Source organism: Silene latifolia, chromosome 10 (assembly GCF_048544455.1).
Source record: "Silene latifolia isolate original U9 population chromosome 10, ASM4854445v1, whole genome shotgun sequence".
In the NCBI taxonomy this organism is placed as follows: Eukaryota; Viridiplantae; Streptophyta; class Magnoliopsida; order Caryophyllales; family Caryophyllaceae; genus Silene; species Silene latifolia.
The window spans coordinates 14,145,847-14,286,314 of record NC_133535.1 but is presented as its reverse complement, the minus strand read 5'-3'; the positions used below and the strand labels follow the sequence as shown (position 1 = coordinate 14,286,314).

Sequence of the window (140,468 nt, the reverse complement as noted above, 5' to 3'; positions counted from 1 at the left end):
TGAATTTGTGATTTTTTTTTTAATTGATGTTGTTATTTGGGCTTTTAGTTAGTTGGGTCCGTCTTATATTAAGAGACTGTCTCAACTCTCATCTAACAATTAAAGAAGAACCGAATTTATGGCCCAACTTTCCCATTTATCATGTTTTTTTTTTTTTGGTTCAACGAAGCGCACACTTAGTCGCATTACAAAAGGGGAAGGGGGAATCGAACCTGAGACCTATTGTCCAGGATACCTCCGTCTTAACCACTAAACTAAGACATCTTCGGTAAATTACTTCTAGTATATAGATCAGGTGCCATGAATGCACGACATATAAAATTTTACTTTTTAGTGTATTATTTATAGAGTAAATTATAAATTACTCCCTTTTAAGTTGCACTTTTCTAAACTTACTCTCTTATAAGTTTTTTTTTTAAAATTACTCCCTTAAGTTGACCTCAGGCCAAAAATTGCTACCAAGCTAGTTCTCAGGTGAAAAAATAAGTAAATGGACAAAATTACCCTTCAAAAAAATTACTCTCTTCATTCTCTTCCTCATCTCCTATATCCACCCTGTTGCCACCACACCTTCACACAACCGCCACCACCGTCACCCCAACAACCTCCAGACTCTGCGACGACCTCCCTCCCACTACCTGAAGTACGACAACGCCCCCACCGCACGCGTCACCATCCGCATTTCAATTTGCCGACCAACAAGCAACACCTTGCTTCACCACCTAACACACCGACGATTATCTCAACCAGCTCCAACGTACGTCGGCGTAAATTCAAAAGGCTAAATCTTCGAAAAAATTGACGCGTAAGTTAATATCTCCGACGACATTGTCGGCAAAATTAGAGCTCGAAATTGGTTTCGTTGACATTTTCGTGGTTGAGTCACCGACGACGTCGCTTACCGGATGTGATCGCTATTGGCAAAAAACGCAAAGGGGCCGGGGCAATAACGGAGTGATAAGGGCGGATGGTGGGGTTCTCATGAGGAAGGAGAAGAGTGGGTGCCGTGGTGTTAGAGAGGAAGGAGGTGGTGGCGGGTGGTGGGGCAGTTGGGCAAGATGATAACGAGGAAGAGGAGTGATTTTAACATAGGGTGAAGGAATTTTAGGGGCATTTTCGTCACAAATTTAGAGAAATTGACGGAAAATTTAAATAAAAACGGAAATACTCATCGGAGTTGAAATATGGTAGCAATTTTTGGCCTGAGGTCAACTTAAGGGAGTAATTTAAAAAAAAAAACTTATAAGGGAGTAAGTTTAGAAAAGTGCAACTTAAAAGGGAGTAATTTATAATTTTATAGTCTATAGATTTTAATTTGACAGTTTATTAATTTTTCACGTCTTATAATTTGCGAAAAAAATAGAAACTGCAAAATTAATAAAAAATTTAAATAATTAATGACATGAAATGTATATTTTAATTAAACTTTTTTTACACGAATCTATACGGTATTTTTAACGTAATAAAATTTAAGATGGATCAAATATGTCATGTGAATAAATCAAACAAAAGCAAAATGCATAGTAATTTGTGTTGTCATATATGTCCCGCGTGTGGACTGATATTTAACTCGTTTTAATAGTAAGACGATCTCCGTCTTTAAGAAAGACTAGCGGGTTTTTATTTGAGGCGGTCATCTTCTTCTAATCGAATTCGGTTTCTTACAAAACTGCAATTTGTTTTTCATCTTCCTATATAAACCCCCCAGGCCCTTGCAATTATTATTATTATTATTAGTTCCCCTCGTTCCGTCATTGTCGTGAAATTGCAATCTTATACTTCTTGAAAACAGAAGTCATCAGTAAAGAAATCATGAAAGACCGTCGAAGCTTAGAACTTACAATCCTGTCAGCAAAAGATCTCATCAAAGTCGGATTTATGTTCAAGTTACAACCCTACGTCGTCGTTTCAATCCTCGATTCTACGTCGACGACTCGACGTGTTACTACTCCAACCAAACGATTCCCGTTAAAGTTCATCCTAAAAGAAGCCGCTTTACAAAGCAACTGCGTCACTCTAAACATGCAGCTCTTCTCTCGTCGCACTCTTCTACGTGACACCCTCGTCGGCGAAGTCAGCCTTTCCGTCTTCGATTTACTCAACTACGCCCAAAACTCCTCCAATAACGCAACTCACGTGGGCTTCCAAATCAGAAGAAAACCAACCGGGAAACCAAAAGGAGTTGTCGAATTTACGTACAAATTCGGCCCACATTGTATCTTGGCTGCCCACTAATTTCTTGTAAATTTTTTCATTTTTAATCAAAGTTCCGGTTTATAATAAAAAAAAAAAAAAAAAAATAATAATAATAATAATAATAATAATAAGATGATGATGATGATGGAGAAGAACAAGTAGTAGTAGCAGTAGTAGTTTGGGGTTCGCAACAAATAGTACGTAGAAAGAACAAAATGAATGAAGAAGAGCTAAAGAAGAAAATGAGTGGAGGGGAGGAATCGACAGGCCCCAAGTGTTGGTAGTAAGGAGCAGTAAAAGTTGGAGGAGGCCCATATTCATTCCGTAAGTATGCTCAACAACCAGCCCAAACCCAAATAAGCAGCACTATTCATTAGATGAGTTAATATTCATTAGTGAATAGTAACTATCCCCTCACACTTTTATAAAAGGTGTAAGATGTAAGATTAATGCTTGGTGCACTTTTCTTACTAAGCTAGGGTGGAGAGTCCTTGCGGAGCCAACAAGACTATGGTCACGGATATTACGGGCAAAGTACTGCAACAACAGGTGCAACATCGACATATTTCAACCAAAAACTAACATGTCGAATGTATGGGCCGGAATTACGGAGCAATCTAAAACGATAATAAGAGGTGCAGCAACCGCGGTGGGCAATGGTAGACGAACCTCCTTCTGGGAACACGCGTGGGTTGACGGCATGCGCCTGATCGGACATACTATATCACCAATTCCAGACGAGGTTAAGGACGTGACAGTAGGCGAAATGTGGTGTGAGAACGCAGGGTGGAAGTGGGATAACTTTGCTAATTTCTTGCCGCAAAATATTCTACAGCGCATAGCTTCTATATACCTGGTTCAAGACCCCGATCTCGAAGATACCCTTTATTGGCAAGGGTCGTCATCGGGTAAGTTCTCTATAAAATCTGCCTTGGGTTTCTTAAGAAGTGCTTATGCCACTGTTTTACCTAGGGATGGCAATTATGACCTAAACCGAACCGAACCCGAATCGAACCGAAGGACAAAATTCGATCCAAACCCACTACTTAATAATCCATTCCCGATCCACTATTTAAAAACTCATATCCATATCCACTATTGAAAAACCCGAACCAAATCCAACCCGATCCATTCATACCCGAACCCGATCCAATTGGATATTATTGAAAATTTAGGCTTTATTAACCTTGAAATTTAAATTTTCTTATATAAGATTAAATTTTTATGTAGTCAAATCAAGTTTCGTATTGGGTTTTGGATTATGTGGTGGATCGGGTATGGATTTGGAACGGGTATGGATTTGAAAAAAGTATAACGGATCGGGTATGGATTTTAATATTTTGGATATAGATCGGGTATGGATATGGATTTGTGATCCAATAAGTAAGTGGATCGGGTTTGGATCTTGCAAAACCCGATCCAACCCGACCCATTGCCATCCCTAGTTTTACCCGAACCACCTGTTTGGAGAACAATATGGCGCCTACCTGTCCAGCAACGAATTCGAATGTTCTTATGGCTAGCAGCCCATGGACGGTTAATGGTGAATGTTAATCGAGTCGTGAGAAATATGGGGGATAATCCCATGTGTCCTAGGTGCGAGGAGGATGAGGAGACCACCGAGCATTTACTTAGATCGTGTCCCATATCCCAACAAATTTGGAGTTTGGTTGGTATCCAAGCTTCACATACCCTTTTTTATTCTATGCCTTTTACGAGTTGGTTGTCGAAAAACGCGGGAAACGAGGACATAATATCTATAGCAGAGTGGCCGATGCAATTTGCAATTACATGTTGGTGGATTTGGAGATGGAGAAACAACATGGTTTTTGGACGAGACAGTGAAAATCCGGTTGAGCCCCAAGCTTTCCTATTCCAACAGTTTGCAAGCTCGAAAAAAGCGTTCGATATGTATGATATTTTCACTCCCCAGCCAAGAAAATCTAATGAAGAGATATTTGTCCGATGGCTCCCTCCCCCACACGGATGGACTCAGTTAAATACTGACGGAGCATCTGAAGGGAACCCGGGACCAGCCGGTGGAGGAGGAGTATTAAGGAACGAGACAGGTGACTTCATCACTGCTTTTTATTTCTCTTGTGGCATTTGCTCATCAATGAAGGCGGAGTTATTAGCCTTACTCGCTGGGCTGGAAAGAGCAAAGTCCATTCATATTCCGAAGCTACTAGTTCATATGGACAACGCACAAGGTGTTAAAATTATTCTCGAAGACGGACTTGTTAGTAACAATCTCAAGTTCATAGTCCAAAGGTGTAAGCAGCTGATGAAGGAACCACATTGGATGGTTAAAATCGAACATACTTATCGGGAGGCTAATAGAGCGGCAGACCTTCTAGCAAACCGAGGAGTCCACTCCAGCACTCTAGTTCAGCATATTGACCAACCGTATGAAGAACTCCGTACTATTCTAAGAGAGGACATTTTTGGGGTAGCCATCCCCCGTGTAATAGCAACTAGTTAAGTTATGGGGCTTTGCCCCTCCCATGTACCAAAAAAAAAATGCTTGGTGCACTTTTAAGATTTTTCGGACCCTTAAGTTATACTTCGGTTTTCAAAGTTGTTTTAATCTTAATTCTCGATTTAAAATCCGGACTTCAATTTAAAATCTTAAGTTTACCTTCTTTTGTATTATGTTTTACTTCCCTTATCTTTTTCATTTTTTCTTTTCTGTATTTTCGCATTTTGAGGTGTGTTCACCATGGACGATTCTAAAGGATGATTCATGGCAGCCGACCCCAAATCATTTTGGGATTAAGGCTCTCATGTTGTTGTAGAAAACTAGGGCAACAAGAGTGACAAAGCATAAAATTTGAAGTATAATAACTCAAGGACACAAGAATGCAGCCTACCTAAAAACCTTATTTTATCTTAAATCTTCTATTAATTATGAACTCATGCAAAGACTCCCAAGATGACAAACATCTAAAATCATATATAACAGCCTCCAGAAAAATCACATATAATACCAAACGAAAGATACAGAATGACAGCATTCAGGAGTTGCGCCGACACAAAGGTCTCCCTCTTGATGATTTCGCTACTTTTGTTGTTCCAAAGTTCCTTTGGGGATGATCAAGCCCATAAACACAAGCCATCTATACGCCCTGATGAAAATGTGTCGAAACATGGACTGGGTTCATGGATTTACCCAAAACCAGACGAAAAACCTCCCAATGAGCATCATAGAGAAGACTGCAACTGCAATTGCAGATGTAACTGTCAGCCCCCTGAATGCCCCCCCTAACAAGGCGCCTTCTGGACTGATGTGTGCACCCATAAACTGTGATCCTGCGCATGGATGCAATATTGGGGATGTTATGAACATGGGCACGGGAGCCAATTTCAATATGCCCTTTTTTGGTGCGGTCAGGCCAGAAGCACCCTAGGCAGATACCAAGTCGGGTCACAACATGAATCATACAGCTGCCAGGCGCGAGTAATCGTGACGTAGAATACAATAAGATCTAGAATAAGGGCAAAACAAAATTATGACTGATGAGACAAGCTGAGGTCAACCTTAGTAATAATACGAGTTATGAGTCATGACCCTTTGTAGGATGTTTGTTATGTACCAAAAGGGTCTATTACTGATACAAAAATGAGACACTTCCATCTATTTTAGATGAAGTTGTCAGACTTGTTTCACTAAGATAGATAAACGTAAGAAAACCGATTCTTTGTCCAAATAATATCTCATTCTGCAAGCGAAACATGTTGGAGATAGAATTTTATTCATCAGCACTTACTGCAACTATGAGGAAGGAGTAGTTTTACTGACGGCAAAAATAATGGAAGAATGTTTAATTTACATTGTATTAACTATTGTGAGTCTACGATAGCAAAAATAATACTTCAACCTAGTCTCGGTACTTAGTTACCGTTTTACTCCACACATTCTTTTTCAAGTAGTTTCTTGAAACAAATTCACATGAATTTCAGGAGAAAGTTGTATCAAACAAAAATAGTATGACCAAGATTAGATAAAATGATGTTCTACCTCCACACAACTAGTGCATGTCCTGATTTGCATAACAAACTTCAGTAAACATGCGTATTGTCTATCTCCAGATGCTGAGCAACAAGTATTTAAACTCACATGCAAACGCCTATTATAGCCATCAGCAAGAGATGGGGTCTCTAAATATGGCTCGCCTACCCTTCATATTTCTCATAATCACTACATCATTTCATGTCTATCCTGCTGCCAGACTGTTGGCAGCAGACCACACGACCAAATCATCAAATATTAAATATCTTTCACATAGACAAGTATCAGAAAGGCTTACTGGGTCTGGTGAAGGCTTTGGCTTTGGCTATGGGTCAGGAGGCGGCGGAGGAGGCGGTGGAGGAGGCGGTGGAGGAGGCGAAGGTGGAGGTGGAGGCGGTGGAGGAGGCGGTGGAGGAGGCAGTGGAGGAGGCGGTGGTCCTGACTCCTACTTTCCATATCCATTTATCCCTCATTTTCCTATTCATGGCCACATCCCATTTTTTAGAATTCCACGTATAGGATTTGGTTGGGGACCAGGTGGTGGTTTTGGTGAAGGTAATGGTTGGAGAAGTGGTGGTCCTGGAGGAGGCGGAGGCGGTGGTCCTGACTTCCACTTTCCATATCCATTTATCCCTCCCTTTCCTATTCATGGCGTCCACATCCCATTTTTTGGAATTCCACGTATAGGATTTGGTTGGGGACCAGGTGATGGTTTTGGTGGAGGTAATGGTTGGGGAAGTGGTGGTCCCGGAAGTGGAGGTGGTGGTAAAGGTTGGGGAAATGGTGGTCTGGGAAATGGAGGCGATGGAGCGGGAAAAGGTTGGGGAAGTGGTGGTCCGGGGAGTGGAGACGGTGGATGGGGTAAAGGTTGTGGTTGTAATGTAGCTGGTGGAGGGGGTGAAAGTTGGGGTAGTGGTGGATCAGGTGGCAGAGGTGGTCAAGGTTGGGGCAGTGGTGGATGGGGATCGGGTAGATCCTCTGATCAGTCACCCAATCTTGACAAATTATTTTCTTCCACAACTGAAGAGAAACAACGTCAACGTAAGGACATCAAGGGTAACCGGGAGCAGAACAAAGAAATGATAGCAACAGGAACAGCACCTGCACCAGCACCAGCATCAGGATAGAGCTTGTCACGAAAGTTAACTAATGTGGTGCAACTATAAAGGAGCAGCATTTGCAGCAAACAATAGTGTTTGTCATGTTCCAATGGTTTATACGTAAATAATCCTGATATCCTGATGTATGGTAGATAATTAAGATAAATAAATGACATCACTTGGCCTCATAAGGGAGACTACGCATGTCTGCTGTATTTTCAACAGATTTCATGTATAGCCTCAAATTTTATAATTATCAGCCAATGTTGTTAAGAGTCAGTGGCTCCCAATGGAGGCCCAAAATACTATCTATAAAAATAATAGACCACTACATGTTTGTATGTAGTTGCCTACCCTGAAGATAGAGAAAAAGGGTGGCAGCTGATACTTTGACACCAAACTTAAGTAATCAGGCTTGCCAATTTTAAGGACAATCCCATATCAAGTCAAACCAAATCCAAATCAAAACTATTTACCGGAGATCTAAATCTCTGAACTCTACACCGAAAAAATGTATTCAAAATTAGAAACAAAAAAATATTTTTGTTCTGTAACTTGAAATATAAAAAATCGAGAGAAGCTGACCTTCATATCTATCATGATCCCAACTTTGCTCGATAAAAAATTGCGGAATGCTGAAAAGGTTGTGAACCCAGATATCCAACCCTATTGTTATGAACCCATAATTCCACCTAATCTGAAAGGATCTGACCTGTATCATCAGGACTCAACAAACATCTCGAGAAATTAGCAGTCACGCTTGTGCCAGCAGTCTTCCTGGACTCCAGATCTTGATGACACTCTTCCCAGGCCAACCACTTATAGCCTTGAAAATCAATTAATGGTTCTTGCTTCTTTCCTTCACCATTATTTCTGCTTTTGTATTTATTTTCCTTTCCTTCACTTCTTCAAAATTCTGTTCGAGCTCTGAGTTGCTCCTCAAATACAAAATGGTTCATGAAATAAAACGACCACTGTCAAGGAAAAATACTCACTAATATCATCAAATGGTTTTCGATGAAGATCAGTGACGAAGTTCAAAGAGTTACTAAAAATATATATGGGGTCATCTTAATTTCTGAATAAAGTGGCCTTACATAAACTATTGCAAGACGGTCTCATACAAGAGTTTGATTAGCCTTCTCCTGGATTAATCTTCATTTTTTTCATAATATAAAGCCACTCCACTCCGCGCTGCTGAATCAATCTTCCAAAAACTTGGCTGAAATCTGAACAAGTACAAACTATGGTGCTTTTGTGATAGTCTTCACACGATCTGTGATCATTTCTGTTAAAGAACCCAGGCACTCAACGGTACAGACACATTAATCTTTTTGAAATTTTCAAAATCCATTCTCTACTTGTAGTTTGTCCTCCTTCCATCGCATTTATACTAGTGGACTCTAATTGGTCTTACGTGTGAGACTGTCTTATATAAGACTCAACAAAATGGAAAAGATGCAACAAGGTGCCCAAGAAAGATTGGAGAACATCTTTGACTTTGCGCTCAGAGATCTTTAGTGAGATTGTACTGTACATAATAATTAACTCTTAAATGGCTAGCTTAAGCTTTAGCTTGTCCTAAATTATATCAACATGGTGATTCAGAATGTACATAAAATTTTCACTTGACAAAAGCAACTGTACAGCCATAACTCACTGAACTTCTTGATCAAACTTCGCAATTTGAGGATAATTCTTCAATACCTCAATTGTACGTCTTTGACAACTCCAGTGCCCATTCCATGTACAGCAAGAATATACACGAGTTTTCATTTGACAAAAGCAACTATACAGCCATAATTCATTGGACTTTCTTGCTCAAACTTCACAATTCGAGGATGATTCTTCAATATCTCAATCGCCCGCTCTTTGATAACTCCGGTACCCATTCCATGTACGACAAAAAGGAGGGAATAAGGCTCCCATGCTGCTATAGCCATATTGAGTGCACGAGATGCGTCTTCCATCTTCATGCCTCGAAGATCAACAGTATTTTTAGACGTCCGTATCATTGGCCCATAAGATTGCTCCCCCTCTTTTTTCGCATTCATTAATTTTATATTTCCAGAAACAGGGGCCTGCATTATATATAACAGAACACAGAAGCTATACTCAGTATAATGTCTAACTAAGCACTTTAATATGTGGTAGTAAATTTAGAAAATTACTTTCTAACTTTTATAGTTAGATAGAATTTGGGCAGCGAAATTATCTTGAACCCAAAGGTTACCAACGTAGATCATTTATATAAATTGGAATGATACACTTTTACAGTTGTGGGAGATGACGTAAGAGAGTTACTCTCCTATGGTGAGACCGTGTAGCTTTCAGTGAGAGCAAGCACAAGACTACACAATATAATGCATTGTACATAAGCCTACTTATACAACTTACGTGACTTTAAACTTTCCTTACCACTCTCCAATGCTCCTTATTTAATGACATTTAACATACTCCGTATAACTTAATACCATTAGCAGAAGTTTAATGTAAACTAAAGAAGTTAAGTTACACAATTAAGCGTCATATTCCAACAATAGTCCTTACATCTCATCAAATTGGTCAGCAATAGTGATTTTCAGAACATAAACCACTCATGTTAAACAGAATGAGTCATCTTCTGTTTATCACAGTGGATACCATGCCATGCCAGACATGGAAGTTTCGGAAAAAAAAAAATAGACTAAAAATGTTGAAGATAGCAGAAAAAGAAACTACTAAAAATGTTTAAAATGTTGGAAGTTTAATGTGGAGGACACAAACATATAAAACCCTCCAAAAATTAGAACAAAAAAAGGCAAGTGGAGGTGAAAACTTTCTTCAGATTTTAAATCCATGAGTAGCCGTAAGAAACAAACATTCTATTCTGAAATATATAGTATAATTTGCTAATAGTTACATCTGCCTAATTACATTTCATACAAAATAAACCCTAAGATCTTCACAGCCAAGAGCCTTTAAGGCTTGGGGTAATGTTGCATAAGGCTAAGATACTTATATTAAGTTTCTCTCTCACTTTTGTTTCATTCCTTTTACTCTTATTTCCCTCTTTTTCTCCTTTTCTTAGTTTCATTTCCTTGTAATTTCTCTCTTTTAATTTCCCTCTCATTGTTGCACTATCTCAATTTTCTTGTTCTCATGTATTTCTCTGTTTATTTTCCTTGCCTTTCTCTATTTTCATACAATCTTTGTACTTTTATTGTTTTGACAGTTTGGCGCTAGTAACGGCTCCATACGATGATCTAAGTTAGCCAACCCCAAACTATTTCCACATTGAGGCATTGTTGTTGTAAACTGTAATCCAAAGATTAAACAATTGAAATTAGATAGAAATAAGCTTTAAGAACCATTTTAGAAATCAGATACAGGCGTATCTGGATTATTTTATGTCAAGAAGACCTCACTTTTTTTTTTTTCTCTCATAAAGCTTATTTGAATTTAAATTAACTTGGATTATTTCCTCTTGCTTCTCTAAATTTCTTTTTCACTTTTCAAAATTTGCTTCTACGTTCTAACTGAATTCTCTTATTTTCCTCTTGAATTTGTCTCTCCTCCTCCTTGTTCTAGCTTTCTACTTTTTGGATATACCCCCGTATAATAGCATGCAGTTCAATATCACAGTTCATGAAAAAAAAAACCAGCAAATTAATTAATACTAAGATTTTGCGATTAACATTGTGCGACTGACAATGTCCCGAGCGCTTAAATCAATAAACAAAGCTTCTGACCATTATAATGCACATTGATGTCTAATAAAAACCTTTATTTAAGGAACGAGTACCTTTACCCTTTCTTTAACTAGATATAGTTCTAATTAAGTCTTTGGTATATCTGTAAACGACAATTTTTTTAGATGATGGTTGGGACTTGGGAGGATTAGGGAGGAAAACACGAGTAAAAAACACAAGAAGAATCAGGAACCATACCTGCTTTTTAATGCGTTGATGTGAGCTACCAGCCATATCTTCATTTATACCACTTTTCTCAACACAAATCGAATTCTTACTTTTCCATATTGAATAAGAAGAGTCCCATCATCTTCGCAAACCTCAACAACAGTAGCTAGCTTACCTCCTAGGCGCTTTACATAGACTTGATCACCTGGTTTAAGTGTCTGCATACATTCTTTTTCACCGGAGACCCTGTTTATGATGAGACTATCTGACTATGGCTCGCCACCAAAGATGCAATTTCTAATTCGGCCTTCTTCACTAGAGAACCGTATTGATCAATATCTACAATTCTTAGCTGATTCTCAAACTCCTTGACCACATTTTTTATTTGAGATTCGACTAACTCAAGCTCTTTTTCGATTTGTTGGGTTTCCTTTGCAATCAAAGCTTTCTGACGCCAATCAATATCATGCGCCTCCCCTTTAATCTTCATGAAATTAGAATAAGAGACTATTAAAATAAAGTGACATGATTTTGTAAAAAATTGAGATTAAATGGTACATAGTATGAATAGTTGAAAATATGTCAGGATACAACAAATTATCTGAGGTCATATTGCTACTAAAATAATATCAAAGCCAATTCTCCTAGCAATTCTCAATGCATTTGATTCACCAGCACATCCCCATAGCACCTGATAGGTGGGCTGCAGTGTGTCCAATGAGAATTCCATGGCTGCATTCTCAAACCGAGCATGCATCTACTTCTTGCAGGCGGCTCAAATCAGCATAATGAGTCGTTACCACAGCTAAATTCACTCTATCTTTAATATACTGTAAGATACTGGCAGATAGAGCTACTCCTTCCGAAGGATCAGTCCCACTCCCAATTTCATCTATTAATACTAGGGAATCTTTTGAAACCACATCCAATATTTTGCATATCCGTAGTATGTGACCACTGAAAGTCGAGAGGCTTTGTACGTTCTAATGACTTCAAGGAAAGGGGGGAAAATAAAATTATTAGCATGAGGGCAGTAGCTTCATTCAGTTAATATTTACAGGTCTAGGAACCTTAGTTTTCTAAGAAAACTCAAGTGTCAAGTGACAAGGCACAAGACATGAAGCTAAGATGTGTGCCTAAATGCCTAATGCACACAAGGAGCATTTGCAAACAAGGAAGTTACATTTCCGAAGAAGTTCGAGTAAAGGATGGGTCCTGTTCCAATAGAAGGATCAGAATAAATGAGATGGATTGTAACCTCCAAGTTTAATCAACTAAACACGATCTGCCACAGATCAGTATCATTCAGGTAATCAGCTCGACTACATGAAATGCAGCAGTGGCCCGCAGAAAACAATTATCAAGACATGAGCCAGTGGAACAAGATGCAACTTCAACAATCACAAATCTATGTTACTGAAAAAGGAAGAAAGAACACACACACACACACAACTACGAAAGGGTGAGAGGAGATAGAAGGAGACAGAATTTGTAACCATCACATGATCACAACTCAGAAAATAACTTATATTGCTCATTTTAGATAGCCGAGGCCATTAAAAAGGAAAAGAATAGGTCAAATAATGATCAAACTCAATTAAAATAAGAAGAAGAAATGACCTATACACCCTAGTAGCGGAGCGCAACGTCCTCTTAACCAGACAAAGTTCCCCAATTGGAATCAAACCGGTTAAGGCGGCGGAGTGTCCCATGGAGGTGGAGGTCAAGGGAGAGAGGTGAGTGCAAATGGCGGTGGAGAGAGAGTGTCTGACGGTGAAAGTGCGGTGGCTGGTGCGGCGGAGGAAGGAGAGACGGCGGTGGTGGAAGGTGTTGGTGGTGATGAAGGGTAGTGAGAGTGACAGTTTGAGCTCCATATTTTTGTTCATTTTGATTTGGGTTTGCGCTAAAAACATCCATATTCTTGCTAACTTGACATATTTAGAGCTCATCAAGTACGGGCCGGTCCACTTGGCCCGTTATTTAAACGGAATTGGTTATAGAAAAATTTAAGTAAAACTAAAGTATATGACTGAATGAATGTAATTTTGTGTGTTGTATTCATTATGGAAGCTGTGTACATTTATACAATTCTAGTGTGAATAATAAAACTAATCTTTGCCTATTTTACAAATCAGTAACTCTCCTATAGGACCGTCCTATATTATAGGACGGGCCCAAATAGGGAGAAGTACAATATAAACATGGAAACAAAGAAAGAATCCAAAATACAATTTTTACGTCCGAAAACGTGGGGCACAAAGATTAACTGGAAATTTAATTCCAGTCTTTAGTGACGGTTACTACTGCTAGTGCTCCATAGTATAAAAGCTAGGTTTTTTCAAAACTTCTCATTGGTTGAAATTTTTTAAAAATTTGGCAACGTATAGGACCCATCACGTTCTATACACTATTTAATTACCCTCTCTCCTCTCATCTCCTCTCCTCTCCTCCACCCAATTCAAATCTGAAAAACTACTCCGAAAAAAACGATTTTGAGTTTATTTTGCACTTTTTTTTTTATAATAAAATCAATGTATTAATACTTCGTATAATCTAAGCTAATCTAATTTGAATTAATATAATCTAATTCTTTTAAATGATCTCAAGAAAGTGATTACAAATATTTAACATCTAAAAATTACTTTTTTTTTTTGAAAAAATTGTTTTAAAATCTTCCAAAAAATCCGAAAGCTAAATTTTACAATTTATTTCAAAAAATCTCTTTAAAAATCCTTTAACACAATATAGGAAAAACATGTCATTAAACCATAAAAAAATTATATAAAAATAAGATTTAGGAATTTAATTGATAAATATTCTTCAAAAAATATCCAAGTCATTTAAATTTAATAGATTTGATTTTCGTGCTTAGAAATATTCTATTATTTTGTCAAAAAAAGGGGGAAGATTACATTCAAAATATGGAATTTTTTTTAAAATTAACGAAATTAAGTTTTAAATAAATGAAAAAAATAATTTAAACGTAATAGAGGCAACGAAATATAGTAAAAAGAATATTATTTAAAAACACGTACTTACTTATATTAAGTAATTTTATTTAAAAAAATAATACTCATTAGATCTATGATATTCATTAATAATTTTATAAAAAATAAAAAATCAACTTTTAAAAAAACAACCATCAGATTTATGAGAAATTGAATAGAAAAAAAATCACAAAAACATGAACAAAAAATAAAACAAACATAGTTGATAGTGAGAGAGATTGACAATTGGGTAAACATTATCGAGTAAGGAGATGATATATTGTTTAAAGAATGAGGATTACAGAGAGAAATTATAGGGACTATGAATCCATGAGATTTACGAGAGATAAAAGTTGAGACGGAAGTGAGAGAGTGAGTTTCAGCGAGTGATATAATGACGGCGACTGGTGAGGGTGTGTTTGATGAGAGAGAGCGCGAGGGAGAAAGAGACGTGTGAAGTATGTTTTTGGAAGTATGTTTAGCATTAGTATTAGGTGAAGATGGGGTCTTTGGCGATATGTATTGTGATTTTAATGGGTTAGTTTGAGGTTGTTTAAGCCTATTTTAATCATATTTAGATTTTGAGCCAACAGTTTGTTATTGAGCCTATTTAGATTGACACGAGTAAGACGGATCACCCGTGAGACGGTTCATTGCTACAAATAAACTATTTATCTAACACTAATAAGTAAGTTGGTTTTATATACAATGAAACCGTCTCGTCGTGTAAATCGTCTCATGAAATAACGACTGTATTAGTGTTATTGTCTTTACTATATTCAATATTGTCGATTGATATTCTTACTTATAATTTTGTATATTTGAATTTCAATATTTCTACATTTTCTCCATCATAATTTAATAATAACAATTGTTTAACAAGTAACCCCGTGCAATTTTTGCACGGGATTAAAACTAGTTGCTTAATTAATGTGGAGTACAATGTTTATGCTTTTACCTTATAAACACAGGTTTTTAAGCTATATAAGCATGTAACTTGATTTCATTTCTAAAATCAAAATTCTTAAAATAAAGATTTGAGTTTTCAATTTAAAATATTAAAGAGTTCTCAAGTCAAAAAAATTATTTAGTTAAATCCTTGAACTTTTAACTATATATACGAGTTACGGAGTAATTCTTACAAATTTAAAACACAAAGTTTTCATGGTTTAAATCTCAAGTTTTCAATTTGAGCACTATTGAAATCAAAATCTTGAACTCTTGTAGTAGTATAGTACTATTAATTTTTCAAGATGTAGCATCTCATTCTCATGTTAAAAGTTGGGGTTTCAACCATAAACGATAATGTTTTAAACACAATACTTTAAGTTGTTTAAGTTAAAAGTTAGAGTACAATTTCAAGTTAAATATTGAGAGTTTTTAGCTTTAAATCTGGAATTTTCAAAGTTAAACACTTGAGTATTTTAGTTAATATCGTGTTTATTTTGATTAAAAACGAGTTTCTAGATTTAATTAGTCTTGAACTTCCGAATGAGACAATTTCAGGTTAAAACACAAAGTTTTCAATTTACAATCAAGTATCCCCAAGTTATAATCGAAAGTTCTTAATTTAAACTTTTACACTATTCATTGGAAATGAGTGAGTAGTTTATAAGCCAATATGGGAGTCGAACCCATACATTGTGCAATGCACATGTTCTTCCATTTGAACTAAATGGCTTTTGAAAAAAATATGCATAAACTCCTAATTTCTTCCGCCATTGAATTTATACATTGAAGGCATGAATTCAAAACTCAGTCACTGGATGTAATTGAAATAATACCATAATTTGACACAAATCCACAAGGAACACAATGTAGTTCGTAAATTCACTAGCAGCAAGAATTACGAAAAGGAAAGAATGCAGTAGCGAAAAAAAAACTAGAGATCAGATATACCGACAGAGGAAAGGTAGTGACACGGTACGAAACCGCTGCCTTAAAAACTATTTGTCCGGTGCGACCGTGGTGGCGATCAGCGACGACCGGTAGTCCCCAAGGATTACACTACTGCTGCCTCACAAACTCGCCCACTCGAATTTGTAAGACCTGGAACGATAACAATTAGCAATACCCAGAAATTGAGAGAACAGAGAAGATCGAGAGAGGAGAGTTTATGTTTTTCTGTGTGTTTTGAAAGGGAAGTCGGGCTCCTATTTATAGCCAAAACGCAGCAACAGAAGTGGCAAAACCGACTCCTAAGATGTTGCAGTCAAGGGCTACAAACGTGGAGCATGACCCTCATGTTGACAGTCAGTTGGACTGACTGATTCAACTCAACAACACAGTCCAAACCAAAACTCAGATGCGGCCCAAAAAGATAGGCACAGCCCGCCTTGCCAAATCCCGAATCCAGATCCGGGCCGGGCCGGGCCGGGCCGGGCCGGGCACGGGCACGCGCGCGCGCGCGTGTGCGAGCTGAATTAAGCACCTCGCAAAGTCTCTACAAAAGACTCCCCATGACCACTAGTGATAAGGTAAGGGAAGGGGTGTTATATAAACTCATAAAACACCCACTTCCTCACCAATGTGGGACAAATGGAAACAAAGAAAAAAGGCTCTCAAAGCCTCTATTTCCAACACACAAAAGTTAGCTAAATGAATATCAAATCCATTGTAATAATTCAAAGATAAACAAATTCAAGTAAAAATTGGGGGAAAAAACTCCACTAAAAGGGTATACATAATGAGAAGATTCATCAGTCTAACATCTAATACCAATTACTAGGATCTTATTTTTGAAATAAGAGTTTTAGATTTTCAATTTAAAACATTAGGTGGCCTACTTTAAATCAATGGTTATATTTTCAATTTAAATACATAACAATTTTGATCTAAAATCCTCTGTACCAAACATAAAATTATGTGTTTTAATTTTAAAGACAAAAAGATTTCAACTTGATACTATTTAAATACATTATTAGTTTTAAACAAAAAATACTTGCATAAATCCTCAAACTCTAGCCTAAAAATCAAATAGAAAAAACACAAATAAGTATAGAGACTTGCCAATTTACAAAATACGAGAATCATAATTAAAACCACCTTTTTGTCATCTTCACGACGAAATCGGAATTTTTGATGATCATCGACTCATCGTTACTAGTAGATGATGATATGAACAAAAAAAAATGGAGAGGGGAAGGTTAGTTGAGAAGAGGGGAAATAACAGAGAAGAAAAGAATAATGAAGAGTAATGGTACAAATAAGGCTTCTTAAATTCTTTGGGCTGTTAATCAATGGGTTGGTCTTATGTTATAAGACCGCCCTATACAACAATTAGTGTTTTTCTTCATGTTTTTAGTAAACTACTAGTATAGATCAAGTGCCATGATTCCTTCAAAAAAAAAATTAAAAAAAAATCTGGTGCCATGAAAGCACGACATTTTTAGTGTATTATTTATAGTCTATAGATTTTAATTTGACAGTTTATTAATTTTTCACGTCTTATAATTTGTGAAAAAATAGAAACTGCAAAATTAATAAAAACTAGTTTAGATCACGCGCAATAAATGAACGGTATTTATAAAATTTTTGCTTTTATATTATAATAATGCTAAATTAGACTAATTAGTACCTCACTAATTTTTTATATTTCATGTCATTATATTTTGATATGAGAAAAAAAATTGAACTGTAAAATTATTCAAGAAAACCGAGTAAAATTGAACTGCAAAATAATAGTGGTATCTAATTAATTGTTCATTTTCTCGTTATTGTATATTTTTTCGAGAAAAAAAAAATTAAAACTGAAAATTAGTCAAAAAGAATTGAGTAACGTGCTGAAATGTATTTTTTAAAAACTATTTTGTATACCATAAAGCTAATAATTCCAATTTATTAATTCTCTCATCTGTTTTTGTCATGTAAGTAATCAAAACGATTTATAGTTTTGTTTATACATAGTAGAGAAAAAGGATTACGCATCTGAGGTAGTACCTCAGACTTTGTAGTTTTTGAGCATATACACATTTTTTCTGAGCATATTACCATTTATAAATATAGTTTTTGAGCAATATTATAATTTTTTAGTGTAATGTTTTAGTAAATGTGCTCAAAAACTTTATACTAGAGCAGAACTCAAAAACTTTAAAATAAAACTCAGAAAATAAATAATAAGAGGTATTATCTCAGATGTATAGTCTATAAACTGATACATAATATGAGTCAAGTCATTCTCAAATAAAAGCATTAATAAAAGATTTAATAGTTTATAGCTTTATATTGTTTATATTTTAATTAAAATACTATAGTTTAGTGTTTAGTGAAAATTATAAAATTTGATGAAAAAGTTAATATTTAATGAAAAAAATTATATAATGAAATACATTATAATTATTAATTATCTTATTTAGTGTATACAATTAAATTATCAATAGTTTCCTTATTTATAAATATTCTTTTTGGAGGGCAAATTTTGGAGTTCAACTATTCATTTACTAAATAGGAGATTTTGAATAATTAATCACATAAAATGTGTATTTTAATTAAACTATTTTTTACACGAATTTAATAATACAGTATTTTTTACGTAATAAAATTTAAGATGGATCAAATATGTCATGTGGATAAATCAAACAAAAGCAAAATGCATAATACTTCCTCCATTCAACTCCACTATACCACTTTGTTTTTTCATGTTCGTCAACGCGTGTTTTACGCGGTAAATGCCGTTAGCTACGTATTTGCAAAAATTATAAAAATTAGATATTTTTAATGTACTCGTAAAGACGAATCAAACAAGATCACACATGAATATATTTTCGCTTAGTTATTGAGAGAAAATCGAGATTGAATGTCTACTTGTGAATAGTGTAAAAAAATGAGAATAAAAATGGAAATAGGTAGAGTGGAGTTGAATGGAGGAAGTAATAACTAAAAGATCTCATGTGTAATAACTAAAAGATCTCATGTGGAATGATATTTAACTCGTTTTAATAGTAAGACGATCTCCGTCTTTAAGAAAGACTAACGGGTTTTTATTTGAGGCGGTCATCTTCTTCTAATCGAATTCGGTTTCTTACAAAACTGCAATTTGTTTTTCATCTTCCTATATAAACCCCCAGGCCCTTGCAATTATTATTATTATTATTATTATTATTAGTTCCGGTCGTTTCGTCATTGTCGTAGGCCCTTCGCTTTCATTAGTGAAATTGCAATCTTATACTTCTTGAAAAAAACAGAAGTGAGTAAAGAAATCATGAAAGACCGTCGAAGTTTAGAACTTACAATCCTGTCAGCAAAAGATCTCATCAAAGTCGGATTTATGTTCAAGTTACAACCCTACGTCGTCGTTTCAATCCTCGATTCTACGTCGACGACTCGACGTGTTACTACTCCAACCAAACGATTCCCGTTAAAGTTCATCCTAAAAGAAGCCGCTTTACAAAGCAACTGCGTCACTCTAAACTTGCAGCTGTTCTCTCGTCGAACTCTTCTACGTGACACCCTCGTCGGCGAAGTCAGCCTGTCCGTCTTCGATTTACTCTCCTACGCCCGAAACTCCTCCAATAACGCAACTCACGTGGGCTGCCAAATCAGAAGAAAATTAACCGGGAAACCAAAAGGACTTGTCGAATTCACCTACAAATTCGGAGCCGCGTACCGCAGCAGAGCGTGAGCCCAGCGAATAATAATAATAATAGTAATAATAATAATAATAATAATAATAATAATAATAATAATAATAATAATAATAATAATAATAATAAGATGATGAATTGATGATGAAGAACAACAGTAGTAGTAGTAGTTTAGGGTTGTTGACGGGTGTGACGATTCTAGGAATTTGATGCTGAGGGTGTGAAAAAATGAAATCCCACCCACTTGTACTATCCTATCTCATTCTGTGAAAGAACATTGTTCGTCTATAGATTTAAAATGTGAATTTGTGCACGTTAAATTAGTGGTTTGGATTTTATTTTTTTAGTAAAATAAGAATAATCATACTTTTTTTTTCTATATTATTGTTAGAATTGATAGTTTTTTGAATCTATCAACAAAAAACATTTTCCTAATTATGTATTTTTTTTTTAACATATTATGTTAACAGTCCGTTTGTGTTATGTTAAATGCAGTTCGTCTTGTTTGTGACCTCTCACAACACTCTTCCACTTGTGCTAATTATGTCTTTTTAGTTCAGTTATTAAAGTCTGTCAGAGGATTTTGCTCCAAAAATTCGTCGAAGAAAAGCATTAGGTATACATCATTTATAACTATTACGAAGTATTTATTTATGTTGGAGATTTTTTTTCTCTAACGAAGCGCACACTTAGTCACATTACAATAGAAGGGAAGGGGAATCAAACCAATAGGGAGTCTTTAAAAGACTGCTTTTTTAGATTGGAGATTTTTTTTTTTAAAGGCAAGTAAAATGTGAAATTGTGCATAATACAACCAACCAAATCAGTCCATAATTTCACTCCCGGTTAAAAGCATTGTATAGCCTTAATACAAGTATTATTTGTACGCGGATTTCAACTAACTTTGATAATAAAGTCACGAGGGGTCCGTTCAAACCTCGTCAGAATCATATACACTCTTATGGCTTCCTTAACACCCAAAAAAAAAAAAAAAAAAAAAAGCAATATTTGTTGAAAATTGATCACCGTAGGTTAACCCCAACAACTTGTTAATGCTACAAACTGAAATAATGGCTTTTACCTCCGTGGTAAGTAGTTAATTCAAATGTAATTCACAATAATTTACTCTTGTAATGTATGTGTATCCAAATATTATGCCAGCAACTCCAATTAAGAACAGAGATTGATATTCCTAAATGTGGGCATGAATTACCAACTTTTTTGTATACCATGACCTTAACATTGTCGAAAAAGTACACAACATGAAGGAACTACAAGTGATCAGCAAGAATACATCCGTCCAAATCCTGACTATTGGATAAATGGTTATCATCCTGGAACAAGTTTCTTGGGTATCAACTGAATTCAATTCAAAAGATGAGGTGATCGGATGAGGCAGAGGAATGCAGTCGTAGTAGTAGACCAATCCGTTAGAATAGATCCTTCCAACAGTTTTATTCAAACGCGCTCAGGTAAAGGACGAGGGGGTTGTCAAACAGAGATCCCGTAATTGCTTATTTTTTTCACTTCTTTGGAAAGCGCACTTCGTTCCCGTTTTGCCTCAGAGACAAGGTTAGACACCTACAAGAAGTTCAAAAAAAAAAGAGATAGATGCATACTTTGGTGAGTCTTAATTCTTACTCGTATATGATTATATTAAAGTATTAAATGATCTCATGTGTGAGATCAAGCCTTATTCTCTGTGAATTCCTCGTGTAATTAAAGGGGTTAACAGAATAACAGGTTGGTCTCACATATATGATCATCTCAAATTCTCATACATGTTTTTGTGTCAAAGTTAAGAAATTGAATCTCGACCTGTGAGCTGAATACAGAAGCATCCTTGTTGGGAAGTTCTGCAAAGACGTCCTTCAACCCTGGATCACATAGAATTGAACCAAAATTAATGTCTTAGGAAAAGAAAAGCCAGTAAATTTTCAGATGAGGTAGTTGTCTTAACAAACAACACCTACTGAACTCAACAATACTCATACCTCTTGCTTGTTTCTCGATCTTATCAGCTGAACGTACAGCTTTCCGGATCTGATTTCCGGCGTCTCTGTTAAAAATATATTACTCATTAGACAGAATTAAAATTGAATAACCATTCATTGGCATCTAGCAGTCACGCGAGGACACAAAGCGAAGGCACAAACCTCAGTTTTGTTCTTCCTCGTTTCATCTCCTCTTCTGCTTGTGATGCTATTTTCTGGGATTTATTTAAATACATCGATGAGCTCAAAACGGTAACCAACAGAATTTAGTTTAAGATAGACATACCAATTTGTTCCTACATAGAACTTTAACAAAAAAAAAAAGCATACGCATTGAACAAGTTGAACCCCTACGGTATCCATTTCGACGAGACAACCAAACTTGCTCCAATACAAACACATGGATGGAGTCAACCAAAAAGCGGGTTGGGCACATAGGTTTGGGTTTTGCAAGTTCAATAATTCAACATTACCCTACAAATTGATTCGGGTTCAATTTAGGTCATAAGACTCATAACCAGTCATGAGTTTCACCCAATTTCAATGAAAGCTTTGTTCATTCGCGTAAACTAGTATTGTCTCTAGAATCTAGATCCTTAACATGATTTTGGTGTGAATGGACAAAGCCTGATCCTTGTCAATTTTTCCACTGATCTTAAAAATCAATCAATTATCAATGTCATTTACGATGGAATGTAGAACACTAAGTATCTTACACAATTTGACAGTTCACTGCTACACCTAATTAGAACTCTCTAATGGACTTACTTTGCCAACATTATTAAAAAATAAAGTACAAAAGAAAAGCAAAAAAAAACTATCGACAAACTAGAACCTCGCATAATTTATAACTCAAAAACGAGAAGGGAGTATAAAAGTTAATCTATAATGCAAAATTGAAGATAACAATCTCGAGAGTTTCACCTAAGAAAAAAAAAACTTATGCTGTCACGAATTACTATCACGGATAAACTATATAAACAATATATTGATCCAAGGTGGTACCTCCAACTTGTGAGCTTCAGCCTTCATTTGTTCATATGATTGCCTCAGCTCTTTTACTTTGGTATCAGCTCGAGAGATTAGGGCCTGCACTTAAAAAGTGAGACAAAAGCAGTAGATTCCATCTTACTCCAAATCACGGCAATCTGGAGATATTTTAAGTATTTAACTGCGTTTCAAACTCTGTGACCCTCACACATGGAGACACAAAAGATGAGGAGAGGACAAAAAAGTACACTCTTCGTCCGGTCATTTGTTTACCTTTATTTTGGCATAAAGGGTAAGGAAGGAGCTCGGGACCAACTGTAACTATTGTTATTGGATAAGAGATGGATCAAAATGCAGGTGGATGATCAATTTACTCACTAAAAGAATTATCAGAATAAAAAGGTATACAAACGAGTGAGACACCTCAAAATGGAATAGGTACACAAATGACTAGAACAGGGGAGTAAAGTTTTAGGGTTGATACTTAGAATTACGACAAGTCGCAATAAAGTAAATAAAAAAGCTCGACTAAAATTATTCCTCTGCATATAATCTGGCAAATTAAGCTAACCTCCCCGGAAAAAAATTCATATTCTTCACTATAACAGAGAGTATTTTATAATCAAAACAGGTTTGGTTCCGGGATATATCGTAAGGGAGACATAATCAAGAAAAACTCCACTTTTCATGGTTAGGTTCAACTTCTCTTTAATCTATCACGTGTCTAATACTCTGATGTACCGGTCAAACAACAGCCTTTTTTGGTAGCAATTGAGTTAAAGGATGAAACTGGTTATATTACCATTTTCTAAGATATTCTGTTTCTTTCCCTTTTACATCTCATTCATCAGAGAGTATACCTAGGGATAAAAGATAACCCCCTCTAAGAAACATGGCAAAATAGCCTATAACCGACTCAATGATTTACTTCGAAATTAAATTTAGAAACTAAATAGGCATCGCCCAAGTTCTTAGTCCCGGAGATCGAAAGGCATAGGTTGACTTTTAATAAGAGTTGCATACTCCGCTAAAGAGACGAAGTTGAAAGGGAAGAAACCACAAAATGTAACCATGATATACAATGAACGAGTTAGGTGGATGTGTAAAATTAAAGCTAAAACACAAGAATATCAACGTCAGCAAAACTGAAATGGTAAAAAAACTGAAAATAAATGCAATAAACAATTATCACCTCTTCACTAGAAAATAGCCGCAAGGTTCTAAAGTACAAGAACTTCCTTGGACCTGCAAGACAATGTGAGACAATTATTCAAAAAGCAGACACAATCAAGCAGTGTTATGCAATCTAACAAATTAAGAAATCTATCTTCAAGAGTCAAACTCTTGCAACTTTGCAAATGCACTTGCCAAAAATTGACAAATGTACTGTTGTAGATTAGTTTTCATTTAAGTGAGAAGCAGGAAGATTTTGAGAATTGACTGAGACAATTGTACTGACCAAGAACTTGTACCAATTGGCAACTTGGCTTTATTTTTCCCACAGAATTTTGCTGAGTTGAAGTATTAAACTCACCTAAACTAAGTGAATTAAACCGAACTAAATACAAGATCCCTGACATTACTTGAATTGAACTAATCTGATCTAGTGCCTCATCCCAAAATAACATTCTTACTTTCCCTTTGCAGTGTCCCGAAAAAATCTTCCTACTTTCCTTTTTGATTGTTACTTCCATCTTTTGGTATCTCCTCTTTACTTTACCACCCTCTACACGTTTCATTATTTTATGGGAAATTCTACGATGTACCCTCGAGTTTTTCAACTTTCTACGATGTACCCCTACAATTTTAAAATTCTATAATGTACCCCTGAACTCTACACAATAGTCTATACCATGACTTTAGTTTTTGTCTTTAATATGCAAGTTTGTTAATTGGCTTATTAAATCGTTTATTCAGCATTCCAATTACTTGATAACCTAACCATCTACTTATTAATTCGTCGGTTACCCATTAACACACCCAACAGTATACGAATCTAATTAAAATTCTTCAAATCTCCATTATCATTTCATGAATTATAACTAAGGTTCTTAAGAGTAGTTTGTGCTTATTAAAAGTTATTTGTGATACTTTTCACATAGGATGATGATACAACATTCACGAGTTAGAATAAAGGTTAAAATACGGTTGTTTGATAGTGATAAAGTTAACGAGTGTTAAATAAGGTCATGATAGAGAAATAAATAAGAAATTTAAGGGTACACCATAGAATTTCAAAATTGTAGGGGTACACCGTAGAAAACCAAAAAACTCGAGGGTACATGGTAGAATATCCCAATTATTTATAATCAATATTGGTTTCCATGTAGAACACAACTAAGAAGATTAATTTGAGAAAGCAGGAGGATTTAAATTAACCCTAAACAAGCTATAACATAAATCGTCCAATAATAGACATACAAATAAGCATAGGACAAGATATATTTAAGGTAATAGAATACTCTAAATACTACAAATAGACCATTTGTTTTACTAAGTTGAACTATAATGTGCTAAACTTAGTGAAACGGATTTCATGAGAAAATAATACATGTAAGGAGATAGAAACAAATTATAGAAAAGAAAAGCATGACCTTCAAGTGTGATCTCTAAACCACAAGGAAACTCCTAGATATACATTATTCATGCACATAGAAAACCCAAAAGTATCTCCTCTCCAGCAAACAGTACACGTAACTACGTAAGAATAGAAACTTTGGTAAACTAGGACATATGCCTCATCCAGAATTTAGAGTAACACAAATATTCAGATGTTTCAAGTGTCTCTAGCAGCTGTGGTGCAGCAGCTTTTGGCTGAACGAAATAAAAGGATTTTAAGTTTTAACCAAAGTCAGAAAACTCCCATTGCTATTGTAAAGAGGATCCATTACCTAATCATAGAAAGACTGAAATCCTAGGAAGCTTTTTCGGAAATGTATTTGGTATTGTATATTCTAGTGTGATAGTGTTTGCATAATGTAATTTCTTTTCTTATGAAATGAAGTGAAATCATTCTTTTACCAAAAAAAAAAAAGATCAGATGTTTGTATTAGAATCATGTTTCACACCATCGATCAATGAAATTTTCACTAAGTTCCCCACCACTACTACCAAGAGAGTAAAAAAGATCACTCTGAACAGCAAAAACTCACAGCCATATAGCTAATTCCAGTATGACCAACCATTCCTTTCCAGTCACAATATCAGATGGCTCACCATTGACCACATACCCTAATTAAGGGTCATTAACAAAAATGCAGCAAAAGCCCCCCAAAGCTTCGATTATAAGAACATGCCTAACCTAAATGAATGAGTAAAGGAAGTCCTGGGCTCTTTAAAAATTTATCAAAAAGTGTTTTAACACATAGCATAAAGCCTAAACACATCTAGCCGATCTAGGCCTTACCACTAGCAACATAAAGATGGATGACAAGAGTAACTTAGATCCTATAATTCTCAATCAGAAGTTGCATCACAAACTTAAGAATTACCGATCCCAAAACTGGACAAAGTTTGAGACCATGTAATGTCGCTTGCTGGTTACTACATTCAAAAACTTTTTTGCCTAACAGGCTAACAATCACGCCCACGTTATCTTTTCCACGCCAAAAAAAAGCAATATAAATAAAAGCTTACCCACGACAATAAGGAACGCAAACAACTTGGCAAATCACTTAACCAACGTTATTTTTCAAATACTGTGGCATGAAGAACCATGTGATCTATATATTAAACATGGTGATCATAGTATTTACTCTTGAGTAGCATAACCTAATACACAGCCAGTTCCAAAGCCTAACGAGAGGACACAGTGAAATGCGCACCCTTATCATGATGTCTAGAAAGTAGAAACACAACATCATGTTTCGAAAATTCAGCCAGTTCAACCAAACGCAATTGTAATTCATTTCTACAATCTAAACGACTAAATTCGAATAAAATACCATCCGCTTAACAGTGATAAAATTTGCATTTCAGAATCAACAAAAAGTTCATACCTTTCAATGCCAAGACCCCCAAACCAGCAACAGCTCCAGCACTAATCAACGGATGCGAAACCGCAATAATTGCACCCTCTACATCATAAAAACCCTCAAATCCATAAATAAACTAACAATGCACCATAATTCATAATCACATTAAATGACAACACAAAAATAAATCAAAATCAAAATCAAAATCAAACCTTTAACTTTGCCAAAGAATTTCGCCTCGTACGCATCGTATTGAGCCTTAACATCCTTAAGAGACTCCTGCATTCAAAAAAAACCCTAACCCTATTAGAAACCCTAACACACAATTCCATAAACGTAAAACAATGTATAAAGAAGGAGATATACGAGTGTTTGATTGAAATGAGCGGAAGAAGTGGAGCGAATTTCGCCGAGACGAGAACGAGATACAGCAATGGCGCAATCTAGGGTTTGTTCGGCGGATTTTTGGGCAATTTGTGCTTGTTGAAAAACTTGTTCGATCCATGGATTTGATTCTTCTAAGCTTTTTAGTGCATCTTGAACTGAGTAGTAATCAATTGGGGGAGTTGATGGAGGTTTGTCGATTGACGATGAAGATGAAGATGAAGGTGAAGATGAAGGTGATGATCCTTCAACAGTCGCCATTTTTGTTTGCTATGCGATGTCTCGTACGAATTTTACCTTTGTTTGAAAGGAGGTGTTCTCGTAAGGGTTGACCCGGTAATACTAACCCGACCCGAATTAGGGCTGATCAAACGGGCGGGCTGGGTTGATTTGGGGGACTAGGAATCGGCCCGAGATATGGGCGGGTCAAGGCGGTCTGCATGTAAGCCAGAAGGGGGAATGGTGGGATGTCAACGGGGCGGGTAAAAACGGGTAGAGCTTTAGCGGGTTGTAGGGCGGGTACGAGTATAAAAATTCCACCCATGGGTGATGAGGCGGGGATGGGTTTTACATTTTTACGTCACCCCACCAATATCCGTCTACCTACCAATTATTAAAAATATATATTTTATTATAACTGTTTATAATGTTCTTTATTAATTTATATACAAAATCTTAAACCAGAAATATATAAATGAAAACTTGAGGAAATTCATAATAATTAAACTACATTTTATTGAAAAAAAAAGTATCGGAAAAATTTTAACATAGGTGATTGGTGGGTAAATGGGGCGGATACGGGTCTAGATTTTCTCCCGACGAGGCAAGTAAGGGTATGAGAATTTCTTGGCGGGTACGGGTACGGGGGAGAGCCCCCCACCCCACACCAATGTCATCCCTAATGGTAGCCTGAGGGCGGGCTCGGGTTTGTGGTGAGGCGGGCTTATCTTGGGAGACCTGGAACCGGCTCGAGATAACGGGAGGGTCGGGCCAAAAGTGACCTGAGGTGTGGGTTATCCCTTATGTTTGACCGGTCCTAAGTCCTAACCCGAATCACATGACTCGGAAAATCCGAAGTTAGATTTGTCTCGGAAAAACACTCTTAGGGGCGTTTGGTTCAATAACATGGAATGGAATTGATTGGAATATGAATCCATAATGGTATGAGGTTCTAAATCTATTCCCTCGTAAACTTGTTTGGTTCAACTTAAAATTGTATAAGAAAGGAATGGAGTTTGATACCAAGGGAGGAAGTTGGGTATGTGATTCTAGGGGGTTGGAATGGAGTTAGAATCCATTGGGTATCTAACTCCATTCCAATAGACTCCAACCAAACATTGGAATGGAGCAAATCCATTCCAATCCATTCCAAGAGATCCAACCAAACACCCCTTAATATAAATATATAATTATATTAAATATTTTTTTAGATTAATTTACTTTAAATTTGTTATCATTAATTAACTCGAATTACCTATATAAATTATATTCAAGTTTTCAAGTCTCGGACATGAGTGCAAGCTAATATCAAACATAGGTGAATGCTCATTCGTAAATCATCCGAAAACCAGCTCAGTGTCTACTGTCTGCTGTTAGGCATATGTGAAGAAAAAAAAGTATTACAAACAAGGTTAATTTCTACGGAAGTAACGGAGATGCAGTCCCGTCCGTGTGTTGGTTCTTCAGGCAGGACTATGAAAGCAGTGGAACAAATGTATGTGTAGCAGTTGATTTCAGTTTGCTGAATAATTGACTGATTAAATGTTGATTTGGAGCTTAGACATTTCCTTCATCACGGCACGCCTTGCTATGGCCTTCCTCTTCTCCGCTTCCATTTCTGTCTCCATTAGTCTCTTGTGCGTTCTCTGCACTGCTTTTGCTCGTTTCTTCTCCAATCTCCTCTGCTTCCACCACAGGTATATTATATGCAGTTAACTTTCATTATTGAATTTCTTACCTTATTTTCTAGTCCAGAAATTATTTACTGGTATATCGAAAACAATATTTTTCTGGTCCGTCACTGTCTACTCAGTGACCATGCAGTACAGAAAAATTATACAAATGCTATTAATTTCCGATGTAGCTTGACAAACAGCAAAATACAGTACCCAAATCTTGCAATTACCTCAAGTTTATCGAGCTGATCTTCGACTTTGTTCTTCTGTTTCGACTCCCATGCTTCTATTGCATCCTCCTTGATCCTCAACCTAACCAATTTTACAAACATCCAACATATTTATCGATCAGAAGAAACTGTAAATTAAATATCACAGAACCAGGAATTAATTAATAGGACTAACTTCCTGAGCAGATTAGTGTAGCTCTCTTTCCTCGATGCACCGGACTCAGCTCTTTCCTTTTGACACTGAAATTCATCCAAGAACTCCTTAAACGGCTTAGGCTGGGCATTAACCTCACAGTCGACAGGAATAGCATGTGCGAAATCTTCAGGAACAGGTGGCAGAAGCCCTAAAACTTCAGGATGAAACCCATCTAATAATGTTCTCGATGATTCATACCCATATGTAGTCGAACTCTGCAAGCTTTGATTTCCAAACTCGTTTCCAATTGTTGATTCATACAAAGTCGAGGCATTACTCAAACGCTTGGATTTTTCGCGTTGCTTATTTGAGAAAAATGCTGAATTCTTCATAGCCTACATCGCATTACATAATCATCATTTTCGAATTAGCGTTCCAAAAAAACCGAACAAGAACATCATTACCCTAGTCCACTAGTCCATAGTCCGATGTACTAAAAAACACAAATAGACTATTTCCGAATGAACGATCGATAACTAAAAAACGTCGAGAATCGCAAAACAAACAGTAATCAATAAACTACGGAGTAAAAAAAACTGCACACAGCAGGAAGTTAAATGAACCAAAACGCAAAAACATAAAAGATTCACAAAATTAAAACGTACACAACACAAGATTTTACGACTCATCCCTCCGTCTCAATCAGTTGTTGACATTTTACTGTCGAAATTTAGAAAGATTAGAAAAAGGGAAGAAAGAAAAACCAGCAGTAATCAGTAATCAATATACTACAAGAACTACGTCGAAAATCGCAAAACTAGCAGTGATCAATATACGAATCATCGAACATAAGTTTCGAAGAAACAAGAAATCGAAATCCGAACCCGGTCACAAAACTAAAACGTACACAATACAAGATTTTACTACTCATCCTTCCGTCTCAATCATTTATTTACATTTTAGTGTCGAAATTTCGAAAGACGAGAAAAAGGGAAAAAAGAAAGAGTAGTAAGTAGTACCTGGTAAGTAGGAGTGTAAAACTCAGCAGAAGCACGAGCGAAATCAGGAGGGAAATCAGTGGGAAAATCATAATCATGATCATTAGTAGGTGACGATACATTTCCGAAACGCGAAGAAGTTGATCGTGGTACACGAATCCTCAGTTTACTTGTATTATCAGTAATTTCACTCACATTTGATGCAGATTTCTTGCTGGGATTATCATCAACAACTTGATTGTGATTAGGATCATGATTTTGATTATTGTTGTTGTTCATCATGAGATTATTTGTGATGCTGCTGTTTGATGATGATGAGATTACTGGTCTTTTTTTCATGGGGTTTGGCTTAATCTTCATCTTTGTTTTTTTTTTCTGGGAAGAATTTGTTGGGAAATTTGTTGAGTTTATGAGAGAATTTGTGAGAATATTTGCAGTTTCTGTTATGGAGGAGAGAGGAATTAACTATTTCTGTTATAGCGGTTATGAGTACGAGTAACTACTTTCTGTTATACGGACTTAATCTGATTTTTTATAAAAATAGTGATCTTGATCGCTAATTGTTGTGTGAGACGGTCACTTAACTTTGTTTACACGAGATGTTTCACATGATATGGGTAATTATTTTAGTTTTACATTTTATATTCCAATTTAAGACCAAATTACCCACTTTTTAAATTTCTAGAGTTATTTCTAGTCATTTATGTTATGTCTCGGGCTAATTTAGTTCGAATTGGTCCTGTAGGAAATGCACTCGACTTTGATAAATGAAAGTCCTAAGATTACGGTCTAAACTCTCTCTACACATGGAGACTTATACAGAGTATCATCTACAGACAGACGCTCGAATGAATAATTAATACACATACCTAGCTGCACTCTAGTCCAACAAAACACAGTCGATCACCATAAGCGGTCTACTGATCATTGCATGCAAACACAAGATCGTTGTGTGGAACAAACAAGAATAAGGAGATTAACTTCGAAAGGACACTCGGAGAACCGGAGAGCCTCCGGCGAGATGAACGGTAAGCTTCAGGTAATTTTCGGAGCAATTGATTGAACTTTCTATGGGATTGCAATTCATCTACTCGTATAATACTCCGTATAAGTCACTTAAATAGCCTCCGCTACAGTAAAAGAAAAGTACGGCAAATTCCAGTTGAATATGAAATTTCAAAAGTGCATTCACTTTAACAGTGTGGGTTGAAAGACCCTCTAAATTTTCTGCTCATTTTCAGTCATCTCTCTAGTGATGATCACACTATTTTACCTTGGATTCAACTATTTGTGTCGAGCTAGAATGGAGCAAGAAAATGTCGATATATTATAACTGAGTAAATCTACTCTTTGAGTACAAAAGTGAAATACACGACACAGAAACTATGAAAGTTCTCTAAAACTTAAAGTCGACCTCCATATATCATGGAGTTAAACTCTTCAGTTCTTCTGGACCAACCAGAGCTTGCCAACAACATGTAGCAAGGCGACAAAGGCAATAAACCCGATGCTCATCATAAGTACGACATTAGGAGATATCTTCAAACCAGGGGCATCGTCTGTGTAAAATTGGAGCATTGTCCCTGAAGCGCCTCCGGCTGCACCTCCACTTGCTGTCCTTCTCCGGCGAAGACTTGCAGCAGCTGCTGCACTGCCTCTGGGTGGAGCTGTACCGGCCATGTCTGAATTGATAAAACAACACATGTTTAGCACATCAACTTAAATGAGACTGTCATACAGCTCATACTTGTGAGACTACCTAGTACCTTATTAGCAAGACTTATATAAGACTGTCACACATGTTTAGCCCATTAACTTAGAGGAATACATAAGTTTTAAGAACTGATCCATACAAGACTAAAAATTGTTCAAAATTGCATGTTCATAGTACACTATACAGAGTTCACAATTACATAATAAGTAAAAGCTTTTCTTTTACTTATTAACACTGTAATCTAATGAGAAATACACAGGTATTTAGACAGTCTCAAATAAGACTACTGCATGTTTAAAGAACAAGTACGCGACTACATGCATTCGCCTTTGTAGACTACCATGTGTGCAAAGCTCTAAGTACATGATAAACAGTTTAGAGTGCAATTCAGAATAGGTAACGCAGGGATTTGATCCTCAAACTAACAGCTACGGATAGGGCCTACGGAGTATTAACATACGAAAGCAACAATGCCATGTTATTTATAATGACAAGTCAAAAGAACGTGTTTCATTCAGTCTGCTTAGTTTTAAGTGCCAAATTCCTGCACCATCCTTCAACTAGTAATGCCATAACCATCCACGCGAAGGGTCTTTCTCCATGAACATCAGCATTTTATTAATGGATTACCAAGCTACACCACTAGAATTTTTCATACAATGGAAAGCTGAATCTAGGCAGTATCAGACAAATCAATACCATCGATCAAGACACTGAACAAAACCTCCACACAATGTTTTAAAACCATATACTCGTATAAAATTAGTACCCATAAAACATTATACAGTGATCCAAACGTAGGGATACTAATCACATTATTCCCGAGTTCACTAAACTCGTGCTAACTGCTAAATATTACTCCCTCAGTCTCAGTCAATTGTTGTCCTATGATTTTGGCACAAAGACCAAAGAAAGAAGAGAAAGTCAATTACTAAATGACAAGTGGATCAAATTGAGTGTGAATGATGAAATTGCTCATAAAGTTCATTCTTAAAATAGAAAGAACAACAATTGACTAAGAAACCCTAAAATGGAATAGGACAACAAATGACCGGACAAAGGGAGTAGCATTGAAAACTACATTAGCCAAGTTCTTACAATCTATGTTACTCCGACACTTCACTTAGCTGCCGTGTCGCGTATCCGACACCTATTGGTCCGATACCGACACGACACTTTGACACTTCACTTTAGACCAAATAGCTGCCGTGTCGCGTATCCGACCCCTTTTGGTCCGATACCCCGATACCGACACGACACTTTGACACTTCACTTTAGACCAAAAAATTGAAAAATCCACACAAAATAGCCGTATCCGACGCTCAACACGCGTCAAACACGACACCCGTGTCGAAGAGTCCGGGTAACACAGCTTACAACAGGCCAAGTCCCCAACCAAGCTCAATAAGTTCTTTTCGCTTCTTAAAATATGTATCTTACAACAGTCCAAGTCCCCAATTAAGCTAATTTAAGGAATCTTAAACATACATCTCGAGTAATCAACCATTCATTCATTAAACTCGATTGCTAACGTTAAGATTGATAATTCACATAATTCCTATCAAAATCAACTTCGCAAATTCAACCCTAATCATAAAATCTAGTTCAATCATCATAAACTAGTAAATCAATCATCAATCAATCAACACCCCTGTGATTGATCTACTAATCATCTTAAAAACCGTAAATTATACTACTAGATTCAAGGCAAAAGCACACACAAAAAGCAAGATCTACGATACAAACAACAAATTTACGAATCAAACAATCACAATTCAGACATTTTAAAAAATTCCAATAATTTTTTATCACAGATCTGAATAAACAATTTACAGATTAATTCATGCAAATCAGATCAAACGTCTGAAAAATCGGAATTGAATGCATGCAGATCAAAACCCTAGAAAATCAAATGAGATGAGATAGAAGAGAAATTGGACCTGAACTTTTGGTTGATGAGATTTGAGAGAAATAAACGTAGGAGATTAAAATTTGGGGGAAAATATTGTCGCAAATTTAATTTATTTTTCCACAATTTTTACAAGTCAGATATTTAAAGAGGAAGAGGTTTCAGAAAGTGACGCGGAATACACATAGCTTCCACCAGTAATATTGTGCCATGTAGGATGTGGTGTTCTAAATGTGCTTTTGGAGAAAACTAGAGTCAAAATACTCCAAGTTGTGGATGGATGATTTTGACTTTGTTTTGCGATTTCGATTAGGGCTACACATTGTAGACCGGATCGGTAAACCGGACCGGTCGGTCTAGATCGAATACAATCCGGTCTGGTCTTTGGGTTCATAAAAATATTGTGATCGGTCTCTGGTCCGATCCGGTCCGGTCAAAGCAAAAAAAATCACCTCAAATTACCTTTAAAATAGAACCAGTCCGGTCCAAACCCGGAAAAAATCGGCAGTCCGGGTTCCCACCTATCCGGTCCGGTCTCCGGGTTTGGGATATGGGGTTGTCCGGTCCGGTCCAAGCAAAAAAATCGCCTCAAATTACCTTTAAAAATAGAATCGGTCCGGTCCAAACCCGAAAAAAAACCGGATCCAAAGGGTTCCGGTCCGGTCCGGGTTCCCACTTAACCGGTCCGGTCTCCGGGTTTGGGGTATGGGGTATGGGGTTGTCCGATCCGTGGGTCATTGCGGTCCGGTCCGCTGTGGTTCTAGACCGATGAACACCCTTAATTTCGATCATGTTTTTTCGGCTTAATTCCAATCTCCCTATTTTATTTTTCGTTCAGCTATATTAAGTTTAGTTAAGCTCAGTTTAGCTCATCTCTTCACTAATTAACACTTATTTTAACTTCATTCAGTTTAGTTCAATTTCATTCAGTTCAGTCGAAAAGAACATGACCTTCATTTACTTGAGTGTCCACATACCAGCCATAACCCAAGTAATTAACTTGTGCCGGCCGAGGGGACCGTGGGTTAAAATTTCCGGGACTTGACCCTGGAGAAAATCGATCTGGGATCTGGTCATAATTTGACAAGTCTAATAAGCAAAGTAACAAAACCCACCAATTTAAGTTATCCGATCTGATAAATATATCTTGGGAGTTAAAATTGCATAATCCCACTATAAAATTCTAGGTTGCATTCTCGAGTATTTTTGTTTTCTATGTTGTACTTCTAGTTTTTAAAAATTCTTAAAAATTCTATGTGGTAACCTTGAACTAGAGTTGTTTATGGGTTGGCTTGTCTATTGAACCCGGCTTATCCCGCCCGCCAAAGAAAGGGTACGGACAAGACATTTTAAGAAAATTACAAAGGCTCGGCCCACTAACTAGCTTGTCCGTGGCCCATAATATAAAAGTGAGCCCGACCCATATCCGCCTAAAGCCCACATTTGATCACCTCTACCTTGAACTCTATACATTGGTATATACCGTTAACTTATTGTGTGTCTTCGTTAACTTAGCTTGTTAGTTGTTATGTCAAACCGACTCTTTATTATTCCAATTATTACTCCCCTCGAATTACTCATCAACCCACCCAATAACATACGAATCTAACTAACAATTTGTGAAAACTTCATCATCATTTCATGGTTCATAATGAAGATTTTTAATAAAAGTTTGTGTTTATTAAAAGTGATTTGTAATACTTTCGCATAAGATAACAATACGACACTTATGAGCCATAATAGAGGTTGAAGTACGGTTGTTCGGGGAGAGATAAAATTGACGAAAAATAAGTAATAAGTTTAGGGACAAAATGTAGAATATAAAAATGGATACGACTTATAAAAACTCCAGAAAACAAGTTAGAATTTCCCGGAAAAAATGATCTCGCTCAATGAATCCTTAGAATAAGTTTTAGTTTTCGCAGGAGTCAAACTATTAATTTCCAGGATTAATGAGCTCCAAGATGACCATAATTTTGAGATCCAAACCAATCTCATTCCCATCCGAGCTCGAGTTCGGGTCAAGTCAGTGATACAGTAGTATAAACCATTTTAGGGTGTGAAAATTTGAGATCGAGCACAAGTCAAATCGATGAGACAGTAGTATTTAGGGTGTGAAAATTTAGCCCCTCATTCTATTGGAGCCCTAGTAGACCCCCTCAAAAGCACAACAAAACTTGTTCATTGAAAATTACAAATTCACAATCTCCAATTCCATCAAAGACAAGTGTAGCAACCATGGAAGCACAACAACAACCACAACAACAACAACCATATGAAAATCAATACCAATATCAAACCCAGAACACCACAACAACAAATCCAACCTCACAATCATATGATTATTATTCATCTTCATCTCAAATTCAATCATATGATCCACAATCATACTATGCAACATACCCTCAACAACAACAATATGATAATCAGAATAACCTAGATTATAGTAACCCCAATTCTTCAACAACTTATGCTTCTTCTGCATATTATTACCCTGATTATTCTACTTCCTATGATCCTAATTCAATTCACCCACCCGGGGTTCCTCTTTCCGTTGATCCTCAACAAACCCAGGTCCCCAATTCCCAGAATTATTATTATCCAGCTCCTCAATCTCAGCCCTATTATCAGGTATTTTTTTTTGAAAAGTTTGATTGTAATTTTTGAGTTTTATGTTTGATTTACTGTTATATTCTAATTTGTGGTAGATTTGTGATTGTATAATTTGCTGTTGATTTATTGAGGTAGTTTAATGATTAGGTTTTTCTACGATGTACCTCTCGGATTCTACGGTGTACCCCTAAACTTAGCGATTAGTTCCAAAATTATCCAAAGATATCATAATGTGGTTCCTTAACGGTTAATTTTTGTCGGGAAAACGGGTTAATTCATGAGTAAACAATGAATGTAGTGATAGTTGCGCTCATTATGGACGAATACTCAACAAAAATTGTCCAAACATAACATGTACTCCCTTTGTCCCGGTTAATTGTTGTCATTTGGTTTTGGCACGATGACGGAAAAAGGAGGGGGGCAATTAGTAAGAGGACAAGTAGACCAAATTGAGTGTAAAAGATCAAATTGCTCATCAAATGCAATCCAAAAATAGAAAAGACAACAATTGACTGAGATACTCCAAAATAGAATAGAACAACAAATGATCGGGACGTAGGGAGTATTAAGGGAGTAATTTGAGCATTTTGGTTAATCATAGAACTTGACAGACTGTAGTGGTATCATGTAGAACTTTGAAAAACTGAGGATATATATCGTAGAATTTGAAAAAATACAGGGTGCACAATAGAAAAACCCTTTATGGTTATGTTGTGAAACCCTGTTAAACTGGGTTTCGAAAGGGGGTAATGTGTTCACAGAAATATGAGCGTGGGTTATAACGGGGACAACTTTTAATGTATTTTCGACGCTTTAGGTTTGGGAAATGAGATAGTGGGACAAGGTTGTACTGAGTTTTAGGACCGAGTTGTCGAGACTCGAGATAAGATATTTGTGATTGGCAACTTGGCATTAACTGCATTAGGTATATGAGTTTTTACGGTTTCTCGTCTTTGAAACGAAATATTGAGTGTCTTTCAAGAAAACGTCAGTGGTTGCAAGACAACTTGAAAGTTGAAAGACAAGAATATGTAAAGCTGCCAAGTTTTCCGGGAACTGTTGTTAGCTTTATATAGGTTAAATGAATACATTTTGTGCATAATTTTGATAGCGCCTTCAAACAATAGGTGAATGAATAGAGTGTTCTCAAACCTAAGTGCTGCTAAGTTTTCTATGCACAACTCTTAGCTTAGGCTAGATTGTAATTTTTGAGCCAAATAAGGTAAGTGAATCAAGGCTTTGTGTTTTAACCACCCTCGGCACATTGTGGATCAGTGTAGCATATAGTTACTAGTGTCCGGAATCAACTGCATCTTACCCTAATCTTTACAAGGGCATGACAGCTTAGAAAGAAGACATTGACAAATAGCTTAACTTAAGGTGTTTTTAAATCATATTTCTTGATTGCATTTAGTTGTAAGATCTGATCCAGTGGTCTGGTCTTCGGTCTTCCGTCTGATTAGACTGATTTTGCTTCAGTTGTTTGGGTCAACTCTAACTAAGGGAGTAAGAGGATGGCTAGATTGAAGCTACACACCTATTCATTCTAACTTTCGATCGCATCACCCTTTGTTTGGATGCTCAAAGAGGAGAGAGGGAGTGATGGAGCAAGGTGGAAGAGGATGGATCAATGTCATTTTCTTTCCAAATCTAAAGATTTTAGTTTGCCTTAGGAAGGTATTACCTTCAAATCCTACCAGCCGAACAATGGGTTAGTGCCGTTGGTCTCTATTAACATGTCAAACCAGCTCTTTTTGGGGACAAAATGGATTTCTGACCTATTGGATATTTTGTCTAGATGTTCCTTTCAGAAATTATGTTGGGTATCCTTTTCCTTGGCATCTTTCCTGATTTGCATCCTTATCATGTCTAACAGTTGGAAACTATAACGGAAGTTCAATATTGTTAGTCTAATAGAGAGTTACTAAGATTCATGTTGATGTACAGATGTACTTATTAAGTCTGCCCTTTTATATGATCAGCTTCATCAGGATAGCGCTGGATAAATTTGTTTTCATTTACGTTGATCTCAATCAAAAAACTATTGGTTGGTATTTTCGGGGCACTAGTAAATGCATGGCTGTTTTTAAATTGATATGACAATGGTGCTGCTTTTAGGGAATCAGCGGTGTAATACGTGAGCATGTGTTCATCTCATCTTAACAAAAGCTTGGTGATTCTGGAGAGTCATTTTGTGTTCTCTTCTTCTAGAGTTCTAGGTAGTATCGTTATTGATACTTGGTAGTAGAGTGAACCTTATTTTTTTTTTCTTCTTATGGATAAGTAGGTTTTTCATATTCTTCTATCAAATTGTGCCAGTGGAAGATGTCGAAGTTTCTTCACTTAAATTTAGGTTTAGATGTCATGTGATTACAGGGGTTAGACAGTCACTTGGACCATGTATGAAGTATGCCTATATATATTTTTTTTCTTTAGTTTCAGCCGTCTCAAGATTAGCCATGTGTTCCTGTATGTTTATGTGTGGTATCAATCTATCAAAACCCAGAACCCTGCTTCATCTTCTCTTCTAGCTTGTCTCCGGGTGAAGACTTGTTTAGAGGGCCTGTTAGTCTGTTTTCTTCATGCATAGTTGAGCGTGAACAAATGCTGCAGTCATTGACAGTGTTGGTTTGCTTGGATACAATAATAGGAGGAAGAGGAGGGGAGGATAAGGGAGGGAAGGGAAAGGGAAGGAGACAGAGGGGATGGGAAATGGAGCATCACATTTTCCATTGAAATCAACTCATGTGGAAGTTGATGGATCCCTCCATTTTCCTCCAACACAACTAACTACCCGAAGAAGGGACTGTCCCCTTTCCTTTCCCTCCAAATGGATTGATCCAAACAAAGGGTATGTCAGTTCTAAAGAGAACCCAGATGTCATTACTGAAGTTGTTTATTGTAGTTTACAGGTGGAAATATATCACAGACACACTACAGCTGCCATCTATGAAGACCTAAATGTATAGCATGAGAAGACCCATGAGTACCTTATTTTTGACGCTTGTCTTATTTCATTATCAAAGGTATTGATCATGAAAGTCAAGATTTGAAATGTGATCGGAAGATTATGTTATGTGAAAACATCTATATGGTTGAACATGGTTGTAGGTTGAAGAAAAAGGCTAGAATATTTTGTTTGGGAGTACAACTATCTGGAGTTTAAATTGTTGTTAACAGCTCTGGAAAGTAACTCCAGTTAGTCCGCTTCCAAACACTGAGCTGCGCTTCTTGAATCCCAACCTAGCTGGTGTTTCACATATCATAGTTTATTCTGTATGGGTGTTGTTTCTGTTTGAAGTTGCTTTTTTCATAGCTTATTCTGTTATATGCTCTTTTGCAGCCTGGTCAACCTGTGTACGGTGGTCAAGTCAGTCAAGGTGGTCGGTCAACGAGAGGCAGAGGACGTGGCCGTGGGAGAGGAAGAGGTGGCCGTGGTGTCACCCCTCAGGCTGCTGCTCCTGCTCCCAGCAAGCCACCACCTCAGATGGCATGGTGCGAGATTTGTCGGGTTGATTGTAATACTCTTGAAATACTCGAAAACCACAAGAATGGGAAGAAACATATGCGAAACGTCAAGGTGCTTGAAGAGTTGAAGAACACGAGCAAACCAATCATGGTGACGAACCAAGTCTCCATTGCCCAACCAGAGCCCGAAGGAGCACCAAAGTTGGATATGACGGAAAAAAGTGTACTTTCTATGGCACAACCATCTGAAGAGACTGTTAGACCGGATTTTTCAGGTGGTAGGGGCGGTTTAAAGAGAAAGATGAAAGGGGGTCGTGGTGGAAAGCGGGCTCGTGTAGGTGACATGCGGACGCCCCAACAAATGGTTCCTATATTATGTGAGTTGTGCAATGTGAAATGTGAGTCTCAGGTTATTTATGAAAGTCACGTGGCTGGGAAAAAACATCTTTCCATTCTAAAGCGCTACCAAAGTCATAAGGAAGCATTAGGAGAAGGTGTTGAGGCTTTGTACCCAACAATCCCGAATCTACCCCCGCCAATCCCAATTACTGATCAAACCCATCAGCCAGTTCCCCAAGATGCTCAAGCCCTCGCTTCAATGTTGCTTGGTCAACAAAACCTTCGAGATCCTGAAGCTGCTCAGGCTGCTGTGACACAACTTTTGAACCAACATGGCATACATGATGCGCAGACCCTTCTAGCTCAGTTGATTCCTTATCTACTCACTCAGTCCCAAGAACCCGGATCAGTTGACCCGTATTTGCAAAGTCAAGGACCAGATAAGTCAACTGAAGCTGAAGTCCAGAATGGGGAAACCAAAACTGAACCACAAACCTTGGTCGGTGTTGGAACCAGTAACAACCCCGACAGTGGAACATCGGAAGGTGGCAAGGGTGTAGCCGAGTAACATGTCCCTAGTGAGTTTTTGTTGTGCCTAAAGGATGCTCATGTTGTTTAGGACAATTACTTTTGAATCTAGTAGACCTTGTTTCTATATCTCTTTATGGTTCCAATTATATGCTACCAATTTATTACTACATTTTTGTCTCAAAATGCCATACAGTACGTTTTCTTGGAGGTAGTTTAAGGATAATTCGCAAATACAGCACATTTAGCTCTACCATTCGTCATAGTTGCTCTTTTTATTTCAGAAAAAGGCCAGAGTATTATCCGCCGCGACAAGAATAATCCTAGCAAGTCTTTCACAATAATCTGAGCAAGTCACAGCAGGATCACTGTAGATTCATAATGTAATAAGACTTTGCTAATATTTAGGCATTTTATTTTTGTCTGATCTATGAAAGTGGTAGTTATTTGACTCGTCTTAAACTTAAGACGGATAGTATCCGTCTTAAACTTATCGCTTCTTAGCTTTTGGGCCAAAGGAGAAAGTAAACAAATGTCAATTGAGAGAACTGCTTCTAAGTAAGGTTTAGACCCCATCACAGCATTGAAGTGTTGCTTGAGAATTGCCCAAAACTTGTTTGATTAGCATTCGGTAGTTGAATTCATACACTAGCAAAATAATTGTCCTATCTAAGTATCTAACTACGTGATGAATTATTTGACTCGTTTTATTTTTAAGAAAAACCAATTGTTGCCACTAAGCGTTTGTCGGTGGCTTTATTAAAGTTTCTTGGCTACGGAAACTACATTCTTCTTTTTCCTTAATTTCTAATAATTTTTTCAAGTTTCCTAAAGTTTGCTCATTGATGCTCGACGATGTTGATGTTTGACGCTTTAGCTTTGTTTCATTCTCAAATAATAACCAGATACATACATTGAAGTAATTTGAAAAGAAAAAACAAAACATACAAAAAACTGTATTGGGGCGACACACAATAAAAAAAATCAAGTTATACAATCGAGTTATACGTCTGGTGAGAACTACGTGACACAAAATAAAAGAACCACCATTTTAGCGAGCTCTTTTGCTTAGTAAAGGTGAGAACAACCGTTTTTAATCTTTGGCATCTTACGGTAACCAAATATGCAAGCGACAACAGCCAAAAGCTTGACAGATCTCTACAACATACATAAATGTCTGTACAGCATGCTAATCAACTAAAAAACCCGAAGGACTATAATAACATATTCTGTAAAGTGTACAGGTATATCGTAGGTCCATATGCGGTAGCTTCCTTGAAGTCGTTTCTTATCATAAGAACCTGCGGACAACAACAACATTAGTCCAGTGCCTCAATGGCTCCCGCAAATTGCGGGGTAAGGGGGTCAGATGTACACAATCTTACCCTTGTGTTAACAACACAAAGAGACTGTTTCCGAATAACCCAAGATGAAAATTGCGTTGAAAACTACATGGAATGACACTTTATAACAGAAAGAACCGCGCATTCACTTTAGTGAGTCATTTTGTTTTGTTCCATTATAATCTGAAACCAAAGAGTAATGAATCTTTGGCTCCATAGAAAAATGGAAACAAGGGTACCGAATTGTGACATAAAATAAGTAGTAGAAAATCTTTGGAAAGAAGTAATCAAATATCGCATCAAAATTAAAGACAGTTATTATTGAAACACGTAAAGAGGAGATCAACAAATCCCAATGCGCTCGTAAAATATGACCTATGTAATAACTAATAATGGGCAGAAGGCAAACAATATACGTTGCGCCCACTTTATCTAGATTTCTCTAATCTGAATCAATATCAGAATCGACGTAGTCGAAAAAAATGAAAAAAACCAAAGCGAAATAACGTAAGCTGAACTTAAGTGAATTGTAGTTAAGTTGACGTCTTTCATGTTCAGCCGCTTCCAATTCTCCCTACACGTCTCAAATCACTTACACTGATACACATAAGAGACACATAAAAAATAAAAGGACTCCTAAATTTTGTTGGCAGCGTCTTACTATACAATGAGAGTTCGGGGCAACCAAGGCTAAGAGAAATGATTTCCATATAGGTTAAATGAACAAGGGCACAAAATGCGTCTTCCTACATAACACCCCTGGGCAAACTTCTCGGCTGAGACAGTACAAACAGTACGGAAAAGAAAAATATCAAAGCGTGGCTAATCCTTATTAAGATCGAGACGACATACCATACAAAAATCAAACGAATAATCTAATCAAAGACAAATTTTGATGCCCTTACCATGTGCAACGTTATCGGCATATACAATGTTGATGCCCATCTGTCTTTTTTTTTCAGTACGAAGGGTGATACTACCAACTATGTGCAATGTTTACTGCAATACAACATCAGTATTGCTTTGAGGGTCACGAAAAGATACCCGTGTTTGCTTTCGCGTTATTCCCAATCTTCACAAGAAGTAAATGTGAACTTTTTTTTTTTTTTGAGAAAAGAACAATTCATTAATAGAACGCCATACGACACTTACAAAGAATAACTATAATCGAAAACAAATCTAATGGAAACCAAAGAAAAATAATTTTCTTATAAACTAGGGATCTCAAAACAAAGATTTGACAATTAATTTCGTCCTATTATCGCTATCTTCATGTAGCTTTTGAGGGGATCCTTCGTTTGATTTATGAGATAAAATTTACCTCTGACTGGTTCCAAAGATCGTTGACAAATCACTTTTACCCTTTGAAAGAACACGCTGCAAACTATCAACGAACTACTCCTGACTATATTACTGATGAAACTAAAACCACGAATAAATGGAAAACCCCCGAAATAAGGGATGGAAAAACGATTCTCACCAAAAGGGAGACACTTATTGAATAGAAAATAGGTATGCATACTATTGATTAAAATTTGAAACAATTTTGGGGCTTACCATCGATCGATTGATAATCGATGGAGCCCCTTGTATAATTTGATGGAGGTTAGGGTTTTTTAGAGAGAGTTTTTTAGAGAGAATTTTAGAGAGAGTTTTTTTGTGTGCATAGAAGTAAATGTGAACTTTTAGTGAAGGCAAATAAAAGTGCAATAGATTTATCAATAGGCTCTCCGGTATTGTAATGTGCCATTTTACGTCCTAATACGTAATAAATTACTTGTATTTGCAACTGAAGATATATTTTAATACTCCCTCCATACCAGACCAATGGTAACATTGACCGTTTTGCCACTATTCATGGTCGTAGGGAAACTTCGATATTATTCTTAATCTATAAGACAAAATATAGTCATGTGAGATCTTGTTTGATTTATCGTCATGAATGCTGTAAGAATATCAAATTTTCATAATTTTTAATAATGTGTAACAAAAGATATTTACGTTGCAAAACGTGTCTCGGCAAGTGTGAAAAAGTCAATGTTACCATTGATGTGGTATAGAGGGAGTAGTAGTTAAGACCTAGGTAGCACCAAAACGGACACGGACACGGGACACGGACACGACACGGACACCTGACACGGCATCCCTTGAAATTTAGGACACGGGACACGTTAATTAAATTTAATAAAATATATATTTTATAATTATAAACGTTCTATTTTATTTTTGTAAAAGTATTTGATATTAAATTTAAATAAACGACAACTCATTTCACGCTTAAGGAACATCATTCACCCCAAATGATGTCCAAATGTCATGGACACGCGTCGGACACGGCCGAAATACCATGGACACGCGTCGGACACGTGCCCGAATAAATGTAGAAAGTTAGACACGGCTTTATAGGTATCCGACACGTTTCGACGTGTGTCCGAGGAGTGTCGGTGTCCGACACGGTGTCGGACACGGGACGGCAGATTAGGAGAAGTGTCCGTGCTACCTAGGTTAAGACAGAGGTATTACGGACAATATGTCAAAAGTTAAACTGTCGCAGTCAGTGTTCAAACCAATTTTCATTACTCGACATTTGAAAACTGCTACTCTATTAAAATGTCTAACGATTGCTCCATTTAATTCCCCGGCATTTATCCCATCATAGTCATAACCCTTTAGACAGTCGAATATCTATTTCAAGATAATGAATTTCATGAGATGAAGAAAGGATCCAAGGATTCTTTTTTTTTTTTTTTTTGTAGCTTATAATTTACGCTTTTCGCTTATTTTGTTTTTCATGGGTCTCGATCACACCCTTTACGGTAATATCCGCTCTTCTCAATTTCAACAGGACCCCTTACCCGCTCTTAGTCGTGCCTATAATCTAGTGCTTCAGGAAGAGCGTTTACGTCTTGAAACGCAGCCCGATGTCTCTGAAGTCCCTATTTTCGCTACCCCACACGCCACCACTGATTGGCGTGCCATCCGTGACAAAGAAAGAAATGAAAAACGTGGCCTGTTTTGTACTTCCTGTGAAACTCGTGGTCATGAAATATCCAAGTGTTTTTTTAAAACCATGCGATTTCCCGACTGGTGGGGGGATAGACCCCGCACCCTTGCTGAGTATAAGCGTTACAGGGCAAGAAACGCGGCTTCTCGGGGTTCGAATCCATCACAAACTGCGAGCTCGACTGCTGCTGGTTCAGGTGCTTCTGGTTCGAACAGTGCAGGCACGGCTAAACCTTCTGCCAATGCGAATGCCGTCATTACTAACCCATCTGCTCACTCTTTGATTTCCTCGGATCGTTTAAGCGGTATGTGTAATTGGATAATTGATACAATAGCTTCCAATCACATCACTGGCACTTTATCTTTTTTGGAAAATCAAACACAAATATCGGGCCGAGCTGTTGGGCTTCCGAATGGCCAACAGGTCGTGTCTACTGTTATGGGTTCGGTTTATATAAATGAATGTCTTACTCTCCGTTGTGTTTTATACGTTCCAAATTTAACGTGCAATTTGATATATGTTTCTCAAATTATTTCTGATGAAAAGTTGTCCTTTACATTTGCTAAGAATTCCAGTCTTATTCAGAACCCTTCTTCGAGGAAGACGATTGGAGCAGGTGAGCTACGGGACAGACTATTTTGGATTCATGCGGGGGAGAAACCACTGGCGGTTCATACGGTGTCAGGGCACGAGACTTTTGATCTTTGGCACAGGCGCCTAGGGCATCCGTCACATAAAGTGGTCAAGACTATTCCCTCTTTTACCAATTTAATTTCCAATAAGGATACAGTTTGTGATGCTTGTCATTTGGCTAAACAACATCGTGACAGTTTTGTTTTGAATAATAAGCGTGCTTTGGACTTATTTGATTTAATTCATTGTGACCTATGGGGGCCATATCGTATTGCTTCATCGTGCGGTGCAAAATATTTTTTAACTATCATGGATGATTACTCTCGTGCAACATGGGTATATTTACTGCTTGATAAAACTGAAGTAACTGACATGTTCATGAATTTTATTCAAATGGTCCAAACCCAATTTCTAAATCACTTAAGAATGTCCGAAGTGATAATGGTTCGGAATTTAATTGCATGGCCGGTTATTTCTTCAAACATGGCATCAAATTTGAGATCTCTTGTGTCGGTACACCTCAACAAAATGGGACGGTGGAACGTAAACATCATGACATTTTGAATGTAGCTCGGGCACTCCGTTTTCAGGCCAATTTACCCAAGTCTTTTTGGGGTGAATGTGTCTTATCTGCCGCTTATTTAATTAATCGGACCCCGTCTCCTTTGCTAAACAACTTAACCCCTTACGAGTGTCTCTACGGTGTTGGTCCGTCATATGCCAATTTGAGGGTTTTCGGGTGTCTAGCTTATGCTCATAATCAAAATACTCATGGGGATAAATTTGAGAAACGAAGTCGGAAAAGTATTTTTGTTGGATATCCGAGTAGTAAAAAGGGCTCATAAACTTGCGGAGGAAGCTAGGAAGCTGTAGGAACCTTCTTTGCCAGTTGCCAAAAAAAAAAAAAAAAAAAAAAAAGGCTGGAAGCTTTATGACCTTGAGACCGAGTCTTTTTATGTCTCTCGTGATGTCATTTTTCACGAACGTTTTTTCCCATTTGCTGCTGTTTCAAATTCCCATCCCGAGCCTATTCCGGAATTCACTCCTGACTCGTGTCTCTCGGATGAGCCATTTAATGGGTCCGCTAAATCGGGCACTCAACCCGAGACTATGACGGGTTCGGATGCTGCTAACCCGGCCACCTCCTCTGCCACGGGTACAACTACCTCCTCTGCCGCAGGTACTACCACCTCCACAGATGCTCCTCCTAATACTACTACATCAGCAGCTGATGAAATGGGTAAAGGGCGAAGGCTTAAATTTCCTAATTCTCGCCTCAGTGGTTATGTTCTCGACACCGTCCATAGTTCGTCCCCTCCTTCAAGCTCACCTAGCTCTCCAACGTCCTCCTCAGGTACGCCGTACACCTTAGCTAATTTTGTTAACTTTAACGCTTTCTCGGCTAAACATCGTGCATTTCTTGCAGCTGTGACCGCTAGTATTGAGCCTCCCTCATTTAAAGAGGCTATTCGTGATCCCGGCTGGTGTGATGCTATGAAACTTGAAATTGATGCCCTTGAACGTAATGCTACTTGGGAATTGACTGACCTCCCACCAGACAAGAAAGCTCTTGGATGTCGATGGGTGTACAGAATTAAATATAAATCAGATGGCACTATTGAACGTCTCAAAGTTCGTCTTGTTGTTTTCGGGAACCACCAGGTCGAAGGATTGGATTATGGAGAGACATTCGCTCCAGTCGTTAAGATGGGTACGATCCGTACCTTTCTTGCCGTTGCCGCTATACATAAATGGGAGCTACATCAAATGGACGTCCATAACGCTTTCTTACATGGCGATTTGAATGAAGAAGTCTATATGCGTTTACCTCCTGGTTTCAGTCACGGAAAAGAAGGTAAAGTTTGTCGTCTCAAGAAGTCCCTCTACGGCCTTCGACAGGTTCCTAGATGTTGGTTTGCTAAACTCACTTCTGCCCTTAAATCTTACGGGTTCAATCAGTCCTACTCCGACTATTCTTTATTTTCTTACTTGCAAGGCAATGTTCGTCTCTTTATTCTTATTTATGTCGACGACTTAGTCATTGCCGACAATGATTCTTCCGTTGTTGCAAAATTTAAGGAATATTTGGGGACTTCCTTTAATATGAAGGACTTGGGAGTACTGAAATATTTTTTGGGCCTTGAAGTATCTTGCAGTGCCTAAGGTATTTATGTTTCTCAACGAAAATACGCCCTTGATATTATTTCTGAAACTGGGTTACTTGGCTCAAAACCAGCCACTACGCCAATTGAGCAACACCACAAGCTAGATGAAGCTTCGGGTGACATCCTCAAAGATGTCAGTCTTATCGGCGTCTCGTCGGCCGGTTAGTTTATCTCTCCGTCACTCGTCCTGATTTGACATATGCTGTTCATATCTTATCTCGGTTTATGCACAACCCTCGTCCCGCTCATATGGATGCCGCATTACGTGTAGTTCGCTATCTCAAAGGAAGTCCAGGGCAAGGGGTTCTCTTGCGAGCTGATAGCAATCTTACCCTTACCGGTTGGTGTGATTCGGATTGGGGCACGTGCTCGTTGTCTCGCCGCTCCGTTACGGGGTGGTACATTTTTCTAGGCAGCTTTCCTGGCTCCTGGAAGACTTGTAAACAACACATAGTTTCGTTATCATCCACGGAAGCCGAGTATCGTGCTATGGCTAACATTGTGTGCGGATTGAAGTGGCTAAAGAGTCTCCTAGCCGATTTTGGTGTTTCTCTGTCTCGGCCTATGGCCGTCTTCTCCGATAGTCAGTCAGCTCTCCAACTTGCGAGCAATCCGGTGTTTCATGAACGCACGAAACACATCGAAATTGATTGTCATTTCGTACGCGATGCCGTCACTGAAGGGCTCATTGCTATATCTCATGTTTCCACTAAAGACCAACTTGCGGATATTCTTACCAAGGCATTGGGTGCTCCGCAATTTCTTGCTCTTCTCCGCAAGCTGGGCACTCTTGATCTCCATGCTCCAGCTTGAGAGGGGGGGGGTATTAGGAATATAATATGCTTTATATTATTGCGTAATCATTTGTTGCTATTGTTACGAGATATGCTACGATATCCTTGCCTTGTTTGTAGGATATTGTTGTCAATACTGTAACTATATAAGGCTTGTTAAGCCAATACTAATAACACAATTCATTGCCCTCATACTTCCTTAACAGTTTAAAGTTTAAACCTTTTTGGTCTTTTTTGCAATAATACCTATACTACTATACTGTCTATTTAACAATTCCTCCAATTCTTCTGAAGTGTGCAGCATCATTTATTGTACATGTTCAGTTGAATTTGATAGTTTTTTTTAGTACTGCAGAATTGAATTAAAGAACCACCTTATGTCTGAGATTGATCATACTGTCCCTCTTCTTTTATTAGCATGCTCTTGTATGCAGGGGCGAGGCCACTATGAGTTGTGGTGTAGCAGCCGTTACACCGAAAGTGAAAATTTCGGTTAGAATTTCGTGATTTGCTACACCAATAATTACCGCTTTCACACTAATTATCTATACACTTTACCTTGAGTATATATTTTGCTACACCGAAATCAAAATCTTGGACTTGTCTCTGCTTGTATGTGCCATCAGAATCAGGAATTTGAAAGATACAAATCTCATGGTAATACCTATGAACAGATACTTTTTTGTTATACTTGTGAGAAACACAAAGTTCACATGGGTTCTATTTTCAAAGAAAGAAAATAGAATTTGGAAATTTTCACTAACCTTGAACCTTTGATGCAATGTTGAATGTCTCTTCATAAAAATAGATATGACAAATAGTCAATTATGACAGCCACCTTTGGTGACGCACCAATCCAGATGGTAAATGTCTGTATTTATTAACAGATTGGAGGCTCTGCTTTTGAAGTCGCAAAGATAAAGATCCAATAGCTTGAGGACATCTTTCATTGCAAGTAATAAAGGGACAGCGGAAATGTCACCGTTACTAATATCAACGACTTGGCTCTCCTGCATCAGTTTTAGTAATGGGCAGTTCAATTTTAGTACAAGTCGCTATTTCAATCAGACCCCTGAGTTTAAAAGAACCGTTTTAGCTTCTCTTCTCATAAGCTTGAATGTACAGCCACAGTGTTCATTATTCACTACGTGCACCATACTATAGCCAAACCTCTTCAATAACATCAATACTGATGCAGCAAAAGAAAAAATATACATATTTTTGTATACAGCACGCCTAACTTTTCAGTTTCTTAAGAAAATCGCACCTATGCGAGAGGAATTCATTCTCTAGTGTTCAGAAAACTACTCCAAAGAAAATTCCAAAGCTAAACAATAAAGTTAATCGTAAGACAAGTGCCTAAATTTTACTTTTCTTTCCAGTTAACTATATCTTACCATTAACTCCTAAACAATACTCTTAAATCACAAGATTTATATTTTATGTCATCAATATTGCAAGTTTTTTTTCTTTCTTTTGCGGAAAAAAATATTTCTGTGTTTAGAAACTAAAGGCAAATGTGTTTCTTTGTCAAATATGCAAAGCATGTCTTGGTCTTACCTAAAAATTTCTGCATTATATAAAGATACCGAACTCTAGTCGATCACAACAAAAAAACATTTTTTTTTGTGAAGCAGTGATAAGATTATAGAAGGGGAGAGTATTTCATAAGATACAATTTATATTATTGATAAACTTGTGTTATGATATGAATACATAAGACCGTATTTATAATACTAACTCATACCTTAAGTTTAACCCTAGATCTAGAATATCTCTTATTTTATACTCACACAATGAATTTATATTATCCTAATCTTACCCTAGATACCTTATTACCCTCCCTCAAACTTATGGTAATTTGACCCAAATTTCCATGAGTTTGAAATTACAATACAATAATTAATAAGAAAAAAAAATGTCGACTTTTCTTCGTCTTCATTATCTTCTTCTTCATCGGTGCGTATACGACCCGCCGGCCAGATAATGCGTAATCGACTCGCCAGTCAAGATAAGTGCGTAACTCGCCAGTACATACGAGGGGTAACAACCTACCCACTCAATTCAATACGTGCGTAACTCGCCAGTACAATAATGCGTAACCGACTCGCCAGTCAATACGTGCGTAACTCGCCAGTACATACGACTATACGAGCGGTAACAACCTACCACTCATATAAATAATAAAATAAATACTCTTGTCTTACGACAAATAGATAAACAATACGCCTCATCTCACGATACGAGGAAAACCGAACACCATCATATTGGACCGACAACCTTGCCGGTGTCAATAACAATGGCTACATACGACCAATACGAATAGACTTTTCCTTTGGGGAATACGTACAATATTCCAACGGAATTGTAATCACACTTGCTTACTTGCATGCGGAACGACATGCTCACATACTTTGACAAAACTTATGTAAATACCAGGTATCTCACGGATACCCGATACGTCACTTTTTTTTTTTTTTTTTTTTTAATAATAAAATTATCAATCAATCAACATAATTCCCGCCGGTGGGTATACATATCAATCAACCCACCGGCAGGGCAGCGGAATTTTAATTTAGGCCTCAGGAGCGTGAGGCTCTGATACCATGATAAGATTATAGAAGGGGAGAGTATTTCATAAGATACAATTTATATTATTGATAAACTTGTGTTATGATATGAATACATAAGACCGTATTTATAATACTAACTCATACCTTAAGTTTAACCCTAGATCTAGAATATCTCTTATTTTATACTCACACAATGAATTTATATTATCCTAATCTTACCCTAGATACCTTATTAAGCAGTTTCAAGTCTCGGATAATAAGTCACGTGACACAAGTCACACAACTCCCCAACAACTTTAGAAAAAAGAGAGCCAGTTACTTTTGTTTAGTGGCTACTCAAGAGTGAGGTAAGAGTTATGGTTCCCTTCTCCGATGAAAAGCCTCCGAGGATCGAGTCTTCAACTCTACGCAACCCCTCCGCGAGTACAAACTTACGACTTTCAACTCAGCCCATTGTAAAAGACAAAATAACACAGCCATGCGTAAAAGTTAGGAACAAAGCATCACTCTTAAGTCTTAACTCCTAAGTCCTAACTGAAATCAAGAATGACATCAAAGGCCAGTACAAAATAATCAAAGAATCGAATTAGTAAGTCGCCAAATCATGGTATACAATTGCTAACAAGACAATATCGCCAAATCATGGTATACAAGCAAACCAGTAAAGACGGAAAAACAATATCGTCTATCTTCCTTTCTAAACTCTAATACAAATGAAAATTATCCAGCATAGGGCAAATGAGCAACATTTACAAGAACAACAAAGGAAATCAATGGAATGTGTCAAGACATTAGACAAAAGAAGGAATTCCAAATTAGGACCCCAAAAAGCATGCATGATGTGGTCTATTCTTCTTTCTGCTTGCTCTTATTCATTTATCAGGTATGGACCCAACCCCAACTGAAACAAAGTACATACCAATGAATATGACCAATGTTCAAAATACGATTCTAACGAAAATCCCAAAACTAAACAATACTCCAACCTCCAGAGATTTATACTTTCTAATTTTTAACATCATAAGTTTATTCATTTCTTTTTTAAAACATACAAATATATTTCTATGTTTCGAGAACTAAAGACAGAAAAAGTGTCTTTTATTTTTATCAAATATGCATCGCATGACTCTCTATCCTATAAACTATGCATTAAGCACAAGCACAAGTATACCTAGCACGACTCACTTTTTCCAATAAAGAGGCAAATAAATTATCTAACATCAGAAGAGATATCAGACACTCAGCAACATTTACAAGAAGGCCAGTACAGAATATCAATGAGGCATATTAAGACAGGAGGACTTCGATATTAGGACCCTAAAACTCTAAAAGGCATGAATGCTGCAGTAATGCAGTGAAGCATATTCTTTGCATCTCAGGTTTGAAATGGTCAATTTAAAACTCTCGGAGAAACTCTGGTTTACCATGAGATAAAAGGTCAAGGACTTAAGGAACAATGAAAGAGAGCTAGGAGCAGCTTCAAATCCCTTGTTAACCGAATAATTGCTATATCATGTTAAGTCGTTAACATACTGAATTTGGTAGATCAGTCAAGATAATGGATCCTTGGATCATTGTATTATACAGAATAAGTGACACGTGCCTTTTATTTAGGAGCATCAAAGCCCTTGCTAACCTTTATGCCACGTTCGTTTCACTTCATTTTATTTAGGACCTCTAGAGTTGTAGTCATAAGACCCTTTTTACATTTATAATCATTATATTACATATTTAAAATTTGGTACCATACCCCTAGATTAAAAGATCAGACTTCAGAAATCCGTTTTTCTCCTAGTTACTAGCTGTCAAAATAAGATAATGGTGCTCCTCTTCCAACTCCCATAAGATAAAGTTTGCACCCACTCTAACCAAAAGGAAAGATAAAGTAGTGATAAACTACTAGCTGGACGAACCAAAATGAAACACATAATTTACTGGCAGGGAAAGAGGATTACTAAGTACCTGTTGACTTTTGCGGAACAATCTGCCTCAGAGGTTGATCTTACCGTCTAATCTATTTAGACCTGATCCCTCTTCTTTTACTTGCTTGATCTTCTATTTGACATAGCTCAGCAATAACACTGATCATAATAGACCGCTTCCTTCACTTTCTTCGCCACATATGTCAAAACTAGCTGCACCAACCTTTTTATTTCATCCATATTACCTCCCACCAAGATTCACACACCCGGAAATTTAAGAAATAAAGAGCGCGCCAGTGAACTTTGTCCGGTGGTAGAAGAGCAAGGTTAGAGTAGTGGCTCCCCTCTCCAATGAAAAGCCCCGAATGATAGAATTCCCATAACCCCGGACATAGCCCTGTGCAGAAGTTAGAAACACAGCCCTACTCTGACTCCCAACTGAACTCAAGAATGATTTGAAGACCAGTTGGATATGTAGTAGTGTAGTACGTAATATAAAAAAAAAAACAAAAAAAGAAAAAAAAAATGTATACATATATGTAGAAAAAGTACGCCAAATCAGAGCATACAGTCACCAACAGGGCACTCGACAGCGCACTGACAAGCACAGTCAGCTAGTAAAGAAGTAAAAACAATCTCGTCTAACTTCATTTAAAAAAATAAAAGTATCTAACTCAGGGAACAAGGGATCAGTCACACACTCACGCCAAGCCATATTTACAAGAAGACCAGCGCAGAACATCAGTGAAACATATTAAGAGAGCAGGAGAAATTTTATCATAGGACCTAAAAAAGTATGCATGATGCACTGAAGCACACATTGACAGTATTTTGAAGAGTTACATAGAGAAGAGTTTTCAAATATCCTAAAACCGGATTCCAAGCAGAAATGATCATCAAGTCATCAAATTAGAAACTTCTGGAGAAACTCTGAATTACCATGCGATAAACTTAAAGGAACAACAAAAGAATGTAATTATCAGCTTCAAAGCCCCCTTAACCATTATGTCATGGTAACATAATGCATTTTGCAAATCCTCATTGACAATGAATCCTCTGATAATGGTATTGTAAGTGACACTATCGGAAGAGCATCCATTATGCCTCATTTTGTTTACTAGCTCTATAGCGTCAGTCATAAAACCTTTTTTACAGAGGCCTTTGATCATGATATTGTAGTTTTAAGATCTGGTACCAAACCCTTGGACAGGAGATCAAAAACTAGGTTATTGGCATCTTTCACTTGGCCTGCCTCACACATGCTATCAATTACTTCCTCCTATTCACCAGGTTCTTTACATTTGATATTGAGTCGCTTTTTTAGGCAATTGGTATTAATCAAACCAATTATACTTTTACCCTTTACATTTGAGGTTGGGTTAGCGTGGAATACATAAAGAACCAAGTGAATACGAGGGAGTAGGATATTGTAGATGACAATATTAGGAGCAACTCCATTAGACTCCATCTCCTTGAGAAATGCCACTGCCTCATCAAGTTGTGCATTCTTACATTGCCCATCTAGCCAACTCATAGTTGACCAAATCATTAATCTTCAAGTCTTGACAATTTAGCAGGAAAAACTCTCTGGTTTATAATGCGATAAATGGTTACGTAACAAAGAAAGAGTGTCAGCATCAGCCTCAAATCCCTCGTTAACCATTATATCACAGAAACATAATGCATTTCGCAAATCGCCGTTGAAAATGAATCCTCGGATAATTGTATTATAGGTGAAATCATCAGGCGGGCATCCCACTTGCTTCATTTTGTTAAGGAGCTCCATAGCTGTATTCATAAGACCTCTTTTGCAATACCCCTTAATCATTGTATTATAAGTTATATGATTGGGTACCATACCCCTTGATAGGAGAACAGAGACAAGGTTTTCAGCATCTTTAACCTGACCAGCCTTATATAAACTATCAATTAGGATAGTGTAGATGACAATATTAGGCGCAACTCCATTAGACTCCATCTCCTTGAGAAATGCCTTTGCTTCATCAAGCTGTGCATTTTTGCATAACCAGTCTAATAAGGAACCATAAGTGCAAACATCTGGCTTAATTCCATAGATTTGCATGTCATTGAACAACTGACGTGCCATTGGGATCCTATTATATTTACACAGTCGATCTATGAGTGTGTTATAGGTTACGATGTTAGGAGAGCATCCAATTTGCTTCATTTTGTTTAGAAGCTCTATAGCTGTATTCATACAACCTTCTTTGCAATACCCCTTAATCATTGTCGTATAAATTATATGATCGGGTACCATACCCCTTGATACGAGAACAAAGACAAGGTTTTTAGCATCTTTTATCCGACCAGCCTCACATAAACTGTCAATCAGGATATTGTAGATGACAATATTAGGAGCAACTCCATTAGACTCCATGTGCTTGAGCAATGCCTTCGCTTCATCAAGCTGTGCATTTTTACATACTCCGTCAAATAAGGCACCATAAGTGCAGACATTTGGCTTTATTCCATAGATTTGCATGTCATTGAATAGCTGAAGTGTAACACCCCCATACTCCAAGTGCCTTACCAGGACCACTCAGGTATGGAGACATCACCATCTCGGTTGCCCGAGGTATGATAATCAAATAGACAAAATAGAAACAACATTTATTATAAGTGCTTTAATGAAAAGTTACAATCCTCAAACCAACTGAAAGTACAATACATTATTCCAACTAACTGTTCTCAAATGAAATGTAAATAAAGACTAAACTACAGCGGAAGACTCTATCGTCATGTCGTGGCCATCCCCGACCTATCCAAGACGTCATCTCTATACCGCTCAATATCCGCTCACCATCCCGAATGGATCCCCGCAGTTTTACAAAACAACACCGGGTCGACTAATCACACAATCAAAAGCAGACAATAACAATAAGGCAAACAGACAATTTGAATCGTCACACATACACACAACACCAACTTCCATCATCATCTCAACACCGATCGTCCACTTTGGGACCCGCCCGATGGGGGACCGCACCGTTCCCACCTAAGCCCCGCTCATCGCACGAGCGATAACCCCGTATCATTAATGTGCACATCCCTTTCGTGGCGGGTTCCACGAAGGGCGAAACTAGGGCGTGAGATCACTCCCGCAAGTGACCCCACTCCGCCGAGAACGCATCTCGAGAACCATCACAACCAATCACAATCACAATCACAATCACAATCACAATCACAATCAAACAAACTAACTACAAAGACATCACCAATATCCCATTATGGGACTAATACCGAGTAGGAAATCCTACCTGGAAAGCAAACACGCAGACGATCTAAACAATTTGTCTCAAAACGGCTCCTCTACGAATTCTCCTCCTATCACACATAACACATAAAGGCTACCAATTACTTACTACTCATAAAACCCCCAAACCCTAAATTAGAGTTTGACCAAAACTAGCAAAACATTATAAAAATTATGCTAGAAGCTTACCCTCGACGCAAGGAATCCAACAACACGAAAAACAACGAGAATCGACCGTCGAACTCGGAATCGTTAAGGATGCGATTAGGAAGAAGACCGCTTTCTTTCTCTCTTAAACGGGTTTTAGGTTTTGGTAAAAGTGTTTTAAAACAAAGACGAATTGGTTTAAATACCCTAATCGCATAATTAACAAAACCCGCGAAAACTCCCCGTAAAAACCGGCGCTCGATCGAGTACCCAAGGTACTCGATCGAGTACCCCCTACTCGATCGAGTGCCCGAGCTACTCGATCGAGTGCCCAACAGGTCAGAAACTATTTTGCTGCGACACTTACCCTTACTCGACAGAGTAAGAGCTACTCTATAGAGTACCCCCAAGACCATAAATACGGAGTATTACAGTCTTCCCTCCTTAAAAGGAACTTCGTCCCCGAAGTTCAACCCATACATAAAAAAAACAAACATGCTAACTCGATCAAGACACAACAACGTAACTAAGAACTCGAAACAAAACTCCAACCCAAACATGAACTCGTAACACCAACTCTACTAACTATTCCTACCTCCACAACATGGCTCACGATATCGTATCAACTCCACATATATATATCTCTCACGACACCAACTCCATACATAACCAACTACCATCCTCTAACGCTGCTAGCTCCATAATATCATCCACTATCAAATCCAAAATCAAGACACTCATAGACATCAAACGGGATGTTACATTCTACCACCCTTAAAAGGAACTTCGTCCTCGAAGTTTACTCACACTCATAATCTCATCATCCAATCATCAACGCTATCGAAGTATTCTCGCATTCCTAACATCAAACTACTACAAGCACGTCCGTGACCTTTTAACACTATCAACCACAACATATACAAATCCATATCTTATGCTACACCAACACTCTACTTTCAAATATACTACCATATGCACACCCATCAAAATCTCTTTTATCACATCCTACTCCTCTTAAGATAAATGTTACGTCCTCGTAACTTACTAATACTAAATACTAGATACATCTCATTACTCTCTTTACCACCACATGTGTAAGATAACCGTTTATAAACCAAACACTTACCATGCATATATCCAAGGCTCTCTTACTTAAACATTTCTCATAACTCAACTCATTTGGCATACCACCTAACCTATACCATAAAACTCGTAGCAAAATCACCATACTAACTCTCCATTATTTCTGCAAAACAACATACCTCTCTATGTAAGGCACTTATCTCCCAGAAGCATAACTCACGATCCACACTCGTTATGTACACGCACACTAGATCATCAAGTTCTTTCTTCCATTACCGCAAAACTCATACACAACTTAACATGACACTAATTCCCAATACCCTACACTCACTGTCTCAACAAAAGATTATGAGCCACCTGCATCTTTCGGGTCATTACCACACATGTTCTACGACTCACTTGCCATTACCATGTCTACTGAAACCTTAACTAGAACAAGATCATAATTATTGTAACGACCTCTCACAACCGTGTTCCATTAACAGAATATCACTATACCATGACAACAACGAAGACATATACAACTCTATTCCACATCATACTCTACCCTCATTTCAAACCGAAACTTGTAAGAAACATCATCAAACAAAACAACAGTCTATCTGTCCAAACTGAAACTCATAAGAAACAACAACAAATAAAACAACGATTTATGTATAACTGGTATGTACTTTCGAAAACTCGTATCATAATAATCCCGCCTACTCCACCACACCCGGTGACGACATCGCAACACCACCACCAACAGCCGCATCGCAGTGCGAAAATACCCGCATCACAACACTAAATATCGTGCCCGGATCACCACCCGAGGCACCACAACCACATCGATAGACATCACAACTGCATACGATTCCCATAAACACTGACTGAGCATAACTTCTCAGACAAGAAAAACTTACTCAAATCCACTTTATTAAATCACCACGCAACACATTATATGGATAAACATATAAGCATCTCATGAACATCATCTCTACCATTTCACGGAATACACATGTGTTATTAATACACATAAAATTATAACTAGCCGTGTCAAATTAATCAAATTATTACCTTTTTGGACATCATTCAATTAAATTACCGTGTCCAACATATATATATTACAGAACATTCATAAAACAACTTTATAATTATCACACCATACCACTTCTTGTGAGGTCAGAACCTCACACAAACATTTACACATATGACATAGACCCATAATCACATCCAACCAATCAATCCTGATCGCGTAAGTTACCACTCACAAAGGTTACCTGTCGCCCGAGCTTAACTCATATGCCCCTCATAACAATGTCCCCCATTCGCAGAACCATCACTTCCTGCCAAGTATAACCATACCATTACTATCCAACTATTAGCATCCGCCTCATCTAACCACATCTTATACCCTCTCATAATTATACACAACAATCCGGTCCCCACCAAAACAACCTCTTTTGAATTGCTACCTTTCTAATATACCATCACTCTTATCCATTAGTCACAAACCATAACACCACCACTGTCCGGACATCAAACCTCTTTCACTCATCTCTAAACATCACGATTTCTTTCCTATCTTCGGTTAACATTCCAAATAACTATCATCAAATTCACCAACAAAATTACATCAACATCATTCCCAATACTATCTTACTCGTATTTTCATCTCACTCTCCACCAATTATCTATTATCGTGCAAATTCTCCACCAACTTCTCACTCCCTTAATTCCCCGAAACTCATGATTAATCATGTTGTCCTGAAATTTCTGTACAATTGTTAACTTACTTATTCTTTATAGTATCATATATCCCGGTGATTCCTTACTTTTATATCACATAACTCCGGTGAATATTTTTCTCAGCTTACTTTTATCCTTCTTTTCTCTTCATACTCAACAATTCCATTTAATATCTCAACTCCTATTACTTCTACCTAACCCCTTTAGTGCTCCAATTACCTTCTCATCGCCCCAAAACTCAAATCTCACTATCTGCAAATCCACCTCGCGACATGTCTCCATTAAGTTCACTATATACCACTCTTCTCAATTCCTCTAAAATGACCTTTCATTACATATATTCCTACTCAACACTATTCCTAACCATCTCCCTCCATAATTCGTTATACGTCTCAGATTGTTACTATCCACATCCTTTCTTTCAATCTTTTCATTCTCATGTTCCATAAACTCACATCATCCCCTGCCCACATTCACTTACTTTTACGTTACTCAACACACAACCATATCACTCATCTCATTTCATCTCAGAAAACATGCTCTACGTCTCAATTAAGCCATAACAGTCTTCCTTTTCTTTTTCCACTATCTATCACAACACATATAACCCATGTCCTCCCACCAAATTCCTACTCACCACAGGCGTCACTCACTTCAACATAAGATTGGGTAACTTACGTATCAAGACCAACATACATGTAAAACAATGCATAAAGAAGCAATATAACAACTTTGAATTAAACATAATATGCAACGAATTCAAAAGATAAGCATATGACCCAAAATAGGGGTCACTAGATCGAGTCTGAGGAGCCACTCGATCGAGTAAGGGACTTACTCGATCGAGTAGGTCAAGATCAGAAGCACGTAAAACAAATCACCAGGGCTACTCGATCGAGTAATGGCGAGGTACTCGATCGAGTGCCCCCTTACTCGATCGAGTACCAAGGATACTCGATCGAGTACCCTAATTCTCAAGACTTTGTCCAGTTTTTCGTAAAACAGTCATAACTCACTCATTACTTGGTCAATTTGGGCGTGTGACCTATCGTTAGAATCGTAAAAGGACAAGCTATCATCTCCAATTGGAATCACATCAATATCATTTATGCATCTCAAGTTATAACAGTTTAAAGACAACCTCTTTATAAACGAAAAACACAACTATTGATTTTTACTTCCCAAACGACTTAAACAACAACCAAGCAAACAAAACCAGTCCAAAACTCATAAATCCAGTATTCGTAATCATATGTTACTATTTTCAAAAATCAAGCAACAACATTCATCATGCACATAGGTTATTTAACTTGTCAATCACGATTTACCCACATAAACATGCTCCACCCATGAATTTCATATTCTTATGCAATTACTTACTTAATCTCTTCCAACTAATTCATCAATTACAGCTACACACTTCTTACAACATATACCCATGAACAATCGTGGACAAGTACCTAAACTTATCATACAACTCTATGCAGACAAAATATACGTATACAACACAACATTTCTATTCACATGTTATTATTATGTCACATTATGAATCATCCATCATGTTTCTCATTCCAACCACAGTTCTATATATCTCATCAACAAGTTTCCTCATATCACCATTTTCTTTCACATGCTCAACTTTCTACTTCAACATCCAACAATTAACACATTCCATCACATTCATAAACCAGTTAACCAAACACACATACGACTCGACAAACACTTTCCCATGTGACCGGTTCAAAGTTGTAGGGCGACCCCTTGCGACTTTAGGACGTCTCCCAAGCCTTTGCACTAGCTCCTACAACTTTTACCCGGGTTCATTTTAATTGACTCCCTATGTTCATTAAGTTCATTGGTTACAGGTTTCAGGATCGTCGCTCTGATACCATTTGTAACACCCCCATACTCCAAGTGCCTTACCAGGACCACTCAGGTATGGAGACATCACCATCTCGGTTGCCCGAGGTATGATAATCAAATAGACAAAATAGAAACAACATTTATTATAAGTGCTTTAATGAAAAGTTACAATCCTCAAACCAATCGAAAGTACAATACATTATTCCAACTAATCGTTTCTCAAATGAAATGTAAATAAAGACTAAACTACAAAGCGGAAGACTCTATCGTCATGTCGTGGCCATCCCCGACTATCCATTACCATCTCTATACCGCTCAATATCGCTCACCATCCCGAATGGATCCCCGCAGTTTTACAAAACAACAGGGGTCGTACTAATCACACAATCAAAAAAGACAATAACAATAAGGCAAACAGACAAATTTGAATCTGTCACACATACACACAACACCTCAACTTCCATCATCATCTCAACACCGATCGTCCATTGGACCGGCCCGCCGATGGGGGACCGCAGCCGTTCCCACCTAAGCCCCGCTCATCGTACGAGCGATAACCCCGTATCATTAATGTGCACATCCCCTTTCGTGGCGGGTTCCACGAAGGGCGAAACTAGGGCGTGAGATCACCCCCGCAAGTGACCCCACTCAGCCGAGAACGCATCTCGAGAACCATCACAACCAATCACAATCACAATCACAATCACAATCACAATCACAATCACAATCAAACGACTAACTACAAAGACATCACCAATATCCCATTATGGGACTAATACCGAGTAGGAAATCCTACCTGGAAAGCAAACACGCAGACGATCTAAACAAATTGTCTCAAAACGGCTCCTCTACGAATTCTCCTCCTATCACACATAACACATAAAGGCTACCAATTACTTACTACTCATAAAACCCCCAAACCCTAAATTAGAGTTTGACCAAAACTAGCAAAACATTATAAAAATTATGCTAGAAGCTTACCCTCGACGCAAGGAATCCAACAACACGAAAAACAACGAGAATCGACCGTCGAACTCGGGAATCGTTAAGGATGCGATTAGGAAGAAGACTGCCGCTTTCTCTCTTAAACGAGGTTTTAGGTTTTGGTAAAAGTGTTTTAAAACAAAGACGAATTGGTTTAAATACCCTAATCGCATAATTAACAAAACCCGCGAAAACTCCCCAAAACCGGCGCTCGATCGAGTACCCAAGGTACTCGATCGAGTACCCCCCTACTCGATCGAGTGCCCGAGCTACTCGATCGAGTGCCCAACAGGTCAGAAACTATTTTGCTGCGACACTTACCCTTACTCGACAGAGTAAGAGCTACTCTATAGAGTACCCCCAAGACCATAAATACGGAGTATTACATGAAGTGCCATTGGGATCCTACCAGATTTACACAACCCATCTATAAGAGTGCAATAAACCACTACATTAGGGGCAATCCCTTGCTTAAGCATTTCTTGCAACACATCAAGGGCCTTGTCAATGCTTTTAAGTTTAACATATCCATTGATCAGAGTACTATAAGTCACAACATTAGGGTGGCAGTGAGTTTGTACCATTAAATCACATACCTCTCTTGCCTTGTCCATTTGGCCGCACAAGCAGTAGCCATTCAATAAAGTACTATAAGTAAATACACCAGGAGCCACACCTTATTTAGTCATTATCTGTATAAGGGCTTGTGCTTCATCAATCATCCCGTCTTTACATTGCATGTGAATCAACATGTTGTAAGTATAATAGGTAAATATATCTGGCTGAATACCTAGCTTAACGACAACTACGTCGAACAACTCAACAGCTTGTGGAAGTTGGTTATTGTGCACAAGGCCATTAATTAAAGTGGTAAAGAAAACTAAATCAGACTCAAAGGGATACCCAAGCTTAAGGGACTTGGCAAGGAGAGAATACCCGAAATCAACACGGCCTAAGTGGCAGTAACAATTAGCGAGGATGCAAATGGAATACAAATCGTGTCGGGTACCGGATAAGTCGAGATGCGAAAAGAGAGAAATGACAGTAGTGTGAGGATGTAGTCGTTTGAGTTTGAGCATGGCGACAAATAGCCTACTAAAATGGATAATCGAAGGTCGGCGCACGAGAGACATCATTTGGTGGAATAGATTAAGGGGAAATTGGAGATTAGTAAAGCCGAATTGACATTGTTCTCTAACATAATCCAGAAACATTCGAGAATCAACATTAGGAGAATAGGAGTAGCCTTATAATGCGCAGAATTGAAGAAATAACGGGAATTAAATTGCAAATGAGGGTGAAATCGAAACCCTAATTTAGAAAAAGAGGAAGACATTTTTTCCAGAAAAGGGGAGAAAGAGAAGAAGAAATCGATAATAGAAAAGTAGAAAATTACCAGGATGCAATCGGAGAAAAATGGCGATCGATTTGCAGCAGTGAAAATGATAGTGAATTAGTGATGATAGTGAGTCGTCGGGTTATGCAATCAGCCTAGCCCTTCACACTTTATTAGGTGTTCACTTAGGGGTTGTTTGGTTCACTATGGGAAGATGAAGTTCCTAGGAAGTTAAGTTCATGTGAATTTGTAATTCATGTGAATTGTAAAAATGTTGTTTGGTTGTCATGTGGGAAATGAATTCATGTGGGAAGTTGCACTTACCAAGGGGGGGCTAGGTAAGCAACTTCCTACATTATGGAGGAATTGAAGTTCCTTGGGAAGTTCTAATTCCCATGAAATGGGCAACCAAACAACATCATATTTAAGCAATTTATGGGAATTTCTACTTCCTATGATTTAAGAGGGTAACCAAACAACCCCTTAGTGGTCCGGACTAAAGACATGATCGGACTACTTTATTTGGTCCGGACCAGATTGAACTGTTTCCGGGTTACAAAACGTCGTCGACGTTTTATAACGAATCGTCGACATTTTTCATAAAAAAGACATAACTACCCTTTCCCCCTCTCTCTTACGGTCTTACCCTTTCCCCTGTCTTCTACTTTTTACATGTTAAAATCACACACCCTCAACCACCACTGCCACCATCCCTGCCACCACCGCTTCCACAAACCCGCACCACCGCCGCATCCATAACCCTGAACCACCGCAGCAGCCGTCGCCCACAACTACAACACCACTCCCCCTCTTGGTCTTTCTTCTCATTTCCGTTTTCTTCTTAATCTCTTCTCATTTCGGTCGCCCACCACCGCACCACCACTCCCCCTCCACTGCCAATACGTCGCCGTCCACTGCAGCCAGCCAATAGACCAACCGCCGCCACCATCCTCTAACCACGTCGCCCGATTTGGTTTCATTTCTTAATCTTCAATTTTGTCCAGATTTTCGATTCGTTTTTTTAATCGAGTAATTAATGTAAATTTATGAAATCTGGGTGTATGAATTTTGGGTTTTTGTTGGATTCGTGGTTGCTGGTAGTGAATTTTTTTTTTATTTTTTTTTTTATTTTTTTTTTTTGGGACGTTGATACTCAACGTTGGAGACGGAAAGAGATGTTGATATTCAACGTCCAAGGCCATCGTGAACATTGAATGTCAACGTCCACCACCAGCATGAACGTCAACATTCAACGTCCATGCCTAGAGCAACGTTGGGTATCAACGTCCACCACCAGCATAGACGTTGATACTCAACGTCTCCGGCCCAACAAGATGTCAACATTCATCGTCCATGTCCATCACAAACTTGTGTCATTTCATTAATAATCACTGTCATTTCTTTGATGATTCAGCGGTCGCAATTGATTTCGATGATTTATATTTTCGATGATTCATCGGGTAATTGATTTCGATGGTTCGTCGTTCGCCATGGATTGTTGTATGCAATTGTTGTATTGTTTATTTTTTTTAATTATTTTGTTATGTAGGAGAATTTGGGGGAGAATTGGGTAGAGAGATTAAGTGTCAAGGGTATGTTGGTCTTTTTTTAAAAAAACGTCGACGACGTTTCGCAATCCCCTTTTTTATTTGTTCCAGTTCGCGATCCACCTATTTGCTCTACTTTAATCTTTGGTCCGATTCTGGATCAAATCAAATGGACCATGGACTGAACTCAGAAAAAAATCTTTAAAATTGTAATATCATTGATAATGTATTATGAACTGAACCTATTTGCTCTACTTTGTTTAAACGTATTATAAAACAGGTAAAATTATGTACAGTATTTAAGAAAGATAATGTTGCTTATTTTGATCATTATGAACTTCTAAGTTCTAATTTTATTTGATAAATCATATTGATGCAATCATATATGGTCTGGTCCACGAATTTTCTGGTCCGAATCAGACCGGGTCAATATTAATATAGTTCGGTCTTTGGTCCACCTTTTAACCCTTATTTAGTCTTCAATTCGGAGAGTTTGGTCTGGTCCGGTCTGGTCCCAAACAAATGAACACCTCTTTATATTAGAGTATACTCCCTCTATCCCTGTCATTTGTTTACATTTGATGGGACCATTTACGAGTATTGGATGACAAGCGGACAATAATGAAATTGAATGATCAAATAATTCATTAGAGGCATGCCGCATGCCTAATATAGAAATTAAAAAGGTAAACAAATGAATGAGACACCGTAAAATAGAAATGATAAACAAAAAACCGGGACATAGACAGTACTTCGTAATTGGTACTAGGCTTAGGTTAGAATCCATCGTAATTCTTATACCCTATATAAAAAAGGGTGATGGTTGATCAAGTGCTTGTGACTTTGCGTAACAAGTTTTCATTTTGCGGAACCTTTTCGTTTACCCATATATTGCAATTTCCATAACACCCTTGCTCTCGTGATTTCATTTTTTGTTCCTTTATCCCAAACAAGTAAACAACGTCGTTCATTTGCATTCTCTACCAAATACAAAGACACACAACGACTCTTTATAGCAAATACTATTACTCATATTCTAATGAGTAGCTAATAATCGTGTTCTTGATAAAAAAAAACGTAAAATACTTTTCATTTACTTTTGTAAAATGAGTGTTATCTTTGACTAACATTTACAAAGTATAATAGTTCTGAAAAGAATTAAAGAAGTCTTGGGAAATAGGATGGAAAAGAAAATCACAGTTTCTGTTTTACTGAATGTCTCTATATTTATACATAGCACGCCTTTGTTTTTAATGCGTAACAAGTCTTCATTTTACGGAACTTTTTCGTTTACCCACATGTTACAATTTCAATTACACCCTTGATCTCGTGATTTCATTTTCGTTCATTTATCCCAAACAAGTAAAGAACGTCTTCCATCTGCATTTTCTACAAATACAAATACACACAACGACTCTTTATAGCAAATACTAGTACTCATATTCTTGTATAAAAAATAATGAGTAGCTAATTAATAATCGTATTATTGATAAAAAAACCTAAAATACTTCTCATCTACCTTTATAGAAGAAGTGTTAACTTTCAATAACATTTAGAGGCTATAATAGTTTTGAAAATGATTAAAGAAGTCTTAGGAATAAGAGGAAAAAGAAAAGCACAGTTTCCGTTTTGCTGAAGGTTTATATTTATACATAGCAAACTTTTGTTTTTACTGCGTAACAAGTCTTCATTTTGCGGAACTTTTTCATTTACCCACATATTGCAGTTTTCATTACACCCTTGCAATCGTGATTTCATTTTTCGTTCTTTTAACCCAAACAAGTAAACAACGCCGTCCATTTGCATTCTCTACAAATACAAATACAAATACACACTACGACTCTTTATAGCAATTACTAGTACTCCTATTCTTGTGTAAAAAAGAATAAGTAGCTAATTAATAATCGTATTCTTGAAAAAAAAAACTTAAAATACTTCTCATCTACTTTTGTAGGAGTATTGACTTTAACTAACATTTAAAAATTATAATAGCTCTGAAAATAAGAGAAAATTGTTGATTACAGCCTTATAAAAACCACTTTTTGAAAATTACAGCCTTATATAATTTTTTTGAAAATTACAGCCTTATATAATTTTTTTTGAAAATTACAGCCATATTATCACTTTTCTTTGAAAATTGCACCACGATGACGTTTCCGGTGAATTTTGTCAAAAAATGACCGATATACCCTTGCTTATTTACCCAGATTTTTTTCACATTACCTATCATTTACCTATTTCATTTCACCCCAAACCCCCTCATCTTCCTCACCCATATTCTCTACAAATTTCCCCAAATCTTTCTCTAATTTATAGTGTAATCAATCCCCATTATCACATAATGACTCCAGATCATGAGTGGCAAATTTGTGCCATCGTCTGACAGTTCTATTTCGAAGAGTAACTATTCGTACACCCAATTTGTTGTTTTTCAATTGATTGAATTGAATTTTAGGGTTTATGTCTAAAATTAGTTTGGGGAAAATTGATGATGAACCCTAATTATTTTCAATTTGGGGAAAATTGATGATGAAGAATACTAATTAATTTAAGGTAAAAATGAAATAATAAAATTAGAATTCAACTAAATTAAATTGATTAGGGTAGAATTTGAATAAAGGGGGTGAATTAGATTAGTGATATTGTTGAAGAAATGGAAAATTAAAGAGAAGATGAGTTGTGAAATCTAATTTTGGGGATGAACAAGATGGTTATAAGGTTGAAGATAAGGGTATTTTCGTCTTAAAATATGAACTTAAGTCACAAAAATTCAAATTGGCATCAATTTCCCGTCGGAGTTACTGTTTGGAGTGTAATTTATGATCAGAAGTAATATTATGGTTGTAATTTTCAAAAAAAATTATATAAGGCTGTAATTTTCAAAAAGTGGTTTTTATAAGGCTGTAATCAACAATTTTCTCTGAAAATAATTAAAGAAGTATTGGGAAATAGGAGGGAAAAGAAAAGCACAGTTTTCATTTTGGTGAATGTCTCTCAATAGCGTTATTGAGAGACCTCTCACATGATGGGCCGAGGGACCCACTGAATTTCTTTTTTCCCTATTATGTCTTCCACTAAATTAGTGGGAGACGGTCTCTCATGAGACCTACTGCTATATTTATACATAGCAAGCTTTTGTTTTTACTGCGTAACAAGTCTTCATTTTGCGTAACTTTTTCATTTACCCACATCTTGCGATTTTCATTACACCCTTGCAATCGTGATTTCATTTTCGTTCCTTTATCCCAAACAAGTAAACAATACCGTCCATTTGCATTCTCTACAAATACAAATACACACTACGACTCTTTATAGCAAATACTATAATTACGACTTTTAATTTACGTAGTTGCTCTTTCATGGACAAGTTCTACTCTTTTATGGGCAATTTTTCATAAATTTTTCCACCACCTATGCTTTTAGCCGGGAGTGAAATTATGGATTGATTTGGTTGGTTGTATTATGAGTAATATCATTCACAATTTCACATTTTACTTACCTAAAAAAAATCTCCAGTCTAAAAAAGCAAAGTCTTTAAAAGACTCCCTATTGGTTCGATTCTCTCTCTCATCTATTGTAATCAGGGCGGACCCATCTGGTAGCAACGGGTGGCGGCCGCTGCCCCAAACATAAAAAAATTGGTTTAGAAGACAGATTTTTGCTACCCCAAATATTGATGAACAATGGATAAGTAAATAATAGCCCACTAAATCTGTAATAGATATCTTGTGGTTCAATAAGTAAAAAATTTTGTTATGTAAATATTGTTGAATAGTAGATAAGTAAATAATTCCATTACATGCATATTTTCTTCTTTTATTTTTACGCTAAATTTTGTTTGCTACCCCGGATATTAATTCATGGATCCGCCCCTGAATTTGTAATGTAACTAAATGTGCGTCTTACAAAAAAAAAATCTCCATCAATACATACAATAATCTGCAGTCTATGCATACATTAAAACGTACAATAAAATACTACAACATGCGATAAATATAATCCATACAAGTATACAATACATGTTAAAATAGAATTGTGAACATAAAAAAATACTTGTAATAGTTATAAATGATGTATATCTAAATATCTAATGCTTTTCTTCGAAAAATTTTTGGAGCAAAATCCTTTGATAGACTTTAATTCTCACTAGAATAAGAGTTGTTCAAAAAATTTCCGCTCAAGTGATTGACATATATGATAGGCCCACATTAAAATTATGACTTTTAATTTATTGACTAAAGATTGCATCCACCGAATAAAATATTACAATCAAATCAAATGCCAACTAAAAATAGGCTTAGTTGTGCCATTATTCACACTTAGGGCTTGTCTGGAATCCATGGAATAATCAGGGGGTAAATTTTAACTGGACGATAATTACTGGGGAAGTTAATTACTTGGGTAATGAGTTACTTGAAGATATGTTTGGAATATGAGTAATGATTACTGGGTAGATATTTTACTCCCTTAATCATTACCCAGGGGGGAGGGTGGGTAATGTATTACCCCTTCATGTGGGTAATAGATTCGGGAGGTGAATAATTACCCTCATACCAAACATGGAAAACGTACCTTATATATCACTCCCCTATTCATTCCCTCCCTCCCTTTACCCTCAATCCAAGCAATCCCATATACACATAGTATACTAATTTGTTTTTTTTTTTTAAGTTGGTGGTTGGAGTTGATAAGGTTTCAATTTTATTTACTTTTTTTTTTTCTAAAATAAATTGTCATTCCTTATTAATATGAGTTGTTCTTAATAAAGGATAAGGAGTAAATAGAGTTGATCAAGTGCGGGCCGACCCGTCCGGCCCAGCCCGTTCGGCCCGCTAAAATAGCGGGTTTGGACAAGAAAAATAAAAAATTAAACGGGTAACGGACAAGAAAACTAGGCCCGCTAGAATAAATGGACGGGTTTGGACTAAATAAAATTGCCCATGGGCGGCCCGCTAGGCCCGCTATTAATAGTAACCTCATAAAAGTCCTCAAACCCCCAATCCCCGGACGTTCTCTGCTCATTTCATTTGCAATTTGTACACTCTAAACCAATTAGGTAGCGCAAATAAATGAGAGATTGTCGGTATTTACACTTGTCGTATAAAGATTCTCCGAGAATGGACATGCTAACGGATTGTCGTATAAAGATAGTACCTTTTACATGGGAGTGTATGTAACCGCTAACAGTGCCGCACAAATACCGAGGCAAAAATGAACTTTTGATGTTTGTAGTAGAACATTGCCAAACTAAAGTTTTTTCCAAAATCTAGTAAACTTATCTTTTGAAAATTAGTATACTTTTTTTAAGGGTACTTTTAATGACAATTGTTAAGATTTAGGAGGATGTAGCGATAACAAACTCGTGCTTTAATAGAAATACTAATTTTTGTATTTTATTTTAGTCAGGCCCACGGGCCGGCCCGCTCTCTTGAAGTGGGCGGGTACGGACAATGAAAAATGGCCCGCTTAGCGGGCCCGGGCTATAAAATACAGCCCGTCGGACACTTTTTTAGCCGCTAGGCCCGGCCCATGTCCGGCCCAAGCCCGCTTTTGATCAGCTCTAGGAGTAAAGAGGTTGTTTGGTTGATCAAGGAACTTAATTTTCCTAGGAAAATACAATTCATGGGAATTATGTTCCTCATCCAATTCGGGTGAATTTCGGAAAAGTGTTTGGTTGTTCATGTAAGAATTAAATTCCACAGGAACTTCCAATGACCAAGAGGGGAGTAGGTAAACAACTTCCTACATCATGTAGGCATTGGAAGTTACTGGGAAGTTCTAATTCCTACATTTTCCAAAATTTATGGCAACCAAACAACCCATGTTTTTCAAAATCATGAGATTTTCTAATGCCTATATTTTCTAAGTGGCAACCAAACGACCCTTTAAGAATCACTAATTTTAATTATTCATATTAAAAATAAAAGAAAAAATAATATAGAGGTAAATAGTATTTTAATTGTTTGTAATTCGTCTTTCTAGATGTGTCGTATACTGTTTATATATGTTTCTGTTATAACTTATAAGGTCAATATGCGCTTTATAGTAACAAAGTACTGACCTTATATTAGATTATGTTATTCCATAATAGTCTACTATCATTATTTTTAATAATAAAAATAGGTTCACACAAAATAACTTAATCTACAAGTTTTTTGAATAGTAAATTTATTTATTGGATATTCTCTGGTATACCACTGAACTTTTTTGTTTTCTTAGGTATACCCCTCGTTTTTCAAAAAAAACTTTAACCGACAATAATTCTCTGTTACGATTTCAGAAAACGGTATTTTTTTTTAAGCCAATTATCTCGTCAAGGCCTTGAATTTGAAAAAAAAAAAATTCACCGCTTTTTAAACTCGTAGCCAGTAGTTATGGTCGGTCAAAACTTTTTTAACGAATAAACTTTGACCGACCATAATTCCCGACTACGAGTTGAGACGTCGGTGAATTCTTTTTCAAACTGAAGACCTCTTAAAGACGGTCAATTTTAAAAAAAAAGTTTATCGTATTCTGAACTTGTAGTCAAGAGTTATTGACGGTCAAAGTTTTTTTTGCAACAAAAGAGGGGTACATCTTAGAAAACGAAAAAATTTATTGGTACACGAGAGAATATACCTTTTTTTTTTACTAACATTATAAACAGTACATTATAACATATTATTATAATTGCAACTCATTTATGTAAAGTTTTTTAATTTTTACTAGCTCAATTAATTTAATCCTTACAAATGTCGTACTTTAGCACGGGATCTAAACTGAACTTAATGTAACATTGAACTTAATGGAGCTGAACTAAAATAAACTGAACAAAATTGAACATAATAGAGCTAAATTGAACTAAACTGAACTCTGAACTGAAATAAACTAAACTTATTAAAATTAGGGTTTTTCCCATTTATGCCCTCGTACTATTCACTTTTCCCAACTGTACCCCTTCGTATGAGAACTTATTAACCGTGCCCTTAAACTTAATTAGTTGGCCCATCAGTAGCTAATCTTACATTAACCGTCTATTTTAGACGTTAAGTGCCATGTTGGCACGCTTAGTTGGCTTTTTTTTTTTTTTTTCCCCAAAAACTTTCCCTCCATTTATTTCATTCTTTCCCTCCAAAGCTTCCCTCCATAACTTCACCTATATAATTCACTCCTTCCTCTATCTTATTTCATTATCAATCCTCCAATTTTTTCACACTCCTCTTATCTTAACAATGTCTTCTTCATCCAATTGGAGAAGGAATAACCCAATTGAAAATCTTGAATTTCGAAATCAAAAATGCGATTTATGTAGAAGATATGCGGTTTTAAAGATATCGGGCTCAACAACGAATCCCCGGAAAGCTTATTTCAAATGTCTTCAATGTGATGGATTTTTTATGTGGCTAAGTGATGAACATGTCATTAAGAAAAAAGCTTTGGGGTTGAAGATGAAGAATGATTATGAAGATGAAGAGTGCATGAAGATGAAGAATGAAGATGGAAAGAAATGACTGACTTTTTCATCTTTGTTGTTGTAGTTGTAGTTGTACTTCAATTTTGGCGTCAATTAATGGAAAGAAAATGATAACCCGGATTATGGAAACAAACAAGGCATCTATAACAAAAGCCAAACTAAGGCAATGTTTACATTGTTTTACTGATACTAGCTACCCAAAAAATTGCCAAACTGACATATACATAGCATCATGATGCCTTACTTCATTGTTCAAGAGATCTAAACATGAAAAAAAACAAGATCATGGATTGACAATTGCATCAAATGAAAACCATTCAATCCCACAAAAAGATGCTCCAACATGGCTTCAACACTTATCAGTTACCTATCTTCCTCTTTTTACAATTTGGTGCATTAAGAGATGTTCCAACATGGCTCTGACTTTGGCTTCCTTCCCCTATCTCAGACACACTTCCAACTTGGCTTCTTGTTTGACTATTTAACTGTCGCTTCTCCTTAGTCGTGTACCCTCCTTTGCATGTCTTGGAGTTATGGCCAAAACATCCACACTTCTTGCATTTAACTGTGTTGGACCTCTTCCTCTTTCTCTGTTCACCTGGCTCTCTCCTCCTATTTCTTGATGGTCTGCCAATTGACCTCTTCAGTGTTGGAGGTTCCAAGGTTGGGCAGTCCAAAGTTGGCCACTGGTCAGGGTCAGTTATAGGTAAAATTGGCAGCCCATATGCAACCTTATAATTGGCCACTGTAAACCAATGACTGACATAGTCGGAAGGGTTCTTGTTAGCAGTGATGATGGCACGGATGGCATGTTTGCAAGGAATTCCAGAGATTTGCCACTGGCCACATTTGCAGGTTCTATCTATAAGATTAACAGGCAGGTATGTTCTCCCATCACGTACCTCATACTGAGCCTTGGCTGATGATGCAAATGCCTCACAGAACCTTGATTCTTTCTTCAGCACTTTCAACCTCTGTCTGATGTTTGGGCATATCCCATCATCTGGCCATGAATCTGCAATTTGAGCCCTTGTTGCATGTCTGACCATGGACATCCTTCTAATGCCTACAAAAGATGGAAATTGTTAGTGTTTCTATTCATGCCAAGACAGTAAAGACAAGATACACAAGATAAAACATTAACTGACCTTCAAGTAAAGACAAGACTGGATTGTTCCTATGTATGCCAAGTGTGCTATTGAAACTCTCAACAAAGTTAGATGTGTTCTCATCATTAGAAACTCTTGGGTCAAATCAGATCTCGGCCCATGTCTCATGATCTCCTAAGTCCGAGAACCAACTACCACATCCTAAGCCACCATGCCGCACCAAAGACTCAAGTGATTTTTGAAGGTGAACTCGAATAGGAATTAACAAGCTTCCAAAATAGCTTGTGCATCAGAAGTCCAGGATAGTCTTTCTTGAAATTTTTGCACAAATGTCTTGCACAAAATCTTCTATAACAACTTGGCCACACTTGTTCCAAAGCTGGTTCAATTCCTTTTTGTCTATCTGATATAATTGTCCAATCCTCCCTTCCACTTTCAGCCAAGACTTGTTTTAGGTGCCAAAAGAAATTGGACCAACTCTCTTTATTTTCAGACTCAACCACACCAACAGCCACAGGGAATATTTCATTATTACCATCAACAGCTATAGCTGACAATAGCACACCTCCATAATTACCCTTCAAGTGTGTGCCATCCACCCCTATTAAACTTCTACATCCTGCAATTAATCCCTTAAACTGAGCACTGAATGACACAAACAAAGATTTATTTTGCAGAGGCTTCTCAGGGGTGTCCATAGTAGTCCATGCACAAATAGCATAAGATCCAGGGTTAGTAAGCTTTACTACCTCACAGTAAGTTGGTAATAATCCATAAGATGTGTCATGGCCACCATTGATAAGCTGTAAAGCTTTGTCCCTCATCCTATACAAGGTGGATTTCTTCATGTTAAGGCCATACCTTTCCATTAACTTTTTCTGAATGGACTCCCGAGTAATTACAGGATCTGCCCTTATGTCTTCAATAAGTTTATTAGAAACCCATTCAGCATTTGCCAGGGGGTTATAACTTTTCACACCATTACAACCATGTTCTGCAGCCCTGATGGATTTTATAGCCCAAGTGGTTCCATCTTGTAACACACTAGCATGTATTCTCCATTCACACCCCACAGTGGCACATTCAGCAGTGTACCTGGACTTATCAGCCTTCACAATTATTATATGAAACCCCTCTTGAATGCAGAAATCTCTTAGGGTATCTTTGAAATGCTCTTGATCCATAAATAGCATCCAAGGCCTAAGCTTAATTGTGCCAAAAGACCTTATCATCATATATCTCCCCATTTGCAAGAATTTTTGAGGTCCACCCTTCTTCATCTACTGACCATTCAGTAGTTGCATATGGATCATATCCATCATCAATTTTGTCAAGACCACAGAGGACTGTATTATCCTCAGCCTCTAAGTCAGAAACTTCCTCATCATTAACATCTTCTTCATCAGTTGGATTGTAAGAAATGTCTGAGCCAGAATCATCTTCCAAATCATGAACCTCAGCATACTCAAGTCTCCTCCTTCTATTTCCTGATCTACTTGGCTCAACAACTTGGCTTACAGTACTCTTAACCTTAGGCACATATACACCTTTCAGTTTAGCAGTTGATTTGGAAAGTTTAAATTGTGGTTGTTCCTCCAGAAGTTGTTTTTCAGTGGCTTTGGATTTCTTATTTGTGGCTGATGATTTTTTTTGAGTGATAGTTTTTTGAGTGACAGTTTTGTGAGTGTGACTTTTTTTGATTTGTGTTTTCAATAACAGAGGACTGTGTTAATCTTAATCTTGGACTCCTTCTGATCATTGAGTTCTGGGTTGAGTTCTGGGTTATCACCTCATTAGGGGAAGGTGATACATTATGAATGGTCACATTGTTCAATAACTCACCACTCATCACAGTCCTCAATGGTGACATGACATGCTCTCCACTATTCCTTGAAGATATTCTGGAGTTTTGGCTAGCTATTTAAAGGTTCAACAACATCATTTATTAGCAAATTCCTCCTAACATCCAGTTTTTTCCTCACACCACCCTGATTACTTGGCCACATCTCCTCAATTTCAACAATCTGTTTCTCTTTCTCTTGGACTCCCCTAAGTTTTCTAGCCAATTGTCAGAACGAGTAGAAGGTGTTTTACCACATCCAAGCCATATATCAATCACCTTCTCTCCTCAAACCCTTTGAACATTTCTATGAGATCCTTATCACACAATAACTCTATGGATTTCATTTTGAAACTATAAGCAAGAGTAGGATGATTAGGCAGGGGAACCTTCAATTTCACTGCCTCATCATATAAGTCATTCACAACATCTATGAGCAAGCATCTATAAGTATCATCAATGTTCACATAAACACAACGCCCTCTGTAATTCATTTTCAATTTAATGTTCTCCATTCTGCAATAATCAATCATTACACTTCAATATAAGATACACAAAGACAGGGATGATAAAAAAAAGCCATATTTTTTAGACCAAAATTATGTTCTTGACAAAACCCTAAACCCTAAATGCAAAATTAAATCTTAACACTATACATTAAGCAATAATCAACAATCACACTCAAATTATAATATAGAAAAGTAATGGAAATTGGAAAAAGCCCTAATTTTTAAATCAATTATCTGATGATTACGAAACCCGAAATCGTAATTGTAAAACTGTAGTCTGTTTTAGATGTAAACAAAATGTTCACCAAATAGATCATAATTCACATGCAAAAACATCAAACAAAAATGGAAAAAAAAACACATCATATTGCAGCAACAAACAAATCTAAGGATTCGAAAGACCGTCAGAGATGATTACATACCTGACAAATGAGCAGAAGGAGAGCACCGTTGAAGGGATGAAGAAGCGACTGAGGAGAGTGACGTTGTGGAGGTTGTGATGGGACAGTTGATGAAGATGGACAGGGGAGGTGAAGGGTTTGTTCAGGTTTTTGAATGGGAAGTGTGTTTATGACGATATGAGGATGGGTATTTTAGAGGGAGTATATGTGGATGCATAGTTGGCATAAGTTGCCAAGTCATATGCCAACTCAGTGCTTAGTAAGACGCTTACTTGGCAAAATGCGTGCCAACATGGCACTTAACGTCTAAAATAGACGGTTAATGTAAGATTAGCTACTGATGGGCCAACTAATTAAGTTTAAAGGCACGGTTAATAAGTTCTCATACAAAGGAGTACAGTTGGGAAAAGTGAATAGTACGAAGACAAAATGGGAAAAACCCTTAAAATTAAAATTAAGTAAAAATAAAAACAAAATGTATTGGGGGTGGTCAAATAATTTGGGTTAATAAGCACATAATTTTTGTGTCACTCCAGTTGACGAGAGCATCCCTCTCATAGAGGTATTTCTCTTTTGATCTCTTATTTGTTCATAAAATTTTATAACTTCGCCCTTTTTATTCCCTGTTTAATTTAATTTATACTAGTATTTATTTCCCACGTTGAAAAAGATTTCAAATTTCCCAGTATAATCAATCAAATTACGCTTTGATTTGGTGGGTCAAGATTATTTCTGTGTTTACTTCTTGAATCATTTAATTCTGCTCCATTTAGTATAAATTAGTGCCTTTTAATGAGAGAAACAAAAAAATTAGATTTTAATTGAAGGATTGGTTGCAGCAGTAATTGTGAGTATTTTGATTAGTTCAACTGTTTGTTTTTGTTGAAGTGATTAGTTTAGTGTTTACTACGTATTTACCTGTTTGTGGAAGTGATTTAGGGCGTGTTTGGATTGAGAGATTTGGAGGGAAAGTGAGGGGAGGGAATTGGAAGGATGGGAAATCCATTGTTTGGTTAGTAAAATGAAGGTAGAGGGATTTGGAGTGGAGGGGAAGGGAAAATGGATCCCTCTATTTCCTTCCTACAAGGCAAATTATTTCCCTACCAACATAGGCAAGATTTGGAGGGAAAATCATCTCCTCCATTCTCCCTCCCCTCCCCTTCCTTTCCTTTCTCTTCCCTCCTCCTCCCTCCCCTTCTTTTCCCTCCTTTTTTTCTATCCAAACAAGGCCTTAGGGTGTGTTTGGATTGAGTGATTTGGAGGGAAAAGAAAGGGAGGGAGAGTATGGGATTTAAACTCCCTTGTTTGGATAGCAAATAAAGGTGGAGGGAAATGGAGGGGGAGAGATTTGGAGGGATACATTTTCCCTCCTCCAAGGCATATCAAAATCTCTCCACAATAGGCAAGATTTGGAAGGAAATTGAATCCAAACACCCACTCCCCATTTGCCCTCCCCTTCCCTTACCTCCCTTTCTCTTCCCTCCTTCCCCCTCCCTCCCTTTCCCTCCACTTTTGCTATCCAAACACACCCTTAGGGTTTTAAAGGATGATTCATGTCAGCAGACAACAAATCATTTTGGGACCAAGGGTGTGTTTCGATTGAGGGATTTGGAGGGAAAGGAAAGGGAGGGAAGGAGTAGAGGATTTAAATTCCTTTGTTTGGATAGCAAATAAGGGTAGAGGGAAATGGAGGGGAGGGATTTGGATGGATCCATTTTCTCTCGTCCAAGCCTAATCAAAATCTCTCCACAATAGTCAAGATTTGGAGGAAAATTGTATTCAAACACCCACATCCCATTCCCATTCCCCTTCCCCTTCTCTCCCCTCCCTTTCCATTCCCTCCTTCCCCCTCCCCTTTCTTTCCCTCCACTTTTGCTATCGAAACACACCGTCGTCGTCGTTGTTTTATATTGGGCATGCATAACATCTTATGGCCCATTTCTGTGGGTTGATGCTTATTAAGCTGCTGCCGATATATTATTAGGTGGCGCTATGAATAAATTCTTGTTCTTTACGACTAAGGCACAAATACTTTTATCATTACAACTTGCAAGGATGATTGTTTTTTTCTCTGTCTCGATTTTTTTTTTGCAAATGCGGTTAGTGCTTCAATGAAGGCATTTGTATTATAGTGAATTTGGTTTGGTTTGGGTTGTTCTATCCTAATGTATAGGATAATTGTTGTTCCTCGGGGGTGGGTTTACTTTGAAAAAATTGTAGTGCAAATCACTAAGCAATAGAATCAATCTAACGCGTACTGCAGCTTGGAAATGGGTCGTACTCAGATGCGAAACGGCAAAAGTACTCATGCCATACAGTTTTCTCTAATGCGGGTCATGCGACTGTGTCAATTATTAGGTGTTCGATTTCGTTTGGGAAATAGGCTGACTTCTTAGAAAGTTAGTGGTTTGAAAATAAAGAATTTTGCCAGTCTAGTGCTTGAATGTACGTATGACAAATTTCGTTCCATTTGGTTCAATTTTACTCTAGAATAGGCAGATTGCACCCCAAACTATGGGGCCATGTCTTTATCTAAGAGCCTGGAAATAAGAATTTCTTCTATTTCACTATGGTTTGAGACGCTGCCGTAATTTTTTTTTGACTGAGAGGATCATTCATCCTGGAACTCGGTGGGAGTTTTCTAAATTCTAACTACTGCTCTGGCTAAATAACCAGCAAAGGAGGGATCATCTTCCTATCCAGGAGAGGCATGGTTGTGTTGATTCTGTTTCCCATCTTCTGCATTCATTATTATTTTCTTATGTCATTTTCAATGGGTAGTAAGCTCATCTGATTCAGTCGTCCCTCTTAAAGTAGCTTGGGATGTGGATCAGGAACTGGGTTACCATTTTCTTCAATTTTGTTGTGCATTTGACCGAGTATTTATCAACAAATGTGTTTTCATTGATGCATTTCTTTTTAAGTTTCAAAGTTGCCTGTATCTTGCTAATTAGATAATGTTCTTTATTCTGTCAGGATTCAGAGTTGCATTTAACTATAGAATGTGAACATTTTGCTCTTATTGTTATTGGTTGGCCTGCTTATCTATCTTGCAGATAGCAATCGGTGTGTCGTGAGGGTGCTTTTGAAGTAATAAAATGCATATAGGAGCCATGTCATCTCTGGTGAAACCTCCAGTAGGCAACGTTTCCCTATCTGGACTCTGCTATCGAAGCCAGAATTGTACAAGTTATCATATTCGTGTTGCTCCTCACAATATCCGAATGAGTAAACTTTCAGTTTGCTGCTCAAAATTAAATCCATGGGAACCTACTCCTCTTACATACGCACCAACTGATGAGGCCGAAGATAAACCTGAACCTGAACTTTTTGAAACAACCCAAAACATATTTGAAACACTTCAGTCCGAGAAGGTTGCTCAAACAACTAGTAAACCACCAAAAGAGAGAAACTTTTTAAAATGGCCACTGTGGGTTCTCGGTCCCGCATTTCTTCTCGGAACTGGCATGGCCCCTACTCTATGGCTACCCACATCATCCATATTTCTTGGGCCCAACATTGCCAGTCTGATGTCGCTTGTCGGGTTAGACTGTATCTTCAATCTCGGTGCGACCCTTTTTCTCCTGATGGCTCATTCTACTACCCAGTCTAAAGATCCAAGCCAGGCTCCCAAAAGCAAGGCTCCTTTCAGTTACAAGTTCTGGAACATGTTTGCATCAATCGTAGGTTATGTTATCCCCTTGACATTGCTCTATGGCTCACAAAATGGCATTCTCCAACCCCAACTTGCGAACATTTCATTCTTAGTGCTTCTTGGCCCCTATCTCCTCCTCCTGTCGGTTCAGATGCTTACGGAATTGTTGACATGGCATTGGCAGTCACCTGTTTGGCTTGTGACTCCAGTCATTTACGAGGCTTATCGAGTACTGCAACTTATGAGGGGTTTAAAGCTTAGTGCAGAGCTCAATGCACCAGCATGGATGGGTCATACCTTGAGGGGGTTAGTGTGTTGGTGGGTGCTGATCCTTGGTCTGCAGCTCATGAGAGTTGCTTGGTTTGCTGGCTTCTCGGCCAAAGCTCGTAGGGCTCAGGATAGTGTTGATGTGCTTCAATCTTAACCTCTTTACTTCAGCAAAGAAGATCATACCTTATAGACCAGCTACATCTCTGTCTAGTATGAAGATTTGGGCAGTATAAATGGAGTATTACCCTCTCTTATGGATTATTTTCTTGTCCAGTATTGTATTTTTATCCTTGTAATACATTTTTACATGTAGTGCGAAATTTGGTTAGGGCATTGCTCTGTCAAGGATGGAGTATATTCTTTTCGTGTTTTGACTTTTGATTTAAAAAATAAAAAATTGATATATAATCAATATTATTAGATTCCTAGTCTGAAATCTTCTCAGAAGACCAGGACAGTGGATGTTGAGACAAAGTCCTACAAATTGCTGACACTATTCCACGTTTATTTGATACAGTTGGAATATAGGAACAAACAATAGTTGGGTTTCTCTTTTGGCAAAGATTTGAACCTAAAATTCTGTACTGTTCATAGATCTCTCTTTTTTTCCTTTTCCTTTCTCTTTTCTTTGTTTGCTCAGGTGCTCACTTTTCGAAGCTTGGCTATTACCAGATACTAACAACAATGAGCTCAGGAGAATGTCTCAGCATTTACCCTCCAGAACTTCAGTTCCCATGTATGCATTTTACTGCACAATTTTCATTATGGGTCATCCGGAAGCCACCTGGGTTTAAAAAGACGGGTAAGACTGTGTTTATCCATTCCCCTTACCTCGTCGCAGGTGTGAGCCATTGGGGGTAATATTGTTATTGTTGTTGGTCCTTCGCTTCTTTTGTTCTTCAAAAATATTGAATTCTGAACTGAATTTTTGTAGGGGTCATTTTGAACTGATTTCTGTTCGTAAATTTATTTGTGTATATAGTTTCTTGACCAATTTCATGCATTCTGATCATCTGTTGTACACTTGTACTTGTGGAGTTGTGGGTTCCCTTATTCTTTGCTGTTTTCTTATGGCATGCAACAGTTGAGTTAAACAAGCCGTCATCTTGTACTATGCATGTTACTAATAGCACAGACAACTATGTTTTTCTCAAGGTCATCTTTTTTACTTCCATATTTTAAAATTTTATTTCAATTGCTCAACATTCACCATTATCTTAGTGGGTTTTCCATGTTACTCTCATATGGATTAATTGTCATAACCTTGTTTGATTGTTTCTATGTTCAGGTGAAAACAACAAATTGCAGTAAGTATTGGGTGCAGCCTCATATTGCGATCGTCTCACCGCATTCCACGTTTGTTATCTTAGGTTGATGTTGAGCTAAAACAGTTTTCTTTCGTCTTTAATTTTGACTGCTTTTATTCTGCATCTTAATTTATTTCAATTTCAACACAAATTGCTATGCTTTTAGTCCCAAAATTTAAGGAAAACTATGAGAATGTGAAGGATATGAGAAGACCAAAGAAAACATAGATAAAAGTGATTAATAAAGACATGAGCTTTCTAAGGACTGAAGAAAGTATGGTGTTAGGATTGAAGTCTATCTGCACCATATTTTGATCTACCTCTTCTTCAATCCGGAAATCCGACTTTGAGCAGCAGTTACTGCTTGTAACGGAGTATATTATAATCCGTACCCAATTTCCTTATCCCAGGCTTAACACGAGTCTGTACATTAGCAAAATATACGTAATATTTTGCTAATGTGCAGACTCGACTTATTCAGTTTAACACAATTGGTGGGATCCACAATTTACCTCTTATTCGTTGGTCTAAAATATCAATCCCTCAACCCAAGTACCAACTAACACTTGCTAGTCTGATGCTCAGAGTCTCAGACGCTGCTCATAAGAAAGCATTAAAGTTACCGTATGAGGGCATTCTGGAAGAAAACAATTTGGGCAGATGATGGAGTTTGATTCTTCTTTTGTCTCCTTATTTGTTTTTCTTCAATATTATTTTGCTTATTTTCAATCTTTTTTTACTTGAATCTCCTTTTTATTACCATTCACAAATTTTGAATGGAGTATTACTTTTTTTATTAAAAAAATTAATTCTTTAATCTTATTAGCTTGATTCCAACTGTCTGTAAATAAATCCTACTTCAAACCTTTCATGATAACTTCATCGATATTTGTCTAACTTTTTTCGAAAAAACTTTTCTTACTTTGACTTACCGTTGGGGATGGGGTGATAGTGAACATGCAAGCACAGAAAGAAGCTCCTGTTGACAATCAATGCAAGGACAAGTTTCTTCTCCAGAGTGTGATCATCAACCCTGAATCTACTTTTAAGGACATTACTAATGACATGGTAAGTCCCTATGCTGAACTTTTTGTGAGCAATTATTCATTCTAGGTGAAAATTTCAAGAAGTTTGAACATAGACCTGCAAATTTCTTTGAGAAATTAGGATTTCCTTGTGGATATTCAGTAACATCACAGATAGGAAAATTCTGCCATGGAAGCTCAATTTTTTGTGGTTGAAAGCTGGAACATGCTGTTATCGCATATGCTACCCTTACCTTTCGCTTCTGTGTGTCAACACTACCATCCTTATGACATGACATTATACTTGGAATTCTCACATTAGGTAGTGTTTGGAAACGTGAAATTGATTTCATTTTCAAGATTTCAATTGTAGAAATCAAAATGTTGGAATTCAATTCCAAAAATACGTTTGGAGATCACGTGGAATTCAGTTTCTTCAGTGTTTGTGAAACCCTTGGAATTGGAATTGGGGCAGGGCGGGTATGTGTCGAGGTCACCAATTTTTTTTATTACAAAAAACTAAATATTGTGACGAAAATATTTGCGATTGCAAAAAAAAAATCATAAATAAAAATATTGCCACAAAATTTGCATAACAAAAAAACGTAAATAAATAATGGTGGAATTGAAATGACTACTATATGAGTATATGGTAAGAATTTGAGAGCCCTAAATTTTAACTAGGTTGGAATTAATAAGGAATTGAGTCCGATTACAATTCCAATTTCTAGGGGTTACCAAATGCTTGAAAATTTTCAATAACGGAATTCAATTCCAATTCAAGGTTCCCAAACAATTCGCCGGACATTGATGCGCATCAGCATCCTACACTTGTAGCTGAGTCTGAGTTACATATTTATCTTCTGCTGCGACCTACTTTTATGGATAAAGGAATGAATGGTAGACTGGAGTATATGTGAACAACTTCGGTTTATTAATCATCTGTCATTTTATGCTGCGACCGCATTAGTATCTTTGTGCTTCATGAACATTTAAAAGTGGCTTTTTTTCAATAGTTTGAAAAGGAATCCGGGAATATAGTCGACGAATACTTTTTTAAAGTCGCATATGTTTCATCTCCACAACCTCTACATGCGATTGAACAAGAAGTATCAGATGGAAGGTCTTTGCCGAAGCCTTCTGCAGCTGACAATGGGATTTTGAATGCTACTGCTGGCGTGAGTCTACGATCCCTTGACCTATGTATTATGCCTTCTTATGCAGTTTAATTGAAGATTGTGTTTCTTCATTTTTAGCTCAATAGGAACTCTGTCATGCACTTCCAGACTTCAAGTACCCCTGACGAAACACAGTATCTTTTAACTCAGGTGATTTTCCACCCTCACACTTTGGCTTTAGATTGACCAATGTTTCAAATTCACAATTGTAGCCCTGTCTACATATCTTCATATTTTGTTTCACAATCCTCTACCTATACTTCACTTGGTTTACGCCAAATCCAATCGACTCTCAGTGAATGTCTTGCATTTCTATATGCTTTCACTTTGCATGAGTTTTCTATGATCATGTTTTGGTAAGAGTTATCTTTTTTCTGTGATCTTCTTCCTGGGATTAGTGTACTGATATTATTCTGATTAATACATGTGGATTTCTAGTATTTGACGTTTTTTTGAGATATTTAATGTTTTGATTTAATTTTTAAAAAAATTATTTGTCTTTTCGGATTCATTACACCTTTTTACCAACAACTTTCTTATATATTAATACTTGGTTCACTTTTAAGGTATTCCGAACCCTTACGTTTTTCTTCGGTTTTCAAAATCGTTTTAATCTTTATTCTCGATTTAAATCCTAAGTTTTTTAAAAGAAATCCGGACTTCGATTTTAAAATCTACTTGGCTTTTGTATTATGTTTCACTCCCCTTTTGGATTAAGGCTCTGATGTTGTTGTTGTGTAATGCTTAGTATTAATAACATTTCATTTCAGGCAAAAGCTTTGATATATAGGCTGATAGACGAGAGAGACTTCACCAATTATGTAAATAACAAGCTTCGTCGGGAAACGGTATGATTCAACCTCCTCTACATCTCTAAATAATTTCTGTGTTTTTTTAACTTGTTTACAACCTCACATCCTCTGTAATTCTTCACCATTTGTGAAATGTGAACCGACTCATCCAGTCCATTACTCATATTATAGAGTAAAGATCTTTTCCATTACTCTCTTTTCTCCATTCCATTACTTCTCAACGGCCAAGATTTTGTTCCGGAACGATCTAACGGTCAAGTGTTTTGTTGAGGTGAAGAGAGTGTAAATGATTTTATATTAGTGTATTAGAGAGGTAATGGACTATCCATTACTTGAAGTAATGGAGAGGATCCATACTCCTCTACCAGGGGCGGACGCAGGAATTTATCGAAAGGGGGGCACAAATTTTTTTCCGATACATTACTTTTTATTTTAAACCGCATTTTTTTATTACGGATTTTTTTTCCTCCCAAAAAATAGAAAAATAACTAATTTTAATAATTTTTTTAGTTTAAAAATTAGTATTTTATTTTGAACTTTCTTCTGAAATATTTAAATAAAAATATCTCCTATGATAAGATATATTATATTCTAATATTTAAATAAACACTAAACACAAGTGGTTCAATGGTAGAGAAGGTGGGATGTAACCTCGAGGTCAAGGGTTCAAACCCTGGGAGGGACATTTTTTACATATAAATTGTAGATTACTAACGAGATGGGCCTTGAGATCATTACACAGTTTAACAAAAAATTATTTAATAAAAACCTAGGGCACCAAGAATTGAACTTGTGACCTTTCAAAGGTCAACTAAAGAGCTTACCAACTGAACCACATAAACCTATTGATCATTTTTGTTACTTATAAAAAATTTATCCCGAAAAATTCATGGTGGGCACATGCCCACCCGGGCCCCCCTAGATCCGCCCATGTCCTCTACCCACTTGGCGCGGGAGCCTCTTTTGAGGTACCGTGGCAATGTTAGTTTAAGCATGAACTCTTTGGATTTATTTCAAACATTTTTGTCTTATAAGTGAGATGAATGTATAAATTAGACTTAATAGTTTACAGATTTTATGAAATCTATTTTCTCACACTTTGAAATGATAATGCAGGACAGTTTGAGGCGTGAGATGAGTATAATTGGGGATGGGGTGCTCAGGGTTGCAAATCACCCCTTTATTCCACGAAACAAGCAAAAAATAGACTAACGAGTAGGGATTAACAAATTTGCTATATGAAACCTGGAATCATAGGTTCGAATCTCTTGCTGGTACATGATACATTTCATGAGTGCTACTGCTCTCATTAACATTACTAATTAAGCTGGCTGATATCTGGATCATTTTAACTCCGTGGCTACATGGTTCAAGTGCTGCACTTTGGAATTCGTGATAGTTTGGTTCCATAGCATGCATGATTTTCCCCAATTAATGTAATAGTTCCTTTTACAATTTTACTTGTGCAAAATATGGAGTATTAACGACGATTCGGATTATAGACTTCAAAAAGAAGAGATGCTCCATTTTTGACAGTGTTTCAAGATTAAAAGAATGAGAGATTTATACATTGATAGAATTGAGAATTATGGGAACGGTTTTATTATTTGAGAATTGCATAAATGAATACAATGACGAACATGAGTATAAATACAAACTAGAGGAAGGCACACATCTAGCTAACCCTAAGCTAATAGCCGTATAAAGGCCTTGAGCAACAAGTAATTAGAAGATAAAATATTCCTAAGTTAAGATTATACAATCTTGTATGAATATAAAAATATATATGCACAATCTAATAATATGGAAATAGGACTAATACTAAATATTCTCTACACGCCCCCGCAAGACGGACGGTCGAAGAGTAAGGCCGATCTTGGAGAGCAGAAACTGAAACTAGTGCCGATCTTTGGTGCGAGACTTGAGGCATAGTGGTGATATGCGCCTGGATGGTGTAAGTATAGCAGCGAAAGGAGGTGTTTCGAGACCAGTCGGTGGGGCAGAGGGGGTGCAATTCGATGATGACGAGGTTGGAACAAGATGAAGGATGTTCTGGTAGTTCGGTGGGATTTTTTTTTTTTTTTTTCTAACCGTGAAAGAGAAGGGTGGTGTACTTGGTTGCTTTGCCGATGCGGCGAGAACCGAGAGAGGTAGATTAGAGAGGGGTTGGTAAAAGAGGAGGTGGGAATTGGAGGCTGAATTTATAGTTGAGGGGTACGGAGACCAGAAGGTGGTTGCCTTATCTCGGTAGTGAGTGTATGTGTATAAATGTCAGAGGGTTTTGTCAGATTTGGAGAAATCGTTTGTATTTTTTTTTTTTTTTTTATTTTTTTATTTTAAATAAGGTGAGAAATCGTTGTGGGTGACCAATCAAGTAAAGGGTGGTCGAATGTTTGACCTGATTTGTAAAGGGGTGGCTGCGTGGACAACCAAAATTTTAAGGAATGGCCGAGATGGCAACAAAGTTTGGTAAAGGGGTGGTCGAGTAGCTGACCAAGTTGATAAAAGGGTGGCCACAAGGGCACAAAGTTTAAGAGGGTTGGCCACAAGGTTTGAGAGGGGTGGTCAAGTGGTTGACCTGATTTGGAGGGGTGGCCACTAGGGCACAAAGTTTGAAAGGGGTGCATGGTGATAGGTGACCAAATTTGCAAAGGGTGACCGTGGATGGCCAGGATAGGGGTTGATCGTAAGATCATGTGAGGATAGTTTGATGCAATTCTTGGGGTAAGAGTGGTGGGTGGTGGTAGCGGAAGAGGATCAACTCTTAAGGCGTTAACCTTTATCAAGAGCACGAGGCTCTGATACCATGATAGAATTGAGAATTATGGGAACGGTTTTATTATTTGAGAATTGCATAAATGAATACAATGACGAACATGAGTATAAATACAAACTAGAGGAAGGCACACATCTAGCTAACCCTAAGCTAATAGCCGTATAAAGGCCTTGAGCAACAAGTAATTAGAAGATAAAATATTCCTAAGTTAAGATTATACAATCTTGTATGAATATAAAAATATATATGCACAATCTAATAATATGGAAATAGGACTAATACTAAATATTCTCTACATACATTACCTTTGCTGGTCGTTAATGGTTTGGTTATCCATTTTGAGTTGGATCATTTTGAAATGTGTTTATTGAGGTCATCTCCTTATCGCAAGGTCAAGTGATTCAAGTCGTCTACGCATTATTTTGTTATTTTTTCGGATCAATTTACATCAAAGGCAACAACTTTGGGCCAAGCCGTGTTTTTTTTACTCCCCGCTCATATTATTTCGATATTTTTTCGGATCTCGAGTTTGGTCTTTCAAGTCGGATTAGTTTGACGGAATCTAAACTCAGGATTTGAGGATACTATTAATTGATTGAGAAATGACGAAAGTTAGCTGAGGTGAACAGGACCCTGGGGGGGCCACAGGCCACAGATGACGGGTTGAGTAAAAAGAAGACAGTCAGACACTGAGGTGACACTGACCCACGTTTCTTTGCTTTCTCTCTTTCCCTTTCTCTTTCTTTCTGTCACCCACTCTCCCTTCATCCCCACATATTATAAAAAGAACGGTCTTGCTTGAAACCGTCTTAATTTAAAACTTATTACAATCTCCTTTTATTTTAATCGGTTGTGATAGCTGTTTAAGTTTAGACGGTCTGAAATAAGATTTGCGTAGAATAAGTAACGATCTTTTGACCGTCTCATACAGTAAACCGGTCCTCATCATTCAATAATAAAACGACTTTACACAAACCTCCCTCTTTTTTTGGTTTCTTGTTCTTTTTCTCTGTTCAGGTGTTCACTTTTACAGAGTTTTACTGTGTAATCAAGATTCTGTTTGAACAAAGATGAACTCAGGAGGAGAACTTCTCACCATTCATCCTTATGAACTTCAATTCACATGTTTGATTTTCTTCATCTTCTTTAATATTTTTTTCCATATCTTGATCATCTTTGATATATATGTCTTTTATAATCTTTTATTTTTGTGGGTTTTTTATATAATTTTGTTTGGTTTTTTGTATGACATGCAACAGTTGAGTTGAACAAGCAGAACTCATGTACCATGCAACTTAGTAATAACACAGACAATCATGTTGCTTTCAAGGTCATTTCTTTCTCCACAAATTCTTACTTAAGACCATCCTATATTAAGACGACACTCACAATCGATTTAAATAGCGTTAAATTGAAAGGGGATTGTGAGAGGTCTTAACTTAAGATCGTCTTTAAGTAAGACCTAATGTTCTTTCACCAGTACTTTTTTTTTTTTTTTGCTTAGTCTTGGGTTTTTCTTGTTCTTTAGGATTTGCTATTGATTTTTCTTAAGTTTGAATTAATTTTCAGGTGAAAACAACAAATCCCAAGAAGTATTCTGTGAGGCCTAATACTGGGATTGTCTTGCCACATTCTACTTATGATCTCTTAGGTTTATCTTCTTTTATATAACCATTTTCTTTGATATTCAATTTTGATTTTAAAGTATTGTAGTTGTTTAGTTTAATTTGAACTCAAACTTTTCGGAAACAGTCTCTTCGTGTTGCTAACACAAGGTAAGGCTGCATACATCCAACCCCCTTGCTTCGCAATTTGCTGGAGCGATTGAGGCACCGGGTAATGTTGTTGTTTGTTGAACTCAAAACTGTTCTATTTCAAGTCCCAATTTAGATGATTTTCTGACTTTTGTCATGTGTTGTGTATCCTTTGATAAAACTTAGGTGAACTGTCTTAACTCTTAACTGTTCTGTTAGGTCACAAACTTTATGGTTGTGTGACGACTCATGAAATAGTGGTTCATATTACACAATAGCATTACCCCAGTGCTTTAGGGACTTGCGCAAATAGCAATTAATTCCCTTCGGTAAAACTTGGTAAAACAGTCTCACACAGAGAGTCTGAGACCGTGTGTCGTTTTGATGTGGTAGTATAACACTCCCACTTATGTCTTGAAATTCACAATTTCTCATTGAAGACGGACACTATCCGTCACGAGCTGAAGACGGATAGTGTCCCTCTCACAAAATGTAAATGGATAGTGCAAGTGGGGGGAAATGGATACCCCACTTGCCGTCCTACTTGCATTTTGTGAGAGGGCCACTATCCGTCTTCAGCTTGTGACGGATAGTGGCCGTCTTCAATGAGACGGACTGAAAGAAATTTTACATGAACCAGTATCATGGACAAATTGGGTTTTTTTAGATCTTTTCTTATACTTTGATTTTGTTGTTGAGGTGGGCAATAGTCACAATGCAAGCACAGAAAGAAGGTCCTTCTGATTTGCAATGCAAGGACAGGTTTCTTCTCCAAAGTGTGATCACCAGCCCTGAATCAACCATCAAGGATATTACTTCGGATATGGTTAGGCTTATGCTTCTGAACTTGTTGCGAATTCATTCTTCATCCCGGATAAATTGTCTAGAATTAGTTTGAACAAAAGATGCGAGCTTTCTTAAACATTTAGAAGGGATTGTCTTGTGGATATACAAATACATCAACTTAGATAGGGAATTTTGCTGTGTAAGTTTATTTTTTGTTTTAAATGGTGTAAACACTTCGCCCACTTCTTTTTTACTGCATGTCGACACAGCATGTTTTGTTTTTGGCTAAATGCATGAAATGTTTTCTTCATTTAACCCAAACAAATGAACAAGGAAGAATAATCTTTAAAAATTCAAGAAACTGTTAAAAAGAATTATCAGTAAGGACAGTCGAGCCCGAGCAACATGGATTATAAGCTACCCAGTTTTATGCCTAAGGAAATAAATGCTAGACTTGACGCTTGACTATATGATTATGTTGTACGACTGGTTAATGAGCTCATATTTATGTCTTGTTTCGACAGTTTAAGAAGGAATCCGGGAACTTAGTTGATGAATACAAATTGAAAGTCACATATGTCCTACCTTCAGAACCTCTACCAGCTACTGTTGAAGAATTTTCAGATGAAGGGTCTCCACCGAAGCCTTCTGTATCTGACAACGGGAGTTTGAATGCTACTGACGTGAGTCTATGATTCCTGTAGCTATATATTATGCTTTTAAACAATGTTTTTGACGGCGTTTCTTCATTGTTAGCTTAATAGGAATTATGTCATGCACTTGCAGACTTCAAGAGCCCCTGTCGAAACACAAGATGATTTAACGCAGGTGACTTTCCACCCTCATACTTTGACTTTAGACTCAATAATGTTTAAACTCATAATTGTGGAATCATATAGCAGCTCCTTAGCTTTTATTTGGCTACGGTGTACTTATCCCTAACTTGTAGTTATATTATATAGTATACAACAACAAAGGCTTAGTCCCAAAACAAAGTAGGACCAGCGAACATGAATTGCTGGCTAGCTGGTAAGGTTATTACTGGTGGTACTCATCCTGGGTTAGAAACTCATAATTTAATTCAAAACTGCTATGGTTACTCCGTTTACACCAAAATTAAAATAAAATAAAATAAATAGCAACATTGAAGTATCCATTTTTACGGTAGTTGTAATAGCAGAGAAGCATGCTGTGAATGCTTCCATCTGAACCGGTCAATTTCTGACTGATGTAGCATTATAGCTGTGTATTTTGACATCTTTATTCCTTAAGCTGCACATTCATCTGTGCATGCCTGTGTGTGAGGTGGATTTTGACACTTTCTAAAAGAAAAAGATTATACACAAGTAGAGACAAAAAAAACTTGACGTCTATTTTCTCCACACGTTCTTACATTTCTATATGGTACCCTGACGTCTTTTTTCTCCAGACATCCTTACATTTCTATATGGTTTCACTTAGCACGAGTTTGCTTTGATCTTTCTGGGTTTAATTACTGTTAATGTTGATCTGATTAGTCCTTGTTTGTCTTGATAACATTTCATTTCAGGCAAAAGTTTTGATATCGAGGCTGACAGAAGAGAAAAACTCCATCCTTCAACTAAACAACAAGCTTCACCAGGAAATGGTATGATCCTTCCTTCTGCGTCCTTCCCTTCGCCTCTCCAAATAATTTTCTTTCAACTATTTACAATATCACATTCCCTTGAACATTTATACTGTCTGTCAATTGTGAACCAACTGATCTAGTGATCTCTGAAATTCATGCCTATCAGGCTGTAACCGGTGTTTATATGCATATACAGGGTTTTTTTCACTCAAATGCTACTTACCATTTTTCGGGTTTGAGTACTGCTGCCTAACATTTTTTCCCTCTGCCGAACATTACTAAAGTCATCATTTCGACATAATTTTGTTTTATGATACTACGTCAACTACTGGTCAAATGTCTGAATCTATATATATATTCTTATGAAACTTGCAGGATCGTTTGAGGCTTGAGATCAGTAGAGGGCGTAGTGGAATCCCATTCATGTACATAATCATTGTTGGATTCCTCGGAATCTTTTTCGGGTATGTTATAAACAGAAGCTGACTGATGAACCTTTGGATTCGACTTCAGTTTACTTGTTGCTGTTAAATATTAAAAGGTGAAAGAGTATCACTGCTGGACACCGGAAAGATTGTAGGATTTGTCTTAGACAATTATCTTTGTTCAGGATCATTTGTTCGACAAGTAGTATTTTGTAGTTTATTGTTCAAGAAGTCTCGGAGCAGATCAATTCCAACAAGTCTTTTCAACTAGTAGTTTTTGTAATCGACTCTATGGCTTCTTCAATTAACACTGGTTCTTCGATCAAGTGTGTTCTTGGAAAAGACCAGTTAAATCAAGCTTGTTGCAGGAAAGACCATTACATTCTTTGCTTCGAATTGGAAATCGCTCTCCCAGAACCTGTTCCTACAATGTAAGCCGTCTCGTTTTGCAACTTGCCTGATTATGGCCTACTGAAAAAGTTTTTTAGGTCACATGGGAAATTTTGGGGAGCGACTTGTTCTCCGGGAGACGCATAATTAAAAAGAATCAGTGCCATTCACTTGGGAATGATTTCAAGACGAAATGCTCGATTTTGCATGCTCTGCATTCTCTTATGACTTGTACTATTATTCACACATTTATTCTTTCGAAAAGAGCTCAATTGTTCATTCCTATTTTCAGATTAGCTTCTCTAATCACTCTCCAAAGACTTCGCTCTTACAATAACCATCTTCTTTGCGTTAATCCAACAACCGTGCTTAACTTATAAAACAACGTGACGCCAATACTCTTTTTTCAAGTATATATTTCACTATATTTATTCAAGTTTACGAGGAATATTAAAAAGAAAAGCGCGTGTTTTAAAATTGGTCCACTCCTCGAATACTATTTTACATTTTGCTCATTTTGTTTAAAATAAAGTTATGGAATTCCTGCCAACTTTTAGCCATTCTTTACCTTTTCGATGAGCACCGTATGCTGCAACTAAGAAATTATTCACTGCTATCAACGATGACAAATTCTTCTGTTCTCCGGTTTTTACACAAAAATGGCAACTAAGTTCAGGTTTTTTTTTTTAGAAAAAGGATTACGCATCTGAGCTAGTACCTCAGACCTGATAGTTTTTGAACATTTTTTCTGAGCATATTACCCTTTATAAATATAATTTTTGAGCAATATTATATTTTTTTAGTGTAATAATCTATGATCTTGTTTTTTTTGGAACAAAAAGGGTAAAATTTAAAATCCCGCCAAAAACAAATCCCATATTTAAAAGGCACTCCAAACCTGAACAAAATTCAAAACTGGAAGAGAAAAATACAAATCAAAACACAGGTGAAGAAAGATAAAGCGAAAATGGAAGCAGAAGAAGCAGGAGCATCTCTAGAATCACTAATGTTATCCTTCAACACTCGCATTTCTCAGCTCCAAGAACTCATCATTGCTCGCAACAGTTCTACTTCTTCTTCTACTTCTCCCTTTCTTCGTTTTGTTTTCAATTTGTTTAATTTCGTTGTCGTTTTACGATTGTTCGATTTAATTTTGCCATTTTTTGTACGCCGGCAGTGTATCCGGCGAGTAGCATCGCTGATCTCTCGGCTGTCGATGCGGCGGTCAAAGTCATGGAACTTCAAGTTCAATCGATTAAAGCTCGGTTACGCGAGGAAACCCTAGCTATTCCTAAAGCTAAGGTCTTCTCTTTTCTGATCAATTTAGCTGTTTATTTCTTATTATTTCTTAATTTCGTGCGCCGATTATGCGGTTAGGGTTTGCTTGAAGCCTTGATTTTGCAAATTAAGTCAACAATGATCAAATTAGTTTGACATTTTGTGAATTGTGCGGTTGTTTATGAGCTTTGTGATGCGGTTTATGACGAATTATGACTTGCAAATTTCTTGTAGAGATTCAGTAAGGATGGAATTAATACAATTTTTCGATTTTTATGTCGAGAATGCATGCTAGAGCTGGATATTATCCTCTGAAAGTTCAAAACTGTCTCTTCTTTTTTCTTCACAATTTAGCGGTTTATTTCTTATTATTTCTTAATTTCATGCGCCAATTATGCGGTTAGCGTTTGCTTGAAGCCTTGAATTTGCAAATTAAGTCACCAATGATCAAATTAGTTTGATATTTTGTGAATTGTGCGGTTGTTTATGAGCTTTGTGATCCGGTTTATGACGAATTGTGGCTTGCAAATTTCTTGTAGAGATTCAGTAAGGATGGAATTAATACAATTTTTCGATTTTTATATCGAGAATGCATGCTAGAGCTGGATATTATCCTCTGAATGTTCAAAACTGTGTGTTAATTTGATAACTAAATAAAAATTGAATAAATAGGTGGTGGCTGTGAGATATGAGATAAATTTTAGGGTTTAATTTAAATGTTGTTTTTGAATTGTTTGTGCAGAGATTAATTGAAGCATCTCTAAAACAACAGAAGAAGCTGCAAGAGATGTCAGTTCACGTTCCATCTAACTTTGCGTATACAATCTCGTCTTCAGGTTCCGATGCTAATGATAAGTGAGTCGCCTCACTTCTTTGACGATGTAGTGAACTTAAGCGTGAACTGTTTGGACTGTGGAATTTAGCTTTTGCTCTTTTTTTGCTGTTAAAGCTTAAAGGCAGGACATTCTAGGGATGATTTAGGATTTGGATCAATGAAGATAGAGGAGGAACCTATTGCGCTGCCCAAGGTTAAGTTTAAGTTGTGCTATACTGTCTAAATTGCGATTTATTTTGAAAGGAGGGTTTCGATTATACAATTCCCTATATAATCGGCAATTTTACATCTTACAGGAGAAAAAAGGCCGTGGACCTCCTCCATTGTGGTACATAACTGCAGACGAGCTGGGATCTCTATCATCGTTGAGTGCCTAAAACCTTGATATTTTGATAATGTATTGTTCCGGCATAGTTTATAACTTTGGTTCTTTCTAACTGTAGTTATATGAGAGGAAGACTGACACTGGAGAAAGTAAATGCGGCTATTAGTGATATGGCTACGTATGCTGAAGCAAATGCCCATCTTATCACATCCGCCAAAAAAAAGGTTTTGCAAATTAAGTTTTCTTCTTCCCAATTAGACTTGAATGTTTAATTCTCGAGCTTATACTAATCGCTGCTTTGTCTCTGTAAAGTTGCCTGAAAGCATGTGGGAGAGGGCTTTGGTAAGTGTACTTAGTATATTATTGCTTTACATGATTAACAACATGCAATTCCAATCAGGATTTGCTTCATTGCATTTTGACAGGCCTGTTAGAGGCTAAACTTTATTGCTATGGAAATGTAGGAACTCCGAGATATTGCAACGACAGAAGGAGTCAAAGGCAAACATTTTTTCCTTGAAAGTGATATGAAGGGACCGTCACTAAAGCTTGACAACACTGGAAAAGCAATATTAACTGTGAGTTTTGATTCTTTGTGTAGAGCCATTGCCATCTGATTTATGTTATGTGTTGATGAACTAGTCTAAACTCCAAACATTAAACAATGATGCTAATATGCTATAATGGCATAACTAAAGGCCTTTAATTAAGGTGCTACCGCTAAGAGTGTATCTTGATTGATGAACATTAGATGACCATTGACAATGAATTGACTTCTTTTTCTTTCTTTGCTGTTTAGTGACCGTCATCAGTGACTTAGGTGATAGTGCACTCGTGTTACACATGGCATTAAGGGTATGTATAGTTAGGAGAATTCGGAAGGGAGGGGTGGTAAATGAAGGGAAGTAATTTCCTCTGGTTGGTTAGCAAAATGGTAGTGGAGGATTTGGAGAGTAGGGAAACTGAATCCCTTATTTCCTCCTGCAAGGTAAATTAAAATCCTTCCAACAAATGATTGATTTGGAGGGAAAATTCATTGCCTCCATTCCCGCTTCCCTTCGCTTCTCTCCCCTTCCCGCCTCTCCTTTCCCTTTCCCCTTCTCTTTTTCTATCCAAACACAATGTAAAGTTTGGTCTAATACATGATAACTAATCTAAGAATCGGTTGCCGTGGGCTGCTCTCAAGTCATTGTGCCATAAATGCATTTGGTTGGGCAGTGTATGGACTATGAAATTGATCTACGAAACATCAAATGGTTTTAGATTAATTTGATTTATCAAAGTCAGAAGAGAGCACGGCTGAACTGACTCCCGAGTTCTATATTTTGTACTATAGTTAAGCAGATTCGGTGAAGGCTATACAGCCACTACACGTATAGCTATTTCAAGTCCTTCATAGTTCACAACTAGTTTGGCCATGTAGAGTCTTTTATAAATGTGCTCCACTCTGTGGTTAGCATCCAGGTCTCATCTACAATATATACCTATCTATCAATAGCACACTGGAAGGTTGAAAGAGAGCTGATTTGAGAATTTATTTGCACATGCTTACCTTTAGTGCACTTATTGTCTATGTCCCTCTCTAACTGGAGTTGTGTTAGATTTCTGAAAAAGTGTCAGCTCAACTGTAAGATTGCAGAGGATTTAGTGAGCTTAATGTGCTACTATAGTTGCCTGTATCTGATTGAAATGTGTGTATGAAAGAAATACACATACTTACAGCTTAGTTTTACAAAATGTGCCTCGTGCACGCTTAAGTCCAGGGGTCAGTGAGGCACTAGTCAAAACATCTCGGTGCGCCTTACGTGCATCTTATAGGCAAGGCGCACTACTATGCAATTTCAGTATGCGTTTTCTTCTAGTTCTTTTATTACACCCTTGTCTTTGGCATAGTATCGTCCCTTAAATTTACTCCTTTACATGTAAATCTTCTTCAAATACCAAAAAAGGGAAATATTGAACAAAACTTTATCTTAAAGATACGTATTTGTTTGCAAAAAACTGTGCGCCTCCTGGTTTTAGCGCACGCTTTCACTTCGCTTCTCGCGCTTTTTTGCCTCGCTGCCTCGTCTCTATTTGCCTCGTGCCTTTTAAAACATAATTTTACAGTAGTCTGGTTGTTTCCTGTACAGGTTCTTCGACACCTTGGCCGCATTAGTGAGACACGAGTTGGACACAATCGAGTGATTATCCTCTCAAAACCTCACTAAATGCATGTCCTAAACCTTGGACTCCTTTCTTATCCAAGAAAACAGGTATTACAGGTGCTTTTATTTTTATACTCGCTTTATTTCATTTTACGGATTAATTGAAATATTGCTGATATAAAATTATTCCCTCAGGCTCATCAACTTGAAATTGGTATTTGACAAATGCTTCTTGACTCATTGTGTAATCCATGATTGAATAGCAATCTCCGGTCAAAAGAACTCGGAGTAAGTTCATTTGGTTTGTTTTGATTTGTAACAAAAAAATGCTTTAGTTATTATCAAGTGTAGCTAATCAATCTTACCTTCGTAAATAATCGCTAAAATCTTGTACTCCATTTTGAATTTATGATATCATATGGTTATTGAATTTATATAGACGTCTGTTTCAGTTAAGAGGGGAGCATTGAGTACCTCCAAAAATGGTTGTGAAACAATCGCAAATCTGCTGTATGATAGACGAGAGAGTCAAAATGAACATAAGATTCTTTTGGGTTCTTTTGGCTTTGATTAATTTGATTGTTGATTTGTTTTTGTTTTGATGTAGCTTTTCTTGTTCTTCTTAGGATTTGTTGGATATCCTGCATAATATGTTTGCTTTTGTTCTTCTACTACTACTTTTTGGTCGAAATTAAACTAGTTATTCTGTCGAAATGTGCATTTATGGCTATCATTTGGCGTCTTTTTTCGTAGTTATTCTCAGCTGGAAAGAAACTCTTGCATTTTTCGTAGTTATTCTCAGCTGCACAAGAATTCCTTGAAAATAGTGGTACATTTATTCATGGAAAGGTAACACAACACACTGCATTATCAATCAAATTCGGAAGTAAAAAATCATAATCGAACAACACACAAGCAAGCCTTAAACATACCAGCAAGGCAGCAAGCCTTACACACACATGAAATAAATCCTGAGCATCATGTCTTAAGTTTTAGCATTTGAAACCTTCTGGAACCTTCTTTCCACAGCCATTTAGTAGGAGACTCAGAGCAATGGACGTCTTTACCTTGACCAGACCCAAAACATTAGCCTTGAGCGCGGTGCATAGACACACTGCTGCCTCGAGATCTGCTATGCCTTTCACTAGGTTACAGCATTCGGGGCTAGGCTTAGTCCCTATGACTTCAGTAACTAGACCAAGCCAGCTACCACACACCCCAAACTTAAGAGTGTCTTTGGGACATTTTGTTACATGGGTGGAAGGCGGGGAAGATGGGTAAGGTGGCGGGGAGCATGGGACATAATGGGATGAGACACAAGTGAAGCACAAGATATTAAAAATTACAATTAAGGCAACTGATTTTGAGCTTCCCATGTTCTTTTTAATGAAAGAAGTTCGTATGATCAGTTCTGTGTTATGTGTATAGTAGGCAATCTGGGCATATATATATAGTGAAAATGCTGTGATTTTCATTTATTTTTTTCTTTTATTTTTGTGTGGTTTGGGTTTCTTGGAACGACTCTATCTCAGACCATCGATTTTAAGAGCTTGTTTAGATCCACTTAAGAGAAAACAGATCATTTTGTTTTTTTTTCTAATCCACAAGGAAAATTGTATGTATCCTCCATCTTCCACGCCTTTCTTTTCTTCTCAGTCTCTTCATCCAAACAATCCCTATAGCTAGACGAGTCGTTCTCAAGGTGAATAGCAAAATATAGAGTTGCTCACAAAAATGGTCATTGATGATAGTAAAATGGTCATTACTAAGATGGCACAAAGAATTGCCAAACTCGTCCAAATCGCCTTACGCTAACTTATTGTAATGCTACTTTACCTTTAGGGTGTGTTTGGATAGGAAAAATGGAGGGAAGGGGAGGGGAGGGGGAAGGAGGGAAGGGAAAGGGAGAGAAAGGAAGGGGAGGGGGAATGGGGTGTGGGTGTTTGGATACAATTTCCCTCCAAATCTTGCCTATTGTGGAGAGATTTTGATTAGGTTTGGAGGAGGAAAATTGGATCCCTCCAAATCTCTCCCCCTCTATTTCCCTCCATCCTCATTTGCTATTCAAACAAGGGATTTTAAATCCCCTATTCTCCCTCCCTTTCTTTTCCCTCCAAATCCCTCAATCCAAACACACCCTTAATGAAGTTATCCCTTATATATTAATCTATCAATGCTCATTTTGATATGAGAAATGATCATATTAGTTAGTAATCATTTTCCTATAATTGGTAACCATTTTACCATCAATAGTGATCCCTATTAGTCTGTAAGCTGTACCTTCTTTTTTTATATCATCAGTGCTATTTACGTCACTACAGTTGTCCCTTTATCGTATATAGGACGATTAACGATAAGACGTTTTTCTAACTAAATAAGTAAATAACATTTGAAGACTTCAGTTATTATGAACTAGTCTTATGTTAGAACTTTGTTTGGTCATTTGTATTGCTGTGATCAATGTTGGATGGCCCATGTATGCTTTTGGTAGTTTAAATTCATTAAAAGTTGACTAACTTCTTTCCAAATATGTCTGCATATGTTGTTTTCGACCATAATTTAGTGGTTTCTGGTGCATTTGTGTGCCCTATTCTTAGTTGCCTTACTTGTCTTTTATTTAATGATTTTGTACTTGTGGTTGGTCTTCTTGGCAGTTGTGTTCTAAGGACCCATTTGATTGATTATTGATGTTGGCTAGACCAACTATAGTTGTCTCTTGGCCCTTGGCTATTTGTGAGACCTTTGCCTTCATGCCATAGTTGCCAGTTTGCTTTACAGATGAGCAAGTTAGGCCCTGTTCTTTTGGACTTGAAGTCACTTAATTTAAGTTAACTTCAGATTCTATAAGTTCGATTCGATTCGATTCGAATCCTATAAGTTGATTCGGATCATATAAGTTTAGTTCGATTCGAGATCCTATAATTTCGATTCGATTCGAGATCCTATAAGTTTGATTGATTGATTCAAATCCTATAAGTTCAGTTCAGATCCTATACTCACTTAATTTAAGTTCAGTTCAGATCCTATAAGTTCAGTTCAGATCCTATAAGTTTAGTTCAGATCCTATAAGTTTAGTTCAGATCCTATAATTTCAGTTAAGTTCAGATCCTATAAGTTCAGTTAAGTTCAGATCCTATAAGTTGATTCGATTCGATTCGAGATCTTATAAGTTCGATTCGATCTATAAGTTTGATCAAAAAAAAAGGGGTCTTAATGTAACAAACTCGAACATTCGAAATGATGACGACCTTAGTTATTGGTTTATTGAGCTGCTGATCGACGAGGAATTACCGGGGTGTTGGGTTCAGGCTCCGTGGTCCCATTTTTGTGAAAATATGTCTTGCATGTATAAGTTTAGGATGAAAATTGTATGATGCAAGAATAATGTTTTTATCATTATCTGAATGCATTTCCGGTCTCTAATCCTTCGATCATGAGTGTTAAACGCACTGAGACCTTTTTTTTGTAGTATACAACCTTTGGCACTAAATGCAGTTTATTGACCTAAATGGTAAACATGTTGGTGCTATGTTATCGGCAGATACTCGTTCGGTACTTAGGTGTAGCTCAGACAAATTTTTTTTGATAAGAGTCCAATACGGACTAGAAATAGGTGTCTTTGGCTAGGTAGGTGAAGATTAAAATTACTGGTATGAATCCTTGCTTTAGCATGTTAGCAGCCTTGTGGTGTAAATTTGCGCGGAGGACTGACGTCGGTTAATGGTTAATTGCGACTCAACTTATAAACGAGAAAAAAAACAAATTTGTGAAATGTTTTGCTTTATTTCACCCTAACGATTACTGATTCTAAAATCAACATGGGTGGGCACTGGGCTGCACCGGCGGCTGCAATCTACGAGAACGAATCTTGCGGTTCAAAGATACCAAATACTGTGGGCGGCTTGCTTTAAAATTTTAATTTTCATGGAAAGTAGCTGTCTAATTTTGTTGTTACATTACCTTTTCCACTGTTTGTGAGTTGTGATGACTGAAAAGTTATACTAATGAACTTCTCAATCTTAATGCTAAAGTTGAAAAAGCGGTATCACGGAATCACGGCCGCCTCTATAGAGACTATAAGTATCACCTCTCAATGACTAATGCGTAAGCATGTATTATTACTTGGATTTGTTAGTATTATAAACTACATGATCTGATCATATACTTCATTGAAAACATCCATAGTTCCATACCAGATTTTAACTTCCATAGAAAAGATATGGCAGAGTCCCACAAAGTAGCAGTAATTGGGGCTGGTGTGGCGGGTCTGATTGCAGCCCGGGAGCTTCAAAATGAAGGCCACCAGGTTGTCTTGTTTGAGAAATCCGACAAACTTGGTGGGTTATGGGTATATGACCCACGGGTTGAGTCTGATGAACTGGGTTATGAGCCGTGTCGAGAGATTGTTCACAGTAGCGTCTACCAGTCACTCCGAACTAACCTTCCCCGTGTCCTTATGGAATTCTCGGGTTTTGGCTTTGCGGAGAGAGAATACGGGGACCCCAGAACTTACCCGGGTCATCAAGAAGTGCTGGCTTTTTTGAATGATTTTGCTACTCAGCAGGGGATCATTGAGCTGATTCGGTTTAACTCGGAGGTTATTCGAGTTGAGCGAGTTGGGGATAGGGTGGATAAGTGGGTAGTTGAGTGGCGGGTAAAAGAGGAAGGTAAAAGGGCAAAGTTGGAAGAAGAGGTTTTTGAAGCTGTTGTAGTTTGCAACGGTCATTGTACTGTGCCACGTGTTGCTGATGTGCCAGGTAAGTCTCTGACACTCCTTTTTAACTGTCTTTTACCAGCCATTTAAAGTGACTGAACCAAAAACTGGAGAATATAGAACAAAAGATTTAAGGATGTCGGCGATAGAGTGATTAAAAATTAATCGGAACTTTAACTAAAGGATTTGTTTTTTTTCATTGTTTGTAGCTCTCTCGCCCGCCCGCCAGTCCGACAATATTTGGAAACTTTTCATTGTTGTAAACACGCAGATGATTGATATATGGCCAACACCTTAACCTGCTATAAACTACCCTCTTAACAGTTTCGCCGGCAAATCAAACATTCTGAGTACTTCTTCTGTCCCAATCATTTGTTTATCTTTGATTAAATACCCCTTAGAATATAAAAAGGCAAACAAATGACTGAGACAAAGGAAGTAATTCATAAGTATTAGAGAGCAATAGATAAAACCAAATAGAAATATGAAATTCTAGTTAACTATGGAGTAATGTTGTAATTTGTCTGTTATGCTACCGGAGTAATTGACGATGCAATTGACAGGAATTGAGAAATGGCCAGGAAAACAAATACACAGCCATAATTACAGAGTTCCTGACCCATTTCATAACCAGGTTTTCCCTGCTTCAATCTAAGCTTTGCTTACTGATGTTGGTTTCATTTCTGCATAAAGTGACCCACATGGGTATTTTTAATGTCGATGGGTCTCAAACTTAGATCATGAATACCACTCCTCGATGACTTTACCACCTAAGCTATTCAATATATGCTTATACAGGTGGTGGTTGTAATTGGGAATGGACCAAGTGCGCAAGATATATCAAGGGATATTTGTAAGGTTGCTAAGGAGGTTCATGTCTCATCAAGGTCACCTGATACTGTATTTTCAAAACTTGATCATAATCTTTGGCAACACTCCTCTGTAAGTCACAGTTTCCTTCGCGTCTTTAACACTTACTCCGTAATGAAGCTTTCCTAGTATAAATCTCATGACCACTTAACATTAATCCTCTCATTATTGGTAGATTCATGACACTAGGGAAGATGGCACAGTGGAGTTCGAGGATGGATCATCAGTTCAGGCCACCATAATCATGCACTGTACAGGGTAATGTTGTTGTATTAACTATTGAATAATTACACAGGTAGATAAGCTATTATTGAATCAGCCTCGAGGATTACTTCCTTTCCAAACTTTTTCACAGGTACAAATATGAATTTCCATTTCTGAACACAAATGGAATCGTAAGCATAGAAGACAATCGAGTTGGACCGCTGTACAAGCATGTGTTCTCACCCGAGCTTGCTCCTTGGCTTTCTTTCCTGAGTTTACCTCAGAAGGTAAACAAAGAATACCATTGCTTTAATTCTTTTTGGCGCAGATGTCAGCTAGCATAGCTGGTAAAGTCACGAGGGTGGTACTCATGACCTGGGTTAAAATCCCGTCAGCAACAAGTTTGTCCTTGTGGCTCCCTCTAGACAACAAAAAGTTCTTTTTGGCAATATGAGTTTTGAGCTTTTTCCTACTGTATTCTGCGTAAAAATATTTGGATGACATTTTAGCGATGTTATATTTCAGATCACTAACGAAAGAAATACCTCAAAGTTTAGGTCATCAAATTGGAATAATTGACCGATTAACCTAAAAGAACCAAAGACGAATTTTTCGCTCTATTATTCTCACTGGTTTTCTTCATGATCAGACAATAATATTTGATATGATCGAACTTCAATCAAAATGGATATCAAGAGTCTTATCTGGCAAAGTACGTCTACCACCGAAGGAGAAGATGATAAAAGACGTACAAGAGTTTTACCAGCAAATGACATTACTGAAGAGGCCTAAACACCTTACCCATTTTCTCTTGGATTCTGAAGAGGTATAAACATCTCTTTGTAGTCATGGCTGCGAATTTAGTTTCATCATCAAATTTCCCAACAAAATATAGTAGAGTAGTACTCGTGAATAAATTCAGTGATCCATTTCGGTTAAGTGTTCATCCAACTCATTTTAGGTTACTTGATCATACAACAAACCACTCTTTTATCAGCTCATTTCACTATTTTTAATTTTGATGTCGTTTTTGTTTTTTCTGATTTCTGATTAATACTTGTGTGGCTTTGTATAAGTACTTGGACTGTTTAGCAGAACAAGCAGGAATCTCACCTGTGGAAGATTGGAAGAAGGAGATTCACCGAGAGTCATCAAAGCGCAGAGAGCAAAATCCGGGTGGATTTCGAGATGAGTAGTTAGTAGGCTTATAATGAGGTCCGTACTGTAGTTCTTGACGCATTTTTCATTATGAAAATTACCATTAGCTTACTACTGAGTGCAACGCCTTTGTTTATTCTGTGCCGATGTGCACGCTTATTGATGAACAAAGAAGAAAATATGAAGATGGTTTGGCCTACAATTTGATGATCTTGATATATCGCATAAAGTGTACCTTGAATGCCAGGTTTGAAATATTTTGCTGATCACAAATTTTTGTTTAAGACGGCCGTATCCGTCTTATAGTTAAAACGGGTCATACACCCATAATCCGCCAAGTTTGTCGGATTTGAAGATCCAATATACTGTGGGCGGCTTGCTTTGATGGAAAGTCGCAATCTAATTTTGTTGTTACATTACTTTTTCCACTACTTGTGAGTTGTGATTACTGAGGAGTTCTACTACTGAACTTATCAATCCTAATGCTAAAGTTTAAAAATCGATTTCATTACTAGATACGGAGTATAATTTCTTCTCTTTTCTTTCTCTCGGATAAAGAGAGCTAAATGGACGGCGTGGATGTTCACGGCCACCTCTATAAACTATTAGTATCACCTCTCAATGACTAACGTGTAAGCACGTATTCTTAGTAGGATTTGTTTGTATTATAATATTTGATCTGACCATACTCTATAGAAAAGTAGAAAACATCTATAGTTTTGTACCAGATTTTGACTTTTCTAGAAAAAATATGGTGGAGATCCATAAAGTAGCTGTAATTGGGGCGGGTGTCGCGGGTCTGATTGCAGCCAGGGAGCTCCAAAATGAAGGCCACCAGGTCGTCATCTTTGAGAAATCCGACAAACTTGGTGGGTTATGGGTATATGACCCACGGGTTGAGCCCGATGAACTTGGTTACGACCCGACTCGAGAAATTATCCACAGTAGCGTCTACAAGTCTCTCCGAACCAACCTTCCTCGCGTCCTTATGGAATTCTCGGGTTTTGGCTTTGCGGATAGACAATACGGTGACCCCAGAACTTATCCGGGTCATCAAGAAGTGCTGGGATATTTGAATGATTTTGCTGCTCGGTATGGGATCACTGAGTTGATTCGGTTTGAGTCCGAGGTTATACGGGTTGAGCGAGTTGGGGATAGGGTGGATAGGTGGGTAGTTGAATGGCAGATAAAAGAGGAAGGTAAAAGGACAAAGTTGGAAGAAGAGGTTTTTGAAGCTGTTGTAATTTGTAACGGTCATTGTACTGTGCCACGTGTTGCTGATGTGCCAGGTAAGTCTCTGACGCTCATTTTTAACTGTCTTTTACCTGCCATCCAAAGTGACTCAGCCAAGAACTAGAAATTGTTTTCTAGGGTTTGAAGTTAAGGGAGAATTAAACATGGGACACACGATTTAAGGATGTCGGCCTAGAATAATTAAAAATAGGGATAATTGATAATCACTACCAACATTAGAGCCATCTTTCACAATCAGTACCAAGATAAAAAAAGTTCAATAATCAATACCAAGATGTGGACTCCGATTCAATTTTAATACCAAAAGTCATTTTCAGTCAACAAATAAGATAAACTGACTAAAATACCCTTTTCATCAACATAATTCATTAGCCTCACATAACTCACTAAACCCGTCATTCTATCAGTGTCCATATTCTACCCACCGCCTTCAGCCCTTCACGGCTTCACCCATCACCGCCTCCACCACGCATCATCACCCTTTCATCATCAGGAACACACCTAACCACCGTCTTTTAATCGCCATAAACGAATTCTACCCGATCTCGCTCCTTATAAACGACCCCTGCTTCTCGGCCGCCTGGTTAGATCTGCAATAATGGTATGTGTGGTTGTTGGTCGGAACCAAGGACGCCAGGGAGCGTGAATCAAGAAAGGAGCGTGAAGTAGTGATAAGAGGTGTGTGGTGGTGCAGATTGTGGTGGGATGAGGGGGAGTGATGTCTGCGAGAGAGGTGGCGAGGGCTGTCGTGAGATGGGTGGAAGGAGGATTAATAGGATGGTGGTCAACTAGTCGGAAGTAGGAGGAGGCCAAGGTGCCGAGAAGGGTGATGGGAGAGACCACGCAGTGGTATTTGCTGGTGTATGGAGTGGGTGGGATTCGATTTTGCCGCTGCGGTGGTTGTGGTGTGTTTTCGATATTGAATAAGGAGAATTGGTGGTGTGGTGGGAGTGGTGGAATTAGGGTGTCGACTTGCGAGATGGGGGTCATGAGTGGGTTATGGTGATAGGTGGTTGAGTGAGGGTAGTGTTTGGTGGTGAGTTAGAGTGGTTGGTGGTGGAGTGAAGGCAGGGGTGAGAGCATAAATAAGAGGGAGGGTAGAATGGGTATATAATACAAAAAATTGACCGGAAAAATTAAAGTTGGCCTGAAAAGTACCATTTTCAGGGAAGTTGGTATTAAAATTGAATCGGAGTCCACATCTTGGTATTGATTATTGAACTTTTTTTATCTTGGTACTGATTGTGAAAGATGGCTCTAATGTTGGTAGTGATTATCAATTATCCCTTAAAAATAAATCGGAATTTTAACTAATTGATTTATGGAGTTCTTTGCATTGCTTAGGAGCTTGTCCAACCTTGTAGCTCCCTTGCCGGACACTATTTGGAAACTTCTCATTGTTTTCAGACATATGATTTATATATGTCCAACACCTTAACTTGCTGTAATGGACCCTCTTTAACACTTTCATCTGCAAATCAAACATTCCGAGTAATTCGGAAGTATTTACACTGGTCTTATCAGACCGTGTTTTACGGGTCTTCTGGCAAGAAATAGGTAAAACCAAATAGGCATATCAAAGCCTCTAATGAAGTAAATGAACTAATATGTTAGTTGACACATTTGACAGGAATTGAGAAATGGCCAGGAAAACAAATACACAGCCATAATTACAGAGTTCCTGACCCATTTCATAACCAGGTTAAGTTTTTCCCTGCTTCAGTATAAACTTTGCTTACTCTTATCTGTTTCATTTTCGCATGAAGTGATCCACAAAGGTATTTTTTATGTTGACGGGTCTCAAACCCAGATCATGAATACCACTTCTCGATGACTTTACCACCTAAGCTATTCAATATATGCTTAAACAGGTGGTGGTTGTAATTGGGAATGGACCAAGTGCGCATGATATATCACGAGATATTTGTAAGGTTGCTAAGGAGGTTCATGTCTCATCAAGGTCACCTGATACTGTATTTTCAAAACTTGATCCCTATCACAATCTATGGCAACATTCCTCGGTAATTACAATTTCTTTTGTTCCTTCACCTCTTTAACACTTAATGAAGCTTTCCTAGTATAAATCTCATGAACACTTAACATTAATCCTCTCATTGTTGGTAGATTCATGACACTAGGGAAGATGGTACAGTGGAGTTCGAGGACGGATCATCAGTTCAGGCCACCATAATCATGCACTGTACAGGGTATAATGGTTAATGTTGTTGTATTAACTATTGAATAATTACACAGGCAGATAAGCTATTATTGTTATCAGGCTATCAGCCCTGAGGATTACTTCCTTTCCAAACCTTTTCACAGGTATAAATATGAATTTCCATTTCTGAACACAAATGGAATCGTAAGCATCGACGACAATCGAGTTGGACCGCTGTACAAGCACGTGTTCTCACCCGAGCTTGCTCCTTGGCTTTCTTTCCTGAGTTTACCTCAGAAGGTAAACAAAGAATACCATTTCTGTAATTCTTTTTAGCGATACGAGTTTTGAGCTATTTCCTACTGTATTTGCATAAAAATATTTTGGATGACATTTTAGTGATGTTATACTTCAGATCACTGACGAAAGAAATAGCTCGATGCTTAGGTCATCAAATTGGAATCATTGAACTATTAGTCTAACCTAAAACAACCAAAGACGAATTTTTTTCTTCTATTATTCTCATCGGTTTTTTTCATGATCAGACAATAGTATTTCATATGATCGAACTTCAATCAAAATGGATATCAAGAGTATTATCTGGCAAAGTACGTCTACCACCAAAGGATAAGATGATAAAAGACGTACAAGAGTTTTACGAGCAAATGACATTACTGAAGAGGCCTAAGCACCTTACTCATTTTCTCTTTTATTCTGAAGAGGTATAAACATCTCTTCATAATCATGGCTACGAGTTAGTTTCATCATCAATTTTCCCAACAAAACATAGTACAGAGTAGTACTCGTGAATAAACTCAGTGATCCATTTCGGTTAAATGTTCATCTGAGTCATTTTACGTTACTTGAAGCTCATATAAGGTTTAGGGTAAATTTCATTGAACTTCTTGTATTAGCAGATCGACCATAATCATATAACAAACCGCTTTTTATCAGCTCATTTCACTATTTTTAATTTTGATGTCGTTTCTGTTTTTCCGATTAATACTTTTATGGTCTTGTACAAGTACTTGGACTGGTTAGCAGAACAAGCAGGAATCTCACCTGTGGAAGATTGGAAGAAGGAGATTCACCGGGAGTCCCTAAAGCGCAGAGAGAATAATCTGAGTGGATTTCGAGATGAGTAGTTAGGCTTATAATGAGGTCCGATACTGTAATTCTTGACACATTTTTCATTATGAAATTACCATTAGCTTAATACAGTGAAGATGGTTTGGTTTGAAATATTTTGCTGATCACAAATTCTTTTTTAAGACGGGCATATCCATCTTATACTTCAAACGGGTCAAATAAATTGACAAGACAGAAGCAAAATGCCTAGGGAGTAGGGACTAACAAAAAATATGTCCCCGTTTTAAGCTTAAACGGATGTACTCATCTTAAGAGAGACCGACTATTTGCTGATTTATGTTCACGGATTTCTAACTCGAGTTGTGAATATAACTCATCATCGGAGTTCATGTTCTTGTATTTATATGTTCGAAAATCCAATACTCATAGTTATGGAAAGTTGTCTGAAGTTTCACGATAAGGCTAGAAGGAAGACAACCACCCATAATTGTCTCAAGTCTCGTGTAAAACCGCTTTACAATTAACAAATTACAGTACAAAGGTACTTAATTTAAAATGTCTTTTAAGTAAAAAAAAAGATTAAGAAACAAACATCAACATCATCAGTCAACTTGGACAGATGAGTAGTTGAGTACATTACTTAATCAATCAGTACACAAAGACATCTATACCAAATTTCAACGTCACTATACCAAAAAATATGGGAGAGTCCTACAAAGTGGCAGTAATTGGGGCGGGTGTGGCGGGTCTGATTGCATCCCGGGAGCTCCAAAATGAAGGTCACCAGGTCGTCATCTTCGAGAAATCCGACAAACTAGGCGGGTTATGGGTGTATGACCCACGGGTTGAGTCTGACGAACTTGGTTACGACCCGAGTCGAGAAATTATCCACAGTAGTGTCTACAAGTCACTCCGAACCAACCTGCCTCGAGTCCTTATGGAATTCTCGGGGTTTGGCTTTGAGGATAGACAATACGGTGACCCGAGACCTTATCCGGGTCATCAAGAAGTGTTGGCTTTTTTGAATGATTTTGCAACTCAGTATGGGATTACTGAGTTGATTCGGTTTGAATCCGAGGTTATACGGGTTGAGCGAGTTGGCGATAGAGTGGATAGATGGGTAGTTGAGTGGCGGGTAAAAGAACAGGGTGGAAGGGTAAAATTGGAACAAGAGGTTTTTGAAGCTGTTGTGGTTTGTAACGGTCACTGTACTGTGCCACGTGTAGCTCGTGTACCAGGTAAACAGTAGCCGTCTTTTTTTAACTGTTTGGAATTTATTACCCGCCAACAAAAGTTCACTTTTGGCAGATGCATACTCCCTCCATTCAACTCCACAAAGCCATTATCTCTTTTGCACACTATTCACAAGCGGACATTCAACTTCAATTTTCTCTCGATACATAAGTGAAAATATATTAATGTGAGATCTTATTTTATTCGTCTTTAAGAGTACATTAAAAATATCTAACTTTATAATTTTTGCAAATACGTAACTAAAGACATTTGCCGACTAAAAACCGCGTTGGCAAACGTGATAAAGCATAATGGCTTTGTGGAGTTGAATGGAGGGAGTATTAGGATTGTCAATTGTGCTAAATATCTTACCTATTATCTCAGCATCATTATTGCATGATGAGACGGTCTTAAAGTGAGACGGTCCCATTTTGTAAAAGAACAACTCATTTTTATCAGTTATCTTTTTTTAACTTTTAGGAATTTATTACCCGCCAACAAAAGTTCACCAGATGGCATACGCATCATTGTTAAAACAAGCAACGGCCTGGGCTGCACCCAAATGGAGGAAAAAGAGTCCGCTTTATAAGACAAGGAGGTTCCACTCTAAAACCAATTGACAGTAGAGGGAGTAACTCATTGTCTTATAAAGTGGTAATTCTTCTCCTGTTTCACGTTTTATTAATCATTATTGCATGAGACGGTCTCACACTCTGAGACCGTCCCATTTTGTAAGAGAACAACTCATTTATTAACATAAAATGAATTGTTTTTTTACAAAAATGGACCGTCTCATTCTATAATGTGTGATTAATCATTAGTAAATTAACATATAGTAAAGGTTTTAACTTAGTGGTTAAAAGTAGGGACAACAAGAAGTTTGATCTAGAACGGGTCTGAGCAACGAGATTCATATCCAGATCCGTTTTAAAATAAGTGTATTCGGATCCTGCTCGTATCCGACGGGTCTGTGAAAATAGGATCATATTCGACCTGGAACGAGTTGGGTATGGGACCATTGTCATCCCTAGTTAAGATAGAGGTACCCTGACAATAGGTCAAAGGTTCGAATCCCGTCCCCCTAAATTGTACTGGCCTCATTTGGCAATGATATGCAACTTATCAATGCCTCCAGATTACTTACTATTCAATACATTCAATAATTAACTAGCTATGGTTCAGATCATAATCTACAATGAGACGGATTGTTTCTTTATATATTGCCTAATTCAACATGACAGGAATTGAGAAATGGCCAGGAAAACAAACACACAGCCATAACTACAGAGTTCCTGAGCCATTTCACAATCAGGTAAATTTTTTATTACCTTTTTACCTTGTAACAGGACAAACGACGACGGCATTCTTAATGCCATTGAGTCTATCTAGAACACAAATCATGAATACCACGGCTCAGTGAGTTTACCTAATCTATGTAACATCTGGTTGAACAGGTTGTGGTTGTAATTGGGAATGGACCAAGTGCATACGATATTTCGCGGGATATTTGTAAGGTTGCTACGGAGGTTCATGTCTCATCAAGGTCCCCTGATGCTACATATTCTAAACTTGATCATAATCTATGGCAGCACTCCTCTGTAAGTCATAGTTTGTTTACTTCCTTGATCCTTTCTTGTTACTATAAAATCTGTTGCCATTAAAAATATTTATCCGCTAATTGTTTTGTAGATTCGTGACACTAAGGAAGACGGCACAGTAGAGTTTGAGGACGGATCATCAGTTCAGGCCACCGTTATCATGCATTGTACAGGGTAAGCACCCCATGGATAGTGCCACTTGCATATTGTGAGAGGGGCACTATCCGTTTTCAGCTTGTAACGATAGTGCCCGTCTTCAATGAGATTTTGTGTTATACAAATGATATTTAACTCAATTTGAAATTTAGTTGTAAAATTTATTATTATTAATGTTTTGTATTAATCGGTGGAAAAAGGAAAGTTTAGTACAATCCAGTTATAGATATAATACGGCTGTCAAAAAAAGTTATAGATATAATATAATGAAAGCCCAATTACAGATATGATATGATAAAAACCCAATTACAAATACGATATAATGAAAGCTCAATTACAGCCAAGTTCATTTAAGCGGGAAAATTTTGAAGATCTCTTATTATTTTAGTATAAGGGGGATTAACTATTAGGAATACTCACATAAACGGAAACCTTTCAAAATTCTAGGGTAATGTTGTGTGTTGTTTTACTTCTTGACAGGTACAAATATGAGTATCCGTTTCTGAAAACAAATGGTATTGTAAGTGTCGATGATGATCGAGTTGGACCACTATACAAGCATGTGTTCCCACCAGAACTTGCACCTTGGCTTTCTTTCCTGGGTATACCTCAAAAGGTCAGCACAGAATAGCATTGCAGCATTGTATTACTTTGATTATGATTCTTATCTATTACGAGTATTACTGTCGATAAGAAACTTAGGGAGTATTGTTGAGTACTCATAAATTTTTATGCTTTTCTCCTTGAACAGATACTAATATTTGATACAATGGAAATGCAATCAAAGTGGATAGCAAGAGTATTATCCGCCAAAGTACGTCTACCACCAACTGAAACGATGTTGGCAGACGTACACGAGTATTATCAGCAAATGTCATTACTGAAGAGGCCTAAGTACCATACTCATTTTCTCCCAGATAATGACGAGGTAATTGCGTATCTCACATTCCTTATATATTCCGACTCCTCGCTTAATTTCATCATCATGTTTCTCTACAGAATCAGCACCCCTGATTGAATGCACTCCATCTCATTTAAGGGTTAAATTTAATGTGTCATTAACCTTCTTGTACCAACAAGTAAACCTTGATCACACAAACAAACTAGTCTTACTCTGTTGGAATATTTCCAAACAACTTTCTGAGTGTGAAGGCTAGCTATGGTGACTACTACTCCTTTAATCATAGGTAAACAAATCAATGAGAAGGAGGGAATATATAATTTATAACTGTATTATCTAAGATATGGACTGATAGATGAACCATCTCAAACAAAACTTTAAGGTGATGATTGATTTCCAACTATTATATTTATTTCTATTACGTCCCCTCACTTGAATTTCCATTGGACTTGAAGAGTGGTTAGTGCACAGGTTCCAGCATACCATGTGCTGAAATTCCACTTCGTGAGTTATTGAGGTTGCCAGGATTCAAACCCGCGACCTTTGGAAAATGAAAAAAAAAAGGTGGAATTGTAGAACCGGCTTTAATTTGCACAAAGCTATTTTCTCCATATATAGAAATCCTAGGAGAAATAGCTATGATGTGACCTTGTAATTATGAAATATCAACATTTGAAGTGATGCCTATGAGTTGTAAGAGTAGTTTTGACTTTGCAAGTATACTTCTAATTATTATCATCGTGGCCTATTTTTAGTATTTGGATCGGATAGCAGAAGAAGCGGGAATATCACCGTTGGAAGATTGGCGGAAGAACATGTTTAGGGATATCCTTAAACGCAAACAAAATAGTCAGAATGAAGATGAACGGGAAAGGAAAGATGGATATGTTTTGGCTAACAATTTATGATCAAAAAAGGGTACAAAGAAGTGTCCCTCAAGTGTTTGTGTTGTATTTTGGGATAATTTATAAGTTAGAAAGTGGATTGAAATACTTTGATAAAAAAAATATTTTGTGATGATGTTGTTTGACATATGAGTGATACCATATACCTCAGGATTCCATGATATTTATAGGTAAACATGCAATCTTTCACATTTAGGACACATGCATGAGAAGTAATCTTTTTTTTTTTTTTTTTGAATCCCCTATTGGGGAGCACTAAGAATTAACTAAATCTGCATCTGCCAACGCCGCTATATAGGGAGGAAATACACCCTCCCAACTACGACGCCCCTCCACCCACGGCAAAACATGAGCATACTCATGTGCCACCTTATTCCAACTTCTACGCACAAAAGAAAAACTAACATCATCAAACCTACGACAAAGTTTCAAAATATCGTAATAAACAAGAAAAATATCATTGCGCCCTGTCCGTCTCTTCTTCAAATCTTCTATGACCACTTCACAATCCCCCTCAACTATCAACCTCCGAATGCCTCTTGATTCAGCTTCCTTTAACCCGGATAGAATAGCCACTGCTTCCGCCAAAGTAGGGTGATATAGAACACGAGCCTGGATTGTTGCACCCCATAGCATCATCCCATCCTCACCCCTGCATACGACGCCCCAACTCGTCCCGACTCCCTCTTTAACTCCCGCATCAACATTAATCTTCACCCTACCCCTCTCAGGCCTCGCCCAACCCGCTGCCACATACTCCCTCGGAGCAGCCAATGGCCCTGCCCCATCCGACATCTCCCACAACACCTCTCTTGCTCTCTGAATCACCAAGTCCGCCCTCCAAACCTCCTCCTCGAACAAAGTCCTATTACGCCTTTCCCATAAAGCCCAACACCCAACCATAAACATCTCCCAAGTCTTCGCATCCATCTCGCGTCCAGCTTCCTCCATCCAATCCCTCACCATTTCAAACCCCTCCGCACCTCGTACCTCGATTCCTAGCCCCTCCCAGACCGCATCCACCCAACCGCACCCTCGGACAACATGGAGACACGTTTCCGCTCTCGACTTGCACTGTGCACACACATCATCAATCAAGCCCACTCGCTTAGCAATATTCATCTTAGTTGCTAAAGCATCATTACATAATTGCCAAAAAAACACTTTTATCCTAGGCAAAACTGAGCATTCCAAATACGATTCCATAGCATCATATCACGAGCACTATCCGACTGACCAGCCATGTCCACCCCATCCGCTACCAATAACTTATAAGCATGAGAAGTAATCTTGATTCAATAGATTATTTTGGAATTTATATTGAGGCGCTGTTTGGTAAACGGCATATTGATCAATTTTTAGCATATTTAAGGGTTTTAACATGTTTGACCAATCAATATGCTAATTTTAGTGTTTGGTAAACAGCATATTGAAACAACATATTTGGGGTCAATATGCTGCTTACCCTAGCATATTGGTTAGAATATTGTAAAATAGGAAATTTTTCTCCATTTTACAAATAAAACTAACAATCTACTATTCGTAATCTGTCAATTACCAAACACTTAAATTAATTCTGCTAATTATAATATGCTAGTCAAACCTTCTGATAAAATCTGCCATTTATAATTTGCTTTTGCAATCTGCTTATGCTGAAATTAATCCGCTGTTTACCAAACAGGGCCTGAGTAAATTCATGATATTTAATACTTAATTTTTTGAAAAATGTCTCATTATCTCAATACTATTCCTTGAGACTTGAGGGCATGACTTCGAGCTTGAGCAATACGTACAAACCCAGACTCGTTTCTTGATAGAACCTTAGTAAAGGAGTCAAAAATTGATACATAGTAGGAGTGTAGGACAATAGACAAACTTGACTTTCCTCACTAACCTTGCTTCTTGAACCTTAGTAAATGGCCGGAACTAAGTGATTTAATAGCCAAAAATATTTTTGAAGGTGTGAAGTTACTAAAAAAATCTCTAAATGCTAATAATTTTGTAACTTGGACATGAATTTCACTTATTAGACCTGACCATCTGAATTAACTAAAATTTTGATTTTGATTTATATTGTTCTTCATATGACGTGGGACTTTGGGTCATCAGATAAACATACGAGATTTGTTAGTGAAACATTTTATTCAAATATGTTGATCATATCCGACCAAGGTTAACTACTACTTGTACTATTTAAAAATCTTGGTTCTACAAATAGTCAAACGACTAGCCTATAACATCTCTCTCAAAGGAATAAATTTTAAACTCATAGGTTACTTAACAATGACAAACATATATTTTTCACATGTAAGAACTAGCATTTTTCAAAAGTTTATTTAAAAACAGAACAATATTTTGTTATGCGTGCATCGTACGGGCATCAAATCAAATCTGGTAACCTAAAGCTAAATTAATGAAATTAAGGGAGTACAAAGCAAACACCCAATCCACTTCTCAACTTTAAAAGAACAAGAAATTAACTTAAGTGATAGGATCGAATTAGCTTAAATGATAGGGTCTTTTTCATCCCAACTATGAGATTATGAGATTAGAGATTCGATACATTCATTTAAAAAACAAAAGGAAGAAAAATATCAACCTTAATTAAGTTTTGAAGGAAAAAAACATGATAATCAAGATTTTAATTATACATTAATGTAAAGACTAAAGAGGGCTTAACGTGCGATTTCTTACGGGTGAGCAGATCACAAAAAGGCTACACATACACGAGGTGTATGAAAAAAGCCATACACGACCAATGACATCGCGACACGTGGCAAATTAGAGTTAACATCAATTAATTAGTGTAGGGTTAAGTTAGTAATTTTAGATGTGTGGTTAACTTGTTAAATTACTTTAATTAACTATATAGATAAAAAATGTTGTTGGTAAGGATCGAACCCATGACCTCTTAAGGCATAAAGACTTGCTATTACCATTGTGACACATTAATCTCTTTGCTAAATATGTATCTCTTTTGTTATTTGTATGTTAAAAGTCGAGTTAAAATAATATTTACTTATAATACTTATTAAATATGTACTTCTAGCTTATATTTAATGTAATGTATTTACTGAGTTAAGTATACTTGAAAAAAAATCGAACAAAATATTTTATTTACTTATGATAATTATCATCTGTACCATTAGTTTACATTTAACTAAGTTTGGTTTCGCCCCCACCGGGCTATCTCTATGGCTCTATTTATCATTTAAATTTTATTTTTTTATGAAATATAATTGCGTTCGTATTTTTTAACACAAACATTTACGATTTATAATACATTATTCTATGATATATCTTGTAATTATGATGAAATTAAAATTTATCAACAAATTATCTAAAACACGATCACTTATTCTCCCACCGTTGATATTATTACGTCCACGACATACCCCTGTTAATACTATTACGTTCACTACTCCTTTGATTACTGTTGTTTCTTTGACTATTCCCGCTATTTTTATAGTTAAATTCATTATTTTCATTAATTTTATCAAACTTATATATTTAAATAAATAAAATATTTTTCTTAAACTGAATTGTTAGCTAACTTTATTCGTTGTTCATATTGTTACTTTTATAACATTTTTTGTTACTACTGTTATTTTCACTACTCCCGCTATATTTATTTATTTTCACTACTCTCGCATTTAATACTGTTAATTTCATTATTATCATTCTTGCTACTATGACTTTCACTACTCTGTCTACTATTATTGTCACTTTTACCACTCAAATTGGTGAATACTATCATATTTATTACATCAAATGTTGCTACAATTATTTTAATTATTAATAGAGTCACTTTTGCTACTTAGACTTATATATTTAAATTAAAGGTAGTCAAATGCGGACTCAGGTCGGACGTGAGCCGGACATTTGGAAAATATGTTTGTTCCGGGTGTAATTCCAGAGCAAGTATAGTTACCACCCGTGGCTTGTTGAATGATGTCTTGAGTTGGATTCTCCCTTGGTCTTAATCGTTCCTCTCGGCCTCTCCTGCAACAATGAACGAGCAGGCGAGGGCTTGGCTTTGAGCCAAGCGTACCCACTCCGACGCCCAAGTCAGTAAACTTAGATGTATAAGTTGTATGCTAATTGGCTAGGAATATATTGTAGAGAGATAAGGAAGATTATACCAGATGAATAGTGTATTTAGGTTAAGTTGTGTATTTCTGGATTGGATCCCCTCCTCAATGAAGGTTGAGGAGTATTTATAGACTTCACCTTTTGTCACGTAGTGGCCAAGTGGCCAAGTGGCTAGCAGGTGGAAAGACTGATCTACCCCTCGGCCGAGGGACCTATGGCAGGCCGGCGGGCCCGGTGACTCACCGAGGGGTCTTGGATATGAGTACGCGGGTATGTGTTCCGGTGGCGGGTTGTCATGCCGGGACCCAGTTGGCAGCCGATGGGCCGCATCGGCTAGGTCGTCTAAGTCGTTGACTTTTTGTGGATATCTTTGACCTTGCTCAATGTGTTGACTTGGTCGGCCGGTGCGAGAATATGCCCCATCAATTTGCCCCGGCGTAGTCATGCCGTGGTATGGGCTTCGATGTACGTACGAGCGTATATTCTGCGCAAGTAGTTTGTAGAAAATTTTTCTGCATCGGCTTCTTCTGAGGCGGCTTCTTTTGCCTCTGCCTGGTCTTTCTTAGGCCGTACCATATCCCCCTCCACATGGATGTGTATTGGGCATCCGATGTGGAAAAAAAGAAAGGGACGCTGGTCGAGACCGGGTTTGAGAGTGCCGGTAGTTTTTGATTGCCCCCGCCGGTCTTTGTCGGCCTGGTTGATCATGTGGTGGCGGAGAACAGATGCTTGGGAATTTGTTGAGGAAGGTGAATAGGCAAGGAGATATGAATAGGCGTGTTGAAGACGCTTGGTCATCATTGCATTGATTGACGTCTAATCTGTTGCAACGATTGACATCCCGTGGTTGCATGTCCGACACGTGTCCGCACGCTGATTGGTTGACGCTTCATGGGCTGTTTCTTTGATTGGTCCTTCTTCATGGGCTTTTCCCTATAAATAGGGCGGTTGCTCGTGAAATTGGTCCAATTTCATTCTCCAAAATTTTTTCTTCTCTAAACTTTCAAGGGCTTCTGTCTTCTAACATTCGGAGTTGTTATTCCGGCGAGTGTTTTTCTTCAAGGTAAACAAACAAACTTCTTCACTTTTTATTTTGTTAAATAATTGTTGCTATTATGTCGCTCATCGGCGCGGGACTAGTACTTCGCGCCGGAGGATTCCCCGTTGCGTCTTGATGGGGAGGAGATACTAGACGCCATTCCGATAAGGTTTGGGGGCCCTAGGTCTCCTTCTCCCATAGTCGATCCACCAATTCTGGAGGGACGGGAGGATGAGGGTGAGGATGCTGATGAGGATGAGGGGACCCCTTCCGATGGTGGGAGACTGTCTCGTCCGGATCATGGCGAGCCCCGCACGACCGGTCTTGAACGTGGTTGGTCCCATAAGTTCGCCGGTTGTTCGGCGAGACATTTTTCGGAGGCCATTTCTCGTTCGGTGAGGGGTATAAGATCGTTATTCCTAAAAAGGGTCAGGCGGTCTGTTGCCCTCCACCGGGTCACACCGGCGTGTACATCAGGCATCTGGAGTATGGGCTGCGGTTTCCTCTGAATAAATACGTCGTGGCCATTATCAGAGCTATGAACGTCGCGGTGGCCCAACTACATCCGCTGGCCATGAGGACGATAGTTGGCTTTGTGTGGCTTTGTCTCTTTAGGGGAGAGATCCCGACAGTCAACTTATTCCGCCGACTCCACAGTCTTCGACCGTCAATTGCCGGTAAAGTGGGGTGGTACAGCGACGAGACGGAGCCAGGCTATGTCTCCGTGAACAAGCTTACTTCCGCAAAGACGGCAACGGCGGTGGGTTTATGTCCAAGTGCGGAGGATTACCCATTGCCCGGTCTTTCCAGAGCCCTGTTTACTTGCGGTGTGAGAACCGGGAAGAGTATGAGGAGTGTACCTCCCGGGGTAAGGTGAAAATGGACGCTTCAAGGTTCCTCTTGCGAGGATGAGGAGCGGGCGTCTGTTGTGCTCGATCTTTGAGAAGGGATGGCTGCCCCGACTCGGATTATTCTTCAAGATGAGCCGCTCTGTCACGTCGGCCCTCATACCGGCCCTCGGCCCGGGGTGAGTGGGGTCGGTGTGAGGCCCATTTTTGCCTGTTATGCTCCTGTTTTTTAGAGCTATGTTCTATTCCTGTCGTGTAATTCTTGTTTGGTTTTCTTTTTGTAGACCGGTTTGGCCAGGATCTGTCCGAGAGTACCTTGAAGCGGTTAGGCCTTGATAAGGACGGGAAGGTCGTTGAGCAGCATCCCACGGCTGAAGCGCGCGATCGTAGACCGTCCCCCAACGAGCTCATGGATAAGCAGTTGAAAGGGGTAGATCCGGTGGCGGCCCAGGCAAGGGTTCTCGGAGGCGTGCCAAAGAGAACGAAGAAAGCTGCGACCAGGTCGGCGGCGGCGTCGTGCCGGCTCCCTCTTCGACCTTGGTGGTTCGAAGGAACTGTGGAGGTCGTTGATATTCTTGGGGTCGGTGACCGTTGCTAAGGAGCCACCGCTTGCTTCCACCGTTGTCGGGGAGAAGAGGAAAGATCCGCCATCTACCTCCACCGTTGGCGGGGAGAAAACTGGCCCTCGAGCGAAGAGGGTCCAAACTGGTACGGATCTAACTTATGGTTCGGATTTAGTGGTTATTTGGATATCCCGGATGACCGCTTTCGATGTGTCAATTCAAGGTGACATGGATGCTTTGTGCAAATTTTTTGCAGATCCTCCCTCGGCAACCGTCGTTCTTATTGAACGGCAATCAGGGAAGCAGCCCGAGAGGGCTATCGAGAAGGCGGGTGACGGAAATGTCATTGTTGACTCCTCCGCTCAGAAGATCTCTGCCTCCGAGCTTGTGGCGGAGGGTGTGAAAATGTATAAGAGGCTGGCGAAGTGGACCCAACAAGCCGGCTCCTATATCGCGGAGCAGGAGAAAACCATGGCCCAAGCTGCGCCGCTGATGGCGAAGCTTAAACTTGACCTCTCCGCCGCAAAGGGGGAAGCGCGAAGTTTAAATCGGATCTCTTTTACGCCAAGAAGCGCGTGGAGGAGGTTGAGACGCTGCTGGGGGCCGAGAGGGCCAAAGTTGAGGAAGCTGATGGCGCTACTGCCAAGATGATGGAGGAGCGGGATAGGTACAAGGATGCTTATGACGCCGTGGTTGCCAAGAGGGATCAGTGGAAGGATCTGTTCGACAACCAGGCGGAGGCGCTCAGGGACGCGCAGGCTGCCGTTGCCCAAAAGGAGAAAGACATTGCAATGCTTCAAGATGATCTTCTCCCTAAAATGTGCGCTCAATTCCGGGACCAGGCCGAGGAGGCGACCAGGGAGGCAATAAGGAAGCTCGTCCCCGAGGGCTCTTTCCCGTGGGATAAATTTGAGCGACTTTTTGGACGAGATGGCCGAGGCTGCGGAGGCGGCGGCGGCGAGAGAAGACGGAGGAGGCGAAGGCGGCTCGGTTGCCGAGGACAAGGCGGTCTATGATGCCAAGGTGAAGGAGGGTGACGCGCTAAAGGCACTTGAGAATGTCGAGCCCTCTTCCGAGCCGCCCACCGAGAGGCGCCGCTGCTGCGATGGAGGACGAAGAACAGGCATAGGGAGACGGGCGGTCGTCACCGGACTCACCTGGCGTTTCGGATAGCTTTAGCTGTTCGGGGCCATTATTGAGCCTTCTCTCCCCGCCATCTTTTGGCGCTTCAAATCCCCAAGTCTCGTAACCTTTTGTTTTTTGTTTCCTTGCTTTTTGTAAAGCTTTGGTAGGTAGAGTTAAAAATTTGTCCTTATGGGGACGGCCGTCGTCTGTACTCTCCTTGCAATTATTTTCAGTAAAGTTTTATCTTTTGGTCCTTGGCTTTGGCCGGGACTTTGATCATCATTCTTCACTTGTCTCTTTGCGTTATTTAATTGAGTGCCTTCGTTTTACCGTCGGCATGGCCGAGGCGATTAGAATGCACATCTCAAGCGTGTTAACGTCTTTAGCATTTCTTCTAGCATACCGGTCATTGTGTCCCCGTCGCTCTCGGCTAAGGCCGAGGTAATCGGGGTTATGGCTCGATAGCGTATCGGTCATTGTGTCCCCGTCGCTCTCGGCTAGGGCCGAGGTAATCGGGGTTATGGCTCGATAGCATTCGTGAATCGTAGGCATATTGACCGCCGGACTTGCGTCTCAACTGCACTGAGTATACGTTTCTTCTAGCATATCGGTCGTTGTGTCCCCGTCGCTCTCGGCTTTGGCCGAGGTAATCGGGGTTACGGCTCGATAGCGCGTATCGGTCATTGTGTCCCCGTCGCTCTCGGCTAGGGCCGAGGTAATCGGGGTTATGGCTCGATAGCATTCAGAATCGTAGGCATATTGACCGCCGGACTTGTGTCTCAACCGCACCGAGTATACGTTTCTTCTAGCATATCGGTCGTTGTGTCCCCGTCGCTCTCGGCTTTGGCCGAGGTAATCGGGGTTACGGCTCGATAGCGCGTATCGATCATTGTGTCCCCGTCGCTCTCGGCTAGGGCCGAGGTAATCGGGGTTATGGCTCGATAGCATTCGTGAATCGTAGGCATATTGACCGCCGGGCTTGCGTCTCAACCGCACCGAGTATACGTTTCTTCTTTGGGTGGTGACCGGTGGCAACTTATGGAGGGGACAAGCACTTTGATGGAAAATTTGGGTGATTCTTCATTTGTTATGATTACGCATTGGGGTGTCCACAATGGGCTTGGACACCTCCGCCGCTATACAAAGTACTTTCTTAAGTTGTCGGTGTTCCAATGGCTCATCAAAGGCACACCCTCCATGTCCGTCAGCCGGTATGTACCCGGCCTCATCTCTTCAACCACTTTGTAGGGACCTTCCCGGTTGGCCGTCGACTTACCGTGAATGTTTCCCTTGTTAGTGGCAGCCGACTTTCTTAGGACTAGGTCTCCCACTCTTAGGTCCCTTTTGTGGACTCTTCGGTTGTAGGCTCTTTTCATCCGGTTTTGATATACTGCTAAGTTGAGGCGTGCTGTATCTCGGCTTTCTTCGACTAGGTCTAAGGAAGCTCTCATGCCTTCCTCGTTTTCAATCGGGTTAAAGGTAGCCGTTCGAATGTTGGCACCGTCGCTTCAATTGGCGGGGATCGCCGGAACCGTAGACTAGGTAGAAAGGGGTGTACCCCGTTGCTTCTTTCTCCGTGGTTCGAAGGGACCATAGGACGCCGGGTAGTTCATCGGCCCACCTTCCCTTAAGGTCTTCGATTTGTCTTCTTCAAACCGTTGAGGATCGTTTTGTTGGCCGCTCGCGCTGTCCGTTTGCTCGTGGGTGGCAGACGGAGGAGTATGCAAACTTGATACCAAGCTCTTCTAACCAATTCATTATCGAGTCACTCCGAACTCTCATTTGTGGTCTTCGCAGTCATCGCTACGCCTTCAACCCATTTGGTGAAGTAATCAACGCGACGATCAAGAACTTCCTTCCTCCGGAGGCTGTTGGGAATGGCCCTAGCATGTCCATCCCCCACTGTGCGAAGGGAAGAGGGCTAAGCACCGGTTGTAGGTCCCTGGAGGGAGCGTGTACACGGGGCATGCATCGACGATTCGTGCACTTCTTGGTCTTTGTTCGGAATCTTGAAGCATGGTGGGCGAAGTAGCCGGCTCGTAGAGCTTTGTGGGCTAGCGTTCTTGCCCCCATGTGGTGTCCACAGATGCCTTCGTGAATCTCTGTCACTCGGCTCGTGCGTTTACCGGACCGACACACTTCAAGAGTGGTCTTATTATGGACCTTCTGTACAGTTCTCCTTCGAACACTGAGTACCTGGCGGCGATCCGTTTTATTTTGGCCGAGGGATTGCGGCCCTCCGAATTCACCCGTAAGTTTGTATTTCATTATCGGAGTCATCCACGTTGTCTCGGCCTCTACGTTGCCCACCATGCCGTCGGTCTCGGTGATGCTCTTCGCATTCTCGATATCTACCAAAGCACGGTTGGGCCGACGTTCTTGATGGTTGAGCTGCGGTTTGAGAGCGTCGGCCCGGTTGTTCTCGGATGCGGGAACGCATTGGATTTGGAAAGACTTCAATTTCGCTATGTCGGCCTTTACCCTTTCTAGGTACCTTACCATTCCGTCGTCCCGAGCCTCAAACTCCCCTCTGATTTGGTTAGTAACCAACGGTGAGTACATCTTCAACACAATGTGCTCTGCTCCGCAGCCCTAGCTAGCTCGACCCCGGTTATCACCGCCTCGTATTCGGATTCGTTGTTCGAGGCCGAGAAGGTGAATTTCAAGGCGTACTCGAACTCGTCCCCGTTTGGGCTGATGATGAGGATGCCGGCTCCTGAGCTGTTCGTCGTGGAGGAGCCGTCGGTGTAGACCTCCCATACGCCTGGGTTTGGCTCTTCTTGATACGTGCATTCGGCCAGGAAATCTGCAAGTGCTTGCCCCTTTATCGAAGGTCTTGGTTTGTACTGAATGCCGAAGCCGGAGAGTTCCACTGCCCACTTGATGAGCCTGCCGGATTGTTCGAATTTTTCCAAAGCTTTCTCTAACGGCTGATCGGTTAGGACCGTCACGGGGTGCGCGTCGAAGTAGGGTTTTAACTTCCTCGTGGCAACGACGACGGCGAAGGCTGCTTTTTCGATTAGTGGGTAATTTCTCTCGGCGGGCAACAGCGTATGGCTGACAAAGTAGATTGGGTGTTCTTTGTTTGTCTTCTTCCTCGATGATCACCGCACCGACCGTGGCCGAGGTAAAATGCTATGTATAGGTATAACGTCTCCCCAAAGATCGGCCTGGACGAGTTGGGAGAGTCGAAGATGAGCTTTCGGTTGTTTGAAAGCCGTGCTCATTCCTCCCCCACTGAAGTCTTTATTCCCTTTCAACACTTTGAAGAATGGGGTGCTCTTGTCGGCTGACCGAGAGATGAAACGGGCGAGAGCCGCCATTCTTCCGGTCAGCATCATAACCTCTTTTCGATTCCTTGGCTCCGGCAGGTCTAGGATTGCTTGGATTTTGTCTGGATTTGCATCGATGCCTCTGGCACTGACAAGTACTCCGAGGAATTTTCCTGCCCGGACCCCGAAGTTGCATTTCATTGGGTTGAGCTTCATCTTGTATTTCCTTAGTGAACAAAATGTTTCGTGTAAATCGGCCAGGTGCTCGCTGTCGGACTTGCTTTTCACAATAGCATCGTCGACGTAGGCCTCAATGTTTCGCCCTTTTTGATTTTGGAACACTTTGTCCACCAGCCTTGTATACGTTGCGCCGGCGTTTTTCAAACCGAACGGCATCATTTTGTACATGTATGTGCCGTTAGCGGTGATGAATGCGCATTTAGGCATGTCTTCCTCAGCCATGAAAACCTGGTGATATCCCGAGAAGGCGTCCAGCAGGCTCAGCATGGTGTAGCCTGCCGTGGCGTCGATTAAGCTATCTATCCGAGGCAGAGGGTAACAATCTTTGGGGCATGCTTTATTAAGTTGGGTAAAGTCTACACACATTCTCCATGCCCCCGATGATTTCTTTACCATCACAACATTGGCTAACCACTCAGGGTAAGTGCAAGGCATAATAAAGCCCGCCGTAAGTAGTTTATCTACCTCGGCTTTGATGGCCTCATCTTTCTCGACTGAGGAGTTCCTCATCCTTTGCTTGACAGGGCGAGCGTTGGGGAGTACGTTTAGCTTGTGAATAATTACCTCCCGGCTCACGCCTGGCATCTCGGCCGCTGAGTAGGCGAAAACGTCTTTATTTTTCCTCAGCAGGTCCAGGAGTTCGGCTCTGAATTTTGGTTCCAGGTTGACACCGACGCATTTACGGTGCGGCTGGGTCAATCTCCACCTCCTCGGTCTCTGCTCCTTCGACCATGCCGATGGTTCGGTCGTCGTCGGCCCGGGAGTGTGTTGTATACGGAAGGATTTTAATTTTGAGGCGACGGCTCTCACCCCCTCTAGATACCTTGTCGTCCTATGGTCCCGAGCCTTGTGCTCTCCTTTGATCTGATTGGTCAATAAGAGCGAATCTGTTTTTACCACGACATGCTCCGCCCCGGCGGTCTCAGCTAGCGACTCCGGTTATCACCGCCTCGAACTTGGATTCGTTGTTTGAGGTCAAAGAGGTAAGCTCCAAGGCGTCCTCAAACACGTCTCCGCTTGGGCTAAGAATAACGATCTTTGGCTTTCGAGCTATCCGTCTTGGAGGGGCATTTGGTGTGTATCTCCCATACGCCGGGTTCCTTCTCGTTCTTCGAGGCGAGCTTATGTGCTTCCCCCCGGTCCGAGACGTATATCAATGTCATGGCCCGGATGGAAATTACGGCGTCGGTTTCACTCAAAGTGACCCGACCTATGAGCACGTTGTGGGCGGATGTGCCGTCGATAACTATAAACTCAGACATAACATTCCTGGTGCAGTTCCTCGCCGAACCTCACGGCGATCCCGACCGACCCGGGGGTACCAGGCCGACCCCGAGAAAAGCCGTACAGCGGGTTGGTGCGGGGCTCAAATCTTCGACTCTCGGACCGAGGCCGAGAAAGCATTCTCTGTACATAATGTTTGTGTAGGCGCTGTGTCAATCGGGCACCTCTTCACCAAACGGTTGGCTATGTCCAGGTGGATCGTAAGTGGGTTTGTGAGGAGCGATGACTCCCTCGTAGTCCTCCGCCCGATGGTCATATCGGGGATGTTGGGAGCGGGGTGGTTGTATTGGGCACAAAGTTGATGGCCCGATATGGCTCGTTCGGTGCCGTTTGTGCCCATGAGCGGACCCATCGTTCCCGTTGCCTCCGATGACCACGTGGATTACTCCTACCCGTTCAGAGACGGACTTGCTATGCGACCAGCCGGCATCTGGTTTCTGTCCCCCGGCAACATATTTGCCGAGGCTCCCCTTACGGATCAGTTCTTCAATGGCATTCTTCAGATGTCGGCAGTCGTTGGTTAAGTGTCCGGTGTGGCCGTGGTACTCACAAAGATCGCTCGTGTCACCGTCACTCCTCGGCCTAGGGGTCTTTCCCACTCTCGGCCCTCGTTCTTGCTCAACGCGAAGACCTCGGCGGCCGATACGACTAGAGGGGTGTGATCATCGCACCGTTTTTGTAGTACGTTCCGAGCTCCCCCGCATCCGCCGAGTTCATTTCTGTTAGGTTTGTCGGGCCGTGACCTGTTATTGTCACGGCGTCTTTCATCGGACCGTGACCCGTTGTTGTTACGGCGCCTCTCATCCGGGTTGTCCTCCCGGTGACTCTTCTTTTCGGAGGGCTCGGCTTCGCTGGGGCCTACCCATGTCTTGTGATAGTCTTCTACCTTGATGGCCTGGTCGGCCATCCTCCTGGCGGCATCTAGGCTCAGTCCTCCGCACTTGATGAGTTCATTTTTCAAGTCTCCCCTTGGGAGGCCCTTCATCAGCGCGAAGGCTGCCAATTCGGGATTAATTTCTCGAATCTGCTGGACCTTTCCGTCGAACCTCTTCACGTAGCTTCGTAGAGACTCGCCCCCCTCCTGTTTGATAGTTAGGAGGTCCGATGTCTCCACGGCCCTTCTCTTGTTGCAAGAGTACTGGGCTAAAAAGGCGTCCCTTAGGTCGGCGTAGTAGTACACCGAGCCGTCGGGAAGCCCCTTGTACCAACTTTGAGCCATCCCATGCAACGTTGTTGGGAAAACTCGGCACCACACTTCATCGGGCTGCTCCCATACCGACATGTGAGACTCGAAAGCCTCAGCGTGGTCGGCTGGATCACCCTCCCCTTTGTATGATATGGGCGGCAACTTGAGCTTAGTTGGCACCTGGACTTCTAGGACGTAGGCGCTGAGGGGCTGTCTGATCACATGCCGGATGACACGTGGCGATCGGCTCCTCGCATTCCTAACCCGGCTCCTCTCCTCGTAGCGGGAGGGGCTCCTTCTTCGACTTGGACTTCTTCTCCAACTCTGCTGAGTCGGACTCCTCTGGCTCCTTTGGGGTATGCCTCGTTCGTGTTGCGGGGACGCTGTCCTCCCACGAGTACGGGAAGGACTTAGGTCTACCACGCCCACTTCGGGCTCCCCCGGCGACTTTGCTGGGTCAGCTTCTCCTAGTGCTCCGTTCAAATTTCTCGGAGTCACATTTTGGGCCCTGGTCTCCTGGACAGTTTCCGCCGCTCTTGTCGGCGTGACAGTGTGAGCAGACGTATTACTAATTAGGTCCAGGACCATTTTCAGCTTTGCTATGTCAACCACATGCCCCATGATGGTGACTGGTTGGGGCGGCGGCGTGTCCGGTATTATCGGCATCCCGAACTCCGGTTGGATTACCCCGCCGGTGGAGGGCTGCACGACTCCAGAATTGTTGAAGGTATCATCTTGGTGGAACGCGGTTTCGTCGGACACGACTGCGTCTTGTTGCTTCGACATCTTCTTAGCTTTTTGGGTGGGTTTTTGTTTTGTGTTTTTAAGGGATTTTATTAGCTTTTAGTATGCTTTCCCCACAGACGGCGCCAATTGTTCCGGGTGTAATTCCAGAGCAAGTATAGTTACCACCCGTGGCTTGTTGAATGATGTCTTGAGTTGGATTCTCCCTTGGTCTTAATCGTTCCTCTCGGCCTCTCCTGCAACAATGAACAGGCGAGGGCTTGGCTTTGAGCCAAGCGTACCCACTCCGACGCCCAAGTCAGTAAACTTAGATGTATAAGTTGTATGCTAATTGGCTAGGAATATATTGTAGAGAGATAAGGAAGATTATACCAGATGAATAGTGTATTTAGGTTAAGTTGTGTATTTCTGGATTGGATCCCCTCCTCAATGAAGGTTGAGGAGTATTTATAGACTTCACCTTTTGTCACGTAGTGGCCAAGTGGCCAAGTGGCTAGCAGGTGGAAAGACTGATCTACCCCTCGGCCGAGGGACCTATGGCAGGCCGGCGGGCCCCGGTGACTCACCGAGGGGTCTTGGATATGAGTACGCGGGTATGTGTTCCGGTGGCGGGTTGCCATGCCGGGACCCAGTTGCAGCAGCCGATGGGCCGCATCGGCTAGGTCGTCTAAGTCGTTGACTTGCTGTGGATATCTTTGACCTTGCTCAATATGTTGACTTGGTCAGCGGTGCAGAATATGCCCCATCAATGTTGTCCAAACCCTCTTTGTTAGCGGGTCGGGCGGGACGAGTATGTCCCGTCCATGAACAACTCTAATTTCAATAAATATATCAAATATTTGTTAAATCTTTCCCTTACTTAATTTTGTCAAATCAACTTTTATATTAGTTTATTATATAAATTTATTAGAGTTATATATTTAAATAAATATGAAATATTATACTAATATATTATTTAAGAGCGATCATTATTCACTAACTAAAGTACAAATCTAATGTATTGTGAAATATTGTATCTGTCGGGAATTTTTATTTTATTTATCTCTTTATAGTTTTCATAACCCATTTCATTATCATCAATTTAGTTCATTCAAGTATAATATTGGATGTAATTAAAATTAATTTATTTATTATATTAAAAATATATATACTTAGTGTATAAAAATACAATGACACACTAAAACAGGCTATAGATGCATAAAAACGAGTACTAGGTTCATGAAAAGTGTTACATACATGAAAATATTTATTAGGTGCATGAAAATTGGTCAAATGTATTTCGCCTCAATTTTTGTCTAACTTATAATTTTTTACCAAGAAATATATTATCTAGACATTAAATTGTACGTCGAATTCAAATATGTCGTTATTTTAAAAATAAAGTTTCCTCTCAATTATTGGCTTTTGGCCAATTCTTGCAAAGGAAACTCCTAACGGAAAACTCGTTAGGAACCCGTGTTTTGAAAGTTCCTGACGGAATTTCCGTCAGGAAAGTCAAAAAAATATTGACTTTCCTAACGGTTTTTCCGTCAGGGCTTTTCTATCAATAATGGAGTTTTGCGTCTGGTTCTGGACTTCTGGGGAGGGCATCTGACGGGATTTTCGTCAGTAATAATGTATAGGTGACGGATAACGTCAGAAACCCTTCAGGCTGTGATGGTGCCATTGCTTTTTTTTCAACGCGCCAGTAACCTGTGACGGATTCTAATGGAATATCCGTTAGTATTTTTTACTGACGAAATATGCATCAGTATTCCGTCAGTTTCCCGAATTATCTGACGGTATGGAAAATTCGTCATAATTTCCGTCAGTATTTTTTACTGACGAAATATCCGTCAGTATTCCGTCAGTTTCCCGAATTATCTGACGGTATGGAAAATTTATCAGAATTTCCGTCAGTATTTTTTACTGACGAAATATCCGTCAGTATTCCGTCAGTTTCCCGAATTATCTGACGGTATGGAAAATTCGTCAGAATTTCCGTCAGTTTTACGCGTTACTTTTGTAGTGTATGGTTCTCACGGATCCTAAATTTATATATGTACCCCTTATATATCTAAGATGCACTTAATGAGTTATAGACGGAAATTAAGGCGAAATACATTCGACGTACAATTTAATAATATATTTACACATGACATCTAGAGCGTTATAATAATATTTCCTAATAATACCTGATAATTTTTAATATTATAATAATAAAAAAAATTCGCCTCAATTTACTATATATTTTTCGTTATAATAATATGACCTATAATGAATGTAAATTTCATATTAATTATATAAATTATAATTACAAATAATAAATGCGATAGGTATATAAAATATTTAGTTTAATTTTTATTAAGTACATTTAACTAACCTAGTAATGTACATTGATCTAATAATGAAGGTACATTAAATATAAGTTAGAAGTACAATTAATAATGATTATATATACATATTGTTTTAACTCAGGTCTTAACAAAGATATATATCAAAAGATATGCAAAATTGACAAGAAGATGAATGTGTCATAGTGGTAATAGTAAGGGTATTCAAATCAAGAGGTTATGGGATCGATCCTCTTCAAAGACATTATTTGAGGTTCGATTTAATAATAAATCTAATGTATAAAATAAAGAACATTATTTGAGGTTCGATTTAATAATAAATCTAATGTATAAAATAAAGAAATAAAAAAATTCCATAACCTTAAACTAACTAATGAAGGTTAACTCTAGTTGGCTACGTGTCATCACGTAATTGGTTATGTATGAAAAAAAATCTATAATGTATAAAATAAAGAAATAAAAAAATTCCATAACCTTAAACTAACTAATGAAGGTTAACTCTAGTTGTATGAAAAAATCATACATCTCGTGTATGTTATCATCTTCCGAGCAGATCATAAGTTCTACATTAATCATAAAGTGGCAGTTTGTCACCCACGACATAACTACATAAAACTACTTGTATTATATCTGTCCACAGATTGCATCTCTACCAAAAAAATATGGGAGGGTCCCACAACGTGGCAGTAATCGGGGCAGGTGTGGCGGGTCTGATTGCAGCCCGAGAGCTCCAAAATGAAGGTCACCGGGTTGTCATCTTCGAAAAATCCGACAAACTTGGCGGGTTATGGGTATATGACTCACGGGTTGAGTCTGACGAACTTGGTTACGACCCGACTCGAGAAATTATCCACAGTAGCGTCTACAAGTCACTCCGAACCAACCTTCCTCGCGTCCTTATGGAATTCTCGGGTTTTGGCTTTGCGGATAGACAATACGGTGATCCGAGAACTTTTCCGGGTCATCAAGAAGTGCTGGAATATTTGAATGATTTTGCAATCCGGTATAGGATCATTGAGTTGATTCGGTTTGAGTCCGAGGTTATACGGGTTGAGCGGGTTGGGGATAGGGTGGATAGTTGGTTAGTTGAATGGCAGGTAAAAGAGGAAGGAAGAAGGGTAAAATTGGAACAAGAGGTTTTTGAGGCTGTTGTAATTTGTAACGGTCATTGTACTGTGCCACGTGTTGCTCGGATACCAGGTAAGTTTCTGAAACCGTTTTTAACTGTCTTTTACCCGCCTAACTTGGTTACTGGATTCCCTTAAACAGTGCGGATTTAGGGGGATAGCAGGGACTCCAGGGAGCTCGCTAAGGAAAATCGAAAATTCTAGTTAATATTTGCGATTTTTTCAAATTTACGTTATGACATTACCTGTTCGCCCCTCTAAGTGTAAATTCTGGCTTTGCTACTGCCCTTAAATCTCGACTACTAGTATTTTGTTTATGTACTACGAGGAAACATGGTTTTTGGTGTCAAATATCCGTATTACAATGTAAAAAATGTGGATTAGTTCATGTCATGTAAGCGTATTAAGTGGAGCGAGGAGGCTACCAGGGGCGCTCGCCCCGCTGAAAATGAAAAAGTCCGAAGTTTTTAGCAAAACTTTTGAAAATATTTCAAATCTACCTTATGAAATTACCCTTTTGCCACCGCTGTAATTCTTCGCCTCCCTAACGGGAATCCTGGCTATTAGGCCGTCTACTAATGTAACAGTGTGAAGTAAAAAGGCAAATTCAACTGTGATTCTGTGAACCGTCTTAATTTTGAATTTGTGCTTGTTCAACCTGACAGGAATTGAAAAATGGCCAGGGAAACAAATACATAGCCACAATTACAGAGTTCCTGAACCATTTCATAATCAGGTTTTTTCTGCATTCAATCTAATCGTCGCTTAGTCTTTCAATTCTGATCATCAGTTCATTATTGGAATAAACTGAACAGGTGGTGGTTATAATTGGGAACGGAGCAAGTGCATATGATATATCACGAGATATTTCTAAGGCCGCTAAGGAGGTTCATGTCTCATCAAGATCCCCTAATGCTAAATTTTCAAAACTTGATCATTATCATAATATATGGCAACACTCTTCTGTACGTCATAGTCTCTTAAGCTCTTATAAAGCTTTTGTATTATGAATCTCGTGACTGTCAAATATTTATGTGCTAATTGTTGTAGATAGCTGATGCTAAGCAAGACGGTACTATAACTTTTGATGATGGGTCGTCTGTTCAGGCAAGTATAATCATGCATTGCACAGGGTATTTTTGTTGGAGATCGATTTACTCTGTGGATTCATTCCATAGGTACAAGTATGAATGTCCATTTCTGAACACAAATGGTATCGTAAGTATCGATGACAATCGAGTTGGACCACTGTACAAGCACGTGTTTCCACCTGAGCTTGGTCCTTGGCTTTCTTTTGTCGGTTTACCTCAGAAGGTTAGCAAAGATTACCATTGCATTAATTTGTTAAATACGAAGGTCCCGTTCTCTTGGACTTAATTTCAGTTCTAATAAGTTCAGTTCAGTTCAGCTCCATTAAGTTCAGTTCAGACAATTTTAGTCCAAAAGAACAGGGCCGAAGTACTGTTTAATATGTTTTTAATTAACTCCTCCGTGATCAGATACTAATATTTGATACAATGGAACTGCAATCAAAGTGGATAGCAATAGTATTATCTGATCAAGTACGTTTACCAGAACCTAAGAAAATGATGGAGGAAGTACACGAGTATTACGAGCAAATGAAATTACTGAAGAGGCCTAAACACCTTACTCATTATCTGCTAAATCCCGAAGAGGTATCTCATATATTCGGACTACTGTTTATTGCTAAGTTAATTTCAAACTTGATTAGTACTCCTGAATCCTGATTAAGTGCCGCGTTTTACAACTCTTGTTTCTAATTAATATTTTTGTGGACTTCGAAGTACTTGGACTGCTTAGCTGCAGAAGCAGGAATCTCGCCGTTGGAAGATTGGAGGAAGGAAGTTTACAGGGAGACCGTAAAAAACTTAGAGAATCAGCAAGATTTTCGAGATGTATAGTTCCAAACTTTTATTCTCAACACAATTTTTATTATTAACCCCAGCCCTGATTTCACCAATGATCAGAGCTTTCAAACACTAATTTTAAGTACGAAGTACTGTTTACTGTGAATTACTCCGTCTAATGTAAGGTACCTGTTTCGAGGCCTGCGCCATATTTAGCTGTCAATCTGTCATTGTTTTCTTTGTTCTAGTTAAAGGCAGGGAGCTTGAGTTATCTTATGTAAGTATTACGAGCTAATACACGAGGCAAAAGCAAGTTATTTCGGTCAGGTCGGACATATTTTGTGTCACATATGTCCATAAAAAAACGAATTGAGTCGGGTCAGTTTCTAACAATCCCCCCTTGTACTAAAAGAATAAGAGATCTCCCAAATTTTTCCGCCTAAATGAATTTGACTATAATTGGACTTTCATTATATCATATCTGTAATTAGGTTTTCATTATATCATATGTAATTGAGCTTTCCTTATATTATTTTTACAACTGGAATATACTAAATTTTTCCTTTTTTTTCTTTTCCACCGATTAATACAAAACATTAATAATAATAAATTTATAATTAAAATTTAAAGCTTAGAAATAACAGTTATATAATTGTTATTTTTTTTTAATATTTCCTACTAAAAACAGCGCATTCGCACGAGATCGACACTAGTTTGACTTAGTAAGCTAAGAAATGGAAGTCTTGGAGAAGGGGAAACATAGGAATTGATCATTTGAAAATTGTGAAAAGTCAACTTGGGCAACAAGAAACCCAAATATAAAACTCCGTAAATCGTTATATATACTCCTCTTTCCACAACAATTCAGCATTATCATCAACAGTTTTCATATAAAAATACAGAAATCTTAGTTGGACAGCCGAAGTTCGAGTCTCCGTATCCGTTGAAAGTGTTATTGCAAAAGAATGGGGATAATAGGAAGAGGATTGCTGTTCTCCATGGGAGCAGTATGGGGGATATATCTTGCTCAGAGTTATCGTATACCCGACATTAAGAAATGCGCAGACGAGTTTATTACCAAAGTTAAACTCCTTGAGGAAACTCATCGCAAGCGTAACAATCAAGTCGTAGAATACAGCAACTCTGACTCTGCCAATGCCTCAAAACCATAATTCATCATCTAATTCCTCTTTTATTTTAAATGTAATTGTGATTTTTCCGCGACATTATATTATTTACTTGTAATTTTTCTGGTGCGACAGTAATATACAGTATTTGTGTTCATAATTAACAGCAGAATTATTACTTTTTAATACAATTGATTTATTGATCTAGCATATAACCCGTTATTATGTTCTTCCTTTAGTCTGATAAGGGTGCTTATAAGTTATAACCCGTCATTATATTCGTATGGAGGCGGTCAGACTGATCACACATTCAGTTATATGACTGCAAGTTCTGTAGTTTTTATTTTAAATACGATTACAGCAAGTCCTGTAAATCTCAGAGATATTTATCTCAAACTATTACGACGATTGGTGTAGTGGTTACTTTCGAAATTTCCATGATTTCTTCAAACATAGAGTTAATATGAACTTGGGATAAAAGCACCCTACATTAATCATAGATTTAATTAGAAATTAGAAATTTAACATAAATACTCCCTCCAATTCACCATATTCTTCCCTATTTCCTAAAACGGTTATTCGGGTTTTCTTCCCCTTTCTATTTTTGGTAACTTTTTACTCTTATTTTATTCATACCTCTCTCCTATTACCCCACCCACCCAACTCTTTTAATCTTATTTTATTCCTTACGTTAATATTTGTGGCCCACAATTCATTATTTAACTCTTAATTATTCATCTCTCTCTCCTATCACCAAACCTATTAGACGGACTTTGTCAAAGTAATCAGTTTATATTTTCCTATTATTTAGCCAATAGTTTTGGTAACCCTTATCAGTTTGTTACAATATCTTTGACCCATTTGTATTATATATTTGGTGAATTTATCAATAAGAAACACAACAACAATTACGCTTTCTTCTCTGCCTTCCCTTCTCTGTTTACGCATCATGGTTATCATGGTATCATCGAGCCAATTTTTCTAAAATTCCAAACAAATTTCTTCCAAACATCCTTCTTCCTTCGTCCTGCCATGGCTATTGGCGACGGTGAAATATCCCAGACGAGATCTTCTACTCCAAAAATCAATCCTCTGTCCCCGTTCTATCTCGGGTCCGGGGATCTCCCAAACATCAAACTTTCCCCTGTTCTCCTAAATACTCATAACTATGATGATTGGAGCCGTTCGATGCGAATGGCGTTGAAGTCTCGTCGGAAATTTGGTTTTTGTGACAAAACTGTTGCCAAACCGACGGATTCCTTCATGATTGGTCAATGGGAGGTTGTTCATTGTACGATTGTCTCTTGGCTTCGGGCAACTATCGATTCGTCTGTGCTTGAGAGCGTCCCTTTTGTCGAAGATGCAGCCGTTATGTGGGCGGATTTGGCCGAACGCTTCGCTGTAGTTGACGGTACATCCATTCATTCTTTAAAATCTGAACTCGGCGAGTGTCGACAGACGAAAGGTATGTCTATTACTGCATATTACGGTAAATTGAAGACACTGTGGGATGCTCTTACAATCCACGAACCCCCGTTTGCTTGCGAGTGCGGTAAATGCACTTGTGACATTGCTAATAAAGCAATGAAAAGACTAGATAATGACATTGCTAATAAAGCAATGAAAAGACTAGATAATGAACGTCTTCACCAATTTTTTATGGGCTTAGATCGTAGTTTGTATGGCCAACTCCGAAACCAACAATTTCAACTCGACCCTCTGCCTACCCTTAACCGCGGATACCACGCCGTCTTACAAGCTGAACGGCTTCTTCAGGGAGACTCGTCCTCCACCACGGACGTGTCAGATGTCGTAGCCTATGCCGTACCCGCGGCCTCGCGTGCTCCTACTGACTGGAAAGCATTGCGTGAGAAAGAAAAACACGACCATCGTAAACTCTTTTGTTCTCACTGTGAGGTTAATGGCCATGAATTACAAACTTGCTTCTTTAAATTGAATAAATTTCCCGAGTGGTGGGGAAGCAGACCTCGGAATTTGACTGACTTTCGTCGTAGTAGAGCCGCACGTTCGAGTTCAGCTGCTGGTTCCAATACGGGCAGTGAAAATGGCGGTTTAGTACACGCCAATTCTCTTCATACTCTTTCCTCGGACCGTCTCTCTGGTATGTCTGCTTCCTGGATTATAGATACGGGTGCCTCTAACCATGTTACAGGTGATCTTTCCTTATTTTCGGAAACTACGGTGATTCCTCCGAGGGCAGTCGGTCTTCCTAATGGAAAACGCATCTTAGCATCCAAAATGGGGACTGTTCGAATCGATAGCACTTTTGTCTTACGCAGGGTCTTATTTGTCCCTCATTTGGCCTGTAACTTAATCTCAGTTTCTCAACTAACGGACGATAATGACTATGTTTTGCAATTTACTAAAGATTGTTGTCTTATACAGGACCGTTCTTTGAGGAAGATGATTGGAGTAGGTGAGCTTCGGGATGGACTGTTTTTCTTGTCATCAAATCCTTCGGCTTCGGTGCACACGGTGAATTCACTCGGGTCCTATGATTTATGGCATCAAAGGCTAGGGCATCCAGGGGCAAGTGCGGTTCAACATATTCCTCTCATTCCGTCTATTTCAGTTAATAAAAATTCGGTGTGCGATGTATGTCATCTCGCTAAACAAACTCGTGCAAGTTTTAATTTGAGTGACAATATTGCTTCCGAACCATTTCATTTAATACATTGTGATCTTTGGGGACCTTATCGCACCATTTCCACATGTGGTGCTAAGTATTTTCTCACCATTGTAGACGATTTTTCTCGATCCGTTTGGGTCTATTTATTGCTTGCTAAGACGGAAGTTACAAGTATGTTTATGCATTTCTTAGCCATGGTGCGTACCCAATTTTCGACACAGGTGAAGGTGGTGCGTAGCGATAATGGGACCGAATTTAATCATATGGCGGATTATTTTTTCGAGCAAGGTGTTCAGTTCCAGACTTCTTGTGTTGGCACGCCCCAACAAAACGGGCGTGTCGAACGTAAACATCGACATATTCTAAATGTCGCCCGTGCCTTACTCTTTCAGGGTAACCTCCCAAAGAAATTTTGGGGTGAGTGCATTCTTACCGCGGCTTATTTAATTAACCGGACGCCTTCAGCTCTTCTACATCACAAAACACCATATGAAAAATTATTCGGTGTCCCTCCATCTTATAAAAATTTACGAGTTTTTGGTTGCCTTTGCTTTGTTCACAATCAACAAAAACTCGTGGCGATAAATTTGAGCCTCGTAGTCGGAAGTGTATTTTTCTTGGTTACCCACACAATCAAAAGGGTTGGAAGGTTTACGATATTGAAACCGGGTCCATTACTGTGTCCCGCGATGTTGTATTCTATGAAGATTCCTTTGTCTTTCCTGATCCAGGAGACTCTTCATCAGCTCCACTCTCCGATGACTCTATTTTCCCGCCACCTGATGAGCCGAGTACTGCCTTTGCTGAACCGAGTTCCATTTCGACTCCCACTGTTGAACCAAGTACTCCGTTAAATGCTTTGGATGGGCCGCATAATACCCCTGCCACTCCTGAAACCGAGGTCCTTGAGGAGCCTGGTGTGACGGGTCCTGCTCCAAGTACCTCTGAACCGTCTGACAATGCTCTTGGTCGAGGACACCGTCTCAAATTTCCTAATTCACGGCTGGCTGGTTATGTTCTTGACTCCATTAACAGTTCATCCCCTCCCGACTCACCGCACTCTCCATCATCTCCCTCAGGTACGCCCTACTCTTTAGCTAATTATGTCAATTGTCATAAATTTTTTTCTCGTCATAGACATTTTTTAGCTGCTATCACAACCGGTGTCGAACCTTCTTCATTTAAAATTGCAATGCAAGATGATGGGTGGTGTCGAGCTATGCAATCTGAAATTGGTGCTCTCGAACAAAACGGTACTTGGGAATTAGCTGACCTACCTCCTAATAAAAAGGCCCTTGGTTGTCGTTGGGTTTATAGAATTAAATATAAGTCCGATGGTTCAATTGAACGATTGAAGGCCCGGCTCGTCGTTTTTGGCAATCATCAGAAAGAGGGTATCGATTATAGCGAAACTTTTGCCCCCGTTGTAAAGATGGTCACTATCCGTACTTTCCTTGCTGTTGCTGCTATTAAGAAATGGGAATTACATCAAATGGATGTCCATAACGCTTTTTTGCACGGTGATTTGACCGAAGAGGTATATATGAAGCTCCCTCCGGGATTTAGTCGGGGTCATGATGGAAAGGTTTGTCGTCTTAAAAAGTCCCTTTATGGTCTTCGTCAAGCTCCTCGGTGTTGGTTTGCTAAATTGGCTGGGGCTCTTCGAAAATACGGGTTTCGACAATCCTATTCCGATTACTCTCTTTTTACATACTCCTTTAACATGATCCGTTTACATGTGTTACACTACAAGAATTTCAGTCTCGGGCGACCAAAATAGGCGACTGATTTTTGTCGCTAAAAGGAAATTGGCGACCGAAAGCAGTCGTCCCGCGTTAGTCGCAAGGCCTCGTCGCCTAAATTACTCGGGCGACCGATTATGGTCGCCAAATTGGCGACTACCAAATAAACATCGTCGCCAAATCAGCGACTACCATCCGTCGCCAATTTTGGCATTAAAAAAATAAAAAAAAAATCGAGATCTGCATCTTGCATAGAAAGAAAGAGGCTTCCTAGCCACTTAACAAAACCAAAAAGCGATTCTTTATTTACAAGATTCCTACAATAAATCTACACCAATAAATTTACATCAAATATTTTCTCATTAATCAAAGTTATTTACATCAACAAATTTACAATACAAACTTGTTCATTAATCAAAGCCATTTACATCAATAACATTAAAAATTTACATTACATATCGGCCAAAAAAAGCTATTACAAAACAACCACTGAATTTGCACATTAATCAAAGCCCGATCCGTCTTCTGTGCTTCTCTTTTCCTTTTTGTCTTCAAATTTTTGTGGGTTTGGGTTTGGTAAAGTAAGTAATTATTTTATCAATTACACCACTATATGACTATAATAATAACTTATTTGAATTTGAAAAGAAAAATTAGAATCAATACCTTTAATTAATCAGACAAGGATAAAAATAAGATGAAATTCGAATCAATACCTTTAAAAATAAGATGAAATCCGAAAAAAGAAGTAATAAAATTGAAAATTTGGTGAAGGTTAATCTTGTTTTAGCGAGATGTATGTTTGGAGATCATTGATTTTTTGTGGTTTTATTAGGAAAACACAAGTGAAAAGGTGGATAATGGTGGGTTTTGTTTATGTAAAGTGACTAATGGTGGGTTTCGGTAAAGTGACTAATGGTGGGTTTTGTTTATGTAAATGATGAGAAGGTGGATACTGGGGGAGGTGGATTTATGATTTATTTGTGTTCACACAATTGGCGACTGTTTTCGGTCGCCAAATTGGCGACGGGTATTGGTCGCTAAATTTGGCGACTGTTTTCGGTCGCCAAATTGGATAACTTTCGGTCGCCCGTGGATTTCATACAGATTTTTGGATAAAAAGCTACAGTCGCCAAATTGGCGACTGTTTTCCGTCGCCCGAGTTTTTTTTTTCTGTCGCCAAATTGGCGACTGTAGCTTCTCTGTCGCCTTTGTCTTGTTTTCTTGTAGTGTTAATTTATGTGGATGACCTTGTTATTGCGGGTAATGACTCCGCTGCCATTTCCCGATTCAAAACCTATCTGCATCAATGCTTCAAAATGAAGGATTTAGGACCCTTGAAGTACTTCCTCGGGCTTGAGGTTGCACGCAGCACCGAAGGTATCTTCCTTAATCAACGAAAGTATACTCTTGACATCGTCACAGAATCTGGGCTGTTGGGCGCTAAGCCTGCCTCCACTCCAATGGAAATTGATCACAAACTAGCTACTTCTACTAGCCCATTGCTAAGTGAACCGGAGCGATATAGGCGTTTGATCGGTCGTCTTGTCTACTTAGCAGTTACACGCCGCGACTTGTCCTTCTCCGTTCATGTTCTTTCGCAGTTCTTACAACAGCCACGTGAAGCTCACATGGATGCCGCGTTACGAGTTGTACGATACCTCAAAGGAAGTCCAGGTCAAGGCGTGTTACTACGCTCTGATAGCTCACTTACGATTTCTGGGTGGTGCGATTCTGATTACGGGGCTTGTCCTCTCACCCGC

General features: G+C 38.6%; 17 protein-coding genes, 1 long non-coding RNA gene and 1 pseudogene across 23 annotated transcripts; 10 read left to right on the top strand and 9 right to left on the bottom strand.

Annotated features, from left to right (window-relative positions):
* Positions 1-5,135: 5,135 nt before the first annotated feature.
* On the top strand, positions 5,136-7,561 carry LOC141605207 (uncharacterized). Its single transcript, XM_074423892.1, has one exon. The coding sequence runs from the start codon at positions 6,265-6,267 to the stop codon at positions 7,330-7,332; it is 1,068 nt and encodes a 355-aa protein (XP_074279993.1). The 5' UTR covers positions 5,136-6,264; the 3' UTR covers positions 7,333-7,561.
* Positions 7,562-8,785: 1,224 nt separating this feature from the next.
* Positions 8,786-13,078, bottom strand: LOC141607142 (uncharacterized; annotated as a pseudogene).
* Positions 13,079-20,848: 7,770 nt separating this feature from the next.
* On the bottom strand, positions 20,849-27,440 carry LOC141605206 (RGS1-HXK1-interacting protein 1). The gene is made up of 9 exons (XM_074423891.1): positions 27,098-27,440; positions 26,944-27,010; positions 26,756-26,833; positions 23,950-24,002; positions 22,773-22,856; positions 21,930-21,982; positions 21,768-21,832; positions 21,592-21,650; positions 20,849-21,354 (listed from the first exon to the last, which is right to left on the bottom strand). Exons 1-9 carry the CDS (start codon positions 27,374-27,376, stop codon positions 21,265-21,267), a joined length of 828 nt encoding a protein of 275 aa, XP_074279992.1. The 5' UTR covers positions 27,377-27,440; the 3' UTR covers positions 20,849-21,264.
* Positions 27,441-28,626: 1,186 nt separating this feature from the next.
* LOC141607583 (uncharacterized) lies at positions 28,627-30,827 on the bottom strand. The gene is made up of 4 exons (XM_074426933.1): positions 30,396-30,827; positions 29,416-29,771; positions 29,241-29,322; positions 28,627-29,016 (listed from the first exon to the last, which is right to left on the bottom strand). Exons 1-4 carry the CDS (start codon positions 30,732-30,734, stop codon positions 28,873-28,875), a joined length of 921 nt encoding a protein of 306 aa, XP_074283034.1. The 5' UTR covers positions 30,735-30,827; the 3' UTR covers positions 28,627-28,872.
* An 853-nt stretch (positions 30,828-31,680) lies between these two features.
* LOC141605204 (protein transport protein Sec61 subunit beta-like) lies at positions 31,681-34,169 on the bottom strand. Its single transcript, XM_074423890.1, has 2 exons — positions 34,029-34,169; positions 31,681-32,056 (listed from the first exon to the last, which is right to left on the bottom strand). The coding sequence occupies exon 2, from the start codon at positions 32,052-32,054 to the stop codon at positions 31,815-31,817; it is 240 nt and encodes a 79-aa protein (XP_074279991.1). The 5' UTR covers positions 32,055-32,056; positions 34,029-34,169; the 3' UTR covers positions 31,681-31,814.
* A 1,959-nt stretch (positions 34,170-36,128) lies between these two features.
* LOC141605203 (uncharacterized) lies at positions 36,129-41,115 on the top strand. Its single transcript, XM_074423889.1, has 2 exons — positions 36,129-36,628; positions 39,954-41,115. Exons 1-2 carry the CDS (start codon positions 36,236-36,238, stop codon positions 40,983-40,985), a joined length of 1,425 nt encoding a protein of 474 aa, XP_074279990.1. The 5' UTR covers positions 36,129-36,235; the 3' UTR covers positions 40,986-41,115.
* An 805-nt stretch (positions 41,116-41,920) lies between these two features.
* LOC141607582 (uncharacterized) lies at positions 41,921-43,514 on the bottom strand. Its single transcript, XR_012526930.1, has 2 exons — positions 43,194-43,514; positions 41,921-42,246 (listed from the first exon to the last, which is right to left on the bottom strand). It is a non-coding gene; the product is annotated as an uncharacterized LOC141607582 (long non-coding RNA).
* An 8,172-nt stretch (positions 43,515-51,686) lies between these two features.
* LOC141605202 (uncharacterized) lies at positions 51,687-63,953 on the bottom strand. Its single transcript, XM_074423888.1, has 2 exons — positions 62,845-63,953; positions 51,687-55,894 (listed from the first exon to the last, which is right to left on the bottom strand). Exons 1-2 carry the CDS (start codon positions 63,070-63,072, stop codon positions 54,950-54,952), a joined length of 1,173 nt encoding a protein of 390 aa, XP_074279989.1. The 5' UTR covers positions 63,073-63,953; the 3' UTR covers positions 51,687-54,949.
* A 10,177-nt stretch (positions 63,954-74,130) lies between these two features.
* On the bottom strand, positions 74,131-75,087 carry LOC141607141 (protein FAR1-RELATED SEQUENCE 6-like). Its single transcript, XM_074426501.1, has one exon. The coding sequence runs from the start codon at positions 75,085-75,087 to the stop codon at positions 74,131-74,133; it is 957 nt and encodes a 318-aa protein (XP_074282602.1).
* A 2,041-nt stretch (positions 75,088-77,128) lies between these two features.
* LOC141605216 (uncharacterized) lies at positions 77,129-80,923 on the top strand. Of its 2 annotated transcripts, none has more exons than XM_074423904.1 (2): positions 77,129-77,215; positions 79,710-80,923. In XM_074423904.1, the coding sequence occupies exon 2, from the start codon at positions 79,752-79,754 to the stop codon at positions 80,730-80,732; it is 981 nt and encodes a 326-aa protein (XP_074280005.1). In that variant the 5' UTR covers positions 77,129-77,215; positions 79,710-79,751; the 3' UTR covers positions 80,733-80,923. The 2 variants fall into 2 exon arrangements, with proteins under 2 accessions (XP_074280005.1, XP_074280006.1); XM_074423905.1 differs by having other exon boundaries at positions 77,163-77,595; positions 78,189-80,923.
* A 676-nt stretch (positions 80,924-81,599) lies between these two features.
* On the top strand, positions 81,600-86,244 carry LOC141605220 (vesicle-associated protein 1-2-like). The gene is made up of 7 exons (XM_074423909.1): positions 81,600-81,733; positions 81,867-81,948; positions 82,838-82,953; positions 83,927-84,088; positions 84,167-84,238; positions 84,859-84,936; positions 86,017-86,244. Exons 1-7 carry the CDS (start codon positions 81,692-81,694, stop codon positions 86,110-86,112), a joined length of 648 nt encoding a protein of 215 aa, XP_074280010.1. The 5' UTR covers positions 81,600-81,691; the 3' UTR covers positions 86,113-86,244.
* A 2,215-nt stretch (positions 86,245-88,459) lies between these two features.
* LOC141605218 (vesicle-associated protein 1-2-like) lies at positions 88,460-92,576 on the top strand. Of its 2 annotated transcripts, none has more exons than XM_074423908.1 (8): positions 88,460-88,801; positions 88,936-89,006; positions 89,246-89,327; positions 90,141-90,256; positions 90,741-90,899; positions 91,003-91,044; positions 91,766-91,843; positions 92,201-92,576. In XM_074423908.1, the coding sequence occupies exons 1-8, from the start codon at positions 88,747-88,749 to the stop codon at positions 92,309-92,311; spliced, it is 714 nt and encodes a 237-aa protein (XP_074280009.1). In that variant the 5' UTR covers positions 88,460-88,746; the 3' UTR covers positions 92,312-92,576. The 2 variants fall into 2 exon arrangements, with proteins under 2 accessions (XP_074280009.1, XP_074280008.1); XM_074423907.1 differs by having other exon boundaries at positions 88,609-88,801; positions 90,973-91,044.
* Positions 92,577-93,539: 963 nt separating this feature from the next.
* LOC141605217 (SKA complex subunit 1 homolog) lies at positions 93,540-97,819 on the top strand. The gene is made up of 10 exons (XM_074423906.1): positions 93,540-93,704; positions 93,818-93,942; positions 94,661-94,773; positions 94,868-94,946; positions 95,050-95,117; positions 95,197-95,302; positions 95,391-95,420; positions 95,543-95,656; positions 97,211-97,333; positions 97,421-97,819. The coding sequence occupies exons 1-9, from the start codon at positions 93,608-93,610 to the stop codon at positions 97,286-97,288; spliced, it is 810 nt and encodes a 269-aa protein (XP_074280007.1). The 5' UTR covers positions 93,540-93,607; the 3' UTR covers positions 97,289-97,333; positions 97,421-97,819.
* A 219-nt stretch (positions 97,820-98,038) lies between these two features.
* LOC141605221 (putative lipid-binding protein At4g00165) lies at positions 98,039-98,734 on the bottom strand. Its single transcript, XM_074423910.1, has one exon. The coding sequence runs from the start codon at positions 98,698-98,700 to the stop codon at positions 98,218-98,220; it is 483 nt and encodes a 160-aa protein (XP_074280011.1). The 5' UTR covers positions 98,701-98,734; the 3' UTR covers positions 98,039-98,217.
* A 2,293-nt stretch (positions 98,735-101,027) lies between these two features.
* Positions 101,028-108,823, top strand: LOC141605215 (flavin-containing monooxygenase FMO GS-OX-like 3). Of its 2 annotated transcripts, XM_074423903.1 has the most exons (8): positions 101,028-101,982; positions 102,503-102,573; positions 102,738-102,881; positions 102,985-103,067; positions 103,165-103,300; positions 103,663-103,839; positions 104,090-104,228; positions 108,745-108,823. In XM_074423903.1, exons 1-7 carry the CDS (start codon positions 101,445-101,447, stop codon positions 104,207-104,209), a joined length of 1,269 nt encoding a protein of 422 aa, XP_074280004.1. In that variant the 5' UTR covers positions 101,028-101,444; the 3' UTR covers positions 104,210-104,228; positions 108,745-108,823. The 2 variants fall into 2 exon arrangements, with proteins under 2 accessions (XP_074280004.1, XP_074280003.1); XM_074423902.1 differs by lacking the exon at positions 108,745-108,823 and having other exon boundaries at positions 104,090-104,386.
* LOC141605214 (flavin-containing monooxygenase FMO GS-OX-like 3) lies at positions 104,803-108,823 on the top strand. The gene is made up of 7 exons (XM_074423901.1): positions 104,803-105,460; positions 107,056-107,126; positions 107,297-107,446; positions 107,550-107,632; positions 107,748-107,883; positions 108,129-108,305; positions 108,609-108,823. The coding sequence occupies exons 1-7, from the start codon at positions 104,923-104,925 to the stop codon at positions 108,726-108,728; spliced, it is 1,275 nt and encodes a 424-aa protein (XP_074280002.1). The 5' UTR covers positions 104,803-104,922; the 3' UTR covers positions 108,729-108,823.
* A 468-nt stretch (positions 108,824-109,291) lies between these two features.
* LOC141605201 (flavin-containing monooxygenase FMO GS-OX5-like) lies at positions 109,292-113,615 on the top strand. 2 transcript variants are annotated; one of them, XM_074423886.1, is made up of 7 exons: positions 109,292-109,910; positions 111,147-111,217; positions 111,360-111,503; positions 111,595-111,677; positions 112,140-112,275; positions 112,411-112,587; positions 113,316-113,615. In XM_074423886.1, exons 1-7 carry the CDS (start codon positions 109,373-109,375, stop codon positions 113,466-113,468), a joined length of 1,302 nt encoding a protein of 433 aa, XP_074279987.1. In that variant the 5' UTR covers positions 109,292-109,372; the 3' UTR covers positions 113,469-113,615. The 2 variants fall into 2 exon arrangements, with proteins under 2 accessions (XP_074279987.1, XP_074279988.1); XM_074423887.1 differs by having other exon boundaries at positions 111,610-111,677; positions 113,316-113,594.
* Positions 113,616-113,720: 105 nt separating this feature from the next.
* Positions 113,721-114,587, bottom strand: LOC141607140 (uncharacterized). The gene has a single exon (XM_074426500.1). It carries the CDS (start codon positions 114,585-114,587, stop codon positions 113,721-113,723), a length of 867 nt encoding a protein of 288 aa, XP_074282601.1.
* Positions 114,588-130,695: 16,108 nt separating this feature from the next.
* On the top strand, positions 130,696-133,439 carry LOC141607568 (flavin-containing monooxygenase FMO GS-OX-like 3). Of its 2 annotated transcripts, XM_074426921.1 has the most exons (7): positions 130,696-131,391; positions 131,984-132,054; positions 132,134-132,283; positions 132,369-132,451; positions 132,497-132,632; positions 132,818-132,994; positions 133,124-133,439. In XM_074426921.1, the coding sequence occupies exons 1-7, from the start codon at positions 130,854-130,856 to the stop codon at positions 133,238-133,240; spliced, it is 1,272 nt and encodes a 423-aa protein (XP_074283022.1). In that variant the 5' UTR covers positions 130,696-130,853; the 3' UTR covers positions 133,241-133,439. The 2 variants fall into 2 exon arrangements, with proteins under 2 accessions (XP_074283022.1, XP_074283020.1); XM_074426919.1 differs by having other exon boundaries at positions 132,369-132,632.
* The last annotated feature ends 7,029 nt before the right edge of the window (positions 133,440-140,468 follow it).

Excerpts from the sequence above, each read along its gene's own strand:
- LOC141605207 (XM_074423892.1), top strand. The coding sequence starts at position 6,265 with ATGCGTATTGTCTATCTCCAGATGCTGAGCAACAAGTATTTAAACTCA.
- LOC141605206 (XM_074423891.1), bottom strand. The coding sequence starts at position 27,376 with ATGGCGACTGTTGAAGGATCATCACCTTCATCTTCACCTTCATCTTCA. Across the intron at positions 22,857-23,949 it reads GGCTATTTTCTAGTGAAGAG|GCCCTAATCTCTCGAGCTGA; the intron begins GTGATAATTGTT and ends TTTTAAGTGCAG. Across the intron at positions 21,983-22,772 it reads CTGAAGCTCACAAGTTGGAG|AAAATAGCATCACAAGCAGA; the intron begins GTACCACCTTGG and ends AATAAATCCCAG.
- LOC141607583 (XM_074426933.1), bottom strand. The coding sequence starts at position 30,734 with ATGAAGATTAAGCCAAACCCCATGAAAAAAAGACCAGTAATCTCATCA. Across the intron at positions 29,323-29,415 it reads TACACTAATCTGCTCAGGAA|GTTGAGGATCAAGGAGGATG; the intron begins GTTAGTCCTATT and ends AAAATTGGTTAG. Across the intron at positions 29,017-29,240 it reads ATCAGCTCGATAAACTTGAG|AGGAGATTGGAGAAGAAACG; the intron begins GTAATTGCAAGA and ends TGGTGGAAGCAG.
- LOC141605204 (XM_074423890.1), bottom strand. The coding sequence starts at position 32,054 with ATGGCCGGTACAGCTCCACCCAGAGGCAGTGCAGCAGCTGCTGCAAGT.
- LOC141605203 (XM_074423889.1), top strand. The coding sequence starts at position 36,236 with ATGGAAGCACAACAACAACCACAACAACAACAACCATATGAAAATCAA. Across the intron at positions 36,629-39,953 it reads AATCTCAGCCCTATTATCAG|CCTGGTCAACCTGTGTACGG; the intron begins GTATTTTTTTTT and ends GCTCTTTTGCAG.
- LOC141605202 (XM_074423888.1), bottom strand. The coding sequence starts at position 63,072 with ATGGACAAGGCAAGAGAGGTATGTGATTTAATGGTACAAACTCACTGC. Across the intron at positions 55,895-62,844 it reads GGATCCCAATGGCACTTCAT|CTATTCAATGACATGCAAAT; the intron begins GTAATACTCCGT and ends GTTACACTTCAG.
- LOC141607141 (XM_074426501.1), bottom strand. The coding sequence starts at position 75,087 with ATGGATCAAGAGCATTTCAAAGATACCCTAAGAGATTTCTGCATTCAA.
- LOC141605216 (XM_074423904.1), top strand. The coding sequence starts at position 79,752 with ATGCATATAGGAGCCATGTCATCTCTGGTGAAACCTCCAGTAGGCAAC.
- LOC141605220 (XM_074423909.1), top strand. The coding sequence starts at position 81,692 with ATGCATGTTACTAATAGCACAGACAACTATGTTTTTCTCAAG. Across the intron at positions 81,949-82,837 it reads TTCCACGTTTGTTATCTTAG|TGAACATGCAAGCACAGAAA; the intron begins GTTGATGTTGAG and ends ATGGGGTGATAG. Across the intron at positions 84,089-84,166 it reads TTTTGAATGCTACTGCTGGC|CTCAATAGGAACTCTGTCAT; the intron begins GTGAGTCTACGA and ends CTTCATTTTTAG.
- LOC141605218 (XM_074423907.1), top strand. The coding sequence starts at position 88,747 with ATGAACTCAGGAGGAGAACTTCTCACCATTCATCCTTATGAACTTCAA. Across the intron at positions 89,007-89,245 it reads ACAATCATGTTGCTTTCAAG|GTGAAAACAACAAATCCCAA; the intron begins GTCATTTCTTTC and ends ATTAATTTTCAG. Across the intron at positions 89,328-90,140 it reads TTCTACTTATGATCTCTTAG|TCACAATGCAAGCACAGAAA; the intron begins GTTTATCTTCTT and ends GGTGGGCAATAG.
- LOC141605217 (XM_074423906.1), top strand. The coding sequence starts at position 93,608 with ATGGAAGCAGAAGAAGCAGGAGCATCTCTAGAATCACTAATGTTATCC. Across the intron at positions 94,947-95,049 it reads AACCTATTGCGCTGCCCAAG|GAGAAAAAAGGCCGTGGACC; the intron begins GTTAAGTTTAAG and ends TACATCTTACAG. Across the intron at positions 95,118-95,196 it reads GAGCTGGGATCTCTATCATC|TTATATGAGAGGAAGACTGA; the intron begins GTTGAGTGCCTA and ends TTCTAACTGTAG.
- LOC141605221 (XM_074423910.1), bottom strand. The coding sequence starts at position 98,700 with ATGAAAATCACAGCATTTTCACTATATATATATGCCCAGATTGCCTAC.
- LOC141605215 (XM_074423903.1), top strand. The coding sequence starts at position 101,445 with ATGGCAGAGTCCCACAAAGTAGCAGTAATTGGGGCTGGTGTGGCGGGT. Across the intron at positions 102,574-102,737 it reads CTGACCCATTTCATAACCAG|GTGGTGGTTGTAATTGGGAA; the intron begins GTTTTCCCTGCT and ends ATGCTTATACAG. Across the intron at positions 103,068-103,164 it reads ATAATCATGCACTGTACAGG|GTACAAATATGAATTTCCAT; the intron begins GTAATGTTGTTG and ends ACTTTTTCACAG.
- LOC141605214 (XM_074423901.1), top strand. The coding sequence starts at position 104,923 with ATGGTGGAGATCCATAAAGTAGCTGTAATTGGGGCGGGTGTCGCGGGT. Across the intron at positions 107,127-107,296 it reads CTGACCCATTTCATAACCAG|GTGGTGGTTGTAATTGGGAA; the intron begins GTTAAGTTTTTC and ends ATGCTTAAACAG. Across the intron at positions 107,633-107,747 it reads ATAATCATGCACTGTACAGG|GTATAAATATGAATTTCCAT; the intron begins GTATAATGGTTA and ends ACCTTTTCACAG.
- LOC141605201 (XM_074423886.1), top strand. The coding sequence starts at position 109,373 with ATGGGAGAGTCCTACAAAGTGGCAGTAATTGGGGCGGGTGTGGCGGGT. Across the intron at positions 111,678-112,139 it reads GTTATCATGCATTGTACAGG|GTACAAATATGAGTATCCGT; the intron begins GTAAGCACCCCA and ends ACTTCTTGACAG. Across the intron at positions 112,588-113,315 it reads TTCTCCCAGATAATGACGAG|TATTTGGATCGGATAGCAGA; the intron begins GTAATTGCGTAT and ends GCCTATTTTTAG.
- LOC141607140 (XM_074426500.1), bottom strand. The coding sequence starts at position 114,587 with ATGAATATTGCTAAGCGAGTGGGCTTGATTGATGATGTGTGTGCACAG.
- LOC141607568 (XM_074426919.1), top strand. The coding sequence starts at position 130,854 with ATGGGAGGGTCCCACAACGTGGCAGTAATCGGGGCAGGTGTGGCGGGT. Across the intron at positions 131,392-131,983 it reads ACGTGTTGCTCGGATACCAG|GAATTGAAAAATGGCCAGGG; the intron begins GTAAGTTTCTGA and ends TCAACCTGACAG. Across the intron at positions 132,633-132,817 it reads TTGTCGGTTTACCTCAGAAG|ATACTAATATTTGATACAAT; the intron begins GTTAGCAAAGAT and ends CTCCGTGATCAG.